A 141,000-nucleotide genomic window follows, 5' to 3' on the forward strand; every position below is an offset into this window, starting at 1 on the left:
CTCCGAACAGTTTAGATCAAGTGTCCTGACTACCTGCCCACTAATGCAACTGAGCCAGAGCATCCCCAGCTTCTTCACCCCAAGCTCTGGCACTTCTGAGATTCCACAGATGCAAACCTGGGTAGCCCTAAGGAGCTGAATGCAAGGCTGCAACACTGGTTTGGGGTTTGGTTTTGCCTTAGGAAGGATACGGGCGCCTGAGCCGCCCTAGAGCCTTACCCTCCAGCTGCGAATGGTTCTTTCCCACTCCATGTCTGTGTAGGTCTCGCCTGTGTAGCCCCGTCACACAGAAGGTAGCCATGGGCCCATCTGCCCCCTGCTACACCACAGACTGGAGGAGGCACAGGATGGTGCAAGTGAAGGCTAAGACGGACACGTTCCACTAGTGCAAACTCAAGGTGTGGGATGCGGACAAGGAAACCTTGTGCTGGAGCTGCAATGGGAGTTGCTCAAATGTGGGGGAAAGGTGGGCATAAAAATTGGAGGCTTAGCACTGTAGAATGAGAAAAAGCACTTTAGACAGGATTAACGTGGAATAAATTTAAGATATAACTACTCTGAATGACATTAATATTTAAATTATTTGTATTGATGTTTCACTTCATGTGCTACATAAAATTGAAAACTTAGCATTTTAACTATTTGTTCTCAAATTTCTCTTGCCCATGTTTGAGATTCTTGGGGTGGATTTTGGTTTTCCAAGATGTATGGTTCAAGGATCATGGAACTCCCTGAGGGATGCAGGCACCAGGGCCCGCAGGAGCTCTGCGCCCCTGGCCCCTGCTGCTCCAGAGGTGCCAATCGCTTAGGCCTGTGTCCCGGTGAGCCCGGGACATCTCCCAGGGTCGAGATCCCTCAGATTCTTTAGGCAACCTGACAAAGTCCTTCCTCTAGCCTTCCTTGGGGAGGAGGAGAGCAAAAGGAATGCAGCTTCCCAGCAAGCGTGGCAATAATGCTGTCTGTATCTTACAGGGAGGGGTGTGACAGCTGGGCATGGGTGGGAGTAACATCCGTGCTGGCTGGAGGCAGAGCTGCAACAGAAGCGAGTTCTTCCACGTTTCTGTCCCTCGGGAAGGGAGCTCAGAGCCCCGAGGGCTCTGCCCGCACGGGGAGCTCCGGCCCCGCTCCGCGCCCGCGGCTTGGCCGGCGCCGGCGCCGCCGCCCAGGAGCCTCCTGGGAGCAGGGAGCCCTTCTGCCCGACGGGGCGGCCGCGGCTCTGCCGTGCTGTCGCCGCCGGGGGCCCGCCGGGGGCCGCTGTTCGGGGCGGCCCTGCCAGACACGGGCTGCGGGGCGGCCGCCGCACCGGCGCCAAGCGGGGCGGGCGGCGCTGGTGCGGGGCGGCGCTGCTCCCCGCAGCCCCTGGGGGGGCGGCAGAGCGAGGCCAGCCCCAGCCCCGCCGAACCCCCGGCAGCCCCCGCCGAGCCGCCGGGGCCGGTGGCGAGCGCTGCCCGGGAGGTGGCGACCGGGAGCCTCTTTCGGGACTGGAGCAAAGGTGGAGGGAGGCTCCCGGGAAAACGTGGCTGCTTTAAGGTGGGTTTATTTGCCTGCCAGATGGGAAGTCTGTGCCCAGCCCCTTTAAAACAGGTAAAGGCAGTAAGGCTTCTCCACCCACTCGCCTCGGTCTTTCATCATAAGCGCGGGCCAGGCGGGCGTTGTGCAATGCCCGCGCTCCCGTCGGGCGGCTGCGGCAGCGCTTCATGCAGCGGCCCCGGCTCGCAGGCCTGAGCCGGCAGGGCAGGCAGGGGCTGGCGGCCGGCCCCCTCCCCAGCCAGCATGGAGCCCAGCGCCCGCGGCGGGGCCGGGCTCTCCCTCGGGGTCCTGCTCGTCTGGGCTCTGCTCCCCCTCGAGGTGCCCGGGAAGGAAGGTAAGCTGGGACCGCTGCTGGCTCTGCCCGGGGGGTCGGGCTGGTGGGGGCACCTCTCTGAGGGGCAGGGAACGGGGGTCCCGGGGAGGGCAGGGGGGCGCGGGGGGCCGAGGGCCAGGGGCAAGCCCCCGCTGACCGAGCCCAGGTGCGCCCTCCCAGTCCCTCTCCGCCCCCTCCCAACAGAAGCACTAACGCGGCACATCCGCTGAGCCGCGAGAATTCCGCCTCTGTTTGCCTTAAACACAGGCGTTGCAGTTAACAAGTTTAAACACAAACTTAGAAACTTCCAACACCCCCCCGCCCCGGCAACACCCCCGCAGTTCCCCCCGAAGCCCTCCTGGGATGAACTCTCGTGAGCAGGGGCAGCGGGTGCGAAGCCTGGGGGGCCGGGCGGCCTCGGCGCTGGAAGGCAGAGCTGGGCTTAACAGTTCCCTCTCCCACCTCCTCTTAAGAAGACTCTTGTGCTTCCCTTCTCTGTTCCACTTAGTCCCTTTTATTAGATGTAGTGATCTTTCTTCTTCCATCTTGGCAGTTGCACAGTGGTTATGAAACATCTGGGGAATGGGAATTTTTAAGAGAGGTGAGGAAGAACAAGTCTCTGTTCTGTTCCCCACCTTCTCCTGCAGTTAATTCCTGCCAGAGACTCCTAGTCACTGTTTCGCACAGCGAGAGGTGTTGGGGCTTTTCCAGCCCGAGGACAGCCCTCTCCTTCGGTGCTCTAGGCTCTCCAGCGAGAGGACTGTCACAGCTGGTGGTTCAGCCACGGGCTCGTCTCGGACTCGGCGAGTGCCGACTGCTCTTCTAAAGCATTCTTGACCAGCACGCTTGTGTTGGGGATCCAGCTGCACGGACGCAGCTAGCAGGCATGGTGGAGAAGGCCAGCCTAGGTGAGAAGTAATACAAGGTAGCGCTGGTTTCCGTAGGTGTGCAACCAGTAGTTGGCAGCAACGCTCAGGGACTTCTCTGCCAGCTTCTCCCCTATCTCAGCCATCTCATTTGGGCTGTGCCCGTGACCCACTCTTCCCTAATGTGTCTATCTGGGAACAGCTCATTTCCCCGGCGTCCTCTCTTATCTGAAGTCTTTCTTCTTTTTGGCGGACCTCCTCCCATGGGGCTGGGCAGCCATGTAAGATGCTGAGCAGTGACGCTGTGGACCAAGGAGCTAGTAGCCCCTGACTACTCATACTCCCAGCACTCCTGTAGCCTTGCTGACTCATTCTTCCACTCCTTGGAGAATCCCCGTTGTGGGTTTCACTTTGAGAGGTGCTTCCCGAGAGGGGACTTTGCCTGTTCCCATGGGCCCTTGGCTGTGGAGACAGCGGCTGCCAGCGGTGCAGTGGCATGGCACACTGGTACACAGGCTCCGAGCGGTTCCCGTCCTGGCCGCTTCCATGTTCCTTTTCCCTTGCTCTGCTAGAACTTGTCATGCAACCCCTCTCACTTCCACATCGCTGCTTCAGGCCTGAAGCATGTGGGATAGGTATTATCTGGGTGACAGTTCTGGAAGGACAGGCTGCCTCACCTGAGAGTTTTTGAAGCCAACAATGCAAGAGCAGTATCTTGAGTAGCAAGACTGAGAGCAGAAGGGAAGGGAGTGAGGAGCCTTGTCTGGACAGGGAGTCTGTGGCTAGGAAGGTTTTGCTGTGACCATGCAGCAAACACTGCAAACTTGCAAAACCTGGATTCCTGCTTTTCCCTTCTCCCAGTCCTGAAAGGGTGTTTCAGAGGTGAGAACAGCAGTGCAATCCCTCTTATCTCTGATTCTGGGCCCACAGCCTGCTTCCTCATTCCATAGGACTCTTGCCGATCTGCACTTTACACTCTACTAGTTGTAGTTGGCAGGCAGTATTCGTAAAGCAGTCGATGAGGGGGAGGAAATCTGGTTACTTAAATGCCATTTAAATATCTTTCCCCTCCACCTTTCACCCCCAGATTTTTTTCTGAGATGTTTAGGAATGACCCCTCTGAATATACCCACAGGAATCTAAAAGGGAATCCAAGGAATTTTTCATGTTTTTTACATTCCCAGCCGGGCTGTGCGAGGTGCACCGAGAGCAGCAGCGTGTGCCGGCAGCACCGCCGGACCCACGGCCAGCACGAAGCCACACATCCAGTGGTGTGACTTATTTCAGCTCCTCTCTCTTCTCCCCGTTCGCCTACAAAGCGATTAGTTTTTAACTCCTCGGATCAAGACCTCAGGGCAAACTCTGATCACAATTTCAAAGGGTTAAAAATGAACATACCACTGATTTTCTGCTTTGTGACATGACTCCAGGAGCCAGGGCTTAATACAGCCAAGTTCAGCAAGAGGTGGCAAGGCTGCACCCGGCAGCCTACGCTCTTGCTGATGGGGCTGGAACACTTGCGGCGGGGAGTGAGTGAACGGATTTCTCTGTGGTGGGCTCAGCAGTCTCAGCAACTGGTGCATCTCATGGCTTACGGGGCTGTGACAGCAGAAAGTCCCTTCCACCACCTCATGCTGCCTCTGCACTTCTCCGATGTGTTCGGAGCACTGAATGGTACCTCTAGGCAACACCGATTGATTATTTTTTTTGTTGGTAATTTGATTGCCTGCCTTTTCATCCATCTTGTCTGCTGCCTTCCTATTCCAAGGAAAGCTGTGTTCGGCTGCTGATGCTGGGTTCCCATCCCAACAGGAGTCAGCCTCCTGCTCCCATTATGGGGCAGCTTTAGGAAGCAGAAAAATTTGTCAGGGTCACATTTTTTTGGATGCGTGTGGGTATTACTCAAGAGGAGGGTGGAAGGGGAGGGGGTCTTATATACAAGGAAAACATTTTAACTCACGGCTGGCTGCACTGTCTTCTATCTTCCCATCCTTTCTGCAGCCGCACTGTTTGAAGGTAGAAGGTCACAAAGGATGTGGGGTTGAGAGAGGAAGCACAGGCTTCATCATCTATGACAAAATAAGGATGAAGCCATTCCATGGGCTGTATGAGTTGGGTCAGTGGTAACTTTTTTTTTTTTCCCCCTCTTCTGGTTTTCAGTGGATCTACTTGACACAAGCACTGCTCAGGGTGAACTGGGCTGGCTTCCAGACCCTCCAGAAGTAGGGGTGAGTATGCACGTTTAAGGAAGGGGAGCCACTGGGAGTGGTAAATGATGGAAAAGCATAATCCAAATTGAAATTTCACCCTGCCTCCCAAAATCAGGCTTCTGCAGCTCCAATCTGTCCTGCACATTGTATACTTCATCAGCCCCTCTTCCTTGCAGCCCCTTCACCTCTGCAGCCTCAGCCGCTAGCCAGCTGTTTGAGGACTGATGCCTCATTGACTTCTAGTAGCTCTTCTGATGCCTATTGCCTTCCAGTAGCTTTCAATGATTAAACATGTCCTTGAAATATATTGTTTCCATGAAGTAATAAAACTTAATGAAGAAAAAGGGAAAAATCAAATAATCACCTAGCTTTTCATTCTCACATGTTGCAGATACTTCTTATGTCTCCTTTTCTGGGCAGGTAGCCATGTCAGAAGTATTTCTGTCTCCCAAGTCTCTCAAGAATTTAGAATCTTTATCTGTTTAAGGTTGTTCTTTTTTTCCTCTTGAGTACTGAACTGAATGATTCGGTTACACATCTCCTAACTCCGCAGCTGGCTGAAGAGGTGATGGTTATCTCATGGGGCAGCCATCTGGCCTGCTGGGGTGGGCTGCAGGGTTCTAGGACTCTATACCCAGCCCTCACGCCATGTTTGGCCCACACAGCTGATAATGGCTGAGGCATTTCCCTTTGTTCTGTGACTGTAAAATTGAGTTGATGGAAGCGCTTCAAAATCTACTCTTGAAATCACTGCTAAATTGGACCCGAAAGGGCAGCTGAGCTCTCAGCTGGTTTCGTACAGGTCAGCTGCTGTGTCTGAGGTGCAGCTGAGCAGCCCCTCTGGCACCGCAGCCTCTGCTCTCCGAGGGGTTTCCTTCGCCGTGGCAAGGCTGTGGGAGTGGTGGGAGGCAGGCACAAAGAAAAGGGAATTCAGGGACGACGCTGCAGGAGTTAGAAGGACATGTGTTAATACATAGTTCCAGTTTCTCATCCATGCACTTATCTTTCTGGCAAGCCCCAAGTTCTCCAATGGAGAAATTGTCTTTACCCTTGCTGCTTACAGACCTGGGTTCAGCCTGTTCCTAACTCATTTTCATACAATGTGCTGTGCCTGGTTTAAATTCACCCCAGCCACCACCTCCTCCTCCTGGGTGAACTAGGGCTAGACAGTGAGGTTCTCCTGCACTGGCATAACTGTACTGGTTTCATTAGTACAGCTGTTTTGGTTATTATTAACCTTACTCAGAAGAGGTGCCCTAGTGAGACATACATGTAGGTCATGCTTTGCCCACTGTTCCCTTTGTTGTCCCCATCAACTGTCTGTGTGGTAATTTTAACCCAATACCAGCCTTCAGGCATGTTCAGGATGAAGTTGCCTCTCAAAGAGAAAAAAACACTGAAAAGTGCATTCTAAAAATAATCTCATAGAAAGAAGACAAAGCCTTTATTAGCAGACATCTGGTTTTTGCACAGGGGGCTCCTGGCAGTGCTAGGAGTTAGCATTCCTTCCTACTTGTGCTACATCTGCTTTTAAAAAATACGTATATTTAAAATATAGTAGTTGTAACTGGGAATTGTAGAAGATGCTGGAAAACATGGCCTGAGAGCAATCTAAACTAACAGATTGGGATGCTGATGACTGGTAAACTAACGGAGGATGAAGCATAGATTCACTGACTTCTGATGAGCTACTTTTTTGCAGGGATTTGTCTAATTACGTCATTTCCCAATAACTGTTAGGTGGAAGGCTGACAAATTGCCACAAGCAAAAAGGGAACAATGGCTGGTTCTCTTGGAATCAGAACTTTGAACAAGTGTTTCTGAAAGCATTCTTCCAAAATGAATAGGTAAATGTGTTCAAGGCCAGGTTGGACGGGTCTGGGAACAATCTGGGCTAGTGGGAGGTGTCCCTACCCATGGCAGGGGATTGGAACTGGGTGGTCTTTGAGGTCCGTTCCAGCCTAAATCATTCAGTGATAATACGTTTGAAAAAGAGCTGTGATTAATTCAGAACATTTTTTGGCACACAAGAGCTAAGATTAATACAGAATAGTCTGAGTAGCTTCTTTAGTAGCAGGCTGGAAACATTGAGCTGTATTGCGTACAGAGCTGAAGGGTGTATTTCATGTAGCAGTGCTACCTGTACCTCACCTGAGGTGCCAGAGCTCTCCCATCAGTGAGCTGGACTGGTGTCAGTATCCTTATCGCACAGAGGAGGAACCTGCTGTGAGGAATTTTCATGCTTTATATGGACACAGTCTCGGAGGCATAGCCCAGAAGAGGCTGGGTAATTCTGTGGAGGCAGGGTTATACCTTTGTTTTCTCCTCACTTTTCAGTAGTGGCAGCCACGTGTGGCTGCTTCTCGGCCAGCTCTGTGTCCAGGACAGGCAGTGCTTCTCTTAACGTGCTCAGCCTCGGCACGCTGAGCTTTGCTCCAGCCGCCTTTGGGCAGCATGGGTCCTTTTGTCTGGACTTCCAGGGCACGCTAAGCGGCATCTTGTCTAAGCTTTTAAGTGAAAGTGTCTGTAGAAGTTTGCTGAAAGGTTTGTGCTAGCTTGCTTTGTAGTAGCTGTTTAGAAAGGATTTCATTCATTTTAGGCTAGTATTGGAAACTAGGCCCTCAGAAAGACAGGCTGTAGTTCCTATAATCACTTGCTTATCTACCTTACCACCCCCACCCTCCATCATCTAACAAATTTCTTGACAACTTTTTTGTCTTTGAAGTTTTGAGACAGCAATACCAGTTGGGCCGGGGAGCTGTTAACAGTACTTGTGATAAGTTCCCATGTTTTAACATATATTAGAGCTAATGACTTTGAAGGTGTCAGGAGTCCAGAATTCATTTGCTCTGACATTTCTTTAAGGCTCCCCGTGCTGTACAAACAACCTGGCTATTTGAACTGATTTCAAAAATCACTGAAACTGACCTAAAAGGACTTTTCAAATCCTATCATGAACAAATTCAGTTACAGTGCAGGGCATGGTAGCGTTGCTGCTTGGTAGCTTGTAAAATAACTGCGTACAAAGTTACTTATCTCTCTTTTGCTTTCAAATATAATTGCATCAGCTTTGAACAGATGGTGATGAGATGTTATGTTATCCTCTTGCATTTTACTTTCGATAGGCTGGCCCTGAGCAGCCCAGCCTGGCTTTGCGGTTAGCCTTGCTGAGCAGGGCTTGGGGACCCAAAGGTCCCTTCCCACCCAACTCGCTCTGTGTTTACCTGACAGTTCTGCGTTGCTTGTTCGCTAGCATTCTGAGCTTGAATTTTTAGACCAGGCACATTTAGACCATTTCATTTCAGCTTTACCTGAAATTTTCCTTTTGTCCACTCTTTCCAATTTCCTTTTTGTGTATGTGAATAGTATTTGCACAATCCAGTCACACTTTCACAAGTACACGTGACTACTTAAGCTTCTAGCCGTTTGTGCTGTAGGGTGCCATGCACTGGGCATCCCAATAGGACTTTCTGTCTCTGTGCTGTTGAATGGATTGTAAATTAAACACACTTTATTATTTTTAGGCTGGTACATTTTCTTGGGAGGCATGCTTTCATCAGTTCTACAGCTGTCTTTGCTTGTAAAAGAGTCCTTCTTCACACTAACCTTGTTTTTAAATTAGATATCTGTTATTTCAGGAATTGCATGAACCCTGCTGCTGCCACTAAGTGCCAGATTGTTTCATATTTATTGCATATGAAGGGTTCAGTGGTGCTCAGTTCTCAACTGGTAGCTGGTTTATGGAGCTTATTTTTCCCAAACTATATTTCTGCATACATCATAGTTTTATTAAAGCTTCCAGATGATTTTCTTAGTCTCCTTTCTAGGCTGCTGTTGTTCTCAATCTCCTGTGCATGGTGAGGTGGAGGACATAATTTGTTTTCTGCGTATTCCATACTCTTGCTTGCTTCCACACATACTTCAAAGTGATGCTATTGGTTTCAAACTTTCTGCGGGGCCTCTCAGTGTGCATAGCACCTTATCTGCTCGACTTTTCCAAATTCTACCTTCGCACAGGACTACCGGTGTGCATTTAATCCCAGTGACCTAACGTATCCCAGAGGCTATTCATAAATATCCACTAACTGCAACTACTGTGGTTCCAAAAACACTTGAAAAACTTTGGCAATGATGTAATTCTTGTGCATTTCTGCACCCCATGTTTCACAGGGGTCTGATTATGAATGTAGCAGCTGCCAAAGTCATGTGAATTCAATGTCAGTAAGCCAGTGCTCTGATTTATTTTCATTTTTGACACTGATGTTTTCCTATTAAACCCCAGGCATAGTAAAAATTCTACACTGCTCAATTACTTTCTTTAGGGAATAGACTAGATCAAGTACCTGTGACCCATCAGCAACTTTTTTATCAGTGACCACATGTCAGTGCTTACACAACTTCTGATTCTAGCAAGGCAAGGCTGTGTTCCACTGAAGTGAGAGGTCCCAGACGTTGATAACAGCTGATGGCTGGTTTCTGTTTTCCACCACTTCTGCTTAGGCAGATAGGCTTGGTCATGAAGGAAATAGTGTTGTGGGCCATGCAGCCTTCAACCTGCAAGTGATCACAGCACAGCGCTCCAATGTCATTTAACCTGGGCAGTTCACTTAACTAGACTTCTTGGTGTCTTCCTCAGATAGTCTTACCTGGAGCGAGCCAGCTTTTTGTAGCATCTGAAGGTGGTGTCAAAAATGGCCACCAGAAATGCTATTATGTGCATCTCTTCCCACAGCTGTTGCCCATGCATGTCCTTTAAGACCTAATTCAAAGTGATGCCATCGTGTCTGTCCCTGGAATAGAGTAGCTGTATAGACCTCAGGCTGCTCTCATAGGGGCTTAGCCCCCATAGGAACAGCATTTGTGTAAGGGGCAAATGCTTAGAAAGTCAGCTAACTGGGAATGGGAACAGCCCTGGCTTCAGCATCATATCCTGACATGCCCTGCTGCTGTTGATGATATTCTGTTAAGTGAGAATTAGTTATTTTGTGTAGATTTGGGAGAGAAGGAAAAAAAATGTTATGTGTATCCAGATATACTTGACTCAGAGGGGTAAGACGGGGGGAGTAAAAAAAGTGAGGCGAGAGGAAGTAAAGTGGAGACTAATAGCTGTACCATAGGACAGGCTGCGTGAGCCACCAGCCAGGTAGCTGAGGATGAAGTCACTGCCACAGACCCAAGTAGCAGTCTTGGCTAGAGCACTCAGCATTGCAAACCAAAGGGCAGAAAAGACCTGAGAAAGAAAATGTTCTGAGCCAGAGCGAAGATGCTGTGCAGACATGACATTCATCGCTGGCTGCTCAGGCATCAGGTGATGACAGCAGTGTTGCCTAGCAGCTTCAGGAAGATGATTCACCCTTTTATCGCTGTTGAATGAGAGTGGACAAGGTTCACTTAACTTCCTCATGTCAACACAAAAGCACCACAAGTCAGCTGGAGCTCTAGATGAGTCTGCCTATAGCATGGTCCTCCAAGAAGACTGACAGGCTATTAAAATGAAAACAAAACAACTTTTATTATAATACCAACCAAAATGCTGGTAAGTTTGCAGGCAGGCAGGTTAGAAAGGAAAGGCTTTGTATCTTTTGTTGCCTGCTGTGTCCCTGCTGGATGGACCTATGCTTTGAAGTGTGATTCTTACCATCTGGGAGGCAGAGATGCAGAAAAATGCGCCCATCTCATCTTGGAAGCTCATTTCTGTTGCTTCTAAGGCCTAGTTCCTTGCTTCTCTAGGCTTGACCTGGAGCCTGGCAGTTCCTCACTGTGACTTTAATGCTGCCATCTCCTGCAGCTTCTTTTCTTTAGGCAGGTTTGATCACCTTAAAGAAAAGGCACAGTTACCCTGTCTGGGATTGCACTTTAAAAGGAACCTATACAAACAGCAAGCATTGCCTGTCACCATCAGACTCATTTCCCAGGTTCTCCATAAATACTGGAAGTATATTTGACACACCATACAAAACCGTAACTCACACCATACAAAACTCTTTGCCTTGGAGGAAAAAAAAATCACTTCCATTTCAATGGATCCTATGCAATGTACAATGTAGTGCAAAGCCAACACGAGAGTTAGCCTTTTCTTTATCGGTAATACGACTTTAGCCACGAGTTCTGAACTCTTAAGATGCACCCTCTGATTTTCCACTCCTGTCCTTTTTGTAGTCACTGATACTGTTAGTGGGTGTTAGCAAAACTGGTATATATGAAACCAGCATTCCAAAGTGGCTGGGTGAAATGCTGGACTAGAGCAGCAGCATCCCTCACCGAGCAGCATCTGCTGTCACCAGCCCTGTTTTCGTGCAAGACTTTAATGTGGTCAGACGGTTTGGGGAATGAGCAGACAGCAGAACCTGGGTCTGATAAACAGGTTCCATAATCGGTGCGCTGGAGCTCTGTGGCTCACGTTAGCACCTTATCTTTCCATAAGAGCCTGAGTACAAGGTAAATGGGAAGGAGATGAGTGGGATGGAGACCTGCGTGCTAGTGCCCTAAAGGGCAAGTAATTACATAATGAAGTTGTGAAGTTGCTCCTCCCTGGAAATAATCGATGGATCATTGTGGGGAAAAAAAACATATCCTCCCACCCAGAAAGATACTGTAGACAAGTAAACATCACTTCTGCATTCAGTGGTGTCAAAGACTCTGTGATGATGGGATGAAATCAGACTTCCCTGGCCATTGCCAAATGATCAAAGAAATAAACACAGACTCTGCTCTTCTCAGATTTAATGTTATAGGACTTATGAAGTTAAATGTCTCTATGTCACCACACTTCTATCGTCATCTGAATTGTCCTCCACAACAGCAAAAGGACTTGCGAGAGTACTGGTAAAATTTGAGTGCAGGCTCACAGAAACTTCGGGACACTGCCAGGCACCACTGTGGTGCTGCTGGCTTTGGCTGCCTGGGGTCTGGGGTCTGGCTTTGCCTGCTGACGGGTTCGTGCAGATGCATTTGAACTGAAGAGCTGTTCATCCTATCACCGCAGGTACCACCAAGGTGCCTTGATTGTCACAGCCTTTCCTCGAGGCACTATGCTGGGAACGCAGTACTGCCGCGCCTGCCATGCGAGCTGCCTGCAGCTCTGAGTCTGCTCTGGGAAGGGGCTGGGTGGCGGTCCCACGCGGATGCTGCTGCACACAGGGCAAAGAGACTCCACAGGCCAAAGTGCTGCCAGGGGAAAGAGACAGAAAGCATTCAGCGGAGCATGTTCCATGAGGTGGCTTCAGGCTTGGCACGCTAGTGATGTACTGTTGCTGAAAAAATCTGCTGGTTTGGGGCCCTGTGATTTTTCTTCAGGAAGAGATTTCATGGTTTAAAATAGCACTCTGAATTCTGTTGCAAATTAGATGGGAAAGAGATATGCTGGCTAAGCCCCAAGTGTGCTGTAGCTGGCTGGAGTAGTTGGTGCAACTCTCTCACCCAAATCAAATGTTTGACCCAAAAGTCAAACAATTTATTGTTTTTCATTATATAGAAGTCCTAACTTTTCCAGCGGAGACATGCATCTTAAGTTTAGTAACTTTAAGCCTATTGGCAAGATGCTTGCCTTGCGGTTGCCTTCTGTAAGTCTCGTAGAAGTATCACGGTGCCTTTCCCCAGGGGTGTGCAGGCCACAGACTGGAAGCCACCGTGCTAAGCTAATGCGAAAACAAATGAAATATAGGTTACAGCCAGCAGCCTCTTATCTGAAAGGAGACGGGGCAAGTTCCTGGCAGGCTGGAGATGGAGACAGCATTACTGTTGTGAGCCACAAGCTCTTTTTACTCCAGTCTGAGCCTCAGGATGTGCAATACTGTCACAGCCTGCTGCCTCTGTCACTGGCAGCCTACCTCTTTATTAGCAAGGATGAGGCTTGTATTCGTCATCATAAAAGGTTTGTTGGGTTTTATTTCCACATAAAAAACCCTAAAACCAAAGGAGATCACTTTACTGACACCTGCAGAGCCTGAGACAGTAACTCCAAGAAGACCTACAAACTGCCTCTGTTTCTGTCTTATACCTTATGGCAGATCCTAGGAAGAGCAGACCACAGATGGATGGAGGAGTCACAGGCTGTCCTAGATGGGCTCCTTGATGCAGGCGTAACCCAGAGAAGGCTCATTTATAGAAAAAACAGAGTAAACCTTCCTTAGGCTTCAGAGCTTCAAACTGTGTAATCAATTCAGATTTGATGAAGGCAGATATTAAAAGGCATGTACCTTATCTTACCTTTGGTTTTTTACTCACATAGCAGACCAAACCAATACTGTTTACTACCAGATATCTCCTGGTGTCCTTCCAGACTGTTGTTCAAGTCATTCTGAACTGCCTTCATAAAGACAGCTTGCCTCCACTACTGCTTTCTTTGTACTGAATCCAACCTAGCAATGGGAGGAAAGTTGCCATCCTTTTCCCTGAACTTGCAGTGCTCTGAGGTTATTGAGGTAGTACTTTTGCTTTGAGGCTGCCATTCACTTCACACTAATTGCTGTACTGAAATTTTGCTCCGTATTATACCACCACACCAAGACTTTCAAGAACAAATCTCTGGAACTAAGTGCCTGTGTTAGTATACAGGTTCCCAAGAAGTCCAGAACACCCTTTTGTTCTCAAATCCAATGGCTACATCCTGAGACTTCTCAGAATTCAAGCTACTAATTTATGGTATTCTGCTGAATGCAGTGGCTTTTGTTTTCTTAGCAACTTCTTAAGAATTCTAAAAGGTTTTAGAAGTTAAAAGACTAGTTTAAAGACAGTTAACAAACTTAAAAAAGAATTTAAATCTAAAAGATTTTAAAAGGAGTTTTACAGTATAAAATTTAAATAATTTAAGAAGTCCTTAGATTGCTTGGAGCAGGGAATTGGACTAGAGGATCTCCAAGGGTCCTTTCCAACCTGAGTTTTTCTAAGGTTCTGAATCTCACGAGAAAGTTTTCTATAGCAACGTAAAACCACAGTTCACTTGCTGCTCAAATGAGGAAGTCTGACTTGCACTGTCCCCCACTTCTGGAAGAACGTTTCCCATCTTACAGCCAGACTGATGACTGGAGTAAGGATGCGGTGTCTGGAATGAAATGGGTAGAAAGTTACATTATCAAAGGAGGTTGATTCAATGTCATTGGCAGACAAACTGGAGAGCCAAGTAATTAATATTGATTGAGCCAGACTTTACCACACGTTTATTAAGAACATTACATTAAGAATCAGAGGCATACATTTTGATTTTGCAGCAGATTCTTTGAGGACGTGAGACAGTTGCCTAGCAACTCCTGGCCTCATCACCCTTTCATTAAGTGTTGTATGTAACAGTTTTTCCTCTACTACTTTGAATTTAAAAGCTTCACTGAATAATGAAGTCACAAGCATGTTTAACAATAGTTCTGTATTGTTAGCATAAATAATATCCTCATTTTACTTCCTTTACCCATTCACAGCAGAGTCTAGAAAAACCAAGTCTGACTCCCTTGTTATTTCTTTGCACCGCACTGCATATGAAACGGCACACTAGTCAGTGCTGAGCATCTTTGCCCTGAAGAGCTCAGTCTGGAAGAAACTGAGCTAAGAAATACAGGAGTTAGCAGTTGGATTTTTTTCCAGCAGTAGAGTTTAAAGGAATTTTTTTCTGCTAGAGTTGTCAGTATTGAAAATGAAACTTTGGTCCTGGATCACTTAAGTTCTAGAAATGGTAGATTCAGGTCATGCATCACAACAGCTCATGTCTTTTGGTGAGACATGCAAAAATCACTTTCTGGTGGTGCTCGTCTGTGGAACTGCCTTAGGATAAACTGCTAATGTAAACTTGTCTAACCCTCGGCCTTTAAATGCAATTACGCCTTTCCCATCAGGTCGGTGGAGGCAGACACTCATGGAAAAATGCTTCTAAAAGCCAGTCCTAACACTGGCAGCTTCTTACAAAAGCCACTGTGCTCTTACTGTCCTTTCTAACTTCTTTTCTTCCATTTCAATATGCTTCAGGATGTGTTGTGAATTCAGCTCTGTAGCATTTTCAAGATTTTCAATGAAATAGTGCAGGAGGTGATTAAGCGATTGCCCCTTCTGGTTGAACAGCCAGGATTGATCAGTCCGTTTCTCTCTCTTGCCATCCTAAGTCCTCTGACCTCCAGTAAGTGAAATAGGTGTAAATCCTGTGTAGTGCAGGTATATGCCAGCTGGCTCAGATTAAAAGGGTGGGGTAACACTGGGGATTAATTACATGGAGAAAAAGGAAACAAGTGTTCTTGGTAGTGTTCGGAGTGGGGCTGTGCAGGAGGTGTGCTCCAAGTCATGGCACCAAAGCAGAGCCTCCTTTGGCGCTCCCTGGGTCCATCTCTTGTATTCCCCTGGCGGAGACCTGGCCGCGGGGGCTCAGGCGCTGGAGAGAGGCTGCAGGCTGTGCTGTGAGCACGGGAGGTGCCGCTGGAGAAGTGTATGAATCTCATGCTCAGCCCATGGGACTTGACAAGCCTAGAGCAATATAAAGACCAAGGCCTTGTTTAAATTGCATCTTAACCTGGGGTGTGATTTAAAACCAAGATGCTTAAACTTGTGCCAATACGTACGTGGGCACTTCTTTCAATTTAATTTGATTAAATATTTAAAGCATAATGAGAAAGGTAGTCTTAGCATGGGAGGAAAAAGGAACTAAGTTATTTTCCCTGTGGATGAAACCTTGTTTTCCAAGTTTTCAGTTCTCATGTGTGACTTAACTGAAAAGCGAATACTCTGCATTGTGTACCTGACCTGTGGTGAGGAAACAAAACTAGAAACAGAAAATTCAGCAAAAGCCTCTGTTAAAATATGTATCAGACCATATTGGATTCATACAAATAGTATCAGTGAGGCCATCTAACCAGCTGGGCCCGTGTCCTCCTCTCAGCCATTATTTGCCTGCGGAAGAAGCAGAACCCAGTATGAAGTCAGGAAAATCAACTGAATTTTAATAGTTAAATTAGGGTTTGCAAAATACCACACTTAAAGAAGCACAAACTCCAAATTAATGGGCACTTGCTCTAGCACAGTCCTGCTGCAGCTGACCTTCCCATTGTGCTGGGCCATCTGTTCTCTTGGCCCAAAGTGCCGTGCGTTATTTCCAGGGGCAGACAATCGTCCTGAGCTGGTATGTCTTACCATACCCTTCGAAGGTAAATGGTGGCAGAGGGAAGTGGCCGATACATGGCATGGTATTTGTCTTTGTCTCAATCTAAGATAAGGCAGTGTATGAAAGAAATAACTTGGGACCAAGGTGGGATGAAGGGGATGTGCAAGAGCCCGTGGTTCCCTTCAATTTGGCTTAAGTCAGATCCCAATTACAGTATCCTCATTGCTCCCTGCGTAAAGAGTTTAGGCAGCTGTGGGGCTCTAGAACAGTGGCAGCTTTTGCTCAGTGTAGGAGACCTTTTAGCTAGCCAGGGTTTGAATTCTGAATGCTATGCAGGAATCAATCTTTTAGGTAAGATTTTTGTCATATTTGAAGCGAAACTTGTTTCTCACATCTGTCTAACAATGTGTGTTTTCTTCTACCCTGGGAGCAGTGGAGTGAAGTGCAGCAGATGATAAATGGCACCCCAGTCTATATGTATCAGGACTGCAGTGTGCTTTCTGAGGGCGACACTGATCACTGGCTTCGCACCAACTGGATTTATCGGGGTGAGGCAGCCTCCCGCATTTATGTGGAGCTAAAGTTTACTGTGAGGGACTGCAAGAGCTTCAAAGGTGAAGTGGTGACCTGCAAAGAGACCTTTAATCTCTATTACATGGAGTCTGAACAAGATGTCGGGATCCAGTTCCGCCGCCCGCTGTTCACCAAGGTCTGTAGTGCTGGGGTGAAGGCTGGGTCACATTTTTCAGTTTAAACTTGTCATATCTTTCAGCTTAAACTGGGTGTGTCTTGCTGGCTGGGGGAGGCCAGGAGAACCAGCATCTGGGAGGGGCAGGGATAGTAAGCATTGTCCTTAGAATAAACTTTGCCCCTTGTGCCCTCTGTGATGCTCAGAGCAGTCTTTGCTACAGGAGGCACAGGGGTTCTCAAATGAGACCAGACCTCCATTCTGCACAACCACTTATTTAACTGGACACCGCGTGGGTAAGGACTCTGAAGGGTTGTAACAGTGCTGGATGGTTACACCAATTTTTAGAAATAGTAAAGCAGAGACCAAAGGAATTTGGCTTGCCTTAGGTGATAAAGCAAGTGAAGGACAGAATCGAGTTCAGGCCTCCATGCTCCTGATCATTTACTCTGATTGATATGAGATATAGAGTCTTATTTTCTAGAACTGGAAGTGATGGCTTGCTATAATGAAATTCTCCCATGTGTGAAAGTATTTAGCACCACCGTATTTTAGCTGCTGTTTCCCCCAGTGTAGTGCCCTCTTGCTGTAGAAATATTTGAATTGCAGAACACTGAGCCTCAACTTTTTTTGTAGTGGAAATTCTACAACCTAGTTCTGTCCTGAAAGAAGCCACAGACCTAAATTATTTGACTGCCCTTTCCTCCTCTGCCATTTAAATGGCATGTGATGAAACCAAAGAACAGTAAAGGCCACCATAGGCAGAGCAGGACCCTGGTAACAGATTCCCCTCCCTCCCCGGTGCTCCCCCACCTCCCCTGCAGCCTACTACATGCATTTGTGTGATAGCTCCACTACTCCTAAACCTTCCCACTGCCAGAAGCAGCTTCTGTGCAGATCCTTTCATCTGCCATCCAGCTACATGGAGCGGGTGGTGTAGGAGCCTGAGGTGAAGAGGATCAGTTATCAGGCTCTCCCTCTGAGAAGAAAGACCACTCCACCTGCAGTCCAGCTCTTCCAATATCACATAGATGTCATGGAGGCTTTTCCCATATGTCCAAGCACTGAAAGCATCTCTCAGTCACTCTCACCTCTTTGTTTGCTGAGACAGTGGGCATGCCTGAGCGTGGGAGCATTTTTCACCCAAGTATCTACAGTGCTGAAATATGTTGAGTGCTGCATGAGAAGCACCTTGCAGCAGATGATCTGACCTGCATAGAGCACAGCCTAGAAACAGGTAGTTGTAGTTCACTGGTCAATTTAAAAAACACCGCTCTTAAGCAGTGTTGTGATTTTACTGTATACAATTTGCAAAGGAAAATGTCACAGAAGGGAGATTTGTTCCTTTACGGGCAGTTCCTAAAGGCCTCTAAGATCAGAGACCCAGAACACAGGGTAGTGTATAAGACCAGTGAATGACTGCAGAGGAGTTGAAAGGAGATGATGGAAAGTGTGAGGCAAGACAGGATGTGGACCCCATTGTTAACACCCCTGCCAAGTGCAAAGAAAGGATGCAGTGCACTGGCATTAGCAGCAGTTGACTACACAGCCTCTGAAAGGCTTTAGTGTAAAAGCAGTCTGAGTGCCACGGGTACCTCAGCTGCTGCTGCTTGCCCAGATGTTAAAGCTGTTGTCTTTTTCTCTTTCACTCAGCTCAACACGGTGGCAGCAGATCGAAGTTTCACAAACAGAGACATTGAATCGGGTGTTATGCAGCTGAACACCGAAGTGTGCCCCATTGGGAAGCTGTCTCGCCGGGGCTTCTACCTGGCTTTCCAGAACTCTGGGGCTTGTGTAGCGATGGTGTCTGTCCGAGTGTATTACAAGACTTGCCCGGAGGCAGTGCGGGGTCTGGCCCGTTTTCCAGAGACACTAGCGGGTTCAGAGGGGCTGACAGAAGTGCCCGGGGTCTGTGTGGAGTACGCAGCTGAAGAAGTGGGTTCTCCGCCCCGGATGCACTGCAGCACTGACGGGGAGTGGCTGGTACCCGTGGGCCGATGCCTTTGTGCTGTGGGGTTTGAGGAAGTCGATGGGAGCTGCGTAGGTGAGTATGCAGACAGACACTGGCTGTGGGCCACGGGAGAGGTTCCAGGGAGCTGGAGATCAGAGCACCTTGTAAAGTGGGATCAGGGGAGTTAGTGTGGTCTGCTCCCCTCCTGCCGGCCCCCTGTGCCTGCCAGGTGTATCTCATAACCTTTCCTCCCCTCAGCCTCTCTTTTTTGATCGCAATTTTTCTCCTCCTGTGTCAGGTGTAAGAGCTGCACACACCTCTCCACTCCCTCTTGGGCTTCATCCAGGAGCCTTCAGCTCTGGAGCTAGTTTCTGCGAGCTGTAACTGTGTGATTGACACTGACTCACTCAACAACTGGTTCCCAACCCTTAAATGGCAGCCTTGTTCTCTCAGGGCAGATGGGTCAGACACATGGAACAGTGGGTTTGCCCCGTGACTAGAAAGCTGAGAGCTGGAGAGGGGCAAGTTTCTCCCTCTGTCTCCCCTTCTGCTTGGACCAGGATGGCATTTCTGCCACGGGAAACCGCATAAAGCACATTGCACAATACCATCGGTGCCTGTTTCATTTCTGAGGAAGAGCAATCAGTGAGCATAGGAGTCACCATGCTACTGGAGCCACGGATTGAGCCAGGGCTGTTGGAACAAGCAGTGCGGCACTCTCCCTTTGTCGCAGAGGGACAAGATTCAGCTTCTCAGGGCAGCTTTGTGCGTTTGCCAGGGGAGAGGAGATGTGTCGTGTTTTGGGGGAGTATGTGTCGCTGCAGAGAGAGAGGTAAAAGAGAGCACATCTCTGCTCTTGTCAGAGCTATATGGCATAAGGCTAAGCCACAAGAAAAAGGAATCCATGTAGTGCTGTCAGGGTCAGTGGGTGCCCCGTCTCTCTGCTTGGTTCTGCCTTTGCTCTGCCACGAGGATCTGGTGCCCTTGGGAATCCCTGCTGCTTGCTGCTCATTTCGCTTGGGGAGCTGGTGGAGGCTGAAGCACAAAATCCTTGCCCTCCTCCAGCAATCCCCTCCTTGCATAGCCCAGCCAGTTTTTCCACTTAGGTGCTACAGAGCTCTCCCCGCCCTCCTGAGAGCACTGCCCTGGTAAGGGGCAGGGAAGCTGTCAAGTCTGGGCAAGCCCTGGCTACTATCACAGCACAGGTTCCTTCTACATCTGTGCTTTTATCCCACTCCGCCCAAGCACAGCTGCAGCCAGAAGTGTCTTTTGTAGGCTCAGTAGGGACCGGGGAGGTCTCCCAGGAAAGGAAGGGAAGAGCGGAGACCCTGTCGGGGGCAGGGTGAGGCACTTACCATCCAGAGCCGGCTCTCACTGGAGGATCAGAGGAGGTGGTGACTGTAGGTGGCCTGCTGGGGGTGTCTTGGGGTCCTCTCCCTCAATGGAAAAGACCAGGCACTGATTGTGCAAGGGACATGGGAACAGTCCAGGTCAGGATAAAGGCTGAGGTCACAGCCTCCACTTCGTCCTCAGAAGATGGAAGGAAGGACTTCTCCTTCAAAGGGGGTCAGGATGGAGGAAGACCTGGCAGTGTCTTCTGGTTCTGAGTTTTGCCTTAAGCAGGAGCTGACAAAAGGGAAGCTGAACCCTTCCCTCATAACAGGGAAGAGAACCAGCCCTCCATTACAGGACAGGAGGGCAACAGAAAGCCACAGGTCGAGGTTCTCAGCTCGCTCACCCAAGCTCTGGGTGAATCCCCAGTCGTATAAAGCTCTGCTGGGCACACGACGGCTCAGCCATCCCGTGATTCCAGGAAAAAACATGACTGCCCAGAGCCTCCCATAGCCGGCAAACCCAGAGCTGCACGATGAACTTCCTCGGGTGGGTCACTCACCACGAACCTAGGGCTGGCTGTGCGGCTGGCCGGCGCCTGGGCTCCCCACCACGGGCGGTGCGCTGAAGGGGGAGCCGGCGCCCTCACCCGAGGGGCACCTGTGGGAGCAGGGCGGGCAGGGCCCCCCCGGTGCCCGGCCGGCAGCTCCCAGGCCTGCTTTCCCCACAGCGTCGCCGGGGGCGGGCGCCCAAGGCTGGGGAGCCCGAGGGGCCGGCGGGAGCCGGGGCTGCCGGCTGCGCACCTGCCCTGCTGCAGCCGCGGGCCGCCGGGGAGGGCGGGCAGGCAGCGGCGGCTCCCTGGCCCGCGCCCGCCCGCCAGCGCCGCCTCATCGCTGCGAGGCCCCGCCGCCCCCAGCCCGGCGCTGCCCAGCCCCCGCCCGGCCGCGGCCTGCGCCCCCCTTGCCGAGGCGTCTGGCCCGCCACCGCGAGGCCTCGGGGGCTCCGCCCTGAGGCGGCGGGGCCGCTCCCTGCCGGGCCGCGGCTGGCGGCGGGGCCCGGCTGTGCGCGCCGCTCCCAGGGCGCCGGTCGAGGCCGGCCCGGGCTTGCGCGGCCCGGCCCGGGCCCTGCTGTGCTTATGCCGGCTGCGCCCGGGGCCGGGGCCGTGCCGGCGGCGGACTGCCTCGCTGCCGCTGCGCCCCGACCCGGCTGCCCCGCTGTGGCCGTCCCAGGGCCGCCCTGCTGCCGGCGACTCGGCACCGCCGGCGGGCCGGGCGGGTTGGGGTGGCGGGCTGGAGCAGCGGAGGCCTCACAGAGGCGCCTCCGGGGACCCGGGGGCTGCACCGGCAAAGGCCCCCGGCCCCAAATGTCCCTGTTTCCCCCCCGGGGTCCGTGTGCGGTGCCGTGTTGGTGCAGGCAGTGGTGCCCGGGCAGCCCCGGGACCGACACCGGGCTCTGGCCCTGCACCTCGTCTGTTTTTCCTTGCTGCTGTCAAAGCTCTCCTGACCCAAACTGATCGACTGTCAGGAATTTGGAAATCTGATGCTGGAGCAAAGTGACAGGAGGCCACAAAGCTTTCATCTGCCTTCAGCGTGAGGCAGCGTTCTTGGTTGCGAGCGGCCTAGAGATCAAAGTCACTTTTCTTCTTGCCTGCGTCTCAAGGGGATGATGTGATCCGGAGTATCAATGGAATCTCTTCGGGCTGGTGACAATCAGTGTTGAGCCTTTGGATTCTTTCAGCAGCTTTTGCTGTCCCTGACCGCACAGTGGCATGATTGCAGCTCAGTGACACATCCCTGAGCAGTTCTGTCACTTCCCAAAACCAGGAGGTGCTGGTTGCTTCTACTTGGTGTGATTATTTTACCTTTCTGTGCTCTTTAGGCTTCACTGCTGTGAATCCTTCTGGCCCATGTACTGTCAATGGCTGTGCAATGGTATCACCATGCAACTGATGGGGTGGCTGTCATCACCTGGAGTTAACGGGGCAGCCTGCCTGCCATCCCAGGGCAAGGGGGGGGGGGGGCAATAGGAGTGAGATGAAGCCAATTCTTTGATGACCGTTGAGAGAGAGATCTCCACATACAGTGAGGGTAATGACTTCTTCTGAGACTGATGGTGAGGAATCTTGTTTGGCCTTTGTTAGTGGAAATGTTTTTAGGTCCCCTAGGTGTTCCTCTGCATCACATAGTAGGAATGGCTGGATTGTTTTTTGTTTTCTGGATAAAAGATCATTTCCTGTGCTGTGCTCCACCACAGTACACCATTTGTGTCAGGCTCCTGAGCAGATGGCTTTCTCCCTTGGTATCTCCTAAGGGATTACACAGGACACTGTTGCTTTTATAGCACAATACGAAAAGGGCCATTCCCACAGTGCTCCAGTTAAATGCAAGGTGGTAGCTGTGACAGAAAATCAGGGTATGCATTCCCCAACCATCTGATTAGCAATGTTTCTTTAGTTTAAGAACGTTTGATAGATTCATTTAGGACAGGCTGGTAAGCCATTACATTCACAGGTTCCTTCAACCTCCCTCGCTCATTTTCTCCTTGCTACACACCTGTAAAAGTGAAGCATTGACCTTGAGATTACTGGTAGACATGCCAGTGCTTCTGTAGATCAAGCTAACAGTAATACAGCAAAAACAGAGTCAGGTGTTAGAGAGTGATGTGGCTGCTTATTTTTGTAGGCCTGCAAATAGAAAGCACGTGGCACAGATTCTCTTGCAGTTTGTGTTGGCTCTGTAGCCAGTTACGCTCAGCATTGTTAGGCCAGCTGATAGTTATCTAGATATTCCCCAGGGCTCTACTAGGTGATGCTGTGATACAAAACTTGAAATCAGAAAAGCTCCTTCTGCTAAAAAGCCCACTGGCTATCCCATAGGAAATCAGCAAGTAGAGGACTCTGAGGAGCACAAGGACTTGGAGCTGGCATTTACAGCTCTTATTTATGGTGTGGAAAGCTTGAAGGGCAATGTGGGCACCAGTCTTGGTTTATGATGAAAGAAGTCTCTGAGGCTGACTAGCTTAGCTTCTGTTTTCATATGGCACCCATGATGAATAAGATTTCCCTTCCTCAGTCTACAAGTCTTATTATAACATTGATCCTACCTTGAGTTTGCACCTCTTCTCTGTCTGCTGTGAGAAGATGATCAGTCTAGGTGACCTGCAGGGGTCCCTTCCAACCTAAATATGTCTGCGAGCTAAGAAAATGGAAGAAAAGTGAACAGATAAAGGAGCGCTTGAGAAGCAGGTGGTTTCTTGTTGATTTTGGTGTATTGTTGATCTGATATTGACTTTTTTGTCTCATCACAGCCTGCCAGCGAGGATTCTACCGCCACTCCCTAGAGACTAAACGCTGCCTGAAGTGCCCCCCCAACAGCTTGTCCAGTGAGTCAGGGGCTACGTCTTGTTCCTGCAATGCAGGCTTCTACCGAGCACCTTCAGAGGGCCAGAACATTGCTTGTACCCGTGAGTCTCAAATAGAAAGAACAATATCTATACAGACGGAGGGGTGAACTTACTGAGAGCAGCCTTACAGAGAAGGACTTAGGGATACTGATGGGCAAAAAGTTGGACATGAGCTGGCCACGTGTGCTTGCAGCTCAGAAACTCAATTGTATCCTGGGCTGCATGAAAGGAAGCATGGCTGGCAGGTCAGGGGAGGTGGTTCTCTTCCTCTACTCTGCTCTCTTGAGAACTGACCTGGAGTAGTGCATCCAGCTCTGGGGTGCAAAAGAGACATGGACCCGCTAAAGTGAATCCAGAAGAGGGCTGGAGCACTTCTAATGAAGAAAGGCTGAGAGAGCTGGGGTTGTTCAGCCTGGAGAAGAGAAGGCTTTGGGGAAATCTTATTGTGGCCTTTGAATACCTGAAGGGGGCATGTAAGAAAAACAGACAGACTTTATGACCGTGGCCTGTAGTGACAGGACAAGGGGCAGTGGTTTTTAACTGATAGAGAGTGGATTTAGATGCTACATACGGAAGACATTTCTATGTCAGTGAGGGTGGTGAGACACCAGAGCAGGTTGCTCAGAGAAGCTGTGGATGCCCTGTGTTTGGGGGCTAGGTTGGATGGGCCTTTGAGCAATCTGATCCGGTGGAAGTTGTCCCTGCCATGGCAGGGGGATTGGACTAGGTGATCTGTAAAGGTCCCTACCAACCCAAATCATTCTGCGATTTTTATGAACAAAGAGATGGAAGGAAATGAAATGTTGGGAAATGGGAGTGAGAGATCAGAGAGGGAGAGGCTGGGGAGACAGAGGGCTCCATTCAAAATGCATCAGCAGAAGGGAAACTGCCACAATTACTTTGGGTATTAACAGCTGGATCTAATACTTCCTTTCATGCTTCTTGTAGGCCCCCCCTCAGCTCCCCGCAACGTCAGCTTCTCCCTTATTGGCACGCAGCTGAGTCTGTGGTGGCAGCCACCCAGCGACCACGGTGGGCGAAAGGACCTGACTTACACAGTCTTCTGTCGGCGTTGCCATTTCCTGGCATGTGAGCCATGTGAGGCTGGTGTGGTATTCTCCCCCAGTGCTTCTGGTCTCACGAAACCCGCTGTGGATGTAGATGGCCTGGAAGCTTACACCAACTACACATTTGCTGTGGAAGCCCACAATGGTGTCTCGGGAATGGGACCTGCTCCTCAGAGAACAGCTCCAGCTGTCTGGGTCGCAGTTGGACATGCAGGTTAGCAGAAGCAGAGACAAGAATTTCCTGCTCATCAGGAAGAGGAATCTCTGTGAATGTTTAGGCTTTCTCCATCTTCTTCTGTCTGCTGCATGTGTTGGTATGGTATGATAAGGACTCTAAGATATTTCTGCCTCTGGCATGTAAAGTCCATCAATCATATTCCTTGCAAGTCAAAGCAGCAGTAATCTTTACCCACCAAGAGGTATGAATCCACCAAGGACTTAACAGAGGTGAGGAGGATAAAGCTGTCCCTGTCATACGCTAGTGTAGTCCAGCCTAAGTATTGTCACCTGTGTGACAGGAAGAACATGGGCTGTGGCATGAAGTATTCCCCATGACTCGGTATTGCAAAACATCCAACGAAACACAACAGAAACCCTGCTGTAACTCGGGGGGGCAGGGGGGGAAGCTTTGGAAGCATGGAGAAATAAGGATGTTAAAAACATGCAAGTTCTTGACACGTTTCTGTAGTTTGGCTTCAAGCTGGCTAGTTTGCCTGTCCTGTGAATACTTTCCAGAGTGCTGTGAAATGTGATTATAGAAAAGTGACATCGTAGTGCTCAACAGCCCTTGGTGCTTTCCTCAAGTTCTGATTTAGTCATGAAATCTGACTTTTCTTCCTGATGCTATGCAGGGGCAGCGCAACTGTGAGCTAGAGAAGCAGAGCTACTCTTGGCATGCTTCTTCACTTCCTGGTGATGATGAAGGACAAGGAGAGAACCAGGCCTGACTCTTCAGTCCTTGCAGACTGTTGAGAATTATATTTTTATTCATGAACAGCATGCATTTGCAGTCAGCTGAGAGATTTTGAGCATTTAATTTCACTGTACCCTTATGAAATGGAGCTATGTTCATAAATCACGTAGGGTGGTTGTGTTACTACTGCTGTAAAAGCACAAACCCCTAACATTTTTACTTCAAATTACACATTTTCAGTGCAGTCCTTGATTAAGTAATTTCTTCTTTAAGCAGTAATTTCTTAGAACACTGATTCTGTTTAGAAGGCCAAAGTTATCCTTCCACTGTTGGGGTAGAAGCATACTACTATTTATGGAAAGCAATTAATAACAACTGGAGATCTCATTTCCCTTTCACCACAGAAGAGAAAGATGAGGGAGTGGCAGTGGCATAGAGAGTTGGTTCCAATTGTGTGGTGTGACCAGAGAAGGAAAGCGAGAGCTTCTGGTGGAGAGAGGGCCTGGTTTGCATTGTGTTTGTCTTTCTTCCTGATGTTCTCTGTTCTCTCCCCTGCAGCCCCGGTGACAGTGTCCCAGTTTATCCTGACACAAAGAGATGACAGCAGTCTTTCTGTTTCTTGGCTTGCCCCACGGCAGCGCAGCCGGACCTCAGTGGAGTATGAGGTCATGTTCTTTGAGAAGGTGAGGTCTACCTCTTCCCCCTCTCACCCAAGGCAGGGTGGAAGTGTCCTCTTTGTTCAGCATGTATTTGTTACTTGACCCTGTTTGATTTCTGCAGGGAGAGGAGGCACGTTACACAGTGAAGCACCTCCTTGAGCCAAACGTCACCCTGAGGGACCTGCAGCCAGACACAGCCTACCTGCTTCGTGTGAGATCCATCACACCCCTCGGGCCTGGACCCTACTCGCCAGAGCAGGAATTCCGCACCCTTCCACCAGGTAAAGGACAATCACTGATACCTCATTTGGGAGAAACTCACTTCTCCATCAGATTGTATATTCACACAGTACATGGATCTCTGTGTTCTGCTAGCAGTGGGTCACAGACACCACGTTCTTGAGTTCCATGTCACCAGGACCAAGCCTATTGCTTTGTAAAAATGTAGAACAAGGAGAAATGTATCTTGTTTCCTTGCTGTTGTATAAAATCCACTTGTACTTTCCCATTCAGAACTGATCAGACTCAGGTTTGTTTGTTGTACTGACAAGTTACTTAACCAGCTCTTCATCTAGTTCTCCTGCAAGACATTTTGATTGTAGCTGATGTTTCTAAGTTTGAATGTTAGAAAAATGATTACCATATACCTATTTTTGTGTGAAAGTTGCTAGTGAAAAGGAGAACTCAAAGGAGCTCGCCCCTACTTTTTTCCAGCTTTGTCATTTCCACTGTACATAGTCCAGCCCCTGAATGTAACTCTGCCCCCAAAGATGGTACATGCCTCTGAAAAAAGTTCTCCACCAAAGTGCAAAGTGTAGAAGGTCAGGCTATTGAGGTCACAAGAAGACCTTTCTCCTATGTCAAAGAACATCTCATATAGGCCTCACATCCAACCTTCTCTTTCCCTGGGTTACCTGGAGACTTCCACTTTATCAAACATTTTCTGTAATGGAGTTTGTTCTCTCTTCATTCCACACATTCTCAGATCCTCCTGCTGACCTTATGGATAATTTTAGAAATACATCCATTGAAATTATGCCTTTGAAAGGCTAGTTTTACTCTAATGAAATAAGGACATGGAAAAAACCAAAGGCATGCCTTAATGTAACTAAATAAATAAACTGTGTAAAAGCTGATAAGGAGTTGTGTTACCATGATTGGAGTGTACTTTAAAGATTGGGCTTTTTTTGGCACCAGGAGCTTTTGGTAAAATTTTCCTGAAGTCACAGTGCCAAATGATGATGTCATCAAAGATTTTTAACCAACATTATAATGTACCACAAAGATTCTGTTAAAAATACTTAAGTTAACATGTACCTTAGGTGATTTTTATTATAAAAGAACACGTTAGAAAATACTTTCATCCAGATTATGCTTTTTATTAAATAAAAGTTGATCACTTCCTCATGCCAACAGGGAGGTGTTTTGAATGTGAAAGGAATTGAAAAGAAGTGCCAGCAAGGTTTCATTTGGTGGGAGTTCTTTGATAATACTAGAAGCATTGTTTAGCTGTAAAGGTCTAGGCATATTAGTGGAACAAGACTTGCAAGGTGAGACAATTTTTTCTAATCTGAATTTGAGAATTTAGGTTCCTTAATTTCCTGTAGAAGTGCTGTGTACCTAAAAGCTTGTCCATTTTATTAATGGATATCATTAATAAATATCATTTCACCTTCCAAATCTTGCCTTTTCAATATTAACAAAAAAGAACGTTAGCTCTGCCTCTTGATTTCTGCTTAACTAAGCTGGTGATTTTTAATAATTTCAGTGGGATGAGTCAGCGTCAAATTGAGCAAGAATAACAAGTGTTAATTAGGCTTTACGCATGCTGACCATTGGACTGGATGTTAGGAAACACTTCCAGACATGGTTGTTTGTGTTGCACAAGCTGTTCCTTGCTTTAAAATCTGCTCATTTGTTGAAACGATTTCTTTAGGAATTTTCTTTCTTCTGGATGTTTTCCTAAATCCTTTTATGGAAAATATTAAAAAATGTAGATTCTCTTAGATATGGGTATGAACACTTCCTATGAATGTATTTTTAAGTTTTTGAAATAGTTTTTAAAGTTATAGGAAATAAGGTTTAAAAACACATACTTCACACCAACAAGTTAATGCAGCATTTCCTCTGATGAATTCAATATACTATATGGAAATGGATGGCTTTAGGTTGAGAATCTAAATGGAAGAAGACAACCGGTGTTATGTGAATGCTATCTGAATGCTGTCCAATCACAACATGAAACCACCTGACGCTTGGTTTTGAGAAAGCAGGAACAGGATGTTAGACTGCAGGTTTGTAAGTCAGTACTTGCTTGTTTCAAAAGTCCTGAGCAGACAGTGGCTTCTGTTAAGGTAATTAGGCAAAAGACCAACCCTAGAGACTGATGGAAGCGAAGGGGGTAATTAATTTCATAAACAAGAAGAGAGTCAAGTTAGACTGCTGGGGAAAATCATGTCTTTGCTGTGCCGTAGTCTAAGTCAGCTACTGAGCAGGAAGCAGGATCTGATCTGAAAGAGCAGTTGGAGAGGATTGGGAGGGAAGGAACAGCTGTGCTTTGTTTTTGAAAGTGTCATGGAATTTATATAGGAAATCAGGCGTTGGGACAAATTACTCAACTAGAAGACCAAACTGTAGATAAGTCAACCACATACCCCCCAGAAGGTGCTCCATGCACATGAATAACAGTATGATTAGGACTCAAATCTGGTGGCCCTGCTGCCTGGAAGACAAATGGCTGTAGCTTACCTAATACCATTGGTTGGTAGAAGTGGTTGCTACATTCCAGACAAATGGTTCTTGGTCTTTTAAATGATACATGGCCTTTCTCTTTGTTTCTTCAGACACAGGAGCTCTGTCTGGTGGAGTCATAGTCTCTATTATCTTTGGAGTTCTACTGTTTGTTGGGCTGCTTATGGGATTTTTCATCTTTCGGCGAAAGTAAGTGTTGATTTTTGGTATTGAAAAAGGTGTAGATGTAGGAATAGCTGAGCTACAGGAGCTTGAGAAAGAGAGGGAGGGTGGGAGGAAAGGCCTTGATTTCTCACGGGATATTGGATAGGTAGAGGTTAGGTAGAGAAGTCAGACTAGTGTGCTGCAGCAAGGTGGAATGAGTCTCAGTAAATAATTTGGATTAGCAGGACTGGAGGGCTTGATCTGTCTGTAAGATGGTGCTTGCTGCTGAGGACAGAAGAAAATGTGATGATTTCTCAGTTTTGTTACAAACTAGGCCTACCGTACTGTTATCAAGACAGATTAATAAAAATTTTGTTATGGTACAATCATTTCTGTATCTGCTGGTCAATTAAGTGGGCAATAAATGTATCCAGCCATTTCAAACCATTTTCCATACACCATTACCGTAGTGGTCCTCTACCCAGATATAAAATTCCGCTTCCTTTCTAAATGTCTATAAAGCTACTATTGTTTGGTTTTAAGAAGATCAGGTATCATGCTGAAAGTGTACAGAAAACATGAAATAAATAGAAATTAATCTGTAATTCAGCACGCAGAAGGATGAACAAAACTACCTGCGTGGAAACAAAGCCCTGTTTCTAAATGTAGATGAAGCATCACACTTTCTTGCTAAATGTACTCTACCAAGTAGGTGCAGTGCCTGATTCTGCTTTGCTTTGCATTACTCTGAACTCTGTCCCTGACCAATTGGGGCAGACACCTTGGAAGTCTTGCTTTTGTCTTTGCTATCTGCTGACCACTTTATTTTCATGACTGCTTATGTTCCAGGCAGGCTCGTCGGAGACAGGCACGGCCGGATTACAATACTTCAGGCTTTGATCGAGGTGAGCTTTAAAGGGGTAGCAGAACTAGGGAGAAAAGCCTGGAATGGATTGGAAGGAATGAAAAGAAATAGTAGTTTCAAACCAGACACTGGCATGGAATTTCTGATGTAATTCACCTCTTCCAGTAACAGCTCTAGTCTTCAATGTATGTCTGGTAGATTTGTTTACTGCCATTGTCAGAATCCCATGGATTCACCTTGGCTTCCGTAGCTTTGCCCTACAAAGCTTGTCCAAAGACCTGACAGGTTAGTTTGCTCTTTTGTTTCCCTTTACCATAGAGAAGGTTTGGTTGAAGCCCTACGTAGACCTGCAACCATATGATGACCCCAGCAGAGGGGTGCTGGAATTCACTAAGGAACTGGATGTCTCTTGTGTCACTATGGAAAATGTGATTGGAGAGGGTGAGTTACTTGTTGCTCTCCCCATCTTTCAGTTTCCCCTATATTTTGCTGCCTATTCCTGAGTTCATCTGTGACCTTTTGCTTCTGGTTGTCCTTAGGGGAGTTTGGGGAGGTTTATCGTGGGTCCCTGCGGCTCCCAGGGAAAGAACGTATCGTGGTTGCCATCAAGACCCTGAAGTCAACGTATTCAGACTCACAGTGGTGGAACTTCCTGCGTGAAGCGACAATTATGGGGCAGTTCAATCACCCAAACATTGTGCGTCTGGAAGGAGTCGTGACCAAAAGTAAGAGTGTGTGGGAGAGAATCATGGAATGAGAGCAGAAACTGGCATATTGCTTGGGCCTTCCTCAGAGAGGATGCTGTCAGAGAGGCTGCGCTGGGAGAAGACAGGCATCATTGTGTTAGCCTATGGCAGGGAGTGACAGGAGGGGAGGGAAGAGAGGTATGGATTTCCGACACTCATGAGACAATGTTACGGGAGGCCTTCTTGGGTTGGTGAGTGGATGAGAAGTTGGGATAGGGTAAGGGACACTGTAAGGTTACATGTGTGACACAAGGAGGAAAAAAAGATCATTGGGAGAGGCCTAAGGAGAAGGGTCAGCCAGCTGTGCCAGCAGGGTGGGTATGTTGGCTGGGCCTGGATACGGTTCTCTGTGTTGGGGCAAAGTGGAGAGCATGGATAGGCAAGAGCAGGAGAACTGCAAAAAGGCTGACATCTTTTTGTCTTCCTCAAGGGAGGCCAATGATGATCATCACCGAGTATATGGAGAATGGAGCGCTGGATACCTTCCTCCGGGTGAGAGACTCCAATCTGTAATAGGCTTGTGTACTGCTGGAACTTGCACTTGACCTGGATTTAGGACCCTGAGAGAAGACTTTAGAAATAAGATCCAGACATCCACTTACTTTCTGCTCACTAACATTTCTGGTCTCAGCAGCTGAAGCTTGATGCCATCCAGTTTGCTCAGCGTCCAGAGTGCTGTCTTTGGTAGTTGAAGTGCAGGTGCCTAATGATGACTCTGGAGACCACCACCAGTCCCTTATTGGGGGACTGTTGGGTCCTTGAGGCTGCAGCATTACATTTTGGCTTGTTTACCAATGCCCACTTTTGCAAGTTGATAAGGCCAGTAACTAGAAACCAAGCAGATTGATGTCACTTGACCAGGATCTTCTCTCACTTCTTCCATGCAGGAGAATGAGGAAAAATTTAGCCCTGTGCAGCTTGTGAGTATGCTGCAGGGAATAGCCTCTGGCATGACCTACCTTTCAGAGCACAACTATGTGCACCGGGATCTGGCTGCTCGCAACATTCTGGTAACACGCAGTCTTCAATGCAAGGTGTCTGACTTTGGTCTCTCCCGAATATTGGAGAACGATGCAGAGGGAACCTATGAAACCAAGGTAATTCAGGAACAACCTCTCAGTCTTGTAAATGAACTGTGGTCTCGGGGGGATCAGGATTCTGCCAGGTAAGAGTGGCAGAATTTCTTCACAATAGGAAACACCAGGCTGGGGGAAGATTTGGATGGAAAAATCTCTGAGGAAAACCCATAGTAAAACTGCAAGTCACAGTGTGGGTGATTCAGAAGGTGATGCTTCTCTGAAGTCCATGTTGATTTTGTTTGCTAAGAGATTCAGGGGGACTGTGGTTTTAAAATGAGAAGCAAATTAAGAGGACTGATCTTTTGGATTCAGTTAACTATATCTGGCTTTGAAGATGGCCCTGCTGTGATCAGGGGTTTGGACTCGAGACACCTACAGGTCTCTTTCAATGGAAGTTCCAGTGATTCTAATGTCTGGAGTCATCCAATATAGGGCTGTGACTGGCATCAGGCTCTTACTCCTCGTTTTGTGTAGCATTCAACTGAACAGCTTAAACTCATTCACTTTCCCAGAATGTTTCTGTCCTTTTGAGAAGTTTCCCCAGGGGTGGTTACATGTTTCTTCAAGTGAAGCTGGCCCAGTCTTTGAACCACTTTGTAAGGTCCTTGCACAGGAGTACTGGAGAAATACAGCTCAGTGATACTTGCTGGATACACTGTGTTGCTGCTTTTTCACAGGGTGGTAAGATTCCCATTCGATGGACAGCCCCAGAGGCCATTGCTCATCGGATTTTCACCTCAGCCAGTGATGTCTGGAGCTTTGGAATTGTCATGTGGGAGGTGCTGTCATTTGGTGACAAACCGTATGGGGACATGACCAATCAAGAGGTAACAGACACTGAGCTCAAGTGCTGATTAAAAGAATAACGAGGCACGTAGGCCCAACTTTTGTAGATCTCCCTCAGCCTGCAGTCTTGACGTTCTTTTGAATACGCAAGTACTGTGTCATCCTCTCTGCGAAAAATCAATGCAAGAAGGTCAAGGGCAGTAAGTGTTTGGGCGTCTGAACTGTGTTCAGGTCTCAGCAGCAGTGAGCCAAATTGAAGACTAGTTAAATCAGCCATGGCCTTTGTGTCTGGAGATGTTCTCTGTTAGTTTCTTTCTGTCCTTGCTCTGGGGTGTTATATCTGGTCTCATTCTAGGTACAGCACATCCGTAACGTTAGCACATGCTGTTGAAATTATTCCTTAAAGCCTGGTTCCACTTTTCTCTCTGGGCCTGTGCCAGGATCATCTGGTCCTCACTTCTCGTGAGCACATGCCCTAAATGGCAAATGGGGGCTAAGCCAGTAAAGAATCAAAAGTACGTGCATATGCTGCTTCACTCTTTGACATCCCTCAGATGTCTTGATCCTTTGCTGTGCTGCCCAAACCCTACTTCATACACGTGTAATCTGCTTCAACACCTCCTGACTGCACACTGTGCAGAACGGTGAACTGCCTGCTCCCAGCCCCGCAGAGGGCTCTGCCTCCTCTTTCGAACTCTCTGCTCTTGGCCTGATTTCTCTCTGTCCTCTTGTGCAGGTGATGAAAAGCTTAGAGGATGGGTACCGGCTCCCCCCACCTGTGGACTGCCCGTCTATCCTCTATGAGCTCATGAAGTGCTGCTGGTCACAAGACAGGATGAGGAGGCCTCATTTTCAGGAAATCCGGGCACAGCTGCAACATTTCATCTCAAGTCCGCAGCTCCTCCGTCCTGTTGCAGACTTTGATCCCAGGTGAGCAGGCTGTCACTGGAAGAAGAGACTTTAAGTGAGAGATTTTCACCTCCCCGCCTCCTGCAGGAGAAGAGGCAGTGCTGGCAAGGCAGGCTGGCCAGAGGCATTTTGAATGCTCAGTGTGCAGAAGATAGTAGTCATCTCTCTCTCTGATGGTGGCAGAGGGCACAGCCGTTGGCCTGGGCACTCTGACCTCGCTGTGCAGGAAGCGGATAAGTTGGCCTAGCCCTGGCAGGGGTTGCTTGCCCTTTAGCTACTGTCTCATAGTGCAGGCCATTTAAGGTAGTTGCCTGGCTAATGAGGGTTTTATCTGTCTTTAGGGTAACACTCCGGCTCCCCAGCTGCAGTGGGTCTGATGGGATCCCGTATCGATCCATCCCTGAGTGGCTGGAATCCATTCGCATGAAGCGCTACATCTCCAACTTCCGCACTGCTGGCCTGGACACCATGGAGTCCATTCTGGAGCTCACTGCTGAGTAAGGGCAGGCTAAGCTCCCACAGGGCACCCCGGGTATGCTACAGGTAGCTGTGTCTGTCCCTGTGCTACCTGAACAGGCACTTGTATTTACTTGGAAGGCTTCTCTCCATCCTTCTGTATATAGTTAAATGGAAGTGGACTGTGAGACTAATTCCCTAACTGTCCGTGCTTGAGGCTCTTCAGGGGTCTGAGCTGTTCTGAACTCGCAGTGGACACAAACAGCAAGGGGAAATGACAGATGGCAGACAGTTCTCTAACCTTAACCATCTTTCCAGCCTTGTAGGACTTTATGAGATAATTTTCTTGCCTTGAACACCAGATGGGCTAGTGATATTGCCCCCCATCATCAGCTGGGCACTGTTCTATCACAGAGCAAAGTCCTTCTGGGCCCCTTCGAAGGACTCAGGTCAGATGCTTTACCAACGTAGCTGTGTTCTGTTGCAGGGCTGGGGATGTGCAGCCAGCTCCAGCCAGGGCAGTTACATAAACAAATGAGCAGGGACAGACCTGCTAAAGGGCTGAGACATGGCCCATATCACGAGCTGAAGTGGACAGAGCCCTGATTTCATGGGAGCACAGGCCTAGTCATAAGGTGGGAAAAGCCAGTTGACTGGGTGGGCAGAGGTAGCCAGGGAAGGGCAGGAACAGGAAGAAGTTTCTGCCCTCTAGAGGAAAGGTAGGCGCAGTAGGAGGCACTGAGAGAAAGGAAGCTTTCTGAACTAATGCTTAGTAACTGTTTCTGCCCTTATCCACATCCAAGTCCCCAAGGAACAAGAACAGCAATTAATTTCTTTCTTTCTTTCTTTTCCCTTTTCCTTCAGGGACTTGAAACAGATGGGAGTGTCACTTCCAGGCCACCAGAAGAGGATCCTGTGTAGCATCCAAGGCTTTAAGGAGTGATCAGTCATTGCTCTCTTAAGCTTGCTAAATGCCCATTCTTACCAGATATCACTTGGAATCATTCCTATGGCAATTGCTTCCAAATGAGTGACTGGGACAAGCAAAGCAAAACAAGCAGAACTGAAAGGGCTCCTGAGGCAACACCACCTGCTCTCATTTCTGTTCCCCCTTGCTTTAGCTCTACAGCAGCCATCGATATGTTTCAGAGCACTGGTCATAGAAACTGTTCTCAGCCCTGTCTGCTGTAGTCTGTTCTGTGCAGCACTAAGTAATCCCTGTAGTCCACATACTGGAGTTTCAGACCCTCAGTATATCATGTGGAAACATAAGGATACATATGAAGTGGGCTGGGGGCAGTGGATAATGCTTTAAGATTGGAGCTGAGGGTTCAGGTAGACTGGGGCGTTCGAGGAATGTGCACAGGGACACAGACATGTAGAGACTGGGCCCATTCACTCCCTGGCATACATCCCTTCTCACCTCAGCAGCCTTCTGTCTTCCTTGTTTTACAACAGCAATGAACTATTCAGTCTTCCACAAGGCTGCTGGTAAGGGATGTATATTTTAAGTCAGCTATTCTTGCCTTAAACAGCAACTCACGGTGTACTTCTTTCTTTGGAGGAGAAGTCGGGAATAGCGGCACACCATGCTACAACTTGTGTGATCACGTAACCTCAGCATGTTGCTCTTTTGCACATGCACACTTCAGGAGGGGGGATTTACATCTCTCTTGCTTAATACTTTTACTTGTGCCATGGACAGAAAACCCCTTAGGTACCTATTTTTCTCTGCCCCTTTTTAAAAGAGAAAATAGTCTTGTTTGGCTGGATAGGGTATTTGTAACAGAAAAATGTGTAGGTGGTCTGTCTTATTCCTTCTCTGTGGAGGAAATGTTATTATTTATCAGAGCTCAAGACAGTTATAGACTGTAAATAATATTTTGTAAATAAACCTGTGGCAGAGCAGGCTGTGTTGGATTTCTTTGGGTCATTTCAAATCTGATTGGGACCCTTAATTTAGCATGTATATTGTAAATTCCAGCAGGGTCCTTACATCCACATTTAGTTGTTTCAGCCAATGTTCTTTGTCCACTAACTGCAGATTTAATGTGGAAATGCAGTTGCATTTAGGATTAAAGGATATATATGCAGCTGGTCATGTCAGACTTTTTTTTTCTCTAAATCCAGTTACAGCTGTATCCATCATTAGCCAAGCCTATCTTTGTACAGCTCCTGCGCTTAATTCCCAAGCCATGAGAAGTATTAGAAGCTACTGCTGTAGTTTGATGAAATACATGTGGGTAGTACTTTCTCCTGCAGAACAGACTGGGGGGTGGCGGTGTGTGTGTGGTGATGGTGGAAGAAAATCTCCCTCTGATGTTCCTAAGACTTTCTCCTACTTGGGAAGAGTAGTCACCTCAAGACTTATTTTTCAGTGATTGAAGTAAGTCCAGGTTGGTGAAGAAGGCGAGTGATAGCCATTCAGCAATCAGTTACTTGCTGTAGATAGCTATCGGTATTTCCTTAATTGTATAATGCTTCAAATTCTTAAGGCTATAAATTAACACTCCTGCCTCTGGGAAGGTCTTGCTTAACTGTAAATGACAGAAGGGTTATGAAGCAGAGATCTGAAGCACTGCAAATGAAAGCAAGGCAGCTGGTTTCTATTCAACCCAAGAAGCAGCAGAGTATATACAAGGACCCATAGTGAACGTGTGCCTCAGCTACTCAAGATAAGCTCTTGTTAGGTAATAAATACAAGTGGCTACATGGCGGATATCCAGGCTAGAAGATAAGCCCTGATGAGGCTGACACAAGAGTATGAGCTTGTGCCATGCACAGGTAAACTTCAGCCTACCCTTGCAAATGATAGAAAATTGGGAGTGGTTGGTCCATCAGGTAGTTGTGCTGCCATTCAGAGGGACCTCAACAGGCGGGGAAGAGGGGAGACTCGTGATGCCGAGCAAAGGGAAAGGCCGAGCCCTGCAGCTGGGGAGGAATAGCCCCACGCACCAGTACCTGCTGGGGGCTGGCTGGCTGGGAAGCAGCTCGGCAGGAGCAGACTTGGAGGCCATAGCGAACAGCATGCTGCACTCGAGCCAGTAACGTGCCCTTGTAGTGAAGGGGGCCAGTGGTGTCGGGGCGACATTAGCAAACGCATTGCTGGTGGCTGGAAGGAGGTGCTTGTTCCCCTCTGCTCAGCACTGTGTCCAGGTTCGGGCTCCCCAGTACAAAGGAACACATGGCTTACTGGAGCAAGTCCAGTGAGAGGCCACTGTGATTTTGAAGGGATTAGAGCATCTGACATATGAGAGGCTGAGAAAGCTGGGATTATTCAGCCTTGAGATGAGAATGTTTTGGTGGCTCTTGCTATGGTGTATAAATACCTGATAGGAGGGAGCAAAGAAGAGGGAGCCAGACTCTCCTCAGTAGTATCCAGTGAAAGGAGCAGCTATGGGAACACACCAAAATACAATTAATTCCATTTGAAGGTAAGAAAAAAACTTACTGTGAGTGTTGTTCAACACTGGAGCAGGTTACCCAGGGAGGCTGTGGAGTTCTCATCCACGGAGGTGTTATAAAACCGATGTGGGTACATCCCTGAGTGACCTGCTCCGGCTGCCCCTGCTCTGAGCAGGGAGGTCCAGCTCGCAGGAGCTGCTGAGTCTGCCAGCCTGGTAGGGGCAGCTCGGCCGTGTCCTCAGGTACAGCCAGCAGCAAGCCTGAGCACGTATTCCCAGTAGGCACCCGTGCAGACAGAACGTATATATGTGCATGTATACATATGCAGAGACACTGCACATGACTGGCCTGAGGCAGAACACACAGCAGCCGAGCAAGCGCAACACAAACAGCCTGAGCCCATCCACTTCCCTGGCTGATCAGGACGAACCTTAGCGGGACACCCATACAGCTACACCATGGATCCCTCTAGTGACCGAGACCAGCTCTCCAGCAGCTGGCTCCACAGCTGGAGCCTGAGCTGAGCTGAGCGGCTGGTACCAGCCTCTCCCCGGGAGCTCAAGCCGCTGCCTGACCTTACCCCATTCTCACCACTTACTCTGACTTGGTTTTCACTAGTGATGACACACACATACACCCATGCACTCGGTGTCTCCAGTCACTGCTGTTAGGTCTCCACACACACTGAACAGTCCCTTCACATGGGGGGGGGGGGGGAAGGAAAAAAAAAAAAAGTTTAGTAAGAAGGCAGGACAAACTGTGCTGGTGACACAGAGGACCCCGCCAGACAAGCATACTGGGGATGCACAGCCAGCCCCTTCTGTGCGCCTCCCCCCATCCCTTTCCACATGATGCTTCCGCTTCTTGATCACTCCCTTTTGGTCTTGCCCCTGCACATCCCATAATGAGTGTGTACAGTCACCAAATGCTCTTCCTCTGCACCCGGTGCCTCCCGGAGGGATCAACCTCCCCCTAATCTGCAAGATGATCCAGAATCCCCTTGACTCCCCTGGACAGATCCATACCCAGGCACCGGCTGTAGCCCTGACAGCTGGGAGCAGCTGGGCTGCGGTGCTCCTCTCCCTCATCCTCAGCTCGCTCTACTCCTTGGCGTTTGTGGGCATGAACTTCTAACCACATAATCTAGAAACTACCACTCCAAACAATGCCTACAAACCAGCAAGATCTCAGCTACAAAAAGAAAGCAAGCAAATGTACAATTCATGTATTTGCTCATCCTATAGGAAACCTCAAAGCATTTACTGGATCAATTTGCAAGGAGTTATTAAAGATCTCCCCAAAACTGGCAAGAGAACAAGAGTAGGTTTCATGTCTTTGAAGTGTAGAAGCATTGACGCTTACCACAAAGGAGTTCCACAAGCAGTGACCAAGACAGCACCACGCTTAAAACCATAAACATCAAGCACAAACACTTTGAGTAGCAACAGTTAGGGCAAAGCACGCAAACTGGCTGCTTCCTCCCAGCGTGGTGCAGGCAGGTGCAAGAACTCACCTCCCCGTGACGCATCACGCAGACTACAGCCTTGCTGCACTGCAACGCAGCCTTCCACTGCTTCCCATGAGAGCTACTCTTCAGGCACGGAAAAACAGGAAACTGAACAGTTTGAAAAGGAGACAAAGGTGGACAGAGAAAGGCCATTCTCAGACGCCTCGTCTTCAGGGGCTTGGGGGAACAGCAGTTCTGCATTCCCTACACGGCATTCTCTCTACCACATGAGTTCTCACAGATAGCTGAAGAAATACAGCAGACACATGTGGAAAACCCCCACATTTTATTGAATGCAAACAGTGGTTGGACAGTGTAGATATTAAAAAGGTAGTCCAGGAGTGGGGCTCAGTGCAGTAACACTTGGAGCCAGACAGTACATCGCAGTTAAGACTGCAGCTCTTGCTGACAGCAGTGGCAGGATCCCTACTGGAACGGGAAGGCGTTCCTCAGGCTGCTGCATCCTCATCCACGCACTGAGACGCCTCCTCACCATGTGCTGCCCGTCCTTATGATGGCCTTTATTTGTAAACATGCATTCTTTGGACTGCTTTGCTACTCCGGTGCCCAGCCTGGCTGCCCAGAAACCACACTGGGAAATTACTCATTTTGGGGAGAGGAAAAAAGATTTTTTTAAAACAAGTTTTCAAATTCAGGAACAGAGTAGGATTCCAAACATTGCCAGTTTAATCTGGCCAAGGAACAAAAAGTGACAAGACAGTTAGCCAGTAAAATCCATTAGAGACAGAAAAGCTATAGGAGGTTTGCTTCTTCCAGCAATTATACAGATTCCCAATATCTTCTACCTCCACACTCGAAGCCGGGAGAGAGGGAGGGGGCAGGGGAAGACATCCTGACAATGTGGCGGCACCAAAAATAAAATAAGATCAGACAGAAGCGGTGCCGAGACGGAGGCTCCCACTTTGTAAGGTCAAATCGTCCTTCTCGGCTCTGTGGAACAGGCGAGCGCTCAGCCCACCGCAGCACCTGCCACCGGGTCAGTCTTGCTGCTTCCACCAGGTGCTGGTGGAGATCTGGGCTTTCTCCTCCCAAGCCCTGCAGGAGCAGTGGGGCTGCACCCACCCATCTTTATGTAGCCCCTGGCCTGGCATAGCCCCCGGCCAGGCAGTGGTGACAGGCCTTTCCCAGTGGGTGCACAGGGCCGAGGCTGGGGGCGGCGGGTGAATCCTACTTGAGTAAAGAGGTGCGCTAGCATAGTCTCCGTTGGTAGCAACCTGCCTTGGCAGGCAGAGGGATAGGACGACGGTGGGGAGGGGAAGAGTACTGAGCGCAGGGGTCTTTAAGGGTATGCCCACTCCAAGCTCCTCAGCGTGTCGTTTTGGCACGAATGGTGTGACATTTGATGCACAGCACGTGCCCATCCAGTGGAAAGCACCCATTCTCATCTGCTTCAATGGACAAGGGTTTCCCACAGTCCTAAGCAGGGAAAGAAAAGAGGGAGGGAGCTCGACGACAGCCAGCAGCAGGATAAATGCATTCAAGGATGTAAGAAGTGCCCCGCTGGATCAGGGTACCAGCTCGCAGCCTGCTGCTCTGTCTCCGATGATGCTAATGGGAGATGCTATTCTGAGGAAAGAGCAAGCCCCCTCTCTGTGATCCTGGCATGTTCCCCCGGTACACACAGCTGCCATATTAGGGATGTCAGAGGCTACAGACCTGCAGAATCCTTGTTCATGGACCTGTGGCCAGTGAAATGTCTAATCTTTTCCTGAACCTGCTTCAGGAATGCCCCAGATGCACGCAAAGCCACCCTGCTGTTTGGTCAGGATAGACAACAAAGGTGCCCAGTCACTGGTGATGGGCACAGGAGGGATGTGAAGAGTGGGACCACAGGCTTACCTCACACTTGTAACATTTCATGTGGAAATTCTTCTCCAATGCCACCACACGCACCGTCTCATCCTTTCCAGGCTCTGGCATGATAGGCTCGCTGCAGACCGAGCAGCGCGGAGCATACTTCCTGCAACATGCAAAAACATGGAGGACATCCAACGCAAGGTCCTCACTGCCGTACAGTAGTATTAGCAGCAGAGGAATAACAAATCACAAAGAAGTCTAGGTGGGAAAAGACCTTAACTGCTACAAGGCACACTGTTGACTCATCGCTCACTTCATGTCCTGGGGCAACCCAAGCCCACATCGCACCAAGTTTCAAGAGGTGGGAGGTAACCTGCCTTCCTCCAGACACCCCACCACACCTGTGTGCTCCCTACCTGTGGTAGTCGTCCACACAGTGAGGCTGGTTGGCCTGGTCCACGATAAAAGAGGCCCCCTCAAGAGGGGTATGGCACATCACACAGGTGAAGCATTGGGGATGGTACGAGTTACCGGTGGCCTTCAGCATCCGGTCTGTGATGGTCTGTTTGCAGACACTGCACTTTTCCAAGGTCCCCTGAACCCAAAGGAAACAAATAAAACACGTTAATCTGATCTCCCACCCCTGGGAGACTACACCGCAGCCAGGCAAGATGGAAGGAGGAAGGGAAAGCAAGAGAGGACAAGCACAGCAAGCTCAGCTCCCCCCAGCAGCTTTCAGCCCCGTGACTCACAGCATAGCAGTCCTCACAGAAGGGCTTCTCATCCACATTGTAGAACTGCTGCCCCTGCAGCTGCTTCTCACATTTGAAGCAGGTGAAGCATTCCACATGGAAAAGACAGTCCAGGGCCCTCACAGCTGGCTGGGTTCTTGACAGGGGCTTCCTGCAGAAGCCACAGAGCTCTGCCAGTGGAAGAATAAAGGGATCAGGAGAGATGGAAACCCACCACAGTCTTAGCCCTACTGCTGTCCATTGCGGGAACGCACCAGAAATAGCAGACTCCGCTGAGGGTGGATGCTCCATATCCTTCATTAGTTTCTGGGTCAACATCTCCAGCTCTTCTACCTCCTTCATGGTCAGACAGGAATTTCCCCTAGGTGGATCTGCACCGGAGCCTGTGGGTCTATGCTGCAGGAAGAGGAAACGTTCAGTGCCAAAGGACACGCAGAGACAGACCCCTTCCCACTGTCCCTAATAAATCTACTTGTCTCACCTTTACTTGTCCTCTTTGGAGCAATCTGCCACCCACCATACTTGCTCCTTTCCACCTTTACATGAAATCCTATCCCTCTCCACCACTGTCTCTAGTTACATCTCTCTTTCAGATCCGCAACAGCCTCCCCTGGCCCAGGACAGACCCTCCCTCCTCATCCTCCAGCTTCACAGCTGGTGACGCTGTGCCTGCCCAAAGCCACGGGTCCCACAGCTCTGTCCCGTACCTTGTCCTTGGTGGCAGCAGGTTGCTCTGTTGGATGTGGCTTCTCCTGGACTTGGGGTCTCTCCCTCTGCTGGGCATAGGTGAAATTGGGAGGCTGTGGCCGAGAGGAGAGCCCTGAAGATGGAGGGACTGTGAAGTGGGTCTGAATGGAGGTAGGGTGCCTGGCAGGGTTTGAGGGAGCCACAGGGACACTGGCACCTGACTTGGACCCAGGCTTGGGAGAGCCAGCAACAGAGGGTGGGGTGAATTTAAGGGAAGGCTGAGCAGGAGGGAGGGAAGGGGGTGGAGGGACTGGTGCTAAGGGCTCCTTGCGTTGCTGTGGGGCTGCCCATGGCGTTGGGTTGGGGGTCAGATCCACTCCAGGGGGCTTGAAAGATAAGCTTCCACTTGGCTTTGGAGTGAACCTGGAAGGAATGGGATGAGGAGTATCTCTGGGTGCAGATGGTATTTCCACATGGGCTTTTGGGGCCGATGGTTTCTCCAGAGAACCTGTGGACCCTGCAGGTATCTGTAAAAGGAAGCAGCAGAGAGAAACAGGCAGTTATCAGCAAGGTGGAACAGAAAATACGCTGTCTACAGCAGTAACTCAGCAGCTATCCCAGGCCCACAACTTAAAGAGTTCCCACACCGTTACGCATTTAGCGCTCCTGCCAAGTGGCCAGATCTATGCTTTCTGGTCCTTCATGTACACTTCGGCACTACATCTCTATCCAGAGATTTTCATCTTTAGCAGCACCCTTCTCAATACCTCTGTTCAGCAAACCAGACATCTCTCCTTCCACCTGTGCCATTCTGGAATGCTCACCTGGGATTTGAAGGGATCATTCTTCTCCATGTTATCCAACATTACGGACAGTGAGTCAATCTCAAGATCAATGCTGCTCATCTTGCCACGTACCTACACCACCATCCATGAGGAAAGAGGGAGCAGAGCACATTACAGGAACAGCCAGAGAACCAGGTGCATCCCCTTACAATAGCAGATTTTGACACTTTGGACTGTGGTACAAATCTGCGCCTTGCTTTGAGCAGGTAGCAAGCTGGTGAGGATGAACAGGGCACAGTCTCCAAAGTCTACAAACAGTAGGAAAACGCACAGAAACTCGCGGACAGGTTTAGGTGGGAAAAGACATCTGAAGGTCTCAGTGCTGCACGCTGCTCAAAGCGGGGCTAGCTCCCAAGCTAGACCAGGTTGCTCAGGGCCTTGTCCAGGTCATTACTGAACATCCCCAAGGATGCGGATTCCCCAGCCTCTCTGGGCACCTGTGCCAGTGCTGAGCCACCCTTGGAGAGGAAGAGCAGAATTTTCTTTTGTCCAACAGCAATTTCCCTTGCCGCAACTCTTGTCCATCGTCTCTTGTTCTTCTGTGCCCCAGTAAGAAGTACCTGTCTTCTCTCCGGCCCTCCTTTAGGTATTGCACACTCCAGTTAGATCCCTGCCTTGGCCTCATCTTCTGCAGGCTGAACAAACTCAGCTCTCGCAGCACGGGCTCCAACCCCCAAGGGTCGCTATCACCCATTGCTGGACTGCATCTAGTTTGGGGTTCCTCTGGGGTTATTATACTGGGGAGCCCAACTGGAAACAGTCCTCCAAGATGCAGCCTCACCAGCACCGCAGAGAGGAATAATCACTGTCCTTGTCCTGCTGGCTATGCTCACCAATGCAGCCCAGCAGGGGGTTGGCCTTTAGCGCCTCGAGGGTGCAGTGCTGGCTCACACTCAATTCACCATCCACCAGGAACCCCCCAGGTCCTTCATCTGCAAAGCTGCAGCCTGTCCACCTGACCTAACCTGTGCTGGTCCATGGGGTGGTGGCATTTTTCTGCTCTCCCAGATCTCTGGGCTTCCCGCTGCGGAGTTCAGAGAGCAGCAAGAAGCTGTCGCAGCTCACAGAGCATCACAAGAAACTGTACTTCCCTTGACCTCACTCACCTGTGGGGTAGGCACCTTGCTCACAGGTCCTTCATCAAACATCGGTGGAGGAGGAGGAGGTGGAGAAGGAAAAACTTCTTCTGGGGCTGGTGGAAAAGGCTCTTCAAAGGGTGGTGGGGGTGGGGGAAAAGCACAGTTTGAGGAGAAACTTGCCTCCTCTCCAGGCGGGGGAGGAGGTGGCAGCGGCAGCTCTATGGGGAAGAATGAGAATAAAAGCAAGTTTGGATAATTTCTTACTCTTAGCCAGCAAAAAACCCGGGAGGTTTGTGGTCCTGAAGGCATTACAGCAAATAGCTCCCCAGCAGTCACCCAGGGGACCCCAGCACCCATTGAGGACAACTGAACTTCACAGGCTGGCTTTCACCTTGCTCAAAGCTATTTGCCATCATATAAAGTTTCCTTAGTAGCTACTGCAATTAGTGTCTGGGAATAGTCATTGCTTAACTGCAAAACACGTCTTACTGTGCCCTTTCCCACTCCTCCCCTCATTCTTTGGTCCCTACCATACCATATGTTCCTCCTGCCAGTAACCGACTCAGACTGCAGAATGCAGAGCAGCGTTAGCAGGAATGCCAGCAGTCAACCCAGGACCCTGAGAAGCCTGCATTCTTACAGGAAAATAAGCTGGCACCTCGCCACTGGCTAGTAAGCACTACAAGGGACAAGTGGGGGGAAAAACGCAAGTCAGATACGCATACCTCTTATGCGTATGAGGAATCTCTGAAACTGCTTTATTTTTCCAGGAGATGAAAACAGCTTTTCTTTTGGAGGCGACAATGTCCCCATACCTGACACAGACTACGATGTGAGAAATTTTCCAGAACCCTCTGAAGCAGGCTGAAAAGCACCAAAGCACCTCAATCTCCCAGAAGAAAACCCCACTGCTTCCACCTATGCATATTTGCCAAAGATGTGGAACAGGCAAAGAGAGACATTTTCTGCTACAACACACTCAAACGTGAATCCTTTTCCCTTCGCCATGTATGGGAGACATTGCCCTCTTCACATCCAAGCAGGTAGGAACACTGACAACAAGGAGGCAGAGCTTCCACATCCCTTCTTCTGGGCACCCACCTCTCTTCCTAGCTAGCCCCAACCAGCAGCAGGGTGTATCACCAGGTTTTTCACTCCTGCTACTCCACATGCAACTTAACAGCAGCGTTTGAATTGTCTCATCTTTATATCCAGCCGCTGCCAGCAGACTTTGTAAGGGCTTCTCATTGGTAACCTAAGTGACACAATACTGAAAGGACACAATTCAGAAAATGAAAGCCAATTTCTTATCAGCCAGCAGAATGCACACTGGCACACAGCACCTCTTCTAAGCCTCCTTGTGCCACAGAAATTCTGCTCGGGGTGGGGGATAATACTAGGCTGGTATTTTTTCTTTGAAACTACAGTTTAGGATCAAGTTTGTACACACTTGCCTTTTGGTTTATTAAAATGATGAAGAATATTGCAGAAGCAAAACCCTGATCTGCTGTCACATTATTTCAGATTCACTAAAAGCCTGTGTTATGAATTATTCACACAAACAAAAGAGTTTGCCGCTAAGTTACTATACCAGATTTACAGAATGATCAATACTAAACATAACATTCCTACAGCAACAGTAACTGAGCCATCCTGCCATTTGAGACAAAGAGACCGATTGCTATGGCTGTTTGTTTGGGGAGGGTACAAGAAAGGGAGAGAAGGATTAAGAAACGCATCAGAGAAGGATCAGGTGCATTTCTGTCATGACTTAAGTGTTGGTGGTGGCTCATCTGCACTTCAGATGTCTGCTGGCAGCCCTCACCTGATGGCAACGCAGCAGCTCAAGCTAAACAGTTCTTTTGCTCATCTTTCTGTCAAGTTAGTTCCTCCATAATAAGCTTTATAAGGAAGGGAGAAGTGGAGCAAGAAACACCCAGTGCTTCACTCGCATGGGATATTGAAAACTAAGTTTTAACATCCAGCTGTCTACTTTTGTGATTCAGTTATTTGTGTCAGTTTGAGACTTTCTGACAGACACATCCACACAACTATAGCAGAAAATCATAAAGCCTACGATGAGACCTTGGATTACAGACACAAGATTCCAGCCAGCAGCACAGAGAAAAGGGTCACCAGTTAGCTGGTACAGTTCTAGGAGAGAGAAGCACCAACAGGTCCTTGTGACCAGAGAAATGGAAAAAATGGCTTAGTAACTCGTCTCCTCTGAGCACAGGACCAGCCTTCCTACCATCAGGCCAGCCGCCCACTAACAGCATGCTAAACTAGAAAGCGTAAGTGTTGCATGGTCTATGCGAGGTGGTGAAAGGAAAGAAACATAAACCAGCAGGCTGCATTATCTGAACATGCGTGTCCCAGCTGAGGTGCGCCCTGGGGGAGTCCTGTGGTAAGTCGCAGCATCAAGCATCAGCAAGAGGTCCCTAGGGAAATGTCTGGTGGCCCCACGCTCATCAATTCCAACTAGGGGGTCACACAGCAAGGAACCTTCTGCCTCTTAAGAGGACACAAAACCAACCAGCCAACCAAAAAATAAAACAAAAAAACCACTCCACCACCACACAGGATATAAAAGAAATATTTAAAAGCAAGAAAAAGAAAACCACACTAAAACAAGAAGTCACTCTACACAGGAAAACACACCCAACCCAAACCACTAGGAAGAGGTGTAAAACTCTACAAGCCACACGAACTCTAAGCCTCCCTTCCTGTTTATGACAGCTTCCACCATTTTTTCATGAGGTTACTTCTTCCTCCTCATCTCCAGCAGCAAAGATGGCAACTGCAGAGTCCATGAGAAGGATCTCTACAGTCAGAGACAACCAACTTGAGCAGAGATCAAACAAGAAGGGGAACAGCATGATTCATCATCATCAGGGTCAATTTCCCTGCATCATGTTTGCTCTCAGACACGCTGGCTAGAAACTGCCTGCAGTTACACAACTATGCACTCAGGGAATTCGATGAGAAATCCACTGCATTCCTCCAGCACCAGTGCAGTGCAGGATTGCCTTCCCACCTCCTTTACGAGTGGAGATACTACGTACTTTGAGACCTCTTTACAATTGTTTTATCTCTTGTGGAACCTGCCAGCCCCTACAGCGAGTGCATCAGTCACCAAGGGTGGTTAGGCTCCCGCTCTTGTGCTCAGCCCTGTCATGGACCTCGTGCCCTGAGCCTGGAAACGCGCACACACACACACACCCTGGCCCCCACCTACCTTCTGCTGGCAGGGACTGGGACGGAATCTCGCCCACCTTCCCAATCTGTGCACGCTGGGCACCAGCGCCGGGAGGCGGGGGCAGCGATGACTCCAACGCACCCCCAGCCTTGAAGGGGTTCACCTTGGGCTTAGGGGCGACCACGGGTGCAAACTTTTTCTGCGGATTGTAGAAGGCAGGCGTGGAAATGTTGATGCTGACTGTGGATGTCATGCGGGTCCCCGGGGCGCCTTGGGAGGCCATCTTCTCAGCGGCTGGCAGGGGAGAAAAGGGAGGAAACCTGCATGAAGCCAGTGGAAACTGGCAGAGAGAACACGGGGGACAGGGGCATTTGAAGCCCGGCCAGGGGCTGAGGCACCCGAGCTGAGCGCAGCATGTGCCCAGGGGTCCCAGGGACAGAAGCCGCAGCAGACGGCCAGCGGGGGCCAGCGGGGCCGTGTCGCGGCGCTGGTGACAAGGGGGCTCCGGCCGCAGCCAAAGTGAGCCGGGCCGCGGCAGCGCCCCGCAACAGGGCACGGCACCGCGCCGCCCCCCGCCGCCACAGCCAGGCCCTGCGCCCGAAGGGGCCCGCACGCCACCCCCCCACACCTGTCCGACGGTGCCACCCCGGCCCGCCGGCCCCCAGCCGGTGACCGCCCCGGTAACGTCGCCGGTCCCACCGCAACTCCCACCCCTCACCTCGGGCCCTGCGCGCCGGGGCAGCGGGGCGGCTGCGGCACAGGCAGGACGGCGGGGCGGGCCGGGAGCCCCCCCGCTCCGCCGCCGCCCCCCGCTGTCCCCCCCTCGGCTGCGCTGCCGCCCCCCGGCAGGAAGCGCTGCCGGCCACCGCCCCCCGCCCCGCCCCCGCCAGGAAGCGCTGCCGGCCGCCCCCCGCCGGCTCCGCCTCCCCCGGGGCGCCACCTCCCCCCCGGTGCCGCCCCCCAGCCCATCCCGCTGGGCATGGAGGGGTGCCGGCAGCACTGCGGCAGCGGCCCCGCACGGTCAGCCCGGGGGGGGGGGGGGGGGGGGTGTGAGCATTCTCCGCGGCCTGCAGGCACGGAACGGGGCACCCCCGGTCCCGCAGTCCAGGCCAGACGCCGCAGCCGCGCCGGAAGCCCCCGGAGCCAGGCGCTTTGTTGTGAAGCCCAGCACGGCCGTGGGGCTGCCTGCTCACACACACACTCCCCCCGGCAGTGCTGCTGCTCACCCCCCCCCCCCACCCCCCCCCGTGCTGCTGCTCACACACCCAGTGCTGCTGCTCACACGCACACGCACAGTCAGCACAGTGCTGCTTCCGCCAGCACCGGGGCTCGGTGCCAGCAGCTCAAGCTGGCAGGCTCATGTCGGTGCCCCCCGGTGCTGCCAGGCCCTCTCGCTGGGACAATAAGAGCAGCTGGGACAGGCAGCCCTGGGTGCCACAAACACTGCCGATGCCAGCTCTCCCATGCCTGCTGCCAAGACCCCATGCCCCCACCCTCCTGCTCCAAGTGCTCCCTCGGTCGAGTGCAGTAGGGTGCGGCACCGTGACCTGTGACAGCCTCCCCAGGTCACAGGCGTGTGACAGGGACAAGAGTTCGGCCCATGCTGCTTGTGCTGTGCCCCTCTGCGCAGGGCGGACGAGCTGCCCGCGCTCTGACAAACACCACGGGGTGCCAGAGTGCCAGAGCCAGCCACAGCCACCGAGCCCCTCAGCCACCGAGCCGCACTGAGCATCTCCCACACAGCCAGCACAGGAAGGGCTGAGACAGAGGAGTAAGGAGCAGGCTCTGTCCTCAGCCCCTCAGACCTGCCAGTCCGAGTCCCCCCAGCCTGCTGCTTCCCATCGAGCTACAGAAGCTCCGGCCTTTCCTTAGGGACTTCTGCTCCTGTTACACTCCGGTGTAACGAACCACTTGGTAGCAGCTCTACTAGAACTGATGGCAGCCACTTCTACCAGAACTGACAGTGCTGCTCACAGCAGAACATGCCTGCGATGTCACTTCTGATCACGATCTGCACCAGGGTTGGGCAGCGCAGTCTCGGGACATCAGCTGCCACGCAGAAAAGCGCTAGCATTGCTGCAGCTGCTGCTCTCCCCTGAGCCCAGTGGCCTGCTTCCCGCCATGCTGCCACACTCGAGGCCCTTGCTGCTCAGGGTGCCTCCATCCAACAGCTGCCCCTGCTCATCCTCACGCCTCTGCAGCGGTGTGTCCCCCTGACCCAGCGGGCCGGGGGAGGCTGGCCATGCGGGGCCGAGCATCCCCCCCCAGCCCTGAGCACTACCAACGCCACTGAAGCCACACCAGGAACACCGGGCTCAGACAAGTACCGTGGTGGTTTGCACAGGCTGTTGGAGAGGAAGTGTCCTGCCAGCAGACCTAATCACAAACCCTCCTTGCCGTCACATTTCCCCTGAGGGCAGACATTTTTCTGCCTGCTGTAACACTATTTAAGATGACTCAAGCAGAGCTATGAAGAAAGATGTCCCCAAAGGACACGGTCAGGATCATTAGCTGCCTCATACGCTGCTTCTCTCCAACAGAGAGCAAAAAAGCAAGAGGTCAGAAGCAAGCAACACCCCCTCAGCAGCAGGGTCACCTCCCAGAAGGTCCCATGGTGGCTCTGCCACCTCTTGCGCACCCAGATGACCCTCAGTTCTTTGACCCCAAGGCAGCACTTCCAAAGGCTCTGCTCCTTTCCTGGGGTGGCATGAGGAGGAGGGACTCGAGGAAGCAGTGAGCTAAGCGCTGTTCACCACCTCGGTGGGCAGTAAGCAGCTCGGCTCCAGCCAGGCAGCCCCCCACCACTGACACCCAGTGCCGGTACTTCCCCATCTGCAGCTTCCTCCCCACGGAGGGGGTCGGAAGAGGAACTCCAGCAAAAAACTGAGAATATGAAAGCAACAGATTAAACAGACTTAGAAGTATTTTCATCCTCCCCTACATACCAATCCCAGGAAGTTCTCCCAGGCTGGCCTAAAGGTACAAAACTTCAAAGAGAGCAAAGTCCTGCGGCTGGGGAGGCTGCGGGGCAGAGCCGCGAGCAGCCGGGGGGGGGGGGGGGGGGGGGAGGGGGGGGGGAAGGGAGCGGGGGCGGGGCGGCAGAGCCGCAACCTTCTTGCACGTACGCGGGGCTCGCCTGGCCTCCTCCCGGGGGGGGCGGGCAGATGGACAACTCCGAAAAGCGATGCAAACGGAATTAAAACGTTAGAAAGTTCTACGGCTTTGCAAGCACTTGCGTCTTTTCATTCTCAGGGCACTCCCAGAGAGACTGAAGCTCCTAAAGCAAATTTCAGGCACAAAGAGCCCCCCGCCCCCCGGCACATCTGGGGAGGGCTCCCTAGGTGTCTCGCCCATCCGTGCGCACACAAAAGAGCGTCTGTCCCGAGCCAAACCGGGCAACATCCCCCGCTCCCGTGCGCCTGCGTCTCACCGCGGGGCGAACAGCTCACTAGATCCACGCTCCCCCACGAGCCTCTCCCGTGCGGAACGGCAGGACCCCCCCTCCGGCCCACGACTCGAGCCCGGGCAGGGCGAGCCGCGGGGAGCCCACAGCCCGGCTGCAAGCCCAGAGACTCACCGGAGGGCCGGGGCGCCCCCGGGCTGCGGAGCGGGGCCACGGAGCGCTGCGCCGGCGGGCGGGCGGGCAGGCGAGCAACGGCGGCGCGAGGGAGCGGCCGGGCCCCGCCGGCTCGCGAAAAGGCCTCGCCCAGGCAAAGTTGTTTGACCATAAAAGGAGCGCGGCTGCGCGAGCGGCTGAGCTCACCCGCGGGGGAATGTAGCGGGGGCTGGGGGGGCTGCCGGCTATGGGGGGGTGAGGGGGGGCTGGGGGGGCTGCCGGCTATGGGGGGGTGAGGGGGGGCTGGGGGAGCTGCCGGCTATGGGGGGGTGAGGGGGGGCTGGGGGGGGCTGCCGGCTATGGGGGGGTGAGGGGGGGCTGGGGGGGCTGCCGGCTATGGGGGGGTGAGGGAGGGTTGGGGAGCTGCCGGCTATGGGGGGGTGAGGGGGGGCTGGGGGGGCTGCCGGCTATGGGGGGGTGAGGGGGGGCTGCCGGCTATGGGGGGGTGAGGGGGGGCTGGGGGGGCTGCCGGCTATGGGGGGGTGAGGGAGGGTTGGGGAGCTGCCGGCTATGGGGGGGTGAGGGGGGGCTGGGGGAGCTGCCGGCTATGGGGGGGTGAGGGGGGGCTGGGGGGGCTGCCGGCTATGGGGGGGTGAGGGAGGGTTGGGGAGCTGCCGGCTATGGGGGGGTGAGGGGGGGCTGGGGGGGCTGCCGGCTATGGGGGGGTGAGGGGGGGCTGGGGGAGCTGCCGGCTATGGGGGGGTGAGGGGGGGGCTGCCGGCTATGGGGGGGGTGAGGGGGGGCTGGGGGAGCTGCCGGCTATGGGGGGCCGAGGGGGGGCTGCCGGCTATGGGGGGGTGAGGGAGGGCTGGGGGGGCTGGGGGAGCTGCCGGCTATGGGGGGGTGAGGGGGGGGCTGTGGGAGCTGCCGGCTATGGGGGGGTGAGGGGGGGCTGGGGGAGCTGCCGGCTATGGGGGGACGGGGACGGGGCGGCCAGACTTTTTTTTGTTTGTGCCTTCCCCCCCCCCACCGCCAGCGCTGCCCCTGCGCGGGGCGCCGGGACGGAGCCCGCAGGCCGGGTGAGTCGGGGTCCCCCGGCCCGCCTGGCTGCGGCAGGATCTGGCTCACGGTCCCCGGTAACTCAAGCGGCCACCGGCCGGCTCCGCCGCGCGGCTGGGGCCCCCGTCCCGCCGCGGGGCCCGCACCGGGCTGGTGCGGCTCAGCCGCCCGCCTCCCTGCGGGCCGGGGCTGGCCTCGCTCTGCGGCGGGGGGCGGCTGGGCCCAGCACAGCAGCACGCAGCCCTGCTCCGCTCGGCCCCTCGGGGAGCAGGGATAGCGATCGCGACAGAATTACCGCGCCTCGCGCAGTCGTTACTTTTGGAATCTGGCCTCAATATCGGGGCTAATGCCCCAGCTGCTGCAAATTCCTTGGGGAACGACTGTGCTCCGTAAGGCTCAGGAGATCCGGGGCTTGCCTGCTCCCAAGGCTTACCTACCAACACCGGGACACTTCAGGACCGGTAGTTTACTCACAGGTGGGTGAGTTAAGCACAGACCACACCAGCTCAGACTCCCAGTGTGCATACCGCTAAATGCGCAAGTCAGAGAGCTACACAAAGGTATTCATCGAGGCTTAAGAAGTCCAGTGTGAACAAATCTTTACTTTTACAAGCAAGATTTGTACATAGTATCTTTTATTTAACCAGCTGATACAGTTGGAAAAATTGGGCCCTCTGTGAGGTTTTTTCATTTTTACATACTGTATTCAAATGTCACCCGTAGCAATGCATAATAGCACTGAGCATCTTGCTCCTTACATAGCTGCAGCCATTGAACTATTGATCTATAGCTTTCAGTTGCTCAGGGATATATAGTTCTTGTAGGGGTGCTAAATAATCCTGGAGTTACTGCTGCTTTTGTAGGTGTGGCATCAGGCCTGTTACCTCCCATGACTGATACATAAAGCAGTTATATAGGATAGGGAAGGTATCTCTGTGCTGGGTCTTCTAACACTGTAACTTTTCTAGCACAAACCATCTTTTTCTCCCCTCTTGTTTGGGTAAAGATGTCAATGCAGAGCTAAAAAGATTTTGCTGTGGAATCGGCAACCAAATTGTGGCACATCCCAATATACCTTACACAATCAGCCTGCCCTCCGATACTCTGCCGCTGTTCCCTGGGCTAGCCCTGACTCCAGGGAAAACAAAGAATGTCTCGGACAGAGATTAAAAAAGTGCTGAGAGAATATGAAATAAATCTGTGTGCTCATACTTTCTGTTCACATCCCCATAAATCCAGATGCTTGCACGTTTGATTGTCTCACCAATGCGGTGATGTTGCAAGCTCATGAAGGCAGATCAAGAGAAGTGGGAATAAGAAACAAGCAGACCCTCTCAGGCATTTTGTATTAACTCCTCACTGTGAGGAAACCAATACAAAACAGAGCAGCGTTCAGCAGGTTGGACCCATGAAAGCTAGAATTCTCAAGTCAGCATACATCAGAATACACAGGGGGAAACTTTAGTCTGATCTTGTTCTTGCCAGTTGAAAGTCTGTGCTTTTGTAATCGGAAACAAAGATGATCTAACTTCCCTATGTTTGTTCTGATTCCTCTGGAAAGAAAATAAGAATCTCCTTATACTAGCAATCTTCCTCCATGTGATTCTTTGCTTGGAAAAGTAGACATTTTGCTGCTGCAAACTGAAATTAGAACCTTGAGTTGTATGCAGCTGTAGTCAAATCTCATTAGCCGAAGCAAAACACTAGTCCTGAATAAGCATTTAGCTGTCTGGGTACAGAGATGGATCAGCAGGTTGGCTCATCTCGTTGTGCTAGACCTTGTCATTTCTGGAATTAGCAGCAGCCCTCTGCATAAATCACTTTGGCTGTCCCATGCCATGGAAGAAGGGATCTGGTATTTTGGAGTACATTGTGTTGTGAATGCTACTCTGCACCACCGGTGCAATGACAGCCCACCACAAGGCAGATGCTGGAGGGATTCTGAATGTGCAGTTCTAGCTGGGCACCTCTTGGAGATGAGCGAGGAAGCAAACCCCAGTACTGGCCATCAAAGCCTAGAAATTCTTAGGGTTCACAGAACCCACCTCAGAGAGACCATTTTCATGGAGGCAGATATAAAGAAGCTTCGCTGGTAATTCAACTGTGTAATGCAGTGAGTAAATAAAGAGCAATGCCATACGGAAGTGATGTGGCAAATTTGTGTACTGCACACTGAGATGAGGAATATGCTAGCAATGCTTAGATGCCTGTGAAAGGAAAACAAAAATGGATGTAAGAGAGGAAAAAAAAAAAGTCCTTGAATGCAAAAGGAAGGATTATATGCAAGAACACTAAAGGGGAGCTAAACTAGTCTGGCAGAAAATCTTACGTAGACTCAAGAGGGTTCAGGTAGCTGCAGATGGGAATCTGTGTTAACAATAGGTTTAAGGTCAGAGGAAAGCAATCTGGATGCTGGGCAGGAGGCTTTAGTTGTGTTAATAATGTAAAAGATCTGCATCTGTACAATTTCCATCCATATCAATGGATCAATTAGTGCCATTTTATCTCAACGTTGGTTAATAATTACTGATGCCACGTAGGAGTCTGTTTTTCCTGACCAATGGAAAGTTCTCACATACCTGTTGCCTCTCTGACACTTTAGTCATACACCTTCTGTTTAGTCTAACCACATTTTATTGATTAATGCTAAGGTGCTGCTTAGAAGCTTTCCCGGTGCTGTATTACATGCTACGCCTGGGCCTATTGGAAAAGCTGGGAATGTATAATGGGCCCGCTTTGGTCCCAGGCCAAGAGGTGCAGATGAGGCTGGACCCGCGCCGTCCAGGGCAGGGTCCCCTGCAGCAGATTGCCTGCACCCATACAGGCCAACGGGTGTAACACCCCCGGCAAAAGCTCGCCGGGGCTCTGGTGCGCTCCCGAAGCACAGCCCTCTCCTGATGTGCTCCTCGCCCTGTCCCTCACGCAGGGCCTTCTGCACCCTGAGGGCTGCCCCAGCGCGGCTGCTGCCCCCAGCCTGGCTGGAGGCTGCCACAAGCAGAGCTGTCCTGGTGACCAGCGGGCACTTTCAGGTTGGAGTGCATCACCCCTGCTGCCGGGGGTGTGTTGACAGCCACATGCCAAGCACAGGGATGGGGATGGCAGAGCCTCCAGTCCTGACGAGCCCAGTCACCACCCTCCTGCATCTGTGAGACTGGTACACAGTCACAGACACTATTTGCAAAGGTCATGGATTCTCCTGGAGAAGCCCTTGAACAACCAACAGCCCAGGACAGGTAACTAGTGTCTCTCTGCTGCTTCCCTTCAAAACTGAGTGAACCACACGCACAAAGCACACTTTGGAAGCATCCCTCCCCAGGAAGGCGAGCTGTTTAGCAGCTGCAGAAAGCTTCCGCGATCTCTGGAAAGTGTTACTGCAGGTCCTCAAATCCCACTGTGAAGGTATTGCATGGCACGCACACACACACGTACACACTTAAAAAGGCCATTCCAGCTATACGCATACAGGTCACCTTGGCTAAAACACTATAATAGGCCATAAACTGTAAACAAAAAAACCCTAAACCCTTGCTGTGCCAGGAAACACTTTTTAGCAAGGCACATCGGCCATATACAAACAAGAGGGAGCAAAGTACCTCTGTCGTATGACCTTGGTCATGCCAGCACATCAGAGGGGCTGGGCAGCCGGGGAGTGGGGGTCCAGGGTGGCATCTGCCCAGGGAAGAAGCTCCACTCCCAGCAGGGCTGGCAGGTCTTTCCCAGACAGAGCCAGGGCAGGGGTCCTGGGCAGGGGATGCAGCTCCCACAAGAGTCACCACTGCTGTTCCCTTGTCTCCTGCCACCAGGATTTCCTGCGGAGCTGCTGCCTCGGTCCACTGCTTGGCAGGGGGGCCAGGCCTGCAGCTCCAAGGCTGGGGGGGCTTCCTCCCCCTCGTGCCACTGCCCTGCACCTCTGGCTGCTGGCCCTGCGTGGTGGGACAGGCTGGCTGGGCAGGAGCACGAGCTGTCCTGCAGCTCTGGAATGCCGTGAGCCACCAGCCAAGGCCTGGTGAAGGCAGTGGGGTGCAGCCTGAGCCTGGGGGGTGACCAGGGCATGCCCACGTATGCAGCTGAGTAGGGACGGCTGCCAGAGCCCTTTCTGCCGGAAAGCAGCCATTTCCAAGTCCCAAGGCGCCCGTCCGTTCCTGCCCCACCCTTGCCACCAGCCAGACAAGCAGTGATGTTATTTGGCTCTTCTGTGGCAAACACTGCTTGTCAGAGCTGGCTGTCAAAGTCACGGATCTGTTGGGCTCGAGTTCCTGTGTGTGGTGCAAGCCCATTTCCACCCCCGAGTGCCATGCTATCATTGTAGAATTCTCCTTTCTTCACTTTGTTACGTAGTCCTGTAAACATGGCACAGCCAAGCCTGCTCCTTCCAGCAAAGTGTAATCCGATGGATGTCTGTACTCCACAGAGCTGGGTGCACACCTTGTTGTATCCCAGGGGATTTTGACAAAGAGTCCCAGGAATACTTTGTGGTGTGTATATCTGTCAGGGGGAGAGTGTGGTTTCTGGGAAGAGGGTCTTTCCCCCACATCTTCCTTGTGACACAGCTGAGAGGCAAAAGCAGGTTCTCGACTCCCTTAGTCTCACACTGAGCCTCCTCCTATGCCATATAATAGGAGAAGTTCTGTGGTGGCTTCCCCGAGAAGCACCCGGTGCAGCTGCTCAGTACTGGAGCAGCAGCGGTGCCAAGCTGCAGCCTCAGTCACATTAACTTGGGACAGGGTCCTGGTCACTCCAGTCTCCACGTGGCGCCTTCCTAGCCCAAGTGCTATCATCTTCTTGCTTAAGAAGAGAAAGCGCCAGACAACAGGGATGGGTTTCAAAGACTGCTAGCTCTCCATTCTGTAGGATGCCTGCAAAGATGTGCCATGGATATGCCAGGGCATGTTGGACTTGCCACTCCATTAGGAATACCTAAGAAGATTGTTCTGGTCAGGATGAATGAAGCCTGGTGTAGTCCACACCTACATTACCTATAGGGTGTGGATCCTGGACCAAACTACCCTCTCTTGAGCCTCACAAAACCAAATAACTGGTTAACTCCAGACTGGAGTCCTGACAAAGCCTAGTACATACACGGGCTAGATGATCAGGGAACCAAGGCCCTGGAGCAAAGCAACAAGCGAACCAAACAGACAATATAGGCATATGGTCCAACAGTCTGCTTGCAAAAAATACTAGGCCAAATGTTACCTGCAAACTGCACAGTAAACCACAATCGGAGCACAGCTTTGAGAAGCGCAGCCCCTCAAGCCCTTGCTTTCCAAAAGCAAGAGGTGTGGAGCCGTGCAAAGTTTTCTTCAGTTCCCAGGTCTAATACATGTGGCTACTACTGTTTGCTAGTTAATTTACTGCCAGTATGAATACGAGGATGACTACAGACCAGAAAAAAGTCTTTTAACTGCTTCATGGCGTTGTCAGGATAATTAGCAGGATAATAATCTCCTTATAGTGGAGCCACTGTCCTTTCAGTGGCAGCTAGGAGTCTGTGACAAGTGACAGCTTATGGGAGAGAGCTACTCTTCAAGCAGACTACGATTTTCAGTACGTTGAATACATAAGGGTGTGACAGGCCTTACGGAAGATTTGTGCAAAGTTCATTCTGTTTCTAGCAAAGTGACCAAGCGCTGTACGAAAGCTGTAGGTAGCAGCAGCTACGGGCCACCATTGCCAGCACTTTAAGGCTGGTCTAAGTGTATTGAGGGACCAGTAGCCACAGCCACTGGCCCTCAGAGCAGGAAAGGTCCTCAGAAAGTGTTCCACCCCGTATGAACAAGTCATTGACAATTTGCACACTGGCTTATCCGGAGGTCTGCTGGGATGTCAAAGGCACAGCCCAGTTTCTGGATCAGCTGCCTACCACCACTTCACGCCAACATGAAGGGCTTTTCCTCTCCCCTGTGAACTATCCCTGCCCATCAGCAGTAGATGCTTGGGCAAGGGCTCAAGACAGCATTAAAGAACTCAGCTGTGGATGTACATTTCTGGAGCCCCATTTCCTTCAGCCAAGGCATTCTTCAGTTGCCTTGATGAAGGTGAATATGACGCCTGTGTCTCCTAGGTACTTGGCAAACTTCCTGACCCTTTGCTTCCATGACTCATGAAAAAAGTTACTTGGAACCTTCAGCCCTATCCAAAGCATTTCAGTTTTCATGTGAACAACTTTAGGTGTACATTTGGGCAGTTGGAATTTATATGAAGGTCACAGTGTTCAGGCCTCATATAGAGATACGCTTCTTCCCTGGGGTTGGCGAGTCCCAGGAGCTGCTGAGACAGTGCTGGCAGAAACCTGGGAGTGGCAGGTGGTGAGAGATGCCTGGAAACTCAGCCAGCAGAATCTCATCATAAATGAGATTATGAGATGACAATTGGGTGAAAATAAATGAATGAAAACAGGGTGGGTCTGGTTATGAGGAAAGCCCTCTCAAACCATTTTCTGCAGGGTGACTCTTGGTTTCAGAGGCTTTGTTAGACTTGCTGCTGCCAAAAGAAATAAATGAGATACTTACAAAGCTATTTCTCCAGATCAGTGTTGCTTTTCCTGGGCCTCCCACCAACACCTTTCTTCTGAATACCTTGGTACACAGTCTTCAATGTCTTGAAAAGAATGGCGGGGTCCTACTGGCAGAGATCCTTTCTCTCCCTGTCCATTTGGCCCTTACAGCCATGCTCTCCACACCTGCCTCCTCCCCAGCTGGTCACCAAGTCTCTGTCTTAAGAGTATAAAACAAAAATGAGATCTGATAAAAAAGCAAGGGTATTACTTGTACTGAAAACATGTTTTTGAAGTAAAACAGAAAATATAGTGGATTTGTGTGAGGATGTGGTAAATCTGAAGCAGTGGATGAGCCCCATATTATATCCAAACAACATGTAGGCAAGCAGCGTGAGGTGCCATAACCACAGCAACCTCAGAGGTAACACCCTGAAGGGGAGGGGGCCTTCCTACTCAGTTCCACTTGTCCACTTTCTTTGGGACACACCGGGCAGCCTGCACTTCTCCAATGCAGTAAAATGACTCCCATTTTTTTTTCTGACCCAAGAAAGAGGAAGTCTGCATAGAAGACCAAATTCAACCTATCTGTTACGTATGTATGCACCCTGTATGCATTCCCTCCCAAGTTCCCAAAGGAGGCATTCCACAGGGGCTAGACTACACACTGCAGATGAGTCTTGCTGAGGAATGGGACAGAGAAGGGTGGAGGTATGGTTCAGTACTGGGAGGAATATTTGAAGAATACGGATGAAGGTCTGGTCTAGTTGATGCTGTTCATTGTCTCTTTATCCTCAGACTCGCTGTCACTGCAAATAGATATCAGCCCTTCGGTGCCAAAAGCCTAAATTCTACTTAATGATCTTAGCTTGTGGTCAAGGTTAGAGGGACACCAAGCTGTAGACTCTTTTTGACTCTTCCATGTTCCCTATCCTCAGGCTCCTGGCTTGGTTTTGAGTCTGGAATGACTCCCTTATTAGACCCAGAATTCATTGTCTTTCAGCCTGCCCTGATGAGAAGCCGACGGTATGCTGCATCCTGTCTCCTTTGCTGTCTTGCCAGGTTATACCAGAGCCCTAGAGTCTCCATTGGTGTTTGCTTTCAACTGGGGAATCGTTCTCCAAGCCCCTGCGCATCCAAGTGAGGAACGGAATCTCAGGTTACATAGCTGGTGCCTGAAGAGTTCCCCTGTCCTAAACACAGCAATTACCTATGTGATTTGGGGGAACAGCAGGCCAGAATTCTTCTTGGGTACAGTTGTTTCAACTCTTTCTCCCAGCTGACAGTAAACTGAGGAAGAAGCAATAGATATGAAAGCATGATAAGTGTTCTTGTACCTACTGCAGATTAAAACTAGTGTTGGGGAGACAGAAAGGGAGAGCAGCTTTCTGTGAGAGCACAGAAAAGCTAAGATCCCCCAAAATGCAGAAGACATGCCCTTGCATGAGCTGAGCCTGATGTTTCAGGACCTCACTACGTTAAGAATGGGCTGCTACACACGAAACTGTGAGAAGTGGGAACCTTTTTGAAACATCATGATAGCTAAACGCACATACGGGATACTGTGTGTGTGTATGTCTTGATTCCATTTAAAATTGCTTTTCTGCCAAAAAGATGGACAGAATGCACTTGGATGAAGATTAAAGATGCTGGGTGTAAGGACAAGCCACTGCCCTTCAGGTCAGACAGGGCTTTGAGCAACCTGATCTATGAAAGATGTCCCTGTCCACGGCAGGGGGGCGTTGGATGGGGGTGACTTTTAAAGGTCCCTTCCAACCCAAACCATTCTATGATGTGCTCTGTGGATATCATTCTATGGATATGAAGTGCTCACAGGGATTAAAACCACTCATGATTCATGGCAAGGGTACCCAGCTGCAGCTGCTGGCCAGTAACAAACTCAGCCAGGTTTAAGGAAAAAACAGCACAATGGCCAGCCGGCACGAAAGCCAGCCGACGTCAGAGGCAGCCCTGGGCAGCCCGGGCCAGCGGGCGCTCTGCCCTGGCTGCTGCTTTCTTCCAAGGCAGCAGCAGCCCTTCACATGGTGGGAAGTGCCAGGGTCACCAGGTGCTGGCATCATGCTGCCTAGGCTGGTGGTTCCTGTCCTTCCCGTAATGGGCTGGGGGGCTTTTGCCTTAGCCCCGTACCGATACATGTAGCTCCACGTACTGTGCAGTGTGACAGCAAAACATTATTATTCCCAGAGTTTCTAATGGCCACCTCTTGAATTGCATTGGTGACCCAAACCCCAGGAAGCCAGGGCATTTCTTTCAAGGATCAGCTACGGTCACAACGGGTTTGAGGACAGGATGCTCTTCTTTCCTGGCCTGCTTCTGGCAGGGGATGTCTTCAAGCCAGAAGCACCTGAGGGCACCATCAGGATGTCAAAGGTTGCAAGGCAGTAGGACAAGGCAGCAAGGTAGCCTCTTCTGAGATCCCGTTCCTCAGATTTCAGTAGAGAACACAGAAAGAAGCAAGGCCCCAGTGCTCTTATTAAAGCAGTTGTGAAAACATGGGACCTCAGAAACTGTGCAAACACAGGTGGGAATGGGAAGGTCACCCCCAGAGAAGCACAGTGGCGAGCACTTTGGAACCCGCCGTATCCCTTACGAGGTGCAGCCCAGCAGAGGAGGTAGATGTACTCACATCCTCCAGAAACAGCAGCAGCCCTGACTTGATTCCAAAAATAGTTCGAGTCAATGTTGATTTGCCAGAGCCTACTCACAGCAGCTGTGTGCTCTGTTATATTGCAGAGGTACATTCTGGAGGTTTTTTAAATACAAAGGCCATTCTGTCAGCGCATGAGTGAACAGCTTAAGTTGATGTTTTGCTTCTGGATACATCACACTATCGTGATTTCAGGCATAAGAATTCGGCAGTGAGGGCAGAACCGCTAGCTCTTCAAATAAGCAGTACTTTGTTTGGACTTGATTTTAAGGTTTTGGGTATTTTCATACCTTAATTATTTTTATTAAGATCTGCATAGCACCAAAACAACATTGCAGGAAAAAAAACTCCTTATTTTTAAAAGGGTCAGTATCTACGGTTTTTGTGAGCCTCTAGTCCCCCATCTCCAGTATATCAAAGGGAGAGAGTGAGGAGATGACAACTGCTATTTTGTAAGGCTAAAAATATTGTGCCTTTTTACATAACACTGGGAATTTAAAAAGCACATTAACTGCTTGCAGATTATTTTTAAAAATGCAGTTTGAGCAACACCACTAGTATAGATTCAGCTGACATTTAGGAGAAGTAGCTGCTGTATAGCTTCACTGTTTGGAAAGGAGACATTCAGCTACAGAATGAAGTAAATGTTTTTAAAAAGGCAAAATAAGACTGGGACTGCATCAAAGATGTCTGCACCCTAATACACACCTCGCATTTAAGCCATTGACAGTGTCTGTTTTCCTAGGGCACATCGGGCACCCTTTCTGACCCTCCAAAGCCATCTCCTACAACCTCCCCCCTTGGCACTACCTACCTGAAGGTAGTAACCTTCATGCTGTGACTGCCAGAGGTTCACCAAGCTCCTTTTCCCTGACATTCCTAGAATTCCCCTCCTTTTTGCCTCCTCATTTGTTAGTATCTGCTGAGCCCTTCCAGGCAGGGAGGGAGTGGGAAAGAGTCCCTTATCTGGGAACTCACTCATCTTCCCACTGCATGGCCACTGGCCAAGCCCCAGGTTATGGCAGAAGAATCTGGAATTTCAAAGCATGGCCCAGCTGGCCTCACTCTCCCCTGTGCCAGCAGGCATGGGGCTGGCTCAGGCACCAGGTGAGGATACACGAGGGTGCAGGACAGATCTGTGAAAGGTACAGGCCGGAACGGTGCTGGCCCACCAGGGCAGGCCAGGCTGGCTGGTCCCTGACACCACGCTGCAGCTCCCGGTGCTCGCGTGGGGGGTGATGCACGATGGCCTGCGGCAGGTCAGTGTGCTACCGAGGCATTGGGAAATGCTAACAGCACAAACCACACCGCCACACTTCCAGATGGTAAATTCCTTTCCTATGTCTTCTGAAAAGTCTAGAAATGGCAACTGCATGAACGATGACATCTTACTTAATATATATAGAACAGAACATGACACTTCTGCATGACTCTGGATAAAAATCAAACATGGATAAAGATGCTGGGAGAATATTACACTTGCTAAAAATCTGCACAACAGCAGTGTTGTTCTGGAAAACCATGAAGCTACAAATCCTTAAGAAAAAGTAATGGAAGGCAAATATCAAGGTAAGGTGAGAAAAGAATGGTGAACGCTGAGCATCGGACATTTATGTAAGTGTGTACCAATACACCAAACCTATGTGTTATAAAGTACGGTGATTGTGCTTTAATAGAATACCGCCAAATAAGCTAGGTTACGTAAAAGGGATCTTGCAGGAAAGCAAGTGAGAGCACTGCCTGTTGTTACATTACAGATAGCTCGCTGCTTGCATGCACTTTACGTGCTGGGGTGACATACCTCTCCACTGTAGGAGTTCTTAAAATTTATTTCAGAAATATATATTTTTAAAGATTCAACCTGCATTGAAACGAGTGTGCTTTTAAGCTATCTGGCTAATATCAAAGTATTTCATTCCTCTGCGTGAGACTGTCCTTAATTTGGGACACTCCATCAACGTTCAGTTTCCAATAGATGATGCCAGGATATCCCAAGCATGTGTCTCTACTTCGGCACCATAGGCCAATGTGAGAATTCACCATGCAGGGAAGGGAAAAATAATGTTTTGGTGCTCGCCGTTACCTCTCTTCAACAATATGGGACAAAATGCCCATGAGGGTTTTCTAATAAACACACCATTGAGAGGGTGGATTGACTGGTTCTGTCTCAGCACTGAAATAATATGCTCTCATAAAGTTTTTTATGAGCTCTGGGTGCAGGCAGAACCAGAGCACATTCGCTCAGACGTGAGCGTGCGTAAGTGCCAGCTTATATCACAGTGTGCAATGCAAACGTGTCCTGCACCTGCACCTCCCTCCACTGATTGCCCCTTGTAATCTCCGCTGATTCACACAGCCTCAAATATTTTCCCAGCCTGAAAGGACCCAGACTTCCACGTATGTCAGTTAAGTCACACCACCTTCCGGAGCCGAACTACGCTGGCACTGCTTTTTTCATTCTTTGAACCTCATAAAAAGCCTTTCTGTTTGTCGCCAGCACTGAAGGAGCTCTGAACAAGAAAGAACTGTATGAGTCATGTTGCTATCTCATTTCCTTTTCGGTCCACACGAAAATCCTATCGGTAGCTAATACAGCTTGATGTAGAATTAACTCTTGTGGCATCTACTCCATTACTTCGATGAAGCAATTACAGAGCCCTCTGCCAGCAGCAGCATTTACTGGGGAATCCATACTGCCAGTGGCAGGAGGCCAGCAGAGCAGCATATGGAGCAACAGTCCCGGGAGGATGATTCCTGCCTCTGTAAAGCTGATACAGAGACTATTTCTGTAAACATCTCCTACTCGTGAATTTCACAGGCCTCTCTATATTTTCCACAGCTAAAGACATGTCATGCAAGAATTGCATATAGGAAGTTTCTCCATGTCTTTCTGTGATAGTAGTTGGTCAGGGCACAGGATTTTAAATGAGAATTTTGAAAAGGGCCAAAGAAGGCGAACAGTAATTTTGCAGAGCATTTTCATGCAAGGGTAGACATGGTCGCTCATGAGACCTCTGGGGGCAGGAGCTGATGTGAGGATGAGAGATAGAAGGAAGACATTCAAAGTTATTTGGGCATTAGCAACATTTACTTGGAAGTGGAACATTAGGTGGCAAGATTTACATTGGTGATTTTTTTTTCATTTTAACTGGTTTAAATGGCAGCTGAGGGAGACAATAGGGGCACGTTACCCACTGTGGTATAATCTGCATCCCTCATAATTAATTGATTAAAAGAATGAATTTACTCAGCAGGTAAAACAGTGACAATAGCTCTGTATTTTATAAGCAGTGCTTCTTAGGAAGAAGCTGTTCCAGTATTTATAATTTATAAGACCTTTATATAGAGCTATAGAGAACATATGGAAAAATAGGTTTAATAGATTCATCGATGGCTTATAGAAAAGATAAACAACGCTAAACAGCTGTCTCTTAAAAAGCAGACAGTTGACAATTTACAGCATAAGCATGCCTCAGGGTTACAATGGTGGTGCCTCAGTTTAGAACAAGTTGTTAGCAGCCAGAGCTTGCTCTGAAACTGCTTGGCTCTGTGCAGTCACCAGCCCCTCTACCAGGCACAAAGTCCTGATCTTTGGCTTTGCTGGAACTGTTGTAGCTTTCCTGTCCCATCCTCCCTGCTCAGACCTCCAGCGGCTCTGCCTGTGCAGGGGGCAGGGGTGTGGGGAAGACCCCGCTGGAGGGATTAGGTCCTTGTTGGTGTCCCCAGCTGACCGTGGCACCCAGCCCCAAGACCAGGGGGTCCTCACCCCGCGGTGTGTGCATCCTCAGCTGGTTACGGCAGCTCAGGCAGTTTCTCTGTCAAATTCACGGCACAGGTGTGGGAGTGGGGGAAGACAAAGGTCAAGGCTGCCCCACGTCCCCTCCCACCAGCAGCACCCTTGGCCTGGGGTGAACCCTGGAGCTCTGCTCTGCAGACAGAGGTCCCGAAGGGCAGCAACCTGCAGCCCAGGACAGCCCAGGTGCGCTTCCTTCTCCATTGCCCAGTGCACCCCTCTAGCAGGGTCTGTGCAGGGGGAGCTCTGCAGCTCTACAGTGAACACAGGGGCACATAACTCCACCCATCATACAAATGATTTAGGAGGTTGCAGGTGGCTGCTCCCTACCACTCCTTCCTTCTGAGATGTCCAGCTATGGAAAGAATCTGTCCATGCTTTCTCTCTCTAGATACTTAAATTTGTCTTCCTCTCCCAACCCTGCGTGAAAACTTACATTTATGAAGACCTTTCAGACCAGCATTGAAATCAGCGCTTACAAAACTTATTTTGTACACAATTTACTACATGAAATTGTAGCCTTATTCTTTAAGAAAGTACCTGCAATGCTTAGAGAAAATACTCAGGGCCTGTCAGAAAGTGTATTTCAAAGTAAACAAAACCATTTATGTTTTGTCATTTACCTCCTGTTCCTTGCAACAGCAGCGGGAAAGGTGTTGCTCAGAAAGAGCAAGGACAGAAGCTGTGCAGGACAGTTAAGATTTATGCTGGTTTAGTCCCTTGTTCAAATATTCAGTCTTATATGTTAACTCATTAAATCATGCATTTCTTCAGAACGTAAAATAGCTACTGTTTCCTTATGCTACTGTATGATAGATGTACTTTAATTGAATTTAGGAAGTAAAAGTTAGGTATTGGCTTATTAAAAACTAGATGCTGTTCACTGATGATGAGCTCCCTATTGCACAGAATTGTATGGAAGAGCCAAGCAACTGTCAAAACTGACAGCTTATAGTCTAACGGAGTCTTCTCAGCTTCTCATGAGGGTGAAGTTTACTTCAAATATGGAGATTCATGTACACAAGGTCCATAACGAATGAAGGTATGAGTAAGAACTGAAAGATGGTGAAGAGCCTACCTTTTGATTTAATCGACCATGTTAAAAATGGCAGACAAAGCATGGCTGTAGGTGGCAAGACAGGCAGTGCCTCCAGCAGCTGAGTGATATTGGAGAAGTAACAAAAGGAGATAGCTTGTGGCATCAGGACACGTGAGATAGCCATGACACGGGCCAAGAGTTCCGTGGAGTGAATGAATGAATGCCTGGGTATAACCCTCCTCCTTTCCAGTTTGCTTTCCCCGCTGCGCCTGCCCAACGCATGCCTGATGCTTGCCTGGCGGCAGTGTGGGTGTTGCCAGATCCCTGTGTGAGTGACCACCCTCGCTAAAGCAGAACACAAACTCATCAAGAACTGGAAAGGTGCTTTTCAGGCAGGGTAAGTGCTGGGACTTGCTCACCTGCCTGTGGAATCACACCCTGAGGCAGAAGTCAGAACAGACTGATGTAGACCATGTTATAACTTAATGAAAGGAAAGCCAGATGCCTGCTTGCCGGGACCTGGGGTGTGACTTCGAGTTTGAGACAAAGGGGTAGTCAACCTAAAGCATCATGTAGGAGGAGTAAAGTAAGAAGACTCGATGTGACATACCTGCAATCTTCCCTGAAAAGGAAACCACGGCAGAGGCCACTGCCAGGGCAGAGAGGAGGCTCACAGAGGAAGAGATTTAGATCAGGTGGGTGGGTGAGGGGGAGAAGGGGATTAAAATGAAACTGGAATGGCTCTGAACAGAGGAGAAGAACTTGGCTACAGCTGCGTCAGTAATACACCTGCTCAGGCTAGGATGAGATGCAGGTGCTGCTTGGTGAGGTTTGCGGTGAAGCTCCTGAGGACAGCTGTCCTGATCGGTCTGGCCACAGGAGGCCGGGGATGACAAAAGCTGGCCAGGCAGCCACTAACTCAGAAAACACTTAACTGAGACAGGCCTTGTGTCTTAATATTGCTCTTCCCATTCCAATTTGCTTTTGTTTCCCCTCCCCTTGCATTTAGCTCTAGAAGTCAGTACAGATCTGCTTTTCAGAGATGCTGAAACACCTCTGGTTAACATGAAGTTCCACCAGATCTATGGTTTCCCAACATTTTTACAACTTTGATTTCAAGAGTGCAGATACATCGAAGGAAATATCTTTAATGAGTCATTCAAAAAGACTAGATGAAAAATGATAGGTTTGGAAATATATGGGGGAGGTAGAAGGAGGAGTGAAACAGTGAGAGAATTCTAGCCACGGGAAAACTTCACCCTCAGCAGAGATCTATTGTGCTGTGCCCAGTGCGAGGTGGTGCAGCACCAGAGCAGACCCTTGCTGGCCCCAGGCACCCGGGCAGGAGGGGACTAGAGCCTCTCACCCTTCAGCAGTGTCACGTTCACCGTGCTTAGTGAACCTTCAATACCATGAAGAACGGAAAAGATACGATGGCTGCATATATTCAGACATTGCTATCTCTTTTTCTGCCCACGTCCTTCCTACATAAATTTTAGTTTGTAAACTGCCTTTGTGTGGGTAGATCTCATGCTTATTGTTTCAGAGGGTCAGGCAAAATATGTTCTATGTGAAGTCTTTTTCTTTTTAATCTTTTCTTTCCCCCTCCTTCCTTAGGCCGACTGTGAGTTGTAAACGGGAAAATGACCCAACTTACGTGCTCCCCATCCCTGCTGCCAGCTGGCCTGCTCAGCTGCCTTGCGTGACTTTTCAGCACTGCAGACACAAGCCCAGGCCCAAGGATGAGAGCAAAGTGGCTCGTTTGCGACCCGCAAAATCGAATTTGCTGTGACTAGAGATGGGTGGAAGGAAGCTGGGGAGATCAGTGAGGCTTTGGGGGCGAAGGGAGTGCAAAGGGAAGGAGACAGACCACGGGCATTTCGGGGATGAAGGAGCAGGCTGGGGAGAGCCCGTGGAGTGGGGGAGCGGGGTGGGGGGCGCTGCCTGTTGCCGCTGCTGTTGGGTGAGGGGGAATTTGGGCTGCAAAGGGGGCAGACCCCCTGCAACTCCTGCATGCGCAGAACCCCCTCCTCGCTGCCGTGTCAGCGGGGAGGTTGCGGGAAAGGCCTCACCGATCTGCCACTGGGCTCAGCTTGCATCCTCCTTGCAGGGCGCCGGGGGGAGGGGACGCCCCCGCCTCCCGAGCGCCGCAGCGAGCCCGGAGACCGGGCAGGGGGCCGGGCAGGAACCGGGCAGGGGCCGCCGTCCCGCCGCCCGCCCCTCGGCTGCGCCCGCAGTCCCCGCAGGGCTGCGGCGGGGCTGCTCCCGGGGCCGGGCCGCCCCCCAGTCCCGCCGGCAGCGAGCGAGGCACGGAGCCCCAGGGGAGACGGCCGCTGGCGGGCTGCCCGGCCCTGAGGCGGGCCGGCAAGTGTAGTTACCGGGAAACCGCCGGCTGCTGCATCCCCGCCCGGCCGCCTCCGTCCCCACCGCCCGCATCCCCGCCCGGCCTCCCGCATCCCCGCGCCCCTTCCTCCGGGGCCCCTCCCGGCTCCCCCCGCCGCTCACCTGCGCCAGCCCCCGCCCCGCTCCGCTCCCCGGCGGCCGGGAGGGCTCCGCGCCGCCCCGCATCGCGCCCGCCCGCCGCCGCCCCGGTCCGCGCTCCCCGAGGGCGGGCGGCCCGGCCCGGGTTGGCACGGCTCGGCTCGGCCCGGCCGGGCACGCCTCAGCCCGGCTAGGATCGGCCTGGCCCGCCTCGGTACGCGGCACGGCACGGCACGGTCCGGCTCGGCTCGGCACGGCACGGCCCGGCCCCCCGGGCCGCGGAGAGCGGCAGCCAATGGGAGCGGCGCTGCCAGCCCAATCCGAGGCCGCCCCCCGCCGGCAGCCGCCGAGGCGGGGGCGGGCGCGGGGGCCCGGGGAGGCAGGGCCGCGGCCGCGGAGCCGCAGGGGAGCGGGACAAAGCGCGGCGGCGGGGGCAGGTGAGACCCGGCCCGCGGGTCCCCTCCCGCTTGCGCCGCCCCGGCGGCGGCACCCCGCGCCCGCACCTGGCCATGACCCAGCCCGGCGGCTGCCGCTGAGGGGACCGGCTGCAAGCCGCCCTCCGCGTTGCCTCCCTCCGCCTCCTCCGCGCTGCCGAGGCCGCTGCCTCCCCCCGGAGCCCCGCCGGAGTGATGGGCTGCATCGGGTCCCGCACCGTGGGTAAGGCGTTGGCACGGGAGGATGCTCGGGCGGCCGCGGCCCCCGCCCCGGGTACTGGCACGACGGCCACCGGCACGGAGGGTGGCGGGTCGTCCCCCGCCGGCCCCTCACGGCCGGCCCCGGGCCCGACCAGCGCCATTAGCTGAGCGCCACCGTCGCCCACCCCCCGCCGTCCCGGCCCCCGCGGCGGGGCGGGCGGCCGCCGGCCTGGGTGTTGGCAGCGGGGCCGGGGCACGCCCGTGGCCGGGCACGGCGGTGCTCGCGGGGGAAGGTCGCGGGCGGTGGATGAGCGCGGAGCGGGGCGCGGGCGGTGGGTGCGGGGCGTGCCGCCGGCAGCGGGAGCGGAGCGTGCGGCCGGCGGCTGCGTCCTTCGCCCGGCGGCGGTTCGTTGTTGCCCGGGGCTGCCCGAGCCGCACGTCCGGCTCCCGTCCCCGCCGTTAGCATCCCTGGGGGCCAGCCCGGATCCCCTCACTCCCCAGAGCCGCTGCGAGGGGACGCGGTGGAAGGAATCGCAGCTTCCCGCTGGGCCACGCACATTTCACAGCGGAGGATCCCGGGCCGCTGGGCTGTGTAACCCAGCTCCCCCCTCCCACACACATGCGGTACCGAGAGATATCCCTTGGTCCCTAAGTGCGGGTCTCGACAGGCAAAGCCAGCATCCCGTGGCACACTTTCCTCCCCACAGGAAAATTCCTCTATGCAAAACACATGCACGGACATCAGTTACGTGGGGATGTGTCATTCAAGCCACTCAAAAAGGCCTCCGAGAGAAAACCATGGCTCGTAGGGCACGGTGCTCTCTGAGCCCTTCCACAAGGCACATAGGCACTGTGACGTCTGTGGGCAAGGCGGCTGAACTACCTCCCCGAAACAAACCCGAGGGGCTGTGTCAAAGCCCGGTGCGGGTGACGCTCCTTGGCTGGAGGGGCAGACCCTTTGTGAGCACTTCCAGGGAACCGTCGACTCCTGCAGCAGCAAACTTTACGCTGCAGACTCCAGTTGCCACTTTGGGATTTATTCCCACATCTAGCCTGTGTCTCTTGCCAGTCTCAAACATCCTCATGACCTAAGAAATCTCTTATGTCTTCTGTAACATCCACATGGCAAAGATCACTGCAGTGTTTTCCTTCAAGATTCTTTGGGCTCACCTGGATCTGTCTCTGTAGCATATCAAAGCATGTATTGCCTCCTGCCTCTGCCTTTCCCATATCCTCCACACCCACATGCTGCCAAGGGCATTATTATCTTGTCAGCTGGCAAATTGTCTATACCCCTTTTATCGATGTGTGTTTAAACTAGCAGCATCAATTCTTGGTCCCTCTTCCCACAATGCTGAGCAGATAAAGAACAGGCGCACACCTGGTAAGATCCACTCCCCACTCCAGGATGTGGTGGAGCTGTCGTACTTACCCACACAGGTATTTGTTCCTGGGCATGGCAGCATTCTTATGATCTGTGACCTGGAATCTGTGTTTCAAAAAAGCCTTGTGTAACCTGAGCTATTGCAATTACTGTTCTTGTGTATATATATATCTGTCTGTATGGGAATACTGTATTTATATATCTTTATAAATGTCATATGGATATGTGGGCACAGTTGAAAATACAAAAGAGCATCTATGCATTAAAATGTTAGAATAGCGATAATTGAAAATTCGTTTTGTCTGTAGATTGCATTCCCTAAATACAGGCCTTAATGGTACAGGTACTGGACTTTCCATACTGTAGTGACTTTTGGGTTATGCAATATGTGCTCCTTCTAGATGGTGAGACCACAGTGGGCGTTAGGGACCTATTTATGTAGTTAATGGAGGAATTTTTCTTGATCTCGTATTATGAAGGTGCGTGTTAAGGGGCATTGCGCATCCGTGATTCTGATCTTTATGGGAGTCAGATATGAAAGCAGTAATAGTGACTGATGCTTTGTGTGAAAGTGGTACTGCTTCAGTGGGGACTTCATCTGTTTCAAGCCCTAGAGGTTGGACTGGGTGATGGTGGGATCCTTGAGTTTTACTTGGACTCCCCCACCTATGGAGGTTTGTCAGGGTGATTCTTACTTGGCAGCTTAGGTTTTTCACTCCAGCCTTGCTGGAGTTATTGGGAGGATCCTTCGGACCCGTTTTGAGGGATGAGTGCCTTTAAGTGTTAGGTTTGGGCTTTGAGGATGTGTTTGGAAACTAACAGCCTAGCACAAGTAGAGCTTTGTGTTCTTGCTGTATAGCACACCTGGTTAGATTTTTGCAGGATCAGTTCAACAGACGGGCTCTGTGTTGCCTTTCCAAGACCAGGTAGGTCCTAGAGATAGGAGGGTGGTGCAGTTGTATTGGTTTTACCTTGGAATTTTCAAGTGGCAGATTTTGAACTCAGAACTTGGGAGGTTTTAATTAGTGATAGAAAGCTTGTAATCAGTCACATTTAGTTTATTCACCACACAAGGGCCAGTGCAGGATTGTGCCCTGAGCTTGCTCCGGGCCTTTTTCCATTCCAGTTTTAAGCAAGCCACATGATTTCTCCATCTCCCGCAGGGACATTTTACTATGGTCTAGTTAGATGTCATAGTTTGCACATGTTTAGTGATGTGCAACTTCACATTTTCTTTCCTAAATATGAGCTTTCTGGTTATTTCTCCCCGGGGAAAAGTAATTGAGAGGGTCATAGCAGAGCAGCTCCGTATGCGTAAAATTGAAGTAAGAGTCATATAACATCTTTCAGTCTTATAGAGGACATCAGAAATCACAATGGCAACGATCAGATTAGGATCTCCTAGGGTATGAAAAAAGCAGAAAGGTGATCTTAAAAGGTGAAACTGATACCCAGTTGCCTTCTCCACAGGTGTACCCACTCACGCCTCAATGCCATACATGTGCTGTGCGTGCAATGGTATGGTAGCAGTTGCACAGTGAGCACTGCAGCTGGCTCCAGCCTCTGGTCGGAGCTACACATCAGCTCAGTGTATCAGTGATAGTTAGCCCATCGTAGTTCTTAGGGAGCTGCCGAGTGACTCTCGTCCTACCTGGGACTCAACTTCAGTGAACGTGAGGGAGGTTTTTGCTGAGGCTGCTGGACAGCTAAGGTTGCAAAATCCAGCTGGGAACTTGTAGATATTTGAGTGCCAACTAAATGCAAAGATCAGCTTGATTACTGTCAGTAGCTGAGTTAGCCAAATGTAAGATTTCAGGCCTGCATAGGTGCTTGAATGCATTGGAAGTGCACCTTTGACCACAGCTTAGACATCTCCTAATAGTTCTAGCTGTTCTAACTAGTGTGGCAGGATCTCTCTTAATTCCTTGAATGGATTAAAATGGATAGAAAGCTCAAGGTTGCTCTGGTTTTTCTGGTGATGCCTCTGATTTCTCTCTTGTCTTTGCACAGAAGCCTGCAGCAAATATGTTTTGTGAAGTGACATTAAATGGTGGAAATATATTCCAAGAAATTAAAAACTGGTAATACTTTTGGAGTGTGGGGGAAGAGAAACTAGAGGTGCTTGCACTGAGTATCAGGAAAAGCTTTTTGACCACGAGGAACGTCAGGCTTTGGAAGGGGTTTCCCACAGAGGCTGTGCAGTGTCCATTCTTTGAAGTTTTCAAGACCAGACTGGATAAAACCCTGAGCAACCTGGTCTAGCCACATAGCTGACTCTGCTCTGAGCAGGAGCTCAGACCTCAAGAGGTACCTTCCAGCCTGAATTATCCTGTGATCCTATGCTCAGGATCTAAAGCCTGGAGTGGTTGCCTTTCCGAGTCAGGTTAGACCTGTTACTTTGGTCCTGTTCTGTCAGAGGACCCCAGGTCTTTTACATGTCCTTAGTATGCTCTTGTACCTTTCCCCACCACCACCTCCCTGTGACTCCTGAGGGTACCGTGTGCCACAGGCTGCCTCCCCACGGCAGCCCCACTGTCAGCTGAAGTCCTCCCCATGCTTTTTTGGTCTGGTAATTTTGCAAGAGACAGCTGAAGTGATTTAGCTCAGGCACAGTGTCAGTCACCTGCCGTGCAGGATGCCAAAGGCAGTGCTCTTCGCTTCGCAGCCCCTGGCTCAGACCTGGTTTGCCAGTGCCCGTAGCTGGGGTGCTGGGCTCCCCTCCACCAAGGAGCCGTCAGCGTGCTGTCGGAGGGAGGAGTACATCCTCTCTGTGTTGCTTTCTCAATGTGTGCACCATACTAAGTCTAAACAAATGGCTCATAGCATCCATGGTGGGAGAAATAGAGCCAGAGACCAGCCCCCCGCTAATCCAGGCCTTTTAGATTCCGCAGGGTGGGATCAGGACCGGAGACTGGCAGCAGGGGGGCAGGCAGCAGGGGCTGTCGGTGAACATGCCCTTCATTTTCCTCCTTACTTGTTTCCCCATGGATCTGAAGGTGTGTGGAGTGAGATCTGGCATGGAAAGGATAACCTTCACGCTTGGTCTGAAAAAGTGAGATGCCCAGTCTGCACCCATACGCCCTCTCGGGGGGCCGGTGTCCCCCTCCTCCTCCTCCACCTTTGACACAGAAGCAAGTCGGTGAAAGAAGGAAAGAGAGGGAGAAGCCTCGAAGAGGACAGGGTCATGCAGGAGGAAGCTGAGTCGTGACATTAGGGCTGTATCCACTTTCTGGGGGTCACACAGGTGGGAGGGCAGGGAGCACAGATCCCTGTGCAGAACCCGCCACCACCAGGCGCCGTGCTGAGGGAGTATGGGGACACCTGGCAGGGCACCGGGTACCCCCTTCCTCTCTCACCTCGGGGGGGGGCACATGCAGCAGAGGGACAAAGGGACGCCCCTCCCTCTGGATCAGACTGCCTGGTGCTTGGTCTGGCTCCATTACTGCTACTTCTTCCCAGGCTGGCCTCTCTTTCGAGCCATTCTCAAAAAACTCAAGAGCTGTGGGGTAAGAACTTACTTCTGCCGGTCGGGATCCGAGCAGAGACCGTCTCCCAAGCCCAGCAGCCGGCTGTGGTGAGGCATGTGCAAAGTGACAATGTCAGAGACCCCCCTCTGTCTTGCCAGGGTTACCGAAATAGGTTGGTGGTCTCGAAGTTGTAGGGAGAGGGCTAAGGAACAGCACAGTCGCGTAAGCCTGGCTTTGTAAGGAATCCGTACTAGAAGACGTGGGGAAGGGTATCAGCAGTGTTCATGGTTATGCGAGAAATTACAAAGTAGCTGATGGAAAAATGGAAGTAATGAGTAATATTTCATTGATGTGATTGAGCTGGGAGTCTGACTTCTGTAGACTGATGTTCATAGAAGCAGAAAAAGTGAACTAATCAATAAATATTTTAGGCCTGTTTTCTTGGGGGGGAAGTAGGAGAAAAAGAGTTTTCAGCTCATTTTATAAGGACATGCTCTCCAGCAGCAAGCAGTCGTGATTTTAGACTGATACTTAACAACAGCCAGTTCAAGATTACTTGCCCTCAAGTATTTTTAAGCAGTGGGATAAAAAGTTAAAGCTTTGTGTTTCAGTAAATCTTGAAATAGTGAGGAAGATCTGGAAGTGAAAAGCTGGGGCTCTATCCCAACTTAACCTCGTTACTTGGTTTTGTCAGTCTGATAAAATTCCTGATAAAATATCAGAAGAACATATGCCAGTCAGAGTGGGTATATGCAAAACAGGTCCTGCCAAGCTAACTTCAGTTCACAACTTTTATGGGACTCCCTGCAGCCAAATACTTCTGTGATAGAAGTGCCTTTGCCTACAGTCATGGGAATTGATCTAGAATACTATATTTGTAAAAGATAAAACCACTAATTGGTTAGCAACCAACTTAGTACCACATGATTCTTTGTCTAACATATGAATAAGGTACATTTTGAGGGCATCAACATTCAATAGATAGCAAAACAGTAACAAAGAATCATTGCTGAAAAGCTTCTGTTTCTTGTGTGATCCCACATTTCTCAATACAGTTGTCAGTACCATCTGATTTTAACATATTGCTCAAAATCCTGAGGGAAATCTAAAATGCTGATAAACTTGGTAGAATCTACAAAGACTGGAAGAACTGCTAAAAATGAAAATACAAATGAAAAGGATAAATCACTGGTATGCAACAATCTGAGTCATTTGGGGTACTGAATCTTGACAGACAGCGTGTTTCAGTCTATCCAAAGGTAAGGTCATGTACCTTACGACAGGGTGTGAGCAGCATTTACAGGACCAGGGCTCTGTGCTAGAAAGCAGTCACACTGCAAAGGCTTATAGATATCTGAGCAGAGGATCGGTAGGTCAACAGCTACTATTGTGGTGCTGCAGCCGAAGAAGCTGAAGTGGCTCTTTGATCTGTTAAGAGCTGAATATTGAACAGGAGGGGAGAAGGTTATATTTTCTCTGCGTTTGGCACCTGTGAAAAAATTATTTTTCATCTGCTTTGCCTAATTCTTTCATTATCACTTCGAGAAGTACTGCAAAGCTGAGGAACGGCCAGAAAATAAACATGGAACCGTGAATGAAAACTTCCAGAAGTGACTTGATGACAATCTCTAGGTGTTTGAGTGAAGAAAAATACCCTCAAAACCATCTGACTCTTCAACCTGGCAGAAAACAGTTAAGATGTGATGGAAGGAATGCAGATACATTCAGATTGGAAATGAGGCAAAAAAATCAAATGGTAAAAATACTTAACTATTGGAAATAATTTACTAAGAGTTATATTGAGTCCTCTGTCATCTGAATGCATAAAAACTAAGATTAAAAAAATAATCTAGTTCAAGCACAGCAACAGAAAGTATAATTAACAAAGGGGATACTTTTAGCGTCTCTTATTTTAATGAGGTCAGATTAGATGATCAGGATGTTTCTCTGTGAGTTTCAGACGCAAGTTCTCCAGTCTGGGAGCAGACTAGAATTTTAAAGAAAAGATGGTTTCTGTATCCTGGGAAGATGTGGCTGTACCCACAGATGCTCATCAGACATGGCTTATGGGAGAAGTTTCAGTGCAAAATATCTTGCCTAAACTGGAGAAAATAGCTTGCTGATCCAAATGGCTGGCATGTGGATTGACATTCCCCATGGGAAAAACTGCTGTAGGGATGACACGCCTGACAGTTTTGGGTGGCTGACCAGGATGGTGGCAGGAGTCTGTGATGGCCAGAGGAAGATCAAGGAGGCTGTGAAGGTGGGGAACGCAGTGGCAGCAGGGACTTGGTTAACCCTATGGGGAGGCTGGCACGTTAAATGTTTACTTTGGGAGCCGTTCATTGCCTTGTGCAGTGATCAGGAGGCCTTAGTGCATGATGTTACTCCTGAAGAGGCTTCAGGGGACTCAGAGACCATAGCAGACACCCCCCCCCCCCCCCATCCCCAACCTCAACAAAAACCAAAGAAAAATTGTGTATCTGTTCCTTCTAGAGGAAGCTGTGGAATTTTATCCTGTGGAACTTTTCCTTGTTGGGTATGCAACAGAAGATCAGCTTCAATTCAAAGCCTCAGTAAATGAGGTTGTAGAGCAGGCAGGCAGACACGTAACAAGTCATCAGACGGTATTCATGCAAGACTTCTGGAGAAATCTGAGGCTGAATGAGCTGAAGAGCTGATTAGGATTTGTGACACCTTCCAATTACTTTGGTATGAGAAGGTTGGAAGGTAGCTAATTGTGGTGCTAGTTTTTAAAATTATTTTGAGATCTGGCAAACTGTAGGCTAGATATGCCTAGCAGCAGTCTAATAAACTTTAAAGAACAGAATTAGTGCATGCATGGACAAATGAGGAAGCACCGACGCTACTGTTGTTAAGGATATCATGCCTTGTAAGTCATAGAAGGGACAAAGGAGACCCAGTGGCGGTGGTCTACTTGGATTTGCAAAGCACCCCTGTAAAGGTCACCTGCCTCGGGCTGTTCAAGACATGAATCTGCTGTTGAATCAAAGGGAAGCGCCTGAAATTATTAAGTGGCTGGGTAAAGACGACAAACAAGGATTAGATGAAATGGATGGTTTTCACAGGAATGTTTTTTTCAGGTTTGTGTGTATCCATGAATGATATGAAAAAGGGGGGTAAATAATGAGGTAGCAAAGTATGATAATGACAGTCATCATTTGGGGGAGCAAATGAAGAGCTGTATGCAGAGCTTTGCAAAAGGATCTCACAATATCAAATGACTAGGTGTTAAAATTATGGGTGAAATTTGATGTAGATAAATGTAAAATGATGCACACAGGCAAAGCAATTCTAGTGTTACATTTGCAGCAATGGAGGTTTCGAGTTTACTATTTCCATGCAAGAGCAAGATCTTGGGGTTATAATGAGTAGCTTAATTCTCAGTAAAAATTCCAATCAAATGTTAGTAATTAGGAAGAGAATAGAGAATAAAATGAGAAACAGCATTATACTGTGCAGAAATCCATACTCTGCCATTGTTTTGAATGTGATGTATTGCCCTTGATTGTCCATTCCTGTTTCAGAAAGGACATAATTGAACTGGAAGAGATTCAGAAAAGGGCAGCAAAGACAATCAAAAGTATGGTATGGCTTATGTGTGAGGAGCCATTTAAATAGACAGGGATTTCTCAAGTATGGAAAAGAGATAATTAGGGGAAGTTATGACGGATATCTATAAAATAATGAATTTCCTCTGTGATATGAGCAGCATGGAGAAAATAAGGAGGGAAGACTTTCATTATCTGTTTCAAAACAAAATCTATACATCAAATGGAACTAGCAAGTGGCAAGTTTCGAACAGACAAAAGCCAGCACTTCTTCATACAATGCAGAGTTAAGCTGCAGAACTCCTTGACGCAGGATTCTGTGGGTACTAAAATATTTTTTTTGGTTTAAAAAGTGAACAGATGAATAGAAGAAAACTCCTTTAAAGATGACTAAATACAGAGGCGACATCTCTGTCTCAGGAACTACTTGAGGTGTAAATCGTGGCAGGCTAGGACAAGTATTCTGGGAAAATATCACTACTGTTTCCCCTATTCTTATACACTTTCTTAGACATGAACTCCCACTTTGGGGACAAGCTGATATCCATCCCAAACAAGTACTAAATACCTACTTTCCCACCTCCCCCCCAAAGAAGAAGAGAGTGAAGAAAAGAAACCAGGGAGAAAAAAAGACAAGTCACTGAGATGGTGGTGGGGTGGTGGGTGGAGGAGAAGGAAAAAATAAGAAAAGAGAGCAGAGTGAAGACTAAGGCTAAACCCAGGAAAATAAGGCACCAGAGAGAAACAGCGAGCAGAACACCCCTGCATTTCCATGGTGTCCAGGGGCTGGTAGATGCTGCCCAGTGATGCCCTGCCCAGAACAAGGGAACAGAAATAGTACTGCTGGTTGCTGGTACCTTGGGTTTTCCTCCTCCTGGAGCTGGAGGTGGCCAGCTTGGGGAGAAATGGGGAAGTTGATGAGGAGGGTGCAGAATTTAGTAGATCTTGGGATGGAAACTGTACAAGTGAAGATGTGAGAAGTGCAGCCAGAATCTTGATAACAAGCTCTGGAGGAGCCAGGAGACTGGCAGGCTTGATGTACGGAGGCACCAGTCTCACTCCCATTGCGTAAGAAACGTGAGTCGGGGAGTCCCGTGAGCAAACTTGGGCCTTCTGCTTGATGGAGGATTTTTCCAGCTGATGTTCCTCATGGTCCATGGAATTAGCTTGGAGTAGAAACCGGCCACCAGGATACCTTGTCCTCTCCTGATGAGTGGTCCTACAACCATGTGTTGTAATTGGGTGTAAGGGGGAGGAGGTCGAGCAGTTGACACATGGATATGCAGAGGTGTTTTCAAGGGAGCTCATGGCATTGCTCAGGGCTTACTGAGGTCATTTGTGATTTTGACAGGTCATGGAGAGGTATCTCCATGGAGCCAGGTGTTGGGGGGGACTACCCTCCTGTGGGACTCACCTGAGGTAGGAGATGGGGGTATAATGTGAGTGTTCTATGCTGTACACCAGGCAAACAGCATGGGGTTGGCCAGACTCACTGGCTGTAGACCCAGGGGTCCCCAGTTTTAGTGATGCTGCAGTGATGAGGTTTCTGCCTGCGCTTGGGGGTGAGTTCTGTACAGCTGGGGCTCAACAGGGAGACTCCCCCTTGTCGGTCATCGTGAGGGACTTGATTACTCCAGAGAGCTTCTAGGTTCTGAGGAGAGGCTTGTAAAACACCAGTAGTTCAAGGCAGTCTTGCAAGAGACCTCTTGTGTCACTGGTGTAGAATGATAGACCTCTCAGAGCTGGTGGGGGAAGGCACAATCCGGGCTGGACTGTCTGAACCAGAAGAGACCATCCAGAGTCCAGGACTTTCTCTTGGAGGCTGGTCAGTCTTGTCAAAGACAGGGGCCATCCTCCCACTGGCCAAGGATCTCAAATTCAGTGCTGACCGCAGCGACCAAAGGTGCAGAGATGGGTGGACTGTTCTGAAGTCTCATGGCTTGGCCCTTCCCAGAGGAAGATGGCAATGATCTCATTCTTCCTCGCCAGCTGAGGCCAGCCCTGCCCTCTTGGCTGTCTTTGAGGGTCCAGCCATGGCTTGAAGTGGCCCTCTCTGGGGGTGTGGAGGAGTTCTGTCTTCTCTCAAGGGATGTGAGATGTTTGGCCCACTAGTGTGCTCTCCATCTGCCCACAAGACAAGGGTTTGGGTCTCCAAAGGAGATGCATGGAGGAAGGAGGCAGGAGAGGTAACAATTTTTCCCTTTTCCTCCCAGTGTGGTGTCCCCCAGGTGAGGTGGGCAACTGCTTGTGTTGTGACCACTTCCATCCTTCACTGTTTGGAGGACTGATGACCCCGGGCTAGAAAGCAGTCAATTCAGAAGTGTCCCAGGCCCAGCAAGGGAAGCCCTGATTATCCCTTGAGGAACTGTGGATATACAAGAAGATTCCTGATGTTGAATGATAAAGGACTCTGCAGCACAGAGAGCTGCATCCTGCCCCACCGTCTGGCTGGGATCTCATGGGCTGAGGTAGTTGTCCTCTGCAGCCATACAGCTGGGAAATACCAGCTTCTTCAGGGCAAACAAGGGCATGATAATGAGGAGAGCAGCAGTGGAAAGAAGAGGGGTGAGACAGAAGTTTGTGTCACCTCTACACCCAGCACCTGGAGGGGCTTGAGGAGAATGAAGAGCCCCTCACCAAGAGCCTTTTACCCTTTGCCTCCCATGGAGTACCTTGTGTTGTCTGGAAGAAAACCTACCATGACTTGGAGGCCATTGCCATGCCCTAGGGCATCACTGCCTCTGGAGACTCCCACGCTTTGTGTTTGGAGGAGGGGGGCGGCAGTCTCAGTGCCTCCTGGCTGGCACTGACTATTGCTGCTGTTCCTGAGCCAGATGCTTGATGGGGACTGTGCCCAGGTGCGATGGCTGCGGTGGAGAAGGATGTAGCCATCTGGTTGTATGTACTCTGGGGCTGCCAGAGTGACACCCCACAGCTGAGGGGGGACAGGTTAGCAGAGTGGAGCCTGGAACTGCTGGGCTGCCACTGCCCCCAGGTGCTGGTGCTTCCTGCAGGCTCTTGTTCTGCTTCTCCCTCTGAATGGTAGTGAGCCCAAAGGCGCAGCCATGGAGTCTTGCCTTGGCCTGTGGACACCACCCTGGCAGTGGTGCTGCCCACCCTGCGGAGAGGGGCCAAGGGCATCCCTGGGATGAGAAAGGGGTGTTGGGATCTGCTGGTTGAGGAGTATTCGGGATGGTTCTTCTTCCCCACTGGTAGAGATGAAGCTGTGGGACGTTGATGTCACAACTCCAGGTATTCTTATGCTCTAGGACAGTGCCCATGTGACATGCTGGCCACAGAGATTAAAATTTAAATACATATGGAGAGCAACTGCTGCATATTACTTCTGTAATGTTGGCTGTAGGCCAGGAAAAAAAGGCTGCTACCTTGGTTCACATTGCTGTCGTCATCATACTGGCTATGCTGACCATGGCCCCTGGGGACACATTCTCTGCACTTCAGAGAAGCAGCGAAGAATGAGGATAAACCCGTCCCGCTGTTTCTGCTGGCTGATGCTTGTTCTGCAGATGAGACAGGGCTTTGAGATTTTTTTTATAAATTGTGTTAATTGGATGTGTTTTGTTTTGCGGTACCTCCTTAGCTTAAATGCTCAGAGCAGAGCTGCCCGTGTCTGATGTTGGGCGCTCTGCTCAGCTTCTTTTGGTGGCAAGGGCACGCTCCGCAGTAGCCTTTAGTATTGGTTTGAAAATGTTACCAGTCAAGAAGAAAAATGTTGGTGTTGGAGCTTTGTTCATTAATTCTATTTCCTAAGCAGCTCTAAAAAGGGACCTACCTTCAGAAAGACGCAGAATGGTCTGGAAAAAAATGTAGAGTACCCAAATCCAAAGGAAAGACCTGGTGAACTGCCCTTCTGATTCCTAATCTTACAGACATCTCAGAGCTGTAGGCGTTTTCATTGTTGATCAGAGATTTCAGACATCTCTCTTTTGTGGCGACCAAGACATTTCTGTGCCTGGATGAGCACCAGCCTGCTCAGCCCTCTCCATCCAGGAAAACAGACTTTTTTCTATTCGCCTTCCACAGGTGGTTCTGTTGGTAGGTGCCAACAGCAGCTCCTTTCTGTGTTTCCTTACGCAGTACAAGCTGGAATACTTACACAGCTATGTGAGTGACTCAGGTTGGTGGACTTCGCAGCTTTACCCGGGAGGATTTCAGTGCTTCCATCTGATGTTCACCTCAGAGACAGTTCTCCTGGTAGAGGTTCATTCCTTTCCTTGATATTGGCCTCTTGGCTGGCTTTGGCTCTGTAAAGTGTGCAGGCAGGGAGGTGTTTCTGTGGAGATGCTATCCGTCCATCAGTCCTTCCCTGGAGCTTCAGCTGCTTCCATTTCCACCACATTTGGCAGGACACAATGATGTTGTGTTTGACAAAGATACTACACTCCCACAAGTATCATGAAAATTGATATTAGGGAAAGAACAATTTAAAGACTGATCATAATTACTGCAATTACAATTGTTGTTTTCTTTTCAGGGAAAAGAAAGGAATGGAAAAGAATAATTGAACCATTTACTCTAAATATTGGTCTTTACCAACATTAATATTGGCTACCAATACCGAATGATAATGTTCCTACTCCCTGCTGGAAAGTAAAACTTGAGAACCAGAAGAAAGTTTGCTAACAGTGGATAATAGTGGTGCTGCGAATTCACTGTTTAATTAATATGTTTCTTCTCACATTAATTGGCATGGCACATCAGAAAGCAATCAACACAAATACATGTTTGGCGGATGGTGTACATCTTCACCAGCGTTATGTCACAAAGGAAAAAGCAGAATTTAAGACTCTAAAACTGTGTTTGTCTTCTTAGTGTGGAACAAATTAGAGAAGACAAATTAGAGATGATGGCTAGCATCCAGCCCAAAAGTTACAACAAAATAGATTACTAGAGGCTTCTGCATAGATGTAGATGCCTGATTCAAGCATGTATCTTGTTAAATGAACAAAATACAGGCACAGATACCAAATATAATGTCAACAAATACACAGTGGTAATAGGAATTGAGAAAAATGTCAAGAGGAAGCCCAAGGAGAATGGACTTGTTTAGCTTAAGTAATTCAAAACAAGGCAGATTTCTGATGATCACAGAAATGCAAAGAAAATTAAAATATGTCCAACAAAGAAATTCTGTGTTTCCATGATAAAGTATATGGCAAAATAAATGAGCTACTGAAACAGGAAAAAAATAGTAACATTAAATCAGCAAGGTGGGGTACAGACATCCAGATGGCTTCTTGGATTTTCCCAGTGCATTCATCAAAACGGTCATTATTTCTTGGCAATATTCCATATTGCTTGGGAATGCTTAGTACACACATTTTCTAATAACTGAGAGTCCAAAGTTACAGTGCTCAACAAACAAAACCCCTCAAAACAACAACAAAAAAAAATGCAGGGAAAAGGGTATTCTCTTTCCTCCATCTTTTTTCCTCTTGAAGTGTTTTTCATCTTTATTATTTAGAAAGGCCTGACTTAAAAATGAGTCTTGGGTTTTACCTCAACAGTATTGTAACAGAAAGAGGGATGATATTTTTCCCTCAGAGGTGTAGAAGACTTCAGTTGGAACATCACTTCAGTTGTGATGGAGACATCTTTTTCTGATGAGTGTTTGTCAGAGGTTTTTTTTTATGAAATTTGTGTTAAAAATACAAAGCAACCATGATCTGCAGTGTGGCTTAATGTATTTATGTATTTCAGCTGCTTGAGTTTTATCTCATTGCTTGATGTAATTAGCTTCCTACTTGTTCTTCAGTCATCTACTGAGTCTTCCAGAGCAAGGATAAATTTGGTGATGTTAAAAAAACTCCAAAACAAATATTTATTTTTTTTAAAATCAAGAAATCTTAAAAAAGTTCAATGGAAACAAAACCCCTTTATGTCCCTTCTATGGACACCATACAGAAATGATGACAAGGAAATGAGACACCCAGCTATCTTTCAACTTTCGTCGTCTCCTTTCAGAACATTTCAATGAGGAATTCAGTAGCACATGTTTGTCAAAATCCCATTTTAAAACCAGCTTTGTGACCTACTCGTGTTTTAGAATGCTTATCCGCTTTGTATGGAGCGGAGCAAATACTGTTCTGTAAGAGGTGACTGATGACAGAGTTACAAATGGAATAGTCACGATGATTAACAGAAGCTGGAATTGAAGATGGATAAGAGAAAACAAATCATATGGGAGAAGAAACATACCATTACCAAAGCAAAACGCCGTACTAATTCAGGGGAGAAAGAGGCTGGATGAGAACAATGCTACAACATAACGTACTGCTTTCCATTTCTTTTTCCCCACTTCACCGTCCGTACTTTCTTCTGATTTTCTGTGTTTCTTTCCTTTCGTCTGTCAGAGCAGAACTTGATGTTCCCTGCCTGCGGATTGCCGTTGCCCTGGCTGTTTCTAGCAGAGGAGAGAAGCCCACTGACCCGCGCCCAGCTTCCAGGGATGGGCAGTAACAGCGCCCCAGGGCCAGGGCCACTCGGAACCCAGAGAGCTGCTTCTCAGCCGCAGCGTGTGATGTTGTAACTCTTCAGCAGATAGTACTGCATTTAAAAGCATTTAACAGATATTAAAGAGTTATTTTCTCGCAGTGTATTTCTTTCTTAGCATCTGCAAAACTGTTTAGACTAAGAATTGTCAGTAATTATGCAGTCTTTATGACTGTCGTGCATGCAAGAGCACATATTGCTCACTCTTTTGCCTTGTCTACATAGATGAGATATTGCAACTGGAGAAAAACAGTAATAAGTACATTTTTATCAGCCTTTAGTTCTACTATTATGGAACAGGTGTGGACTTTGAGACAAATAATTGATGTTAATGTCCTTCAACCATTTGATGCCCCATCTGCCAGAATGACGTGAATATTTTCCACAGACTAACGCTTGGTGGGAGCTGCCAGTGGGCCAGCAGGAGTGAGAGCAGAGGCTGGCGGTCACTTGCCAGCCTTTGGGGCTGTCACATCTCGTGTGCTGAGAGCCAGCACCACGGGGCTGGTCTCTCTCTTTGGTGGGGGGGTCTCGGCAGCGCCTTGGCCGAGCGGGGCTGCAGCCTGCTTTGCTCCGTGTGCCAGGGTGGCGTGCAGCGGGGCCGCAGCACCGTGTTCAGAAACAGTGGAGAGCACAGCAAAAAGACCTGGGGTAAATGGAGATGAAGCAATGCACGACACTGCTACCTGCACTAATGGCTGCTGCGCAGCTGCCTTCTGCGCTGGAGAGGTGGCATCTCCCCGGCATCACTGTCTGGATGGGCTCTGTGGCCGGAGTGCCCCAGCCCTTCCCTGCTAGCGTGGAGGGAAGGAGCAGGGGCTGCCCCTGCAGGGAGAGGCTCCTGCTCTGCTCTTAGCTCCAGTTTTATTGTCCCGCCAAGCTCTGTTGATCCCTCGGCTCACCCCGATCACCTTCACTCCGTCCTGTACCTGCCCTCTCTAGATGTGCTCTGCTGGCAGTGCTCCTTCCTCCTCCCCTTTACCCCTTCCCTGTTCAAGGGAGACCCGATACAGAGGTATTTGATTCTAAGCCACAGCCAAATCTTACAGGTGACAGCCCTGGACCAACAGTTGGATATTTCTAGCCCTAGCAGGTTTGCTTGGACCCCAAATCCAAGAGGTCTCGGGCCACGCTAGGAGCCGGCAGCTCAGCAGGGCGCCCACCACAGCTCTGCCCTGCTCGCTCCATCCAGCGCCCCCAGAGCTCCTCTGGCTTTGCCCAGCTCACATTGCTGGTGCCATGGGGCAGCGCTGGCAGCTGCAGCTTTACAGAGCAAAACTGAAATAAAAGAAACTCCTGTCAAATGGGGGTGGGGTGGGGGTGGGGAAGATAGTCAAAAGTTGGTGTCCTGGTGTTGGCTGGGACGGTGATTTCCTCCCCAGCAGCTGGTGCGGTGCCGTGCTTTGGGCTCGGCTGAGAGCGGTGCTGGCAGCCCGCGGCTGGTTGCGGCTGTGGCTCAGTGGTGGTTATACCAACTCAAGGACTTCTCAGCTCCTCAGGCCCTGCCAGCCAGCAGGCTGGGGGCACAAGAAGCTGCGGGGGGCACAGCCAGGGCTGACCCCAGCTGGCCAGAGGGATATTCCATACCATAGAGCGCCATGCTCAGTATATGAACTGGGGGGGGGGTTGGTGTGGGCTGGTGGATCACTGCTTGGGGACCGGCTGGGCACCGCTCAGCAATTGTCAGCATCAGTGTTGAGAATTCTATTGGGCGTCACTTGGGTTTTTTCCCCTTTCCCTTTGGATTTTATTTCTCCCAACTTCTCTCTCCTTTTCATTATAATTGCTATTGTTTCTATTTTTGTTGTTATTATTATTTCATTTTACTTAAATTATTAAATTGTTCTTATCTCATCCCTTGACTTTTACCCTCTTCCCAATCCTCACCCCCATACTGCTGTGGGGGGAGCAAGCAAGCAGCTGTGTGGTGCTTAGTTGCCGTCTGGGGTTAAACCACGACGGCTGGGTAGAAGGTAGAGGTGCCTGGGCTTTATGCAGGATAAAGGAAGCGTTTGCTCAGGATGGGCTAGCTGAGCGGTACTCCCTGGCCAGAGGGAGCGGGGTTCCCATCCAGGCTGGCCCTGACAGGATGGGATGCCGAGGCTGGGGAGCAGTGATGTCCCCGGACCTGCTGGGAGACACTGGTGCACTCCCCTGGGCACCCTGATGTGCAGGGCTGGATCTGGCAGCACAACGGAGGTGAGGCTGCTGCAGGCACAGCCGGTGTTCCTGGTGTGCAAACACATAAACACACATGCACACGTGCATACATGCCAGTCACACAGATCAGCACAGATGGACTCAGCACTCACATAAACAGCACCAACAGCCTCATCCTGCTCCTGCCACTGGTTGAGTGTGATGGAGATCCACCACGTGCAGCATGGATCCCTCCTGCCCCAGGGCTACCCAGCAGCTGCCCCCAGATCCCAGTCTCCTGGGCTGTTGGCACACGGATGTAGCAGCCTCCGGAGCCACAGCCATGCTGCAGTTGCTGGTGCGGACCCCTCGCTCACAGATACCCCCCTCCCCAGCTCTATGACAACTGGCTGGGACTCCCCAAGCCCTCTGGTAGCCAGCTCCCGCAGCCTCACCCCGAGCACGCACCCAGCACCCAGAGCACTTTGCCTTCGTTCTGGCTGCGATCGCACGTTCGTTCACATGCCCTCACTCACGCCAGTTCATTTCACCTGGTTTGTCCAGTTCCTGGCGCTTGGACCTCTGTCATGAAACACATGCACCCAGAATAAAGCTTCCTTCATGCCAGAAAATGGTTAGAAATGGAATGTAACAGGAGGACAGGGCAGACTGCACAACCAAGGGCAGGGCATGGCCAGACAGCTGTACCCATCAGCAGCCCATTTACATCCTACCAGCCCCTTTTATCCCTTTATCGATTTTGTCACATCTGTTTCTCCCCAAACCACCTAGATCCCTCCCTTTCCCTGCCATTGTTCTTCCCCTAAACATCACATGAATCTAATGCAATCCCCAGATGCTCCTTTCCTGCATCCCATGAAGGGTCCCATACCCCTGGGCAGCCACCAACCACCATCCTTGGTTATGGAGCTGCTTCTGAAAGCCTCTCCCTCTGACTGATCTTGACAGGCTTCCCTGGACCCTGGGGTTGTGGCTCTCCAGGGACAGCCCTAAGGTGCCCAGACAGGGTATCCCTTCTTGTGAGCCCATAGTTTGGGTTCCCACCTGCTACTGTACCGCTGGGTGTTTGGAGATCGTCCTTTGGTGGGTTGGTGGTCCCTGTGCTGGGAAGCAGCCTGGCAGGGTGCCCTTGGGGCTCCCCCTCCTAATGTCATCTCCTGGAGCTCCTTGGTGGACACACAACCCAGCTTTTGCCACACAACCTAAAATTACACCCTGCAAAGGGGGGTGCCTGCAGACAGGAGCCAAGTGATCTGACCAGAATTTAATGCAAATTCAGCTCTACACTTACAGCTCAGGAGCTGATTGTGGTTGGTAGTAATCACAAGTAGAAATAAATAACTAAACTCAGTAAAGCCAAATGTACACACGTGGCTGTCAAGCAAATGAGTCAAGAAGACCATGAGCTTGGAAGGTGGCCCTCATGGTGCTTGTCATAGCCACAGCCTGCCCCCTCCCAAGCCTGGCTGTGTCTGACCTCCATAGCACACAGTGCAGGAATCTCCTTTTTATTTTAAGTTCCCTGCAAGTCAGAGAACAGCAGCTTTACTCAGCTTAGTCAAAGGCATATGGGGGATGCTATTAAAGCACTTGGTTCTGATTATCCTGATGAACAGAAACATGCTTCAGGTGTGAAGGGGAGGATATGCCTTGGCTCTTTCAGAAAGGGAGATCTTGCGCAGCAGAAAGCTGTGGGATGTGAAGGTGTGGTAGAGTGCAACTCAAATAGAGATTGCTTTTCTGGTGGTTTTCATCTCACCATGTTTACATTTTTAAGGGACCAAATTACTTTTTTGCGTTTTGAATTCTAGCTGAGGGGTGCCTCAGGCTTCCCACCTGTAAGTGCCTAGGTAGCTCCTGCAGCCTGTGCAGGGTGGAGTACAGCATCTCTTGCCTGGTAGAAGATTCCTACCGGGGAAGCGCAGTGGTGAGCCAGTGTCAACGTGCCAGAGCTGCTAGAACGAGCAAGCGGGGTTGCATATGTCTCTGAAGGAGAAATTTGCTATAAAGAGTAAATAAAAAGCTAAAAGCCAATGAAAATAGAACCATTCACATTCAATGGCATGTGCTGCAAATAGACTAGATATTGCTGAATTGATCCCAGGAACAGATGATCATTTCAGGAGCTGTATTTCTTGCCAGGTTCTAAAAGGCTCAGGTTCAAACACAGTACAATCTTTTCTCCGTGACATGGGAGCAAATAGCTTGCAGCAGAGTTTGAGGGTGGGATGAAGGCTGCAGGCACAGTGCGTCGCTGGCTGGGCAGAGCGGCCCTGGGTGCGTGGCCAGCTGTTTAACGGGTGCTGCTTTGTGTTTAGCCTCACTTTTATTGCAATTTGATCTTATTTAATGATATCATTATTTATCTTTATTCATTCAATATTATAATTTCTATTTTATGTCGTTAATATTTAATTTTACTTGATCCTTTAAGTTGTATTAAAATGCATCTAAAATCAAAGGGCACAGGCTCTGCTTTTGTGCAGGGGACTGTCCTGGAGAGCTGTGCAAAGTGCACCCTGGCCTGAGGGGACAATGGCTGGATGTTGGGATCTGCTGTGAGGTTGCGCCACAATGGGTTAATGTCAAGGGGAGTCACAAGCAACTAGTTTTAGTTGTACATATATTACTGTGTATGCTTTTATGTCCACATTTTGAAGAACTGAAAAATTTGAGATGTCTTTTAAAGAGGCAGATTTATTAAGAGGACTGGAAAGATGCTGTATGGTAAGAAACCTAAAGATCTCACTCTGTTTAGTTTGTCAAGAAGAAAAGCAAGTGTATGTCTAACTTTCCTGAAATGTAATGGCAGGTATTAAAAGGGTCTTTAATCTTGCTGAGAACGGCAAAGCAAGGGCAGCAGCAGCTCTAAGTTGATGTCAGACCGATTCAAATTATAAAGGAGAAATGCCTTTTAAAGTGATGATGGTTTGATATTGGAACAGGATATCAAAAGAATTGGTTCTTTCTCAGTCACACATCATGACTAGATGCTTTTTTTGTCTGGGGAGCTGTCATTTAGCCAAGCATACATTATGCCTGAGAAAAACTCAAATGACTGGTCTTAATATGGAGAAAAGTGTGTGAAATATAATAGCTGATAATGTGCAAGTGGTCTGATTAAAATTGGAAGGTCTGATTGAAGGCTTTTGTGGCCTTAAACTCAGCAATTCTCCTGTGTGCTGAGCTGAGTTGGCTTGAGACTGCTAGGACAAGTTGTGGTAACGTTCAAAAGCCTGACTAGATGTGTTCCCACAGGAAACGAGGTGATTGCAGTGGACTGGAAAGGACTGAAAGATGTGGACCAAATCAATATGGACAGCACCAGTTCACTGCACGGCAGCAGCTTCCATCGACCTTCCACCGAGGTGAGTGCCTGTCCCAGAGCCACTTACCCAGGGGGATCAGAAAGTTTCAGTTCTGCCCAGAAAATGGGTGTTGTGCATCCCTGAGGCATCAGCCGGGAGGGGACCGGAGTGCCGGTGCACACCTGAGGGGCAGAGCTTCAGAGCTTTGTGTCTGTGCAGTCTGGCTTGCACTGAGCAGAGTTGAATCATTCCTTCGAAATATCCACAGTGAGTAAGATTTTGCAAATGAAAGTGCTTTTAACCACTCATGACTGGAATGGCACAGAACATGGGAAAAAATGTGGCAGTTCTGACAAGCGTGTAGATCTGCATGCCTTGAATAATGGATTCATTGAAATGTCCGGCAGCATGTCTGTCCTGTCTTCTGCAGCACAGCCATAAAATCTTTTGAAGAAACACATTTGTCTCCATTTTGGTCTTTAGGGATGCATTCATTAGGAACTCACTGCCGATTGATTTACCATGCAGTATCTCGAGGGCTGGTTCGTTTGCTGTTCTGAATTATTGTGGCTTCTGCAATCTTAGATACCTGCATTTTCAGCTATGTAAGGTTCAGGGTATGCAGTCACAAGTAATAAAAAGATCACAGATCTTTTAAACACATAATATTTGAGGAATCACAAATAATGCTCACAAATTACCCAACAACATCCCATTTGCAAAACCTTACAAAATGCTAATGTATAGGTATTTTAATTTCCTTATTATACCTTGTTGGCTTGGAACATAACTTCAAGAGACTTGGAGGTTCATGGAATCCTGGCAGAAATTGTGGGGCCTGACCTTGTATGGAAAATGCATTTTAAATCAAATGTGGATCTGAAAGTCAATGAGCGTACGCTATGCCTCAGTGAACATTTTGGTTTATGTGAGTGGATCCCATAGGTGTAAGTGATTCATCTAAATTTCCCTGGATGTCCGCATCCCCCAAACCATGATGCTGTGACCTGAGTCCTGGTGGCTGAAGGAAAGGCACTGGGAGCTGGTGCTGTAGTGGCCAGTGTGGGAAACTGCTCTAGCTTGTGAGAGGAAAGTGGGTCAGAATGGACAAACTGAAAAGCTACAAGAGGAAATAATTTCAACAGAAAATAATTTTGTAACTGGCTGTATTATACTCAAAATACATAGGTGGTGTAGCTCCTCCTTCTGTTTGCCTCCAAGCCATGCAGCACCTGCGCAGGGGTGCCAGCCCTGCGCCCTGTAGCAAGGGACCTCTAAGGGAAGGTGCTTGCTTCTCTCTGGCTCCCTGTGTCATCCTGTTGGGTACCTGCAGGCACCGTGATACCTACAGACGCCAGAACCAACAGCAGGGAATGAAACCAACTTGAAAGACACAACTCTTTTTTCACATAATCAGATAAGGTAGTGGCTGTTGATTGTGGCGATGGAGATGCAGGGCTGTTTGCAGCCTGTTTGTTGCACTAACACGATCTCGTTCCTTGCTTTCTTTAGCAAACACGGACGGATTTCTCCTGGGATGGTATCAATGTGAGTATGCTCCACACCACTGTTCAAATTTCTAGTCATAGGAAGACCAGGATTTGTCTGCCAGTGGGTGCAGTGGATACCAGAATGGAAACGTGACTGGAAGCCTTTACTGCCACTGAAATTCTGGGACTTGTCTACAATTCAGGGGATGGTGATGAATTTTCGTTTGCCTCTGGGTCTTTTGCTGTCTGGCAGGTATTTAGATCTGCAGGTGGCTATTAAATTGTCATTGTCCTCTTTGGGACAAATGCATGTCACTTCATGTGTTCTACTTTTGAGGTTTCTATTTTTTGAGATATCACTGCTAGGTAAAAGAGGTGTCTGTCCAGCATGTTTAAAAAATCAGTATTCTTTGATTAGAGCATCATTTGATCTTCTCCAGAAGTCTGAGAGAAATGTATCCCTTCTTTGCCGTTACATACAGAAGTAAAAGAATCCTTAATGTCCCCTGGAGGAGATGGTTGGCACCAGTTTACTTTAGTTAGCAAGTGAAAGAAGAAACAAACAAACATTTTAATAACATGTGTTCCTTTTGCTCTTAATACTGACGCCATGAAAAAATATGGTTTTCTTTCTTTCTTTTTCACTAATGCAAAACTAGGATCCTGAAAAGGAAATAATGCATATTGGTGCTACCAAACTTTTTTTTCTCTCTGGAGGCTTAAAAAATGTGTTCACATAAATCAGTTTGATAGTTCTGTACACTTGGAAAGGCAGGATTAGATGCTCTGCTTTTGGTAGTATAAGTATTTTCAAATTCCAGATACTTTCAAAACTTTTCAATGGCTGTAATTTTCTGGTTCTCTGTGGTTTGAAAGCTCTTGGGATGCTGAATATCAAGGGGACTTACATTTTTAACTATCCCTCTCCCTACTGACATCTTTCATTGTGGCACTGGCAGCTTGGGATCTTTTGCCTTGGCTCAGTTAAAGAAACAACTTGTGCAGGAAAGTAACGGTGCATGCAGCGACCACGTGGAAGAAATATGTCACTTTTTTTCCTCACTGCACCTCTGTCTAGCTGAAAGCCAGATACACAAGGTCATGTTTCCTTCAAGATAGTAGAAGACAGTTTCCTTACTTGCAGTTTCCCATTTTCCAACCCATTCTGAATCCATGGAGCTCTTCCACAATGCAGCTCTTCCTCTTTCTCGGTGTAGTTCCATAGATCTTTGGTATCAAAGCAGGCTCATGAATGCCCTTCCTGTCCCGTTCACTCCTGCCCTCCTGCCATTGCTCTGCAGCCTTGGGGCGGTGGAGGTTCCCTGCCGTTCCCCCGGGGCGGCTCACCGCGCAGCCCCCGGGCTGGCTGGAAAGGACCCGGCGGGCACTGGGCGGCCAGAGGCTGGTGGGGCGCAGGTGGGGTTCTGCAGCCAGCTTCGTCACCAACGGCGAGGCACCGTGGGGCAAGGGCTGCCTTCTCACTTTTCACTGTTCTTCCCCTGCTTTCTGAGTTCTCCAGCTCACACGTTACTCACACATTCCTCGCTCCAAAGCTACAGGGTGCCTGAGCTGCTGCATTTTCACTCCACTTCCAGGCAAACTCGTCTCTCACATTTTGGCAGCTGACCGGGGTTTATGTGCAGTTCACGCTCTTTACAAAGCCTGCCTTTGCCTCCAACTATTTGAGTACCCAGTTATGCTCCGCTTACCTTTTGTGAGGTTTGTGCCTATGACCAAATGCTTGCTTCATGTCAGGATTTGAAATTTTCAGTGTCACAGTCACTACTTTTCAGTATCTTTGTGTTTGAAACATGCTGGACTTGACTGAAATCAAAAGGTTGAAAATGGAGAGCAGAAGCAATGCTTGTTTAGCCCTTGTGAAAACCAAGTCCCATATGCAGTGCCTGGCCTCTCTGAAGAAGCCTGATGGATTAATCTTGAGGGACTGTGGTTTATGATGATGTTTGGGAGTGCTGCCCCTCCCAATAATTCCCTCTCCTTGTTGTTCAGGGACTGAGGATGAACAGAGAGAAAAGGGTAAAGGAAATTAGGCAGAACTGTAGACCTCATTTCTTTACGGGTAGTTGTAGGTACTTGAAACAGAGCACATCACTGTTACAGTCACTTTTCATTTTACTGAGATCATATGAGAAGAGATGGAAACCAAAAATAACATATAAAAATTAATATCTGTAGTATGATGCACATATGATGCGCTACTGTATCCCATTGTCAGGTCCCCACTGTAAGCTCCCTGAATTGCCCTCCAGCCATGTCCTGCATCTCTAACAAAGAGCTGGAACAGTGCAGCACATCAGCGGAGGGTGGGTAGCAGCCAAAGGAGGCTCCTCGCAGCCTGATTCTGCCTCTCTCACTGACCTTGCCTCACTCGGTCCCAATGCTGTGCAGTATTCGGTCCTGGTTAAATAGCCTCTAATTTCTTCTTCCCTTCTTTTGCTCTTTTTCTTGTTGCTTGCTTCTGCTCCTCATCTTCCCCCTGCCTTCTGGAATCCTTATACTGATTGCTCACTTCACTTCCTTTTCTCCTCCCTGTATATCATTTCTTCATATTCTCTCTCTTTTCAGCTCTCCATGGAAGATACGACCTCCATCCTCCCCAAGCTGAAACGCAACTCCAATGCTTATGGGATTGGGGCTTTGGCTAAATCATCTTTCTCTGGTGAGGTCCTCAAAATTTGGGTTTATCCCTGGCAGCTTCTCTCCACAGGCCTTTGTGCCTCTTCCCATGCCTCTCTGTTGCTCCCCCAAGTGCTCCTTTCTGACTCTTGCCTTCCTGAGGCCATAGAGGAGTCTTCACCACCATGGCTCCAGATACAAAATCTCTGCTGTTGCCCTTTCAAAGAACACATTTGCCTTACTCCCGTTGGCTTCTTACCATGCACCCCTGCTCAGACATCTTCCGTTGCTTCCCCCCAAGCAGTCTGGGTTTAACCCCATTTTCTGTTTCTAAGTTTGTTCATTCCAGGCTTCATCCCTCTGCCCAACTCTGTCCTAAATGGATTCTAGGCAAGGAAGGAAATGGTCTTTCATATCTAAGGTTTCCCTTTCCCGCCCTTCTGAGAGCCAGTCCAAGGAAAGATGGAGAAACTCTCCTGAAGAGTGATAGAGTGAAGGGTGGGAGACACAACGCCCCCCCCCCCCCCCCCACCCGCCCCCTCCACCACCCTGGCCTGAGCCCGGTCAGGAAAGGAGGGCAGAAGCTCCACTTCCAAGAGAGGCAATGAGCTTGGCAGACCCCCCTGGAGCTGTGTAATAGCCCCTTCTTGTTTTCTGATGTCTGGCCCCTTAGGGATATCTCGCAGCATGAAGGACCATGTCACGAAGCCGACGGCGATGGGCCAAGGCCGCGTGGCTCACATGATTGAGTGGCAAGGCTGGGGCAAGGGTAACAGCCAGCAGCAGCAGCACACGCATGAGACGGCGCGCAAAGATGCTGACGCCTACTCAGACCTGAGTGATGGTGAAAAGGAGGCGCGGTTCCTCGCAGGTAGTGCTGGCTTTCTGGCACGTGCATTGGATTGGTGGGGGTGTCCCAGGGCACAACCCCTGAGAGACCAAAGTGCAGGAACCTGGAAGACTCTGGAGAGGCTGTGGGTGGTTCAGATGGCCGACAAAGAGGGAGACTGTGCTTGGAGTATGACCAATGGAATGCAAAGTGAAGAGAGTGAGGCCTGGTGGGGGGTGGGTGATGTTGCTGAGATGGAGTGAGTGGGACAGTGTGACCAAGAGATGATGTTAAAGAGGGTGGTGAAAAGTGGAGGCTTTCACACATCCCTGCTCCATCTTGTCGTCTCCTTTGGCACAGGAGTAATGGAGCAATTTGCCATTTCCGAGGCAACTCTCATGGCCTGGTCCTCCATGGATGGTGAGGACGTGAGTGTGAATTCAAACCAGGAGAACCCAGCAGGCCACTACTCTGAGAACTACCAGGAGCTGATGGAGAGCCAAGGTGAGCTCCAGTGCCTCTTCCTAATCTTGAAACATCCCTTTTCTGCTCTTGTTGTCATGTTTCTTTCCCCCTGCCCTGTTTTATTCTGTAGCCTCAGGTTTTGGGATTGGGATCTAGCAGAGACATCACCTATTTGTGGAGCTGCCCAAGGAATCTAACCGTAACAGGGAGGCTCCAAAGCCCAGTTCCTTTGCCTTTTTTTGGTCATGGCTGTGGAAAACCACCAGCTCTTGCAGTCAGCTGTGGGTATAATAGAGTTCTTCTGCCTGCTGCCTAGAAATGCCTTTTCTTTTCACCCTGCTCCCCTCTAAAGGGTTTGTCTACCCTGCACAGTGCAGTGCCTCGCATAGGCTGCCCGAATGAGCCGGCTTGGCCTCAAGAGAGCCTGACCGTGTGTTGTTTCCCTCCTTTGCTTGCAGAGCATATTGCCCAGACGCAGTATGATAGCTGGCCTCATTCCTACGTCTCGCAGGGCATGTATTGCTTAGGTTCATCCGACGCCTGGGAGACCAGTGACCAGTCCCTCATTGCTTCCCCAGCAACTGGCTCCTACTTAGGCCAGAATTTTGATGAGTCCCAGACGAACCTTCAGGAAAGCATTTTGATTCAGAGCAGCCTTCTCCAGCACCAACAGCTGCAGCAACAGCGGCAGGAGCAGAACTTCCTCCAGAGCACGGGGCTGGTCCATGTGTGGCCCCTGCAGACTGCTCAGGGAGGGGCCGAGTCCAGCACATACATGGAGGACCACATTGAGGATGAAGGGAACCCACGGCTGGAGAAGGCTCCTCTCCTAAACAAGAAGCCCTCTCCAGAGGAGGATGACGCGGTGTGCCGGGACCTGGAATCACTGTCTCCTCGAGAGGAGATGGAACATGCTGCACTGAGCCGCAAAGTCTCAGATGTTACTTCCTCTGGGGTGCAGTCCTTTGATGAGGAAGAGGGAGAAACAAACAACTGATGCTTTCAGTGAAGTTCTTATCACTGCTGAACAAAGAGAGGGGTAGCAAGGAATGAAATTACAGGGATTCTTCTCTCCAGCTCCCCATACTTCTAAGCAGACACACCTTCCGTTCCTGACATTGAATTATTTTTTTAAACAAGAGGAAAATCTCAGTGACTGACACATGAAGACCTCTTCCTCCCCTCGACCATGGGCACACATGTTTGATTTTCATTGGTCTGGGCAACACATGAGGTGCTTGTAGAGATCTGGATTGGTAAATTGTTTCTAAATCTATTTAATACAAAGTCTTGGCTGTGGATACAAACTCTTCTCGTACTGGGGCTGTGGCTGATGAGACAGGCTTGGTGTAGGTGGCTAGAATCCGTCCTGGCAGAATGGATGTTGCTCTGTGGACATGGTTCCCTTTGATAGAACATATGAATATAAACTGGTTTAAAATGAAGATATGGCTTTACAAATATAGGTTGCACTAGTATTGTGATTGTGGCTGATACTGAGGCTAAGGCTGTATCCGATACAGACTGTACTGAGATGAAAGATTTGCTCTGTAACCAGATCCTCAATAGCACCTTGATAGGAGACGTAGGCTCGATGGATGCAAACCACACTCCGTGGGCACAGGCTGCGCTGCGGTGCAGATGCTGTGGCTCTGTGGGCATGGCTCTTGTGGTGTGGAAGGATGGATGCAGATACGAGTCTCGCCCTGCTCTCAGATATTCATGCCTCGGTCTCTTTCATTTGTTTCTCTCTTTGAAATTTCTACCTTCCCAGGAGCTGGCAAGAGTGGTGCGTCCTTTTGGGACTGGGCACTGGATGCCAGTGGAAAGGACATTTTCAGCTACGGAGACACTCATAAAAAGCTGACTCTGGCAGGGAGCTTGAGAACACGTCCATCCTGGTGCTGCTGCTGTATCCTCCTGCCTTTTCCCTTGCCAGCAGTGTGGGGAGACCCAGAGAGCAGGCAGCAGACCCAGGAACGGTGTGATCACAGATATCCAGTTTACATTAGAGTTTTCAGTTTTTGCTTTTTTTAACCTTTTTATATTGCTGGGTAAGTGTTCCTAACGATGCAATTAACAGTGGGAAAGGCTTGTACTCCAGTCGCCACTTAGGAGAATTACTGCACCTTTCCCATTTCTGCCACTCCTTCTGCAGTGCCAAATGTAGCTGGAGGAAAAGGGGTGAGAGGAAGTTTTCTCCTCCTATTTATTTCTTTTTCCTGCCTATATTTTCTTCTTTTGTTTTCCTATCCCCAAGCAGTGTAAATAATGCTCAGTACTTGGACTGTTTGTTTTTCCCTCCCATCTCTTTTTTAGGAGTGGAGAAAGCTGATTTCAAGTTTTTCCTGTTCGTACAAGTTCTATTTTCTTTTGTTGTTGTTGTTAAAAATATGGTTTGTTGACTAGGGGGGTTTTGGTCTCTTGCAATTCCTCGCCATGTTTCTACAAATGTCCTTTTGAGGGGGAGGGGTTTTGAAAGGAAATTCAGCAAACTGCTGCCTTTTGAGCTCTCACCTGAAAATAAACAGGGGGAGAAGCAAAAGAAAACATTGTACAAGGTTATCGATTTTGCTGGAGGACTGAACAGAGATAACCCAAGTGCTGAGTTTTAATTGCAATACCTCTTGCAAGGAAGCATCAGCAAAGCACGGGCTTAGACCAGATGCGCAATCTGATGAACTAGAGAAGGGAATTTGCCTGGACACTGCCATACTGTCCCAGGGGCAACTCCTTCTCACTTACTCTGACTCATTTCTACCCTGTTTAATTAATTACACCTTTGCCTCTTTACCTCCTCTTAAGGCTTGGTGTATTTTTTGGGTGACAGGAGAGTGACACATGCTCCTTCCCTGATTCAGGTTTAGTCCCAGCATATTTGCAGGGAAGAATGTCTGAGGAGAATAAAATGTGTCTGAAGTAATATAATCAAGTGTCACAGTTCAGCCAGCTGCTGGCAAGAAAAGCAGGAATGATGAAGCGTACGAACGGGACTCTCAGGTAGAACTTCACCCTACTCTGCTTTCTCCCACCCACCCAGGCAGCTGCATGAAGGGGGTCTCCTCTGTCACTGCCAGAGTCTTTCCAGCCACATCCACTTTGAGCGGATCTGTCATCCCTCTCCATTGCACCTCTAAAGGAAAGACCTTTGGGATATTTAAGTAAGACTGGTAATTTGGTGTAGATAGAAGAGGTTTTGTGACCACCCTTTTTTACCCATGTGCTTGGGCTTGCTTACATCTCTCTAAGGAGGTAGCTCCTCTCCTGAATGATGACCTTCCAGTATCTTTTTAAGGATGTTTACACATTCAGGTGCTCCTCCCCTGGGTGGGAGAGCTTGGTAAAGATGAGCTCCTGCAGCTCTTGCAGGGCCAGTGCTGGCTCCTTGTCCTGACCTGGCTTGGGACCAGTGGTGGAGCCGGGCCTAGGAATCCCACCAGCCAGGACAGGGAGACGGGGCAGGTGCCAAATGAGTAAGTGTTAACCTTTCCTTATTTCTTTTTTAAAAAGGAAAACAAAGTGGTTTCCCTTTTAAAAAAGGGAAACAAAAGTGGTTGGGTGTGTTCCTTTGTGGAGGAGGTTTGGATGGCTCGTTGCTTTTTCTTCTCCAGACCTTTTTGTTCCCACGTGCCTCTCCAGGACCAATCTGGCTGTTTACAGCAACTTTCTGAGTAGCTTCTCATGATCCCTCTGTGTTGTTTATAGGACTGCGACAAGTGGGTCAACTCGTTTTTTTCTTTTAATGTGGATACGTGGTACATTTGCTAAGATGTCTGACTGATGTCTGAACGATGTATGTTGTCTCTGTGCAAGGCAGTGACAGGGAATTATCTACATGGGAAAAAATGGGGGGGGGGGGGGGAGGGGAAAGGACCTTATAGAAAATTCTGTGGAGTTCAATAGGAAGAGAAAACCTTTCTGTAGAGTTTTCTAACCTGTGGAATAGGATAGGGAATTATACCCTGCTGTATAATTCCATAACCTGATTTCTAGCAACTTGTAGATAGACTCTCGTTCTCTGTGAATTTAGGCTGATTTGACCACTACTCTCCACAAAAACTTTCAAGCTTACTAAATTCTGTACATTTTTTTCATAACAGTCTTGACTTTATGTGAATAATTAAATTTCAGCCTTTTTCCTGGAAAAAAAAGCAAAGGCTATTTTCCGTTACCTCTCCACAGTTGAAAACTGTGTCTGCGTTTGCCAGGAGCGTGGCTGGCGGGAGCAGGTCTGCCCGTCCACACTTGCTGCCTGAGTGGGCATCCAGAGCTGAACTGGGAGGCAGTTTGAAGCTCTGTGAAAATGGAAGATGGTCTGTACAAGCTGGCCTTTTCTTATGCAACAGGCCTGCTGCTCGTGCATACCCAATAACAGGGAGAGGGACCTGGAACCTACTGTGCGTTTCCCAGAAAAGCTGCTGTTCTATAGCTACACCTATTCAAGCATATGGACAGCACAGGTGCTCTGTGAGCAAAACTTGGCCTGAAATTCCTTTATCCTGGTGAGGAGGGATGTTGGAGAGAGTCCATCCAAATACTCAGAGGCCAAATTGAATTTATGAGGCTGAAAATAAGAAGGAAAGGTAAGCTCAGTATCCCTGATCTACAGTTACTGAGAAACCCAGCCCTGCTGCTCATTTACACAAACCCTTTGTAAAGCAGAGCTGCAATACATAAAAATTCTGGATTTTCTTGAAGCAGGGGAGGTAGAAGGTTCTCATCTTTCGCCCCAAGCCCTGGTCTTCAACAGGAGCTTGTTGAAGTGATTGTGCTGAACGCCAAGTAAGGCTTGAACACAAGTGACCCTGTGAAAAAGGCCTCAGCTTCCACTGCGAGAAAATCCTCTCTTGTTCCTTTTCACCTAATTGCTCATATCTGACCAGTTACACTGTTTCATAGGGTTTTCTTTTATGTAAGTCTTAAGCTTTCTTTACAAGCCTTGTGCATTCCCTTCAACTCCATTGCCTCAGGCTCTGGGATGGAGAAGTCAATCTGCTGCTTTCTGTTTCTGTGCCTGTAAATCATCATCTTCTGGGAAGCTGCTGACAAGTCACATGCTTGCTTTTCCCCCTTAAAAACTTTAACGTTGCCCACGATGGTGGTGTTGCACAGAGAACAGAGTTTAACCGTACCTCTAAGCTGGTCGGACGGTGAGCTGCTGTGCAGGGGGCAGCCCTGGCTCTGCTGGCCTCCTGCTGCCCTGTGGGGATGCTGATGCACAGCTGACCCCACTGCAAGCCAGGGCACTGCCACCCTACTAGGAAAGTGAAGAGGGACCAGATATGAGCAGAGAGAGAGAAAGCACTCGTCTCAGCAGCTGGCCCGCCTTTAGGCCACATTAGGGAAACTGGGAAAGTGCACTTTGAAATGGCATCTTCATGGTGAGTCTAAGCTGCTAAAAGGAGCTGCCATGCCTCCTCCCTTTCATCACCGTGATCTGTGTGCTTCTGCTGCTGAAGGAGCACCAGCGTCATTGCCTGTTTGGCTGCTTGGGAACTGCCCCATTAAGAACTAACCCACTCCCCTATCAAAATAAGGGTTTGAGGGATCAGCTCCTTGTATTGGTTCCCTTGGTGAGGCAAGTGCCACTGAGGGCTGGCACAACATGCAGATGGTTATGTTGAAGAATATTCCTTTGGTTGCATATGCAACTTGAACTGGCTTAAGCTGACTGTGAAATACCTGTCTGAGAAGAATAAACCCAGCTGGGGTACCAGGGAGGACATACTACCCCCTTCCTTTCCTGGTGTTTTCTTCAGAATTTGTAGTATGGGCTGGATCTGCTTTGGTCTCTGTTGTTGTTTAATGTCCTGCTGTTTCCTTCACTATTCCCTCCCCATCCAAAGGCTCCTTTGAGATAGACCCTTGCAACTGGGCAGGAGGAGATGAATAACTTGATATACACATAGAATTAATAAAATTAACATGCACAAATCTGGTATGCACTCAGTGATTACACTCCACGGCAGCTAAAGATACTGACTGGTAAGTCTCCTCATGTACTTGCAAGTGGCAGAGCCTTGTGCAGGAGTGAGGCACAGCTGCTGGAGGTGACATCTGTCCCTGTCTTTGAGTGAGTTCCAATCTAGCGAGATCCAGAATGGCACTTCACACCTACGCAGAGTCTGTGCATGATGTACTGTGTACAACAACTAAAAAAATATTAGTTGTAGGCTTAGAGAAGAGAACTGGACAGAAGCAAACTGTTCTCTGCATGCAACAGGGGGATGAAGGATGCGGTGAGGCAGGGCAGCGTGCAACAGCGTGGGCTTGTGGACAGCTCTGGGTGCGCTGGGCAGGAGCAAGGAGAAGGCTAGCCAGAGAGGGAAGGCATTGAGAGAAGGGCTTGAGAAGAAGATCAAGAAAAGCTTAGTGTCTTACATTTGCACAACGCAGGTAGGAAGCTTCACGGCAGACTCCAGGCAGAACCGGCTCAAGTGTAGTCGCTACACAAGCTGCGGCTGCGGGGCTGGCACAGGTTATGGTGCTCCTTGGTCCAAGCCGTGCTTCTCTCTGCTGGACAGTGATAGGAAAGAATCCTCCTTGACTTTAGGCACCTACTGGCTTCTTTTTCATCATCTTTGAAAAACACTTCACAACATGCTTAATTCTTCAGGGGAATCATATAAGGAATACACCAAATGAGTACTCAGATGCTGTTCAAATGAAATTAATGTGAGTTCTGTTCTCCATGGAAACCCCAAATACCTAAATTTAGCTCAGTTTGCCTTAACTGTTGCATTGGTAATTGCCTAGAAGGAGAAACAAACCAAAATAAACCCACCTCTAAATGTTGTAGAGAGCAGAGCAATGTTGGCATAACCTAAGTGCTTCCTTCTAATTTCTCCCAGATGGAATTTCCCATGTTCCTTGTTCAGACAACTCTAACCAAGCTGGCTGTTTGACTTTTTCTAGAACAAAAAGGAAAAGAAAGGTGGGGGGCATGGGACGGGGACAAAGCCATTCCAGTACAGAGGTTATCAGCAGCTGGTGCCCTTACATCTAGGAAAATACGGATAAGTAACAGTTTAATCTTTGATTCTCCTCCCCCGTAGCAATGTGACTGGGAAAGGTTTCTATGCCATGGCTCAGGGAAAATCTGAGTGAAGTAGTGCCTGTTACAACTAAATGTACCTGTAGGACAGTCTATGGTCATCAGAGCACAGAGTTGAACATGAGCTATGGGGTCAACATCGGGTGCCTCTGTTGTACTGTAGGTGTTCCCCAGGCTAAGCAGCAGCAACTCCCCCCCCCCCAGCAGAGCGTGGCTGGGCGCCTGTGCCAGGCCGGCACCTCGGAGCATGCTTGGAGCCTGGGCAAGGCCGGGGGACGCTGCTGGCCCAGCAGCATGGCCAGCTTTGTGAGGCGGCTGGGGCAGCGCTGAACACAAATGGTTATGGTGGTAACAGGTGGAGGACCTGCGCTTAGGGTATTGGGGTCTGTTTACATCCTTGCACTGAGGTCTTTCCCCAGCATAGGCAGAACAAAGTGTTATCTTTTCCTTGGAGATCGAGAGAAGCTTTGTGATTGTCAGTGTTGGTCTGCGCAGAAGAAAATAAATACGTGATGTGTTTTTCCAGTGCAGATGCATATCGTTGGAAGAGGAAAAATTTAGTCACGCTGTGGCTCTCTGAGCAAGAGTACATTTACCGGAACTGTAAAGACTTGTTCAAGAATATTCTCAGTGCAGATATCACAGAATGCTTTGGGTGGGAAGGGACCTTAAAGATCATCCAGTTCCAGCCCCCTGCCGTGGGCAGGACTTACCTGAGGCTGAGCAGCCGCTGCTGTCTCTCGGGAGGAGAGGGGCTGCGATGTTCCATGGGAAGAATGCTGCTGAGGGTCTGCCTCATCTCCTTTGACTGGGGACATTTTAAATGCCCTCTGGAGCCTAGTCTTGTTTTTGCTTTCCCATAAGGGATCAAATATTCATGCCAGCAAGACAAAAAACATCTAAAAAGACTTTTCTCCATTATGGAGACAAGATCGTGCACCAAGATTTACTTTTAATAAGGTAAAGGTACCGGTTTTCCTCCTAATGAGGTATCTAAGTCCGGGTTCGGTGGCCTTCTGGATTCATTTTCATTGGGCATGGAAATCTAGTCATGAGTTGGAGGTTGAAATGTTGAGAACCCCCTTCCAGAGCTCTGCCAGCTTCCCATGAGGCAAGCACAGGTGGACTTCCCTTCTTTTCAGACACTGCATGTGTGAGCAATGTAGCAAGCCAAAAGCTCTTTTGCAGGTATATATTCTTGTTTGGCTTCAATTTTTCTTCTCTGATTTGTGGATGTTGTGCATGACTGGAGGCCTCTGGGAATCCCTACACTATAAAAGTAATTTTACAGGGAACAGGATTTCTCGTTTTGGCTCTTTTCAGATGCGGGAGGGTACGGATGGAAGATTTGGGGGGTACAAGGGTGGTGGATGGGAGTCTCAGGGGTGGCGTGCGGAATGGATCCCTGAAACATGTTTGAAAGCAACTAAAGGCTCGGGTCTCCAAACGTTGTGTTCTTGGTATCTGAAACTGCTTTGGCATAAGCAGGTGGGACAGCGGAGGGTGCTGCAAAGCAATTTGAAAGAGCTTCTCCCAGGCCTGTATGCATTTTCTGCTAGATGGAGGGTGCTAGTGATTATGTGTGTTCTTTCAAGCTAGTGTTTACAGAGGCGCCCTGATGTCTGTGGGGGAAAGAAAGTACTGGATGGAAGTAAAACAAGAGAAAAGGGACCTACTCCTGGAAGCTTTCATCCCTACCTTGTCCCACACTGGCCCTTAATAACTAAAATGAGTCTGATTTGCCTTTGGTCTTCCAGCTCCAAAACATGTTTGCCTGAAAATTTTTGTTGGATATACTTCGCATGTTTTGATAATGTGACTTATAACACTTCTACAAAGATATATATAAATACATACATGTACAACAACATACATACACGTACACCCACTACATATAGACTTAGGAAACTATATGGCACTATACACCTCCATGCCTGTATGTGGCAGCAACCACAGAAAAGGAAGGGAGGTAGCTCAAAACAGCATGTACAGTCCTTTATGGAGTTGTTATTAAACAGAATGTGGTCTTGCCATCCTGGCTGGTGGAAGTGTTTTATTTCTGTGGGACTGGATCCAGGGGAGTTGCGTCTGAGGAAGGAGGGCCCTAGGAAGGGGGGGTGGGTCTCCATGAGATAGTCTGACACAGGACATGGCAAAGGATCCACAGTGGCTTGGAGAGCATCCCAGGGTAGGGAATACATGATACGCTATTTCTCATTAAGAAGATAAGAACATCATGTGTTTTACTACACAGGGCTAAAATCTCCTGCGTGCCTGTGGCTACCCTGACACGAATCCCAGCCCGTGGTGGCAGATTTGATGATGGGCAGCATCACGTCGACAGGATCGCCTAGCTTAGCATAGGCTGAGTTTTGCTGCTGCACTGAAACAGCATTTTCCGGATGGCACGTGTCAGTTCTGCCCCAATGTTGGTGACGTGCAGACATGTCTGGCACAGAGCTGGGCGGCAGCTTCACCCTGGCGGGTTAGGACAGGGCGCAGGAGTTGTCTGATGCGGGGCTGCAAGAGGCGCTGGCACTGGGCGGTGGGACCCTGCGCTTACACTGCGGCTTGACACCCGTGCCTCTCCGTCTGCCGGCTCGTAGCAGCCAGGGAATGGGTCGACCTGGAGGGAAAGGAGTATCTGCACTTCCAGCATCGCTGTATTGTCTGCTGCTGGTCTAGGGTGTCAGGCCAGGTCCAGTAGCACTTTGTTTAGCATATGAGAATTTTAAGTTCTAGCCATAAAGGATACCTATTGCCTTGTGAAGAGACTTGTACTTTGCCACCGGTTCTTCAGGGGCTGAGCAGTGCCAGCTGCCCTGCCGAAGCACAGTATATTTCACTATCAGGACTATGTAGCTGATTGCTGCTCTCTGTGTTCTGTTTGAAGTTATTTCCTTCCTTTCAGTTTACCTGCCTTTGCTACTGAATAGATTCCCACCCACCCCTTGGTAGGTATGTCTGCTTAATTATGTTCATATAATTAACTGTGACTTACAGACAACACATACTTAACTCCTTTAGGTTTCTGTTTGGGTTTTTTTAGTCAGTCCTGTAAGTCCCTCAGCACTTGCTCCTGTTTTGTTGTGGGTTTTTTTCCAAATAGCCTCTAAATTGTCACTTTTTTTTTTTTTTTTTTTTTTTTTTTTTACATGTAGTGTCAAATGAAATCCGTTATTCCACATATGTTTAAGACTTGAGTCTCTGGGAAAATAACATGTCTCTGGGCCTGTAAATTGTACCTCTGCATAGGAGAAATGTCTTATTTTCTTAATTTCCCATTATGCTACAAAGTCTCCAGCTATTGAGTGCATCTCAGATGCATTGACAGAACTCTTTTACCATCGTACTAGACTCAATTTATCCCTCAGTTAAGTACATCGCCTCTGGATTTAGCTGCATAGCCCCAACGTGCCTCATTCTGCACTATCTGCCCCTGTCTCTGATCTCTACTTTCTGCTTATTTCTCCGTTTAGACTAGCTGGCAAGCCTACCATTTGTTTCTCTCATGTTACTGTCTTACGAGCTCTCATACGTTACTTTGAAGTCATCAATGAAAACAGTAAATAGAAAGGACTTAAGATGATTCTTGCTGCACCCCTCACTGGCTCTGCACTTTGCCAGCTGCAAGGGTATTTTCTGTACTGTCCCTCAGGTCATATCTTCTGTGCCAGAGAAACTGGAGTTTTGATTTAAGCATAATATTGTGTGGCATGTTTGGTCATAATCCAGCCACCTCACAGCTCCCCTTTCTTTTCACAGCCCATTTGCTTAAATTGCACTATAGAGGTTTTGTGTGTTTTTTTTTTTTTTGGGGGGGGGGTGGCGGGGCGGGGGACAGGGATGCAGATTAATTCTTTTTTTGGAACTGTATTCCTCATAAACCTTCCATTACTGTCTTTGCACTTGTTTCTGTATGGAAAAACTGAGAAGCTTCTAATTTGCGTCTGTGTGGCTCTGATTCTGTACATATCTCAGTAGGTCTTGTATTTTCACCTTCTGTTCTTCAAATGATTAAGTTGCTATTCCATTAATAGCCAGCCATGAGTACCTTTTAGGTTGTTGTTCATATAAAGCAGGCAATTCACATTTTCATTTCTCCTACATTTTGTTTCCTTTATAAATTTGCTACTGGACTCTTCCTCCACATACTTTGTCCTCTGTATCTGGTGCAGTCCAAGCTGGCTAGATAGGTTTCAGTAATGGGTTTTACGACAAAGCATGAGGTGTTTGCACAAGCAGCACACCAGAACTGCTGGGATGTGAGCAAATACTTGCTTGGAAGGCCAGTGCCTGAACTGGCAGTAGGTTTGGCCGGGACTGGTTTCGTTCAGCTCACACACTGGTGCCAGCAGCGCCCACAGCAGCGCGTGAGTCAAGGGAGGCTGCACAGCACTTGCCACCTTCCCGCATGCTGCAGGAGGGGAGGTGCCTCAGAGCACAGCCCACGGCCGCAGAACATCAGCTCTTGCATGCCTGTGACTTGGAAAAGGTGGCACTTGTGAGGGGGTGAGCACCCGTGCCCAGGGTCGCCTGTCTGGTGTCCAAGGGGCACATGACAAGAGCTAGTGGGCTACGGTCAGGACCACTTTAAGCTTCCTCCCACAAATAAAGCCTTAAAAAATTTTGCATCACTTGGCAAAAAAATGTTTTTTCTCTATTTGAGACTCCTAACGCAGTGGAGGCTCCAGGCACGGCTTTTGTGAGGAACCAGCAATGATCGGTCCCCAGTGCTGGTTGAACTGTTATGAGAGCTGAGCCCAGTCCTTGCTTATGTGGCCACTTAGTGCCTGTTGTGACAGTATTTTTAATAGTGTGTGTGTGTTTTATTATACCTTTCCTGGGATTGGACTAATGGGAAAAGAGGGATCTTCACTTGCTCAGCTGGTTATTGCCCTGTCTTGTACTCATTGGCCACAAAACACACACTTCTGTACAGTGTTTGTATAACTGGGGGGGGGCAGAGTTATTTTTTATGAATTCTTGATTCGGTCTCTCTGTTTCTGCTTGTACTAACTGGTTTTGTCCATAGGGTTAGCAAACTAGAATTTTTCTACTCTGAAATCATTTGCCAACCAAAAAAAGTTATATCGTTCAGGCAAATTGTTCTCGTTGCCCAGCAGTCCCTCTCCATCTGCTTTCTCCTTCATCCGACTCATGACCCAGTCTCAGCCTTGTCATAACCATCCAAAGCTCTACCTGTTGTCTTGTTCACCTGAAGTCTTCCTTATTTTTTTGATTCTTTATATTGATGAGTTTAAAACCAAGATTTCTGCTTTCACATTTAAGTGCCATGTAAAAGGAAGAGTTCAGCTTTTTGCTAGGTTAAAATTTAATAGATAACTTCTTGTCTTCGTTAACTGAAATCATTAAACTGGCAACTAGCTGCAATTCAGACTGCCCTTATCTTAAAGATACAAGGTCAGAGGATTTTGTTTTAGTTTTTTTGTTGGTGGTGATAGTGGTGGAGTTTTCCCAAAATTCTCTGCTCTGATGGAGTTTTTTTGCTATCATGTTCTTCTCAGACTATCATATGTTGGGCACCAAATGTAGCTCAGCAGGTGCTTGGAGTTGAAAATGCTGAACAAGATCAGCTCCGTTTTAGTGCTTTGAGGGGTAGTGACAAGCTTGGCGCAACATGAATCTCTGCCCAAAACAATGATTCTAAGCAACTGCACATGCTATTAGGAGAAAAGCAAGCTTCTGGGTTCAAAACAGCCCCAGAGCTCCTTGTTTTTCACGGCATGTGCTTGGATTTTTGGGGGCAGAACTGAGGTTTGGCCTTCCAACTGAATGGGAAAGCCAGAGTGCCAGTACCAATTCTGGGGATATTTTGGATTGGGGAAAAAATTATTTTTGTGTGTAGGTAGCCAAGGCTGTGCTGTTTGGGTAGGTTCTGGGCTGACAGATCAGTGTGACACTGTCTGCTGGACAGAGTTTTCAAGCTGAAACTTTGAGGGGGTGTACTGGGATTGCCACAGAGGGTGTGAGCTTGGAAGAATTCCCTTGACAAAGGTTTGGTGTCAGTTTACTGCACATTTTACACCTATAAAGTACTTGGCATCAGCTCAGTGAAGATTTTATTGGTACAATGGAGGTGGAAATACTTCAGCCATCGCAAACCACCTTTGCAGTATGATTTTTGTTCCCTCCTGGCACCCTGTACAGGCTCACGTATGCATACCCTTTCCCAGGTGAGAAGATGGTGCAGATGGATGCTGCTTTTGCTCTGGGGCAGGGGCAAGCTGGGATGGGTTGAGCAGCACCTCTGAAGAGCCCCGGTACCCCCAGTGTCCAGCTTCCTCAGCTCCTTGGGGTAACTGGGACAGCTGAAGGCAACAGGAATGGTGGGTGGGTGTGGGGGGATGTGTGCCCATGCGGACACACACGGCTGTGCTCTCGTACTCTCAGGTGACAAACCTCAGGAAACTCTCCAGGTTAGCCTGCGTCTCACTCGGAGCTCCCTGAGCCTCTCCGTGCTTATTGGTTTTGTTCCAGCTTCGTCTCCCCCAGCTCACAATCTGTCTGTCATGACTCACACTCTCTGGCTTTGATTTAGACTCCATCTGCTTTCTCAGCCAGCCAGAGCCCAGCTCTCCTGCCACATGCCGCAGCAGTGTGGGACCAGAGCAGAACATCTCTGTCCGGGAGCGAGGAGGGGGAAGGCGTACAGACTCCAGCCTCCAAGTCTCTCCGTGTCGGATCGGCCTCGGTGCGAGCGTTTGGCTGAGCTGCACGGGGTGACCCCGCTCTGCACCCACCAGGCACGGGCTGGCGGGAACGTGTCCTCCCGCAGGGCGTGGGGACCCTCAGCCAGCTTTGGCCTCAGAGTGCTGCCGCTCACCGCACACCTATGCATTTTTAAAGGAGCGTCCTTTCTGCCCTGCTCATTCAAAGGACTATTGCAGTTTCCCTGAGAAAAACCAGAAAAAACAGTTTAGCCTGTGCTCTGTGGGCAGGGGAGGGTGACACCAAGGTGGCAGGGAGGCTCCGTGCTACCACCTGGCATCCAGGCACCCGCCATAACCCTGCAGCGGGGGGCACCAGCCTTGCCCTTGCATCACCCCGTCCTCGCAGAGGGACAGGAGATCCTCGGAGGACTGACGATCACTTAGGCAGGGAAAGGCTGTACCCAGTTAGCTTGTAGAGGGGGATCACCTGTCAAAAACAATACAGAGTTGGTGGGCTCTGAATTCCAGGCAGCAAAATAAAATATCTCTCTCCTCGAGAGAGCAGCTGGGGAGACTTCCCACTGCTCTAAGTTTGTTACAGACTCTCCCACCCATGAGCATCATCAGAGAAGAACTGGTGCAAGGTCAATCCTTGGAGTTAAAGCCAGGAGGGAATTTTCCTAGGGAGACTGGGTTAGAGGTAATGATATTTTTTACTTGCTCCTGAGACAGCTTATGAAAAATCACCTGCTAAGGTGAAACTGGTCACTCTAGGTTAGATAATGCTTTCCTAATACCAGGAAAGGGGATGTGGCCCAGCATCTGGGAGAATACCCCCCACGAACGTATCCGCAGAGTCTGGATTTCTTCTCTGTTGCTGGTAAGTGGAAATACATCCAATGGGCTGTTTGGGACTGCATCTAAGAGCCATGACACACCAAAAATGTGCTAGAAAGAGATGTAGAATGTTAGAGGAAAGCTGCAGAATACACAGAATTTGATTTTGCCTTATTTACTGAGAAAACCTCACAAGGACAGTGAGTTAAACAAAGCAGCATCTTATCTTTGGATGCTAAAGTTTTGCATGCATGACACAAACTGACAAGACATCTTTTTGCAAGATACAGATCAAGATCTGCTCCAGATTTAGAACTGGAATAGAGAGGGACGCTGCAGACAAGGGTTGAGGTCTCTGCTGTTAGTCACAATGGAGACAAGTTGGCAAAAGTGAGAGCTGGAATTCTCAGATCTGAGGTATGCAAAAATATGTGGAAAGTAGGCAGGGTAGAATTACCAGGAGAGAAAGCAGGAATTTTCAGAGACCTGTTTTCAAAGTTTAGAAAACATGGCTTCCCTCTGCTGTATTTCTTGGCAGCCTGCTAATGCTCCATAATACTGGTTTTTTTTAGTTCTTGTATTTTAAGACTAAATTTGTAAAAATCATGAACAGTGATTTAGAGAGACAAACACAGGTATTTAAAATATAGGTGCATACATGCTGTTTTACTCCTCTTCCTCCAATACTGAGGATGCCCCCACTTAAGATTTTCACATTCTATTTTAAAATTCCAGAGATGGTGGAAAAACAAAGAGGCTTTCCTCCCTTCCAGTGCTTTTCTTAGAGCCCTGGCTGAATTAAAGACCTGAGATGTAGGTCAAGTGTTTTCCTCCCATCTGTTTTTAGGGCATGCCTCAGCTAAAGGACAGAGGAGAAGCTCCTAACTGCACCCCCATCCAGGAAAATCCCAGAGTAAAACCTGAGAAAGAGGAAAAATGTTCTACATGGGAATGTTTGGGGGGATGCAAGGTAAGAGCTAGTGAAAAGGAGCTGCAGCAACACGGACAGGATTGCTGTCAGAAGCAGCAACATGCTTCTAGGCTGGAGGTCTGGCTTGTTTGCAGTGGTGCGCGCAGGCCAGGTGTGACTGGGAGGTTGACACCCATGGAGAACGAGAAGAGCTGCTTCTCCCCCACTTTCCACGTGGCACATTGACCCAGAGCTTCCCAACTGTGTCCAGCAGCATTCATGCCCAGTCACAATCCCTCCTGCCATGCTAGGAAGGCGCGGCAGAAGCCTGAGGGTGATGAGGTGCCCTCAGGCACCCCACAGCCTGCCTGCCCCCCGCACAGCCCTGCAGCCCAGCCTAGCCATTGCAGCACAGAAGGAGAGCAGCAGAGGAGAGGGTTGCTCTGATGCCCCCTCTCCCAGATGAATTAATCCTCTGTGGGGATTGCAGAGAACACCCAAAAGCTTCTCTTTCAGGAGCAAACACAAGACGACTGGCTCAAGTGAAGACTGTGATGGACTACGCCCCTCATACCAGCTATAAGGGGACATCATCATCCTCATCTTCATCCTCATCCAGGTCAGTGGAGTGTAGGCTTATGTCCTTGAGGATGTCAGAGATATTGTCAGCAACTGGCCCTGTCAGCTCCATCTCTTCCAGCTCAGTATCTGTGGCATAAGTGGAGCCCAGAAACTCCCCCTCTTCACACCCGTGCTGGGGCTGGGAGCAGTGCGAGCAGGGCGGCAGTGGGCTCTCCATGCCCGGAGCCGCTGCTTGCAGTGCGGCCACCACACAGTTGTCCTGCCGGCTCCACACCTGAGCGGCCTGACTGACCTTCTCGCTGCTGGTTGAAGTCCGGTTGGTGTCGCGGAAGCTGGCGAGGGGCGGGCGGAGGCGAACCCCAGAGCGTGTGGAACCTTCTATTGCCTTCTGGAGCTGGGAGAAGAGAAAAAGTTCAGAAAAATAAAGGGAAGCTGACCTAGCCCTTCCCAGCAGAAGTTCATCTACCCTCCAGGGTAAAGGGGCCACAAGCAGAGAGTCACAGCTCTACCTCCACGGGCTGTGCAGATCACCTTTTACACTGGTGGTGTAATTTTTCATTCCAGGGTAAATAAATTCCACACCACTTCCAGAGACAGTAATAGCCGCTCAGTTAAGAGCCCTGTGTTCATAAAAAGGATGAACCATCTCACATCCCTGTAAACAACACCTGCTGCCTCCTCTGAAATACAGCCATCCATTCCTCTGCGTGGCTTCCAAAGGGCTGACTCAGAATTCGATGCTGGATTAAAAACGTAGCAATTGCGTATATTTGCTGCTGGATCCTCCAGTGCCTGTAAGCTATTGCAGTGGTCCACAGGACATGTGCAATTGGTTAGGAGATGGAAGGACCTGTACTTACCTCTTCCAAAGCCAACACTCCCCGCAGCTTCCCCATGCTCGTTACATAGGCATGGCTGAGGCCCAGTAATGAGAACAACGTATGCGTCTGTGAGCAAAACCACAAAAAAACATTTCAGGGACTTTGGAAACATGATATTTGATGCTAGAGCTGGGACTTGGGATTTAGAAATGGGAATCACAAAGGTGCACAAGTCTGCAGGTATCCAGTGAGAAACTACCTTGTCCCTCCCCCCTCTGCAGCCAGCACACGCTGCCCTTCGGTCCTTCTGCCGCACAGCCCTAGCTGGGGCATGCTGGTGATGGGGAGCACATCCTCGAGGTCACCCCCATCCTGCTCTGCAAACAGAATCACGTGCAACACCCTGTATTTGGGTGCTTATGCAGCTCCTACTTAATTTTCGTGCTGGAAATTCAGCTATCATATAGTAATATGCAAAGTCAGAACCTGCTTAGGTTATTTATTCTAGTGCTTTCCTTAACACGAAACTATTTCTTTTTTGGCTCTTCCAGAATTTTTCTGGTCAAAACTTAAGCTTGTTGCTGCTTATCCAGTGCAGCAGGACCACCGAGAACAAGTTACTTCCTTTCTCTTACAAAGCCGTCTCAAAAGGACAGATTATCATACTGTCATCTTTTCTTCAGCTTAAATATACCCGATTTTTTTATTGCTCTTTATAGATCAGACTTTCTGAAAGTTTCAGTGTTCTCAGTGTTCATCTATGGCATATTTCCAACCTCTGAGTTTTTTAAGCTGAGCTCTAGCTGGGCTTTACCTGTGGCTTTACATGAAGTCATGCTTTTACAGCTGGTTTTTGCCTTTCTTTTAACATCACATAAGATGTTGAATGTCATGTTTAAGTGAACTAGGGAAAATCTAATTTCTCAGGAACAAGACATTATACCCTAATGTAAAAGAAAATCAGGCTGGTTAAATACAATCTGATCACCATAAGCTGTGATATTCTTGCCATTGTCAACACTCTCACACGTAGCTCTAACTATGCATACCTCAAATAGTTTGATTACTTATTCCTGCATTTTTTGTGCATCCCTGTTACTTCAGAATTTCTCATTTGCTCTTTTTTATAAGAGGTATGAAACCTTCCCCATTTGCAGTCTTCAGGGGTAATTTCTTGTAACCCCTGTGTTCTCAAAGATAAATGCCAGTGGTTTTCAGACTGCTTCAGTCAGCTGCTTAGAAAACACCAAACTCATCTTAAGTATAGGCTAACCTGTCGTTTTGCTCAAGGCAGAGATCTTACCGCTTTGATAATAGTAATCAGTTAATTTTGTGCAAGGCATATGCTGACCACTCACGTTAAATGAATATTGACAAAAGAAAAGCACGCGCTGTGCACTCCAGTAGACTGCTTTCCCTTTCCACTGAGTGAAAGCTGGTCCCCTCTTACACCTGATATACAGTGACTGCTTCTGTCCCGTCATCCTGTGCTAACTCCAGAAGCTGTATGATCTAGCTTCCTCCTCCCTTGTGCTCGGTTCAAGAAAAGAGCCTGTGCTACAGGGTGGTTTCAAGCAACTCTTCTTGTGCACTGAGGCAGGTTCTACACCCTGACAAAAGCACCCTGAGAGACCCAGGAGCACTCATTCCGATGCTGCACGCTGACAAAGCAGTGTGTAAATCCCAGTGTAATGCCCCCAGCAGTGAGGCATACAGTGCTTCTGCTAATGTAGTGGCTGGAAAATCCTATGTGGTGTCCAAAAGCTGTGTTAGTAAATGCACTCAGACTTCTTATCAGGTAGCCTTTCATTTTGCAGGAGACTGGAGGTACCCGCAGAAGGAACAAACTGACTTCTGTACCTGGATAAGGGAAGTAGCTGGCAGTAGTAGTTGTAGGTGAAGGCAAGGAGAAGAAATAAGTCATAGACTGGATTTGCAATGATAGGGTGGAGAAAGACAGTGTGTGTCCCAGAGCCATCTGCACCCACCTTGTGCAGGGAAGTTCTCTCCACCAGCTGGAAAGGGGAAGGGTCTATGCGGCAGCTGTCAAAGCACACAGTCTTGTTCAGCTCCTGCTGTTCCCAAGCATCTATCTGACACAGGAAAGAGGAGGAATCACTCTTACAATAATTAGCAGTGTTGCCGTCTGGTGTACCCACACTAGTCCCATTCTCCTCTTAACGCTTCTTCCTTCCGATGTAGATCATTCATCTTCCCATTATATCACCCCCCTCAGCTTTCCCATCCCTTCCCATCATGCTCCCTTCCCATCCCTTGCCAGATGTCAAGTCCCTATGGAAACAGAGCAATTCCAGTATCTCAGAGGTTTTCTGAGAAGGTGAGGTTTTGCTCCTCCCTGCTTAAAGGAGGAGCGAACATCTTCTCTTTCCTTTTGGAGCACATCTTCCCCTTGTCATTGTAAGACATTTGTTCCTTTGTGTAAAAAAATGAAGGAACAACACAGACCCACAGAAAGATTTAGGTGAGGGTGGAACGTGTGGCAGCCCCTAGCCCAAAACCCTGCTCACGGCATCACGGCAGGGCTGACTCCCAGGCTAGATCAGATTAGTCAGAGCCTTACTCAGCACATCTAGCAGAACGATCTCTGCTCTTACTGGGCAAGACTTGCCCACTGTGCAACTCTAAGGGGAAAATGGCTTTAGCTATGGCTTTGTGTGGCAATCGTGGAGGTTGCTGGAGTTCAGGAAGTATTGCAAGCAATAGGAAAAGGGCAAAAGAAGCACTCAATTAACTTCACTCCCTTTCTGCACCCAGTTTTACCTCTTCTGGCCTCATTGTCTCAATGACTTCCACCGGCTCCTGTAGGAGAAAACACTGTTCAGGACAGACAGAACTCACAGTTTCAGAGTACAGAGAGGAAAGATTTGCACAGCTTCCTCACCCCATGTGGTCCCCTTTTTGTTCCAAATAGAATATGACTGAGTGTTCCGTTTTTCTTTATACTCATACATTACAAGGTGTACTCTGTACTTGCTGTGCTTCCCTGGCCAACGAAGATTGGCTATGGAATGCTGGTGGGGCAATTCAGGTGCCTACACACGGTCTTCTAGTGCTGCTTTAGGTGCTCCCAGATATCCCACATGGGGTCCAAGCACCACCCTAGAGTGGATAGGTCTCCATAGGCTCTGTATGGTATCTACCAGCCCTGTGCAGATATGTCAGAAACCCAAGGGCATCTAACATGACACAAACCAAAAGCATTTTTTTAATTTTTATCTGGCCAAAACTGTTTGCCAAATGCAATAAAACTGCACTTTATTCCAGGTTAGTCAAATTAGCATTAAGTTATTCACTGAGAAAAAGATGCTCACACTCAGTCATGCTGGTAGCCTTGCTGCCTGAGCACAGATGGCTCTTTAGGAAGATGCACACTCCTTTACAGTAATCACAGCCCTTCTCCTTGGAGAGGGTCCCCCACTGATGCTCTCAGAGTTCAGGACCATAAGCGCCTCCACGCTTTGGCCAACGCTGAACGGCTCTGAGAAGTAAGTTCTGTTTCCACTGCATTCCCTTCCCTCTTTGGGGCACTGCTAGGCTCTCTGTAACCCTGACCTGGACGGCACTCTCTGCTTCAAGTGGACGGTTGTAATGACACAAGAGCTGCTGGATCAGTTGCCTCAAACTCCTGAAATTGCCTGAAGGATGAAAACAAACACATGGATAAGAGAGAAGAACAAGTGAGAGACACAAAGCCCCATGCCCATCTTCTTGCCCAAGGCAGGCTGGGAAGCCACAACCTAGATTCCATTTGTAAGATGGTGCCTGGGACATGCCAGAACAAATATTCCCATGCAGTATCTTTTCCTCAGGGAGAGGGAACAAACCATTACAAAATAGCCCTTGCAGGTAATATTCATAAATCAGTGTCCCTGAAAAAAAAAACAACCAAGAGAGAAGCATGACTACTAACACAGCAAACAATCTGACAGAAGGTGTAAACTGCTGTAATGAGAGGCTTCTGCGGTCCACAAAGAGAATGTGGTTTGTAGGATGAATATGGAAAGGGGAGGTGAGAATTTAGAAACTACTTAAAAGACAAAACATACCAACAGCCTGACTGTGACGGGTACAAAGGGGTAAGGAGTCCCTGGGTTGTGCCAACAGTATAATGGTGGCAATGCAAAAGACTGCAGAATTACTTTCCCAGGCAGGACAGTCAGGAATTAGCAGAGAGGAGGAGACAGGGTTTGCTGCTGCTGTGAAGTGAACGAGGCTGCAGAGGATGGTTGGTCAGAAAGTGACAGCTGTGAGCCAAATTAAAAGTTACTGCAGGGAAAGCCTCGCGAAGTCGCTCCTGCTCCAATTCCTCTGGGCATGCCTGGGCCACTCACTACCAGCTGCACGCAAAACGTCTCACACACTGTCCTTGTTTTGATGCGACTCTTTTTCCGATTTGGAAAGGAGGGTGGATGGCTGTCCCACCACTCTGCTGCCCTGGAAGCATAAAGTGGATTTTCCTGTGCCTGAGAGGTTTGGTTGTACATTGGTGGTGTTAAGGAACCAGAAAGTGGTATATGCTCTATTACATGCTAACCTTTGGGTGCCTGAAAGCACAAGCCCGCGGAGCCCTATCCCCTGTATTCATTCTCAAGATTGGGCTACACCTCTGTGCATATTTCAAGACACAAAGAAAAAAACCCACCATCCTGCATCAACTATACATGCTACCCGAATCAGAACGAGCTGTGAAGACAGCCTTGGAAGCAAGGCTAATACAGGCTGGGGCGGCACACAAACAGCACAATACATCAGTGTTTGTCTGTGGCATTAAAGTAGCTGAATCAGGGATGCATGTCCAAGGGAGAAGCTGCTCGGTTTTGGAGGTGGCCAAGCAGCAGAAAGAACAAGTACAAAAGTTTAGCTCTTGTGCTGGTTCTCCCAGGGAAATTCATTCACAGGGTGAAGGGGGCAAGAGACGGGACCCTTCCATGCAGACTCTGCAGAAGGTGTCCGAGGCAACGCTATTGCAGAAGATGGAGTGGGGAGCAAGCAGCCTGAGTGGCCTGCTTTTGCCAAGCTCTCTGAGGGGCACAAACAGAAAGTATTTCCAGTTATGTTATACTGATGATGTTGTGGGTTTTGTTTTTTTACAAATTACAGAACACTTTTAATACAGGAACAGCAGAGAAAGCTCCTCCTCTGTCCTTGAGAAATGAGCAGCTGGCAGCAGCTGGCAGGCATAGTGGCAGGAGAGCTCCCACAGGCAGGCAGGACACGGCTGGGACATGCCAGCAGTTACTGTATCTGGGGGACATGGCTGGGACATGCCAGCAGTTGCCGTACCTGGGGGCTGCTGTGGCTCCAGAGCTTCAGGCGTTTGTTTCGGAGGACTTGTTGGCCCATTGGGCTCCTCTGGGTAACTGGGCGCAGGACTTGGGGGCCGAGGCAGCTGTCATGGATAGAACAAAGCCCACCCTGTGTCATTTCTTTCTCAGCCTCTCCAAATGCCTTAGGGCTGCCTAGGCAGTCTGTGTGGCATCTCGCCACTCCTCACTCTCACCTCTCCCTTCTCATCCGTATCCTCATCCTCATCAACATAAGCAAAAGATTCGTGCTTCAGCTTTGGCAGGGCTGCCCACGGTCCCTTGCTGTGCCCGTCATAGGGTGCTTCGCACAGCTTCTGCTGCATCTCTCTGTTGAGGAGCCGCCGCCGTTCTGGGCTTATGTGTCTCTGGAGGAGAGCCTGCAGCTCAGAGCGCTCTACGGACCCCAAAAGGATCATGGTCTCTGCGCAACACAGAACAGAGAAGCCACTAAGCTGCCTCAGGGTTTTGAATATCCCCTGCCCCATGCTGCCCCTTCCTCCCTCCAACCTCCTCAAAGTGCTCGGATTTGTACTACAGCTGCCCAAGAGCCAGCGCCCAGCCCTGCTGCTGGCACCCTGTGGGGCTGCAGGAAGCTCATCAGCCCCTAGCTGTGCCAGCCCTCAGCACCACAGCCAGAGCAGGCTCTTTCCTTACACCAGATCCCTTGCTGCTGTCACAGAGCAGCCACAAACTCCCCCCGCCCAGCCCTTTACCTCTTGATCTGCTTTGCTGCCCGCACCCTGGCTTACCTGTCCCACCAGCTGGAACAGCCTTCTGTTATACGTCATCCATAGCAGAAGACTTTTAGGATGATTTTTTTTTTTTTTTAATGTGGTGGGTCACACTGTCTCCTTCATAGCATGTAATTTGAAAGCTAGTTTATTTGCCTTTTAAGCTGAGACAGCCTTCAGGAAGGACCAGTTTCTCCATGCTGCTTACCTGGCGAGTCCACCAAAGGCAAAGTCTTAACAGTGGTGCTCTGGAGCAGAGTTTGCAAGTCTCGGTATTTACAGTTGGAGGAGACGAATTTCACATCTTGGACCATAATATCCTCGACAAAGATATTGTATTTGCTGTGAATTTATGGACAGTGAGGGGAAGAGTTATCATATTAAAATGTCTAGTGGATAAATTCCTTGAAGAAATATATAAATGACCGCTTCTTTAAAAAGTGTTCTCAATACAGTTGCTAAATAGTGTTTTGTGAGAGTAACTGAAGAGAACTTTCCAACAGGATCAAACAGATTAACTGGATTTTCACTACAGTTGTGTTCCACTCCACTGCCCCTCACCATAAAAGCACATACATAAATATACACGTACAGATGTTTTATATATACATACTTATGTATATTATATATACTAGAGAGAGGAAGACATGTATATGAATAACTGAATTATTTTTTAAGAGAAATATCCAAATAAAAGGAAATTTCAAACATTTCCTGGAGAACAAAATCCAAACCCCACTGAATTCAGAACAAAATGGAAATGGGACACGATTTTGAATTTTTTAAACGGAAGCAGTTTGGCACTGTTAATACAAATTCAGTAACATTGCAGATTATTCAAACCTGTGTTTCCTGTGGAAAAAAAAAAAAAGGACTGCTCTCCATTTCTATGTACGAACCCTAATTCTACTCCATTGCTTGTTTTTTCTTGCTGCAGGTCTATGCCGCCTTTTTATAGTACTATCCCCATTTACGCCCTTTTATTCTCCCATGGTTGCACCTCTTCTTTATTTCTTTGCCACTCCCCACCTGCACCTCTGTTTCACTACCGTACCTTATGTGGTTCCAGCCCAGGTCTGGCAGGTAGGGCAACTTCTTCACCTGAATGATGCTGTCGTAGAGGCTGGGCTGTAGGCTCTGGGCCACCATGTTGGCCAGAATGACCGCCACCATCATGGGGAGGATGTGGGAGATCTGGCCTGTCAGCTCGAAGCAGATCACGGCAGTGGAGACAGTGTGGCTCACCGCTCCTGTCAGAGCTGCTGCACCTTTCCCAGGCAGGGTGGAAAAGGGACAAGTAGAGAAGACTGTCATATAGAAACGACATCTCACATCAACCAGGAAAGTCATGGGGATGGGACCAGGTGAAGAAAAGACAGACATGGGGGCTCACCAATAACAGCATACCCTCCGGGTAAGATCTGATAAACGATACCATCAAAGAGGATCCCGTTCGGAAAAAGCGATGCCATGATTTCCCCAATAAGGCGCCCAAATGCAGCACCTGGAAAATATCACTGACAATTATGGAATTAAGATCTCAGGAACACCCAGTCTGCGCTGGGCAATCACTCAAGTATTTCATAACAGACACGAAATCAAATCTTACATTAAGATGACTCTGGGGACTAAAGAGTAGTTCTCAGTTACAAAATATGGAAGTTAAGACTCCAAGAGGCGAAAAATGTACTAAGATCTGTAAATACTTGACCCCTCATTCTTCCACTTAGGCACACCAGGCACAGTGGTATCTGTGATTCCCAGGTAGGAGGAAATATTTTCCGAGTACACACGATGCCAGTCCCCGTCACAGCTGAGGCCGTTCACACGCGCGCTCTGTGAATGCCCACACCCCACCGTCACAGCTTACTGAAGAGTTTAGGTGGAAAGGGACTTTGGGAGCCTTGTTCGGACCCCTGCTCACAACAGGGCTCATTTCAAAGTGAGATAAGTCACCCAGACCCTTGTGCAGACAAGCCTTGAAAGTCAGCAAGGATGGAGCTTCTCCAGCCTTTCTGAGCGCCTTAACCAAGGAAACAATTTTTTTCTAACGTCCCACCAGAACGTCCCTGTTGCAACTTGTGCCTTTACTTCCTATTTACTGGGACCTGTCATGGAGGTCTCCAGCTGTCCCCCCTATCCCCACTCTGCTGGGTGGTGAAAGCCATGGAGATCCCCTCCTAGCCTTCCCTTCTGCAGGCTGAACAAGCCCAGCTTCTCCAGGATCGCCTGGCTTGTTTATCAGGAGGCCGTGGCTCAGCATGCCTCCCACAGTGTGGCTCTCCTTGCGTAAAAGGACAGGGATTTTCTCCTCAGCGTTTGGATTTGGGGGGTGGGAAAATGACAGAAGCAGAAACTTGGAGGCTGGTATACGGACTGTTAACCAAGGCTGCCATAGACATCAAGTGGTGACTCCTCAGCCGTTAAAAGAAACCCACCGGGCATGTGCGCAGTGTCTCTGACCCTCTCAGCTGTCGGACCCACACGCTGCAGCAGGAGGTGGAAACTCACCTAGCACAAAAACCGGCATGAAGCCTCCACAGGGGATTGGCATTGTGGTAGCAACGACAGACATCCAGAACTGGAACAGAGGCAGAAGGTGCGGGTGTTACTGCACAGCAATGGCACTTCCCGCAGCCCCAGTCTGCGAGCCCACGAGCAGACACGTCCTGAGGGAGCTGGCCATTCTGCCAGAAAGCCAAGGGTAAAGGAGCTGTGGGGTGTGAGGGGGAGCCGGAGGAGCTCTGGCAACACACCAGCACCGACACCGAGGGCCTCTGGGGGACTGCTGTGGTGGCAGGGAAGCTCAGTCACCGAGGGGATGGATGAACATGAGAGCGCCTTTGCCTCGGACCTCAGAAGCTGAGATTTCCCACTGCTCCAAGTGGCTTAAATTTTCATAGAACAAGCTTGTCAAAATTTCACAGGGTCAGCTCCTCTGGGCATTTGTGCCACTGCTGACCCACACTCGGGATGACTTTTTCCTGAAGTCCAACTGTCGTAAGTTTCCTTTATTCTAGCTTGTCTCTGTGGCCTCTTGTGCTATCACTGTGTTGGGCAAAATGATGAAACCCATCCCAGTGCTGCTAAGACCAATTCATGCTGACTTGGCCCAGCACATATAGACTTCTTCTGGAGGCAACAGCCTAATCTTACAAACACCTCAAAGGCTAATACCTTCAGACTTTCTCAGGCAATATAAGAGGTTTCCACAGTTGAGGGAAACACGGAGAAGCTGCTGTTTGAAAAGCTGGCACAGAAAAGTGTACTGGCAAGATGTCCCTTGCTGCAGCAGTATCGTCCATAGGAGGGAGACAGCCATGGTCCAGCACATCAAGAGCCATACTGCCAGATGTTTCAGGACCATATTCTCCTCAGACTGGGCAAATCCTTCCTGTTCAAGGTCCACCTTTGAGGACCTCTGCAGACATTGTTGTAGCCATAGACAGATGAGATACCAATCTGTAGACAGACAGTTTGGCGAGAGGACATCCACCCAAGACAGCTTTTCTGCTGAAACCCCTATAGGATGAAGCCAATTTTTGTTTGCCATTTAGGAAAGCCCTCTACAAAGGTAACAAAGAGCCATCACAACAGCATTTCTCAGCCCATGGTAGAGGAACATGCTGTGAGGATGGGTTGGGCCACCAATTTGACACTGAGTGCTGCTCTTCCTTCCATAAGCCATTTGAATATTCCAGAGGAGAAGCTCCCAACCGGCTGGGAGGCCAGCAAGCTGCAGAAGTGGAATACAGCTAACTAAGCTCTGTCTTTGCAGTACCAAACCCAGGCCACATACAGCTGGGAACTGGGACTACAGTGCAGTGGAGAATCAGACCAAGCCTTTGCCCAGAGTTGAAACAGCAGTTTCTTTTTTATGTGGTCTATCCCAACTCTGAATCTATCCAGAAGAAAATAAGCTGCTTGGAGCAGTTCTCTAGTGAGTTGAGAAAGCCTTTAGTTAATGTGACAAGGCCAATGAGCCTAGTGTCTGAGGATACAGCTCTCCCAAAGGAAAACAGATGGGAATCAGGACAGATATACCATGTAGTCCATCACTCTCTTATTCAAGTAAATGAGACCTTATCTGCTTGGTACACTATAATCACAGAAACAGAACCCTTAACTGCCTGTCAGAAACTTGATCCTGGTTTTACTTTAGATGGAATCAGCTGTGTCAATCACTGATGCCCCTTCCTGATCTACCGAAAGGTTCAACTGATACTTCAAGGTGGCCCCAGCTTTTTGCTCCTCTGAAACAAAGCAAATCACCATTTCTGTATTTTTACCCTTTTATTTCCCTGCCCTTAGGAAAACCTCTTTCTTGCTACTTGTATTTTGAACACTGGAACATAATGTTTTCTTCTTTCAAATCTCTTCTCTTGCTCTGTCACGTACCAGTTACACAGCTGATCCTTCCAGAGGCTGAACAGTTGCAACTTCCACAGACCATGTCAGCTCAGAACACTTAAACTGCTGCTGCTTTCCAAGAAGTGAACAAAACTCTTTTCAGCTGCATTTCTCCATCAATATATGGTACTGCCAACAAATCTTTGAGCCTCACACAACTATAGCTTGTGCTTGCATACTTTCCTTTGTCTCCTATCTGTAACAGGAATATCAGGTAGGCTGTATCAGACTTCATTTAGACCAAATACAAATTATCTGAGAGCTTTCTACTAAATTATTTATTTTTGTGGAACCTGAGAAAACTTCCCTGATGTAGTCCTCCCAGCCAAGTACTACACAGTGGGCACCAAAGGTCATTCAGCAGGATGCATGAGGATGGCGACCTAGGGAGCAGTGAAGGAGCTTACTATGTTAATGCCAGGAAACTATTCCCTAATAATTTGGGTGATCTTGCATTCAAGGTGGGCAAACATCACATTAAAAGATGTAAGAACCCACTACAGTTGCTACATTCAGTACCCAGGAGCTCCTCACTGGCAGTTCACAAACTATTTTACAAAGGATCAGGAACACTCAGTCTGAGCGGAGAAGGGCTATGGTGAGCTGGGTTTCCTACCTTCACAAGGAAGAAAAGCAGGATGATGATGAAGACGCTGACTTTAGGATGGATCCAGGCAGCAGATTTCCCCAGGATCAGAGGGTCCCCTGTGTATCTTGCCCAGGTGTAGTTATCAAAGAGAGAGCTGATGGCTTCCCGTGGCATCAACTAAACAGAAAAAACCAGGCATAAGCCATGATATTAGACCAGGTAAATATTTCACCTCTGTTCCAAGGAAGTGGAGGACATTTTCACTTGGGCAATTCATGATTATGAGACTTAACTCACATTTTTAATCTTCAGGAAGACAGACAGGACTTTACCAGAACTGGTGAAAGGATAACTATTTTTACACACTGGGTAACACCTTCCTTACTACTTGCTCAGGTGAGTGGACCTTTTTCAAGTTTTATATCAAGGTGATAGCAGAGATCATGAGTCTCAGAATATAGTCCCCAGCTCAGCCCAAACTCTTCCTGTGTCTATCTTCCCCCCCTCCATGACCTAAGGTTATGGGGGCACAGGACAAGGTGAGGCTGTTCCGCAGAACTGCACAGAATTGCAAATATCCCACTCTCACCTCTCCTGCCATGAACTGCCCAAATCCAGGAGGAAAGGTCACAGTTGCTATAAGGAAGGTGATAACACCAGGGTATATGAGGCGGCTGGAAAGAAAGGAAAGTTTATTAAAATATAACCTCACATTCTTGTAGCACTGTTACTTCAGGACTATGGATGCCATTTCCGTGAAAGCTCTCTGCCACATCTGTATCCACTGCTTTGGAGTTCTGCTACTGGCAATTCAACACCCTGCTCCACTCACAGAGAGCTCAACTGTCAGCAAAACCATTTTCCCCATGAGAATTATGTGATGGGAGGGATGGAGGGGGATGCACAAAGTGCACAGACTCGAATACATGGGGGTAGGATGCATATTTACAGTGATGCATTGACCTATTGTCACAAGCCAGCACCTCCTCCATTTGTCCTTACCACGCCAGTCTTGCTTCTTCACTCCCATGCAATGTATCCTGTCTTAGTATATTGAAACGTAGGGTGGGGTTTTTCATACATTTCTGCAGGCATCCCCCATTGCGTTAATTCTTATGAGAAAAACTGCTTTTCTTTCCACTGAATTGCTGACTGTCACAATTTTGGGGAAGATGTCCTAGGTGGGCAGTGGGTCTAGGCATGCTGGACCAGCAAAGCGCAGGAGGCTGAAGCCACCTGTGCTTTCCTCCTGCTGTGTCCAGCGCTGGGACAGGTTTCTGGGTACACTGTGACACTTCAGGGGCACTAAGACACCACCAGTCTCAGCTGCCTCCATGTGCTGGACTAATCCCATCAGGTCTCCCCTGAGAAATCTGTGGGTTTCCTACAGGAGGTTCTGCCTGAGGTGCTGTGGTATTCAGGAAGTCAAAATATAACCTTTAATTTCTTTCAGTCTAAGGACCAACAAAATTCTGAGAAATCAGTCAAAAGTTTGAAGTAAATTCCCGCTTTTCAGGCTTTGCTCCACATCTCCATTAACTTTGTCTGATGGCTCTCTGGTGCTTGTGGCTAACACTATGTAATGAAGACAGACAATTTTTCTTCCACATAATAAATTAACTTAGTTTGAACTTCTTTGTTAAAAAGAAGTGGTTTTCTTCTGCTCAGATCTGCAACTTGCCAAGAAATGCAGGCCCTCTGCACCACTCAGAAACCCTACAAAATCCACAGAGCATCTGTGAAGAGACTGGAGATGTTTACAGTTACTCACCTTTTCTTCTTCAGGTTATAACTTGTATTACAGACAGGAAAAAACTATCTTCAAGTGCTCAGTAAAAACTTTATTGCTAAGGTTTTTATTTGGGTTTGCATTTCTTTTCCATGCTGCCATTCACACCCTTTTGCTACTATCAGTTTCAGCTTTTGGTCCGTAAGCATGCAGTAAGTGCAATACTGCAGCACATTCTTTATGTTTTTGCCTACATTTTGATTTAAAAAGAATTAGATTTTAAAGTTAGATTTCAGTTGTATTTAATTTTCTTAAAATATAAAGGGCATTGAATTTTTTACAGATTCTAAAAAAAACCCCACAAAAGCAGCATGATCTTACGAAGCGTGATCATTGATTTTTTGATTAAAAACATTTTCTGTCCAATCAATCGTTTCCCTTGTCCTCTTCACGAACGTTACATAGTCTCCCTTCTAAATCAAGAAGCTATTTGAAACTTTGGGCTGATCAAGAAGAAAATCCAGTGCAGAGCAAATTCTCTTGATGTCTGCAGATCTCTTACTCTCACATAACTTCAGTTTCTTGTATTTTCACTACCTTACATTCTACTATTTCCACTATTATCTAGTATAATCCAGAAAGCATTTGTTACTATGCAATACCAGTAGGGTACAAAAACCTGGTCCCTAAAGAAAGTATCTTCAAAGGCACCCACTATTTGGTGAGAAACTGGTTGAGTGCTGCATGGCGCCGGATGCACAGGACCACCTGGCGATTGAGATAAACAAAAAACGCTCCAAGGAATCCAGAACATATCCTGAAGAGGAGAGAAAGAAATAAAATCATACCAAACAACAGATAACACACAAACCATCAACCAGGAAAATGAGTTTAAGTGTTCTGCTCCTCCAGCTGTTCAGGGACCTTTCTGCCTCCCCCAGCGGTTTGCCCCCTGCTCGCCCGGCGATGCTAACTCTGACCAAAGGGGAGGGATTAATTTGGGCCTCTCTGCCATGCACACTGCCACTCTACCACTGACATTTGCTCTTGCTTAGAGGGGGAAATCTCATCTATAAAGATCTATAAAATAATCTATAAAAAGGGACGCTCAGACCTTGGCGGGGCTGGCGAGGAGCAGCTGGGCGAAGACCAGCACTGTCAGAACAAAATTATACATCTACATCAAATATTAAAAGTAATAGCAACTCTTGTGCCTAAAGCAAGGTATGTCATCTCTATGATCCTAATTACTTAGATCTACGTTCCTGATCTTAATAAAGTAAAAAAAAAAAAAAAAAAGGTATAGTTGTCTAAGGACTGGCCTTGACCCTTATGCTCTGTAGCTTAATGAGACCTGGATAAATAGGGTGAAGTAAAAAAAGGTGAAGTAAATAAAAAAAAGTAAAACAAAGAGTGCATTTAGAATTGGTAAAGGGAAGTATTATTTTGGGAAGTATTATTTTATGTGGCAAACAATTAACCCACAGAATTCTGAAGATAAACAGATAACATTTTCATTCTATTAGTTTTTAAAATTAATGGAATTTTCCTTTATTATAAGTTATGCAGACTTCAGCCAAATCACATTCAAAGATTAATTTAGCTTACTTAAAAAGTTGTATGTTGAAAACATCCTGCTTGATCATTTAAAAATTGCATAAAAACAAGTTTAAACTAAATACAAAGCTGTTCACAAACATGTCCAGTGAGTTTCTTTTAAATATTGGAAGCTGGCACTGTTTAGCGCTACTGTTAGACCAGTCCCTTCAGCAATATAAGCCTAAGGGATGCACACTGAACTGAATTTCTTTAGTAATACTTTATATTAAAAACCAGATCCCTCCATTCCTGGCTATCAGTTTGTCAATAAAGTGCTCCTCCTGTATGTATTTTGCAAATTACCAACATCTGCTGACCCAGAACAGGATCTACCTGTCGATAGAGCTTGGGCTGGCTCAGGTTTTTTGTCTTATCTGAAAGCAAAGGAATATGTTGGATAGAAAGAGTGTTCAACTTTGAGACTTAATGTTTAGAGAAATTGGAGGATTCCAAGCTGGCATCAGGACTTTATCCAAGACTTTTTTTTTTTTTTTTTTTTTTTTTTTTTTTAAGTACCACGTTGGATACCCAGGCATTTGAAAGCGTTTCACAGCTGCCATATACTCCTTTCCTAGCCCGTGTGTAGTACTGAAAAATACAGCTCTGCCAACTCTGTTCAAAACATGATGACAAGAAGTTGTGCATTCCATCAGCTGTAAATCATAAGGATTACCTTTTTCATTGCCAATCTAAGCAATTCGATTGCCCCAAGTGCAGCATGCAAGTCTATTTAAGACGACCAAACTGGATACATATTACTAGCAAAAGCTCCTGTATATTCATAGATTTTCAACACATATGATGTCTTAAAAAAATCCCACTTGAGTTCATATTCAAGGAAATGAATATGAGGGCAGCCTACTAAAAGGAGCTGGAAATGTATTTCTGGTCTTGGATCCTGGTCTAGCAACAGCATATGCTCACGAAGCCAGCACAGGTATTTGTTCCTGCAGTGTACTCCCTTCAGCACTGCTCCGCAGGGAGTGCCCTGGAGCCTCTCTCAAGCTCAAACCCAAACATTCTCCTCACAGCAATTCCAAATCCAGTTTTTCTCTAGTATTTCCCAACTGTATTCTCATTTTCCTTAAGTTCATTCTTTCATTTCCCAAAACTTTCTCCACAAATGAAATCAGCTCAGCTATCTCCACAAATAAAACCAACACTCAATAAATCGTTGTTCTCACTGAATCCAGTTATGGTTCAGTTACCCTTGCCACCATGTTGAGTGTGACAGCCTCTCTTGAAAAGGATAACCATTCTGACCTTGTAAAACGGAAATTTCCTGGTTAATTTTGCCCCACTTTTGTCAGGTGAAAAGGCCACACTTGTTGGGTCAGTTCATTAGGGGATGCCACCAAAATGGTTAAAGGGCCATTCAGTAAATCTATATCCAGAACCTAGACCAAGGCAGACTTTTTTTTTTTCCTCCCCAGAACTTAATTTCTGAAAAAGATATATGAAAAGGAAATAACAAATGGCTTGATAATACCTGCATTTCCTTCCTTACCCATTGGGCTACCCGGGCATCATTTCTAAAGGAGGAATCCCAACAAGCAGAGCCCTTTGTAGAAGAAGAGACTCGAAATCTTATGGGATACTCTAGGTTTGCATGTTTTAATCGGTCCTGCAGCGTTGGGTCACCTCCGCAGAGAGTGACAAGCTTACAAGATTTTCAGCTCTACATTTATAGTCTCTACAAAGCATTACCTAATCTATTGGTTTCAAACAAGTCTTTTATTAGTCATTATCTTGACAGTCGGTTTCACAAGTTGTTCTATATCTTGACCACTTCGCTATTTTATTTCTTTCAAGGATGATCACTTCAGGTTCTGCACGTCCCAGTTCTGAGTAATCACAAAGGACAATCTCCACCATCTCAGCCTCCTAGAGGTCAGGGTCTTCTGTTCTTAGAAACTTCTTTGAACTGTCAGGTACAGTCTTACTAATATTAAACTTTCATTGTCTAGCATCTATTTACCGACCGCGCTTGCAGTCCTGGTCTGGGGCTATACAGGGGACAAAAGCTGAGGTGTTCAGCCTACAGTAGCACTGATCTGGCATTTTCCTCCAACACTCTTATTTGTGACAACCAGAACGTCTAAAAGAGATGTATGTAACAGTTTTGCAGAAGACTCCCTTACAGAGCTCACATGATAACCACAAGGGCCAGGAGCCAGGATCCCAGGGACTTACCCTATTACAGCGAACGCCGGCAGCTCCTGCAGATCAAAGGGGAAATCCATGCGGAAGTTCGTTCTGAACAGGGCAGTGATGGTAACTGCCAGAGAAGAAAGAGGTGGAGGAGGAAGAGAATAATGAGGTGAGAAGTTAAATGCCATAAAGGCTAGGGTCAAGGGAACTAGTTTATACAAGCTCCTGGGTGGTTTAATGACATTATATGCAATATTTCAGATTGGCAGATGCTCTGATTTTAGTAGTGCCTATTACTGAGCACTTGTGACACCAGCAATCTAGGTGGTATAGGTTTGTTTCCAGAGGATGTATGTATTTTTTTAGCTACAATTCCAGATTTTTAAAGGGGTTTCTTTTCTTTTAACATCCATTCTTTAGAAAATAAAACCTTCCCACTACAGTCATTGACAACTGTCTAAGCAGGCAGTGCTTATATATCTGGAGAAGCTGTCACACACAGCTGTGATTTCTTTCTAGAAACAAAACTCACATCCTCCCTGAATTTGTACCTGCAAATTTTTTGTCTGGTACCAGAAGAAGGAAAGTTTTAGAAATCAAGAGACAGAAAAGATCAGCTCAGCCCCATCTTCTCCTGCTCGCCTCTCCTGGTAGCACTGCACAGCTGAAATGACTCAGACACTGAAACCTGCCCTGCTTTTACCTGGAGGTACCTAATTGTGTGGGAACAGTAAATACCTGTATGCCAACAGGTGAAGTGCCAATGAGCTATCTAGTGCAGAGTGGAAACAGCTGAATGAGGATGGATATAAATCCCAATTTGCCCTAGATGAATGAATCATTTGCACAATGAGGAAAGGAAAGCAGCAGTGAAAATCTAGCATTAGATGATAATTACAGAGGCATGAATTAATTGTTAATTGGTCAGGCAGCAGGACTATGTTTAGAGCAATGATGTACCCTGATGCCTGTGGGGCATGGTACTAGCCAAAACAGGAAGACCTAACTCCCTACTGCTTTGCCCCATTCCTTCCCTCCTGGCTGCACTGCTCTCCCCTCCCATCGGGGTCAGGCCCACTCCAGCACATGCCAAAGCCTTTACTGCCTTCTTCCACCCCATTAAAACCTACCAGAAAATGTGTCTGCTCTCTCCAGGATCAGTCCTCTGCCAGGGAAGTGAGCTGACTAGAGGGGCCCAGCAGACAGAGGTAGTACAAGGGAGGGGTGGGAGAACCATCAGGACAAAAGACGGTGAAAAGCAGGATGTCCTTTTTTGTTAGATCAGCCCGAGGAAAGATCATCTCAGTTTAGTTTTAGGAAAGAGACAGTCCAAGCCACTAAATGACAGGGCATTAAAGAGCATAGTGGGGCTCACTTGCAAAGAGTTTTGCCCCAGGGTGGCAAAGATGACCAAAGAGCAAAGGGAAACACACAGCACTTAGTCTGAGTCTTTCTAGGGTTCCCTCTCTACTCCCGCAAGACAGAGATTTCTACAGAGTCATCCTGCCTATCTTCATCCTCTCTCCTGAGTGACAAAGCCAGCCTGAAACTGAATGGTTAAGCCCTTTGCTCTCCATCGGCTACAAACTCTACTAGTTTAGAGTAGACGTCCAGCTCTTACAAGGTGAAAGATAAAAGAAGCAAAAAGAAATAAGAAAGTCTACTTCATGGGAAAGTCTACCAAAAAAAGCTTTGAACTTTAAAATAATACTAAGCCATATGTAGAAGAGATCAGACAGAGTGGGAAGGCACCGTGTAACACTATGGCAAATACGATGAAGGCTAGGACACAGTAAACAGAAATCCTGCAGACTGCAGAACCCCAGTCTTGCATAATTAGTGAGCAGGGGCCTGAGCTGTGGCAGCCACCCGAGGGGGCCAGGTGTTACTGGGGAAGTACAGGTAATGGTGTAAAGCCAGCCAATAAGGCCATCAGCATCTAGAAGCCAGCAGAGATTTTATGGGTCTAAGAAAGAAAAGAATTTTGGTGAGATGCTACACAACTTATTTGCATCCGTCTACTCTGATGTGATTGCTTCCCTACCTGCCGCTTCCTGGCTCCAACGGTGCAGCTTGGAGCTAAACAATGACAATAAAAGAGGCGTTAAACAAGCTGTCGACTTAAAAGGCATTAAGATCTGAGGCAGACTAGGAATGAGGTGGATGAGCTATTAATAAAAATAACTCACCACCTCTCATGAGCATCAGGGCTTCCAGGGGCTGGAGGAGGACTGACAGGTAGCAGATGTGTTTAAGAAGGTTATAGCGCAACATGGTGAAATGCAAAGAGAGCATTAGCACCTGGCAAATTGGTAAAATACATATAGATTTTAAAAGCAAGCACAACACTGGAAATACCTATTTTTAACCTCAAAAGTGAGGAAAAAATCCAGAAAGAGAATTCAAATGAATAAAAAATTTGTGATGTGGATTTTTTTTTTTTAACAAAACAGTAAAACCATATTAAAGGGAATCGTATTTATTTAGATTGTTAAGCAGTCCCACGTGAGGCTGTGGAGCCTCATGTAGAGCTCCAGTGGTCAAACAGCAAATGGGAAAATACTACCATGGATCAGAAGCTAAGCCAGAGAGAGAAAAAAAGTGAGTTTATCCTGTCAGCCATGTAACCATACGAGTCATAGTATTTGGTTTAACATCTCCATCAAGGTCCCAGATGACAGGATGGAACTCACTTGTCAGTGACCATACTGAACTGGGGAGGGAGGAAAGGCAGTGGTTTGTCACCTAGAGGGCTTCACTCAGAGTGGCCTCCGCAAACCAGAGGAGCTGACCAGTAGGAACATCATAAATGCAACAAAAAGACAAATATTTAGTCCCGTACCTGGCATGGCAGGTGTGCCTACAGCCTGGGGGCCCAGCGAACAGGAGAAGCTCTGCTCTCATGCCAGTGGGCCCTGTTGGATACAATGCTCAGTACGTGCCCCTGTGGCAATGACAGCTAACCATGTTCTGGGCCACGTCAGCAAAAGTGCAGCCAGCTGGGTGAGAGCGGTGGGTGCTTCCTTCTACAGGGCACTGATGAAGCCGCATCTAGAAAACCCAGTACAAATGAAATGTGACAAAACTGGAGAGGGCCCAGTAGTGAGCCACAACATGGTCCAGTGCATGTGCACCAGGAGAGGCTGCAGGGCCGAGGTCAACTCCATTGGAAATGAGAATGCCCAAGGGCGTTCAAACAGCAGTTCCCCTCCTCACGGGGAAGTTGTAAAGACACAGTGAAAGAGGCAATGGGCTCAACTTCTAGTGAGGGAATTTTGTCTACATATAATGACAAATGCTGCTTTTTGGGAAGGTGGTTGAGCACTGGAACAGGTGCACAGAGAGGCAGTGGAAGTCTGTCCCTGCTGTAAGCAGGAGTTTGGAGTAGAGAGGTCCAGGGCTCTCTTCCAAATTAAATCTTTCTGTGATTCAGAATTTTCTGTGGAAGATGGCAAAATCTGCATGTGATCCTGAATCAGTTTACCCTGGTTTGAATCACACAGGACTGCATAAGAAAGGCAATGTTCTGTGTTGAAGAATGTAAAGTAATACAGTGAGGGAGAGTTGGATCAGTGTGGACAGCTCAAAGAAAATGGTCTTTTCACCTTTTTCCTAACTGTAGCTTCTAGAAATGTGCAAAAGTTGCATAAAAATGGTATCATAATGCACAGTGTTGCATTGCAGTGTTGTAATGCCTTCTAGTAGATACATACAATAGCCACACTTGCAGGAACTCTGATCGTTTCATCTCAAAAATATTCTGGAAGAAGTTGGCAAATACCTGCCTAAGCAGAAAAGTCAGTCCACACATTATGTATGAATTTGCAATAGGTTACTTGTTCCACATGGACATTACAGGTAGATGCACACAGTGCGCATTAAGGCAAGCAGCTTCTTCCAAGCATGCTGCCCTACCTGACACAAAGGCTTTCCCACCAGCTGGTGACAGCAGGGACACCTGCTCACCTACCGAATGCACAGCTCTGGGAGGAGGCAAGACCTTAGAGATCGTGAAGACATCAGAGAGGGGGCCTAAGAAAAACCCTTGCACGAACAAAGGCTGAAAAGGCCAGGCTTGTACCTTTCAGAAGGAAATGAGCAAGAAAAGAGATGAAAGATAAGTTAGAGCAGGCATGATAAAAGATCGTGAAATAATGAATGACTTTGCTAGACAAAAGTTTCTGGTTCCTTAATACAAGGACAAGAAGACTGGCGATATAGACAAAGAAAATTCAGAACTATGAAAAGGAATTATTTTTCATAGACAATTGGATCATGGAACCTTTCAACCCAGACAGTTAATGAAGCTGACTGTAAGGAGCCATTAATATGGGTATTAAAGCTGTCTGGATGGTTTTGAAGAAGGGACAGTAATTAAGACATTTCAGGATTAAGCTAATTTGTAATGATCTGGGAGATCAGCAAGGGAGCTAGAGCAGATAGAATGAAGGATAGGAGATTATCTCTGTCATCTGTCTTTGAATTTCTTATGTTTTTCTCTGGAAGGAACAGAAAGATGTGGTTTTTGTGACAGATCTGACGGTTGAATACCCCTCAATATGAGGCAATGTTTCATAAACAAAGATATAGTCACTTTCTATATTCCAGAGAACATTCAAGCCAAATAATGTTGTAGCACAAAAACCATCTAGCTTTGTGAAGTCAGGAGGGGCTTACGTTATAGCAGTTTTAAGTAAGGGAACTGCCCACATGGAGCTCAGATCAATAAAATAGATGTAGGTGTAAGAATCAAAGATAAAGGCATAAGCAAGAAGCTTACAAAGCAATGGCAGCCTGCTGCATCAGCTGAACTCCGTTCCTGCAGCATCTGAAACACTCTCCTGGACAAGCCTGTCTTGTGCTATTTCTGTCTGCACAAGTGTTGCATTCACACTTTTCAGTCAAGACTTATTTTTTCAGGACCTTCAGTCAGACCTTCCCAATCCTGTAGCCTCCTAATCATTTCATCACCTTAATTTTCTAGACCATTTGGCTTCTAGTCAAGAAATTACCAAAGCAGACCATGGCATTTCCAGCAGACTGCAGCAGCCTACTCTGCAGCATGTACCACATCCACTGTGATGGATACTGCTGTGTTCGCAGCCTCAACATTATGCTGGGTAGGGGCAAAAATCCCACCTCAGGGGCCCTCTTACTTGCCAAGGACTCATATTCAGTTGTTTCCCAGTCATATCCCCAGCACACCTAGGAGTAGGTTGGGTTGTACAACTGATGACATCAGATACTTCCCTTTCTCTTTCCTTCTGTACTGCTGGAAGTCACATGCCATGGCAGAGGTTTCAAACACCCCACAGGGTTGGGGTTTTGAAGAAGATGAAAAAAAATCCACAGAGCAACCTTTGTACAAAACCCAGAAATGGCTCTTAGCTTACCTGCATCCTTGTTCCAGACCGCAAGGACCCGGAAAATGAAGGCACTAAAGGTAGCAGCAAAGAAACCTCTCCAATAATTGCGCACAGCAAAGTAAGTGGAAGTGACCTCAATGCTGAAAAGGACCCCTAGAAAGAGTTGGAAAGGGAGCAAAGTTAAAATCAGAAGTGTGATGTTAGAAGCATGACAGAGGCTTGCTTATAAACAGTATTCTAGAGCAGTGGTCTCACACTTCTTGACTGTGCACCCCTACCCATAAAAGTTTTTTGAGCATGTACCCCCCAACATATGTGTATTTATTTCAAAACTGTATGAAGCACTACTGTACTAATATATTATGTACAATATAAAACATACATGAAAAATGGAAATAAAAAAAGAATGAGATAAAGATGAAATAAACAATTTTTAAAAAGTAACTTGTTTCATTTATTAATGGAACAAAAAATTGTTGTTCTCACTAAAAATATTATTATTTTTCAAAATCTTGTTTTAACAATTTGTGACACAGTGATTCAAAGGTCCAGTTCTATGTTCAGTTTATTTTGATACTTGGTCTTAATGGCTGTCATAGCTGAAAAAGGTATCTCACAAAGACACATAGATCCAAACGCAAGAAATGCATCGCTGGCCATACTGAGTAAATCATGATACTGTTTTTTCAATCTCAACCAGAACTTATGCAAAGATTTTTGTTAAAATCTGGATAGTAAATTTCCATCTTCCCTGATGTCAATCAGTTGTTCCTGCAAACTAATCAGGTGGTGTTGAATTTTTATATCTTTAACACTGAAACTCTTAATCTGAATTTTAAACAGGTTATAAATGTCTGTTTCCAAGTATTTAAAGTGTACACATATGAGGTTTTGTAGGTAACACACTCACATTGTATTTGGCAACAAATCCAGAAAATCTCAGTAAGTTTCTTTTGAGAAGCTGTTACTTTCTCACCCACTGCTACAGCAGCGCTTTCACCTTGAAGGGCTTCATCAAGTATGTTTATTTTTCTGAAAACAACTGCTAGGTAGCATGCTACTGACAGATGCTCGTCATCACAGAAAAGATCAGCAAATTCAGAACACTTGTCTTTTTGTAAAAGAAAAATGCATAACTGGTCTTTCAATTCAACAGCTCTTTCAAAAGCCCACTGCCATGAGATAACCAGCACAGGTCTGCACTGGACAAAGGGTTTTTATGGTCACTCCCCATCTCATTAGGAAGTATTTATTGTAAAGCTTCTACTGTTTCAAGGTCTTTGTTTTTACGAAACCAACCACATCAACGATGTCCTGTAGCACTTGGTGCCCATCTGGCTCCCATTTCTGTGCTGCAATAGCTCGCCTATGGGCAGTGCAGCGAATGACTCCAGGTGCGGGGCTGTGCCTGCAGCCTCACCGTGCAACCCTTTGCTTGTGCCACTCAAAGCAGCTGCTCCACCGGCCATCACGCTTGCACAGCTTTTCCATAAAACATTTAATGAAAGAAGTAATTTACCGCTGAGAATGTAGCTTCTCTGGTAGATCTTTCCTTTAGTGGCTCACAGAATGTAGTTCTTCATGTATTTCACTATCAAAACAGAATCTAGTAAATACCATCAGCCGATCCAGGTTAGAAGCACCTGTACTTTCACTCAGCAGCATAGCAAGCCTCTCACACTTTGTAATTTGTATTCGTGTTTGTTTCTTCAAACCTTTAGTAATGTTTTCTATGCATCTTCCAACAGCATTTACTGACAAAGGAATGCATTTTGGTTTGCCGCTGTATCGCTTTTGGTGTATTACTGCAGCCATTTTTACCATGGCAAGAAGAATGAGCCTTTCCCCAGTGGTATGTGGCTTTTTGTCTTTTGCTATGAGGCAAGAAACCTCAAAGGAGGCTTCTAAACATTTATCATTAAGTTCAGTGAAACTTTTTAAAGTAATGGACCGAGTATTTTCAATAGAATAGCTTGAAAAGTCGCTGAAAAAATTGTAGGGGTTTGTCTCCACGTTCTGGATGCTTAGCTTTTAAGTATCTTGCTAATTCTGATGGCTTCATACCATCATTAGCTAACTTCTCAAAGCACAATATACACTTAGGGTGAGGTTCATCGTTAATGACCTCAGATGTAAATCCATATTTAAAATAGCCTTTGATAATTTTGATTTTTTTTGGCCAACTTCTTGTCAGATCTGATTAGCTGGTCATTGTTCGTACCGCATAACATGGCTGATCAACAGCCTGTATTAGGAGTAGAAGTGTCAGCTCTGTCATTTTCCTGTCATTCTTCTGTACTCACACTATTAGTATTATCTTCAAGCCACGGTCTCTTTGCAGGAACCTTTTTAAGCCACTTGTCCATTTTGTAAGGGCTAGTTTAGTTAACAGTAGATAATACAATCCATAAACCCACTTAAGTGGGCACAGACTGGTTGCAATGCAATTGCAATATGCTGAAAGCCACCAAGTGGGTGAGGGCACCACTGTCAGCCCTCAGTGTTGTGAACAGCTCTGCAGCCAGGACACCTCGTGCACTGGATGTGACAAGTGGCCGTCTGACACACGGACAGAGTGAGGGCACCACTGCCAATATGTACACTAAATATTAGTAAAGCTTAGTGTACGTCTTTTTTTTTTTTTTTTTTTTTTAAGATTAAAAAAAAAAAAGAAGTTCCAGCATTTCCTTTCCACATCGCAGTGGACCATCTTGCACACCCCCTGGGGTATGCACGCCACACCCTGGAGACCACTGCTCTAGAGAGCCTTCCCCTCTTGCCTCCAAAGGCTGACAACATGTGGGAAAGGGGCTGTCAGAGATGCTGGGGAGGCTGGTAACACTCAAGGTAAGCTGCCTTGTTCAGAGTAGATGGCAGATCAAAAGTGCAGTGCAGGAAGGGGGAGAGGAGAAAAGGACAAGGCAGGAGAGAATTTTGGTACCTGAGAAAAAGCAAACAGAACAGCCACTTGCCTCCAAGTGGTGTCCCAAAGCAGCAGCCGACCCCCACAGCGCAACCCACAGTCAGGACATCCGTGTAATAATATGGCTGCTACTGGTGAAAGAGACAAAGGGATACAGACAAAGAGAAGAAAGAGGAAAGAAAGCAGAGAGTGAGTAACAGAATTGGCAGGTATGGCCACATGATGTCACCCAGCTCTGTCACCCGTCTGAGTTATAGCTATATTTATCTTGCTTCTCCCTTCTGGATGGCCTCAAAATATTCAAAAGACAAGACCTGGCACAAGACAGGCATACACCTGGCATCACCTCTTTGACACATGTGGAGAGGGCGTCATCTCATCTTTCACTGAAACATGCACATTTCTGTCCCTGTAGAAGAAAAGTCTTGTGGAAAATCCTCCAGAGGGTGGAGGGCACATAAGTATGTTTTGCTCCATCTGTTTTACTTTGGTGGGGAATGTCAGGATGCACACGTGCCAGGAGTGCCTCAGAACTCCCCTGTGAGCCGTGGGCACAGGCGTGCCCAGAGCCAAGTGAGGGCGGGTGCTGAAGGTCCTGTCACCCCGGGGAGGTCAGTGGGTGACAGACCTGCCCGTAAAGCACTGTGCTGTCCTGGCCAAAACAATAAAGGGAAATGGGAGGTATAAAAGGTAGAGAGTCTCTCCTGAGACAGTTCTGGAAGACACAGAGCTGCTGAAAGGGAGAAAATGCTCTGCCACTCTTTCTGCAAGATTTGGCCCTGAAGTGTCTGAGAATGCTGAAAGGTGGGTTGAGAGGTTTTATTTAATTTTATTTTGTCTATATCCTAGGTGGTGTAAAATGCATCAGCGTTAGAAGCCTGTGCATTTGGTACTTTCCACTATTGCGTGTTCCCACAGTAGCCTGTTAGATATCCCATGAGAGTTCCTAGAAAGGGTGGTCCTGTGTTACGGTGGGAATCTGAGTGACCAGGATGAATTCTAAGGCCAGAAGGTGACTGACAGAGCCTCAGCCAGGAGGTGTCCCAGGGCTATCCCTGCACAGCCCAACAGAAAAGGGCCATGACCAGTCCCTGACTCAGAACAAGGTGTCCTTACCCATGTTTTGTCCCAGGTAACTTCTAGGTCCTATTAGTGCCCATACAGTCCTAAGATGTGTCCAGAATGGGGATGGGTTTCAGTTCAAAGTGTCTGGAAGAGCGGGGAGTGTTGCATTATAGCCCACCAGCATGGTGGTTAACAGCTGGAAACCAAGGATACACACGACATGGCCTGCAGTACGGTAAGAGGTTGAGTTGTTCAAAGGCACAAATCCTGATGGGACAGTGTTGAAGAAGGGTACAAGAGAGACACCTATAGCAACCCCTGAGAACAGCCCGTGGCACATGGCATCTCCCAGGACCCAGCACTGTGTCAGTGCTGGTGCTGGGCAGCAGCACAGGAGTAGCCAGACAGACCAAAATAAACAGGCAAACAAAGAGTACCAGAGTGCGCCCAGAAAAAGTAGACTGGGCACCTTTTGCTTGCCAAGGGCTAAACTGGCTTTTCAAATGCATTTTGAGGGCTCCTCATCAATACACAGGGTGGCGTTCCCCAGCAACACCACCACGAAGTTCTGCACCATGGGCAATATGGTGTGAAGCTGCAAGCTACATCCTGGACTAAGGTCAGCTCAGGACTAAATGACTCCCAGGTAATGGAAATCCCACTCAGCAACTTGGTGTGTATCTCTCAGAGGAACCCAACTAAGGCTATAAAAGCTGTGAGAACTTTCATTTGTTCCCACAGCACAGTTACCACAGACTGACAGCAGGTTTTGGCCTGGAAGGCACCCCTGAACGCTGGTTCTCTAACTCACCACCCAGAGGTGGGCTGACAAAGGTGAGATCAGGGTGCTCAGATGAGGGTGCAAGGTCGAGCCTTGAGCATGCCCAAGACTGGAGATTACCCAGCCCCTCTTGACACCTGTGCCACCCTGAGCCACTTTAGGGGCAAGGGGAGAAATTAATTTTATGCATAGACAGAATTTCCCTTGTTGCTTCTGCCCTTGTCTCTTGCTCTTTCACTGTTCTCTGAGTAAAGTTTGGCTACTTTGTCTCTCTAATCTCTCCTGAGCGGCAGAGGACAGCAATCAGACCTCTCCCCTCTCAGACCTTTCTTCTCTAGCCTCTCCTAGTGGGCTACCTACAATGTGTCCTGCAGTCTCTGAGACTATCAGTTCCAGGTATGGAGAAAGAAACAAGAACCGCGGAGTGTGTTATGGAAGGTGTGTTGGGCTGGTTTAGGTTTTTTTCATGGGTTTTTTACCATTGAGAGGTACCACTCTCCTGCATACTACCAAAGGCTCCACCTTACGGTGCTCTAGTCCTGGGGTCTGAACCTGCTTCCTCTCAGCGTTTCTGGCAGACTTACAGGTTTTGCCCTGAAGCCTCAGGTTCAGCTCAGGCTGTCTCAAACTTGCTACCCTGCCCACACACACAGAGCTCTCAGCCTCTCTCTTGCTGAACCTGATTTTCTTCCTGGCACATCTTTTCTCAAGTTATTAACTGAAGAACATCTAATTTGTAGCTGACAAACTATGTTCCTTCCTTTCTTTTTAATATCAAACCAGAGTAAAGATCATTGTTATTGCTGGTGCAAGACCACGGTCACATTTGTCAGCTAACGCATCCATTTGAAATCTAACAGGAAAGTACTGCATGGAAGAAATAAAGCCAACTTTGAAAAAACATCTCATTTCAAAAACTCCTTAAACTTCTGGGCACAATAACCATGGAGAGAGGTTCAGGGCAGTGCCTGGGGGGAAAGTGAAATGAAGGCACAATGAAGAATGGAGAACATTTAAAGACTATTTATGGATGTATTTCCACCGTTTTAGGAAGAAGTTGCCATGTGGCTCTGGCATGTGTGCTGTTTAAGGAAATTCTGTGAATCAGAAGACTAGGAAAAACATGAAGGAACTGAGAGAAATTTCCTCGTTTCTCCTCGCAGTGGAACCACAGAAATGTGGGAAGGGAGCACTGGAGGTGTCTTCTCCAACCCCCTGCTCAGAATTGTGCTAATTCCAAGGCTAGATCACGTTCTTGTCCAGGTGAATCCTGAACGTCTCCAAAGGTAGGGATTCCCTGGACCCCCTGAGGCATCTGTGCCAGTGCTGAACCACCCTTGGGGTGGGGAACGTGTTTTCCTTATACACTGTCAGAATTTCCCTTGGGGCAAGTTGTGCCCATTGCCTCTTGCACTGTGCCGCTCTGAAAGCCCTGTTTCACTCTTCACTGAAGTCCCCCTTCAGGTGGTAGATGACATCAGTTAGAGCATCCTCCTTTAGCCTTTTCTCCCTTAGGCTAAGCAAACCCAGCTTCCTCAGCTTCTCCTCACATACCATTGCTCCAGCCTCCTGGCCATCTTACCGTCCCTTCACATCTCTCTTGTATGAGAGGTCCAAACCTTTAAACACTGCTATTTCTGTTCTCCAGCCCACTGTTGATAGTAGTTTCCTATTCACATTATCACGTCGTGTCACACTTGCCATCATCTCCTGACCTTTGCTGTTGCTACTCCTTACATGAATTTTTGTTTTCAACTTCTGCTCTCTACTTGATCCTTATTGATTTTCTGCACAACCCTTGGTGCTTGCCAGGTTCAACAATGTCCATGGCAGGCAGGGACTGAACACACTGCATCATTGGAAAACAGCACATCAGTAGGTGTCACTTTTCCTATAACCTTCCTTTCCTTCCACTGCCACCAGTTAGAGGCGAAAAGAAAGAACTCATATTGCCAGAGTGCAGAGGTATCTGTGGAGAACCTTTCCTGAGTGCAGGAAATCTCACAAGAGGCTAAATGAGTTGTGCATTAAATGTCACACACAGGAAGACACTTGCCTCCAAGAGGAGCCCCGAAGCAACATCCAACTCCAACTGCGCAAGCCACCACCAGGAGGTCGAACTGCCTATGCACATTCTGGAACAGAGAGTGCAGCCAGAGAAGGGCATGCTGGGGTTAGAGGGAGCAAAGCCAGGGGTTAGGGTCCAGAACAATGAAACAAAGCAACAGCCAGCAGCAGATTCAGCCCTTGCTATTACAAATAGCAGGCTCTACATGCTTCAGTGCAGTCTTTAGTACTGGCAGCTGGTCTTCAGCAGCGACATCTGGTTCTTATGCACAGACAGGATCTACTCAAGTAGAACAGCACCTCCCATCGTTGCATTACACAGCCAGTTTCTGCTAAGAGCCTGCATGTAAAGCAGTTCCTACATTTAGCTACATATGCAGCTAATATATTTTTTTATACAACCAGTCAATACAGTGATCAGCCTGCAGAGGCTGTTCTGCAACAGCAAAAGCCTAGAGACAGTTGTCAGTGCCTATAATTAGCAATGCTGTACAAATTTGTCTTAAAGACAAATTAATCTTTGTCTGCAGGTACTTTTTTATACACTGATCACAGTGCAAAGGTATCAGCATCATGAGGCTGAAAACTTGTCAGATGTATATTCCTAACCAGCTTCTGTGTAACTGCTAGGCCACATTGGTGGTCCTGCAGAGTTATGTGACTGTCTATCTGGTCTCCCACTACATCTTCTTTAGCTTGTATTCTGCTGCTCTAAAGCAGTACAGTGAACGTCAATCCATGTTTCCTCCGTGTTTTGTGGCCTACCAATACTATCCTACATGTCTTAGGAGTTGAG

The 141,000-nt window shown here is 48.6% G+C and overlaps 4 protein-coding genes across 10 annotated transcripts in view; 2 read left to right on the forward strand and 2 right to left on the reverse strand.

Moving 5' to 3' along the window:
- The first annotated feature begins 1,084 nt into the window (after window positions 1-1,084).
- EPHA1 (EPH receptor A1) lies at window positions 1,085-35,652 on the forward strand. Of its 3 annotated transcripts, none has more exons than XM_056339051.1 (18): window positions 1,085-1,864; window positions 4,870-4,937; window positions 16,430-16,705; window positions 18,338-18,728; window positions 23,274-23,429; window positions 24,318-24,650; window positions 25,908-26,032; window positions 26,130-26,289; window positions 28,852-28,948; window positions 29,753-29,808; window positions 30,087-30,209; window positions 30,308-30,493; window positions 30,945-31,006; window positions 31,402-31,611; window positions 32,271-32,420; window positions 33,116-33,309; window positions 33,630-33,785; window positions 34,609-35,652. In XM_056339051.1, exons 1-18 carry the CDS (start codon window positions 1,774-1,776, stop codon window positions 34,685-34,687), a joined length of 2,913 nt encoding a protein of 970 aa, XP_056195026.1. In that variant the 5' UTR covers window positions 1,085-1,773; the 3' UTR covers window positions 34,688-35,652. The 3 variants fall into 3 exon arrangements, with proteins under 3 accessions (XP_056195026.1, XP_056195028.1, XP_056195027.1); XM_056339053.1 differs by having other exon boundaries at window positions 1,086-1,584; XM_056339052.1 differs by having other exon boundaries at window positions 1,086-1,530.
- A 3,274-nt stretch (window positions 35,653-38,926) lies between these two features.
- Window positions 38,927-50,779, reverse strand: ZYX (zyxin). 5 transcript variants are annotated; one of them, XM_056339091.1, is made up of 10 exons: window positions 50,614-50,779; window positions 47,076-47,330; window positions 43,865-44,055; window positions 42,738-42,830; window positions 41,934-42,440; window positions 41,481-41,622; window positions 41,227-41,396; window positions 40,891-41,069; window positions 40,517-40,637; window positions 38,927-40,093 (listed from the first exon to the last, which is right to left on the reverse strand). In XM_056339091.1, the coding sequence occupies exons 1-10, from the start codon at window positions 50,762-50,764 to the stop codon at window positions 39,983-39,985; spliced, it is 1,920 nt and encodes a 639-aa protein (XP_056195066.1). In that variant the 5' UTR covers window positions 50,765-50,779; the 3' UTR covers window positions 38,927-39,982. The 5 variants fall into 5 exon arrangements, with proteins under 5 accessions (XP_056195066.1, XP_056195067.1, XP_056195070.1 ...); XM_056339095.1 differs by lacking the exon at window positions 50,614-50,779 and adding an exon at window positions 50,467-50,594 and having other exon boundaries at window positions 38,928-40,093; XM_056339094.1 differs by lacking the exon at window positions 50,614-50,779 and adding an exon at window positions 49,982-50,075 and having other exon boundaries at window positions 38,928-40,093.
- Window positions 50,780-68,490: 17,711 nt separating this feature from the next.
- Window positions 68,491-95,892, forward strand: FAM131B (family with sequence similarity 131 member B). Its single transcript, XM_056339102.1, has 7 exons — window positions 68,491-68,785; window positions 89,118-89,227; window positions 90,680-90,715; window positions 93,244-93,337; window positions 93,968-94,165; window positions 94,484-94,627; window positions 95,047-95,892. The coding sequence occupies exons 1-7, from the start codon at window positions 68,758-68,760 to the stop codon at window positions 95,583-95,585; spliced, it is 1,149 nt and encodes a 382-aa protein (XP_056195077.1). The 5' UTR covers window positions 68,491-68,757; the 3' UTR covers window positions 95,586-95,892.
- A 13,420-nt stretch (window positions 95,893-109,312) lies between these two features.
- CLCN1 (chloride voltage-gated channel 1) overlaps window positions 109,313-141,000 on the reverse strand; it is a 38,492-nt gene continuing 6,804 nt past the window's right edge. The window contains exons 7-23 of the mRNA XM_056339120.1: window positions 140,194-140,272; window positions 133,396-133,521; window positions 128,045-128,129; window positions 124,968-125,069; window positions 123,113-123,197; window positions 122,551-122,700; window positions 120,036-120,105; window positions 118,918-119,028; window positions 118,579-118,792; window positions 117,733-117,866; window positions 116,988-117,214; window positions 116,771-116,876; window positions 115,040-115,122; window positions 114,248-114,286; window positions 113,455-113,559; window positions 111,506-111,592; window positions 109,313-111,039 (exon numbers count right to left, since the gene is read on the reverse strand). Coding sequence (XP_056195095.1) covers window positions 110,641-111,039; window positions 111,506-111,592; window positions 113,455-113,559; window positions 114,248-114,286; window positions 115,040-115,122; window positions 116,771-116,876; window positions 116,988-117,214; window positions 117,733-117,866; window positions 118,579-118,792; window positions 118,918-119,028; window positions 120,036-120,105; window positions 122,551-122,700; window positions 123,113-123,197; window positions 124,968-125,069; window positions 128,045-128,129; window positions 133,396-133,521; window positions 140,194-140,272 — 2,202 coding nt within the window. The 3' untranslated portion in view covers window positions 109,313-110,640. The remainder of the gene's footprint in view (window positions 111,040-111,505; window positions 111,593-113,454; window positions 113,560-114,247; window positions 114,287-115,039; window positions 115,123-116,770; window positions 116,877-116,987; window positions 117,215-117,732; window positions 117,867-118,578; window positions 118,793-118,917; window positions 119,029-120,035; window positions 120,106-122,550; window positions 122,701-123,112; window positions 123,198-124,967; window positions 125,070-128,044; window positions 128,130-133,395; window positions 133,522-140,193; window positions 140,273-141,000) is intronic.

Source organism: Falco biarmicus, chromosome 5, assembly GCF_023638135.1.
Source record: "Falco biarmicus isolate bFalBia1 chromosome 5, bFalBia1.pri, whole genome shotgun sequence".
In the NCBI taxonomy this organism is placed as follows: domain Eukaryota; kingdom Metazoa; phylum Chordata; class Aves; order Falconiformes; family Falconidae; genus Falco; species Falco biarmicus.

Excerpts from the sequence above, each read along its gene's own strand:
- EPHA1 (XM_056339051.1), top strand. The coding sequence starts at position 1,774 with ATGGAGCCCAGCGCCCGCGGCGGGGCCGGGCTCTCCCTCGGGGTCCTG. Across the intron at positions 18,729-23,273 it reads AGTCGATGGGAGCTGCGTAG|CCTGCCAGCGAGGATTCTAC; the intron begins GTGAGTATGCAG and ends GTCTCATCACAG. Across the intron at positions 31,007-31,401 it reads CGCTGGATACCTTCCTCCGG|GAGAATGAGGAAAAATTTAG; the intron begins GTGAGAGACTCC and ends TCTTCCATGCAG.
- ZYX (XM_056339091.1), bottom strand. The coding sequence starts at position 50,764 with ATGGTCAAACAACTTTGCCTGGGCGAGGCCTTTTCGCGAGCCGGCGGG. Across the intron at positions 44,056-47,075 it reads CCAGTCCCTGCCAGCAGAAG|AGCTGCCGCTGCCACCTCCT; the intron begins GTAGGTGGGGGC and ends TCTTCCCCATAG. Across the intron at positions 41,623-41,933 it reads CTGCTGCCACCAAGGACAAG|CATAGACCCACAGGCTCCGG; the intron begins GTACGGGACAGA and ends CTCTTCCTGCAG.
- FAM131B (XM_056339102.1), top strand. The coding sequence starts at position 68,758 with ATGGGCTGCATCGGGTCCCGCACCGTGG. Across the intron at positions 90,716-93,243 it reads TCTCCTGGGATGGTATCAAT|CTCTCCATGGAAGATACGAC; the intron begins GTGAGTATGCTC and ends CTCTCTTTTCAG. Across the intron at positions 93,338-93,967 it reads GGCTAAATCATCTTTCTCTG|GGATATCTCGCAGCATGAAG; the intron begins GTGAGGTCCTCA and ends CTGGCCCCTTAG.